The following is a 144,179-nucleotide window of genomic DNA, read 5'->3' as shown; positions in this document are numbered from 1 at the left end:
AATCAGAAAATACAATATTAAGGCTTTTACACCATGCAAAGAGAAATACACCAACACAGGCTTGTAAAGATTCCCAGAATCTTTATTGCAATGCTGTACAGTTTACAAAACAAAGTACACAAATAGCTATTTGGCCGTCAATACATCACAGAGACCACCAGAGGGTTCAATGTGAGCAGTGCACAGGAATTGCTAGCTGGACATCAGCGTATTTATACAGTTTCTTCATAACGATGTCCAGCCTCCTACAAGTTAATCATGTACTGGGCTAGGGTTTGCGCCAGGTTTGTTCCTAATTTACATATCTCGTGCATGCGGTTTACTTCTTAATACATTTACTGACAAACACTATTATACTCTGGGTTTAACTTTACACTCTTTACACATTTGTTTTAATACAGGTCAAACAGATGTTTTACATATCATGTTTAAATAGCGTTATTGTTCTTGTATACTTGTAAGTTAACATCGCCGATTCAAGTAATCCCCTGATCCCGAGGTCAACAAAGGACAAGGTCTACATGACCCTAACATGTATTCTGCAGGCAGGTTGGACATTAACTCTCCTACAGAGATTGAAGAGGTTAAAGTAAGAACAAGAGAACACAGGTCGGCCATTTTAGGCCACAGGGTGACTTTGCACGATAAACTAAAATGGCGGCTTTAACCTAAAATGGAGGCTTGATTCACTTAAGGTCACGACCTTGCAATACGGATTTCCTCGCAAAGCGACTGGGCATAGGCCAACATATACAATGAGGACGAAATAATATTATATCAGTTTTAACAGGTCTAATAATTGATTCAATATTACCTTTTCAACGTTTCTGAGTCTTTGGTGTTGAACACACAGGACTTTTATGTGGTGGGAAATCAATATTATGGCCAATATAATTCTTTGAATAATTGCACTGCACCTAGAGCAGCTCTTGATACTGCATAGGTGTTCACCAAGTGTTCCTCAACCTCATCTGAAAAGGCTAGCATAATGACATATTCCCCCCTAGCACTTTCCTTAAAATAAAGTCAGGACCAGTCTTTTTCTGCTAAAAGACCATCTTGAGTTTTGTGCGACTCAGACCAAAATAGTGCCTCTATTTCTTTTGGATGCTCCCCCTCAAGCTGTGTTATAATGAAGTACACTTTATTATCCTTAACCACTTCCCCAATGCGAGTAGCAACTTCTACTTTCTGATTTGTGGGAATGTGATTTACATGTCCCTTGTGTCTTTCTCTGAAGAAATATCTTCTGAGTATTGTGTAGTGCCTTTGCCATTGTACATCTTTAAAGCTGTAGTTTGCTCCCTTTCTCTTTTCTTCTCCTCCCTCCTCACAGGCTTCTGCTCTCCCTTGGATGCTGAGCCCTGTTTAGTCTCTTTTTGCGAAGGAGAAGAAAGCTAGTCTTCATCACTGTGCCTGTTTGGTTGCCTAAGCTGTGCCCTATCCATGAGGTGATAGGTACGTCTCACCCAACCCTCCCCTTATAGGATCCTCTACCCCAACCATCCTGTTGCCTGGGGCTGGTAATATCCATCTCTAGAGAAACTACTCTGCCATGAAAGTGTTCATGCTTTTCCTTTCGCTATGTATGACAGGCTAAAAGCGCGCAACCTTCGCTTTCTAACTCTAGCTCAGAAGGTATTTGTGCCTAGTTTACCTGGACCAAACCTACCAGTAGGTGGTGCCATTCCAGTCTGCTTACCCTTACTTGCCTTCTTCTTTCCCCCCTCCCTGGGGCATTTACCTAGGTGATCTTTACCTAGGGACCTATAGGTAGTTGTCACAATATGACTGTATTTAATTGTCTTTTCTTGTTCACTGAGCAACATGGCAAGGCATCAGAAGACATCTATGCTTGCTGATTTGCCTTTAATAAGTGGCATCATTACCCTTTCAAGTATGGCTAATCCAAAACGCATCACTGCTTCTGATCCCTATGTGGTCAATACCTCTCCCAGTATGGAAGCTAATACTCTAATTGTGTGAGTCCCTTTCAGATGAAGGTATAGCCAACTATACACTGAAACCCAGGTGTCACATTGTTCTATGGGTGGATGACAACCTGCTGGCCCTCTGCCTCTGCTGAGGAGATAGTTGCTTGTGAAGCTCTAAGCGCTTTTAACTCTGCAACCTGAGCACGAACAGCATCAGAGTGTCTTCTCAGAATGTCATAGTGTTCCCCTATTTGGGTGATGCCTGTGAATGTTTTCTACGGTTAACCTCCAAAATCAATGTGACAATGCCTTGCCCTGGTAGTGGGATATGTCAAACCCCTGCAAAACCAATTGTGGTGGTCTACCAGTTCCAGAGCTAATCAGGATACTTATATGGTGCATATTGTATTTGGTCTAGGTCCCACCTAAAGTGTACGATGTTGAACCTGTCCCCAGGCTTTGCACCAGGGTCTTCATGTATGGATTAGGGTCTCCCTGACAATGCTCCAGCCAAAGCCACAGTGAAATTAGTGTTAGCATCTCTACCACCTCTTTCTAACACCTCTTTCTTGTAACCATCTAGTTACTGAATGGCAGCAATTTACAAGCATAGGAACATCAACATGTGGGTTAGCCATTTTAGTAATTCTTAGCTAGACTGCTCAAGATTGTTTGATTAATAAAGATACCCTGCTCTTCACTAGAGTATGTTTTAAAGACTTAAATAAATCTTTGTATCACCCGGCCTGTAGCAACCCTCTTGGCCCCTCTTCAGTAACTAAGTAGGGAGAATGAACTAGAGTGTCGAGTTCAGTGGATGTAGTCCAGCAGCAGTCCCCAAATTACTTAATCTTTATCACCTCTACAACCACATTATTTCCTCCACCCCAAAGAGAGTGTGTAGACCCCCTAATTGGGGTTGTGTTAGGAATAGAGCTACAGAAAAGCAAATAAATGTCACTGTGCATGAAAGAAAGAGTAGACAACACACCCATGCAGTGGACTAGAGAACCTCACTCATCCAAATAGGACTAACTTACTAATGTAATTTAATTTATACAGAGACTACTGTTAAACCTCCTACCATCCAATTCCTTATTGAAACATGCATAATATAATGTAAGACAATATACTGCAATATATATAGATGCCCAATGCGTAATCCAAACACATGCACAAGTTAATTAAATGATTCTCAGTAAAGAACACTCAATGAATGCTCTTACACTCTCCTGCATGTTCATTTATTTTTTATCAAGAGAAGTAATGGAAAAGCATTGTAACTATCATCGTGACTACACATAACACACTAATTATAAGAAAGAGTATTAATAAAAACTCTTCAATCATTGTTAGCCTATATACGTACTTCAAATGAATCAATAAGATTAGAAAAAAATGTTTCTTAAAAGCAATTTAAATCTAACACTCAGACCAAGTGCTTGGTAAGTGTTGTGCAGTTTGTAGGAGCTTGCTGTTCATTTTTGAATAACGCTACGTGCTTCATTGAAACTCCAGTGCCTACTCTTGACCCCTGCCCCCTGGAGCGAGTGACTATTTAAACAACACCTACACGCTTAGGCACACATACTCAGACCAAGTGCTTGGCAAGTGCTGTGCGGTTTGACAGTTTGGTGGTTTGGCGGTTCGGTGTGGTGGTGTAAGGAGTGAGGCACCTATCCTGGATGTACAATTCAGTGTTTCCTTTTAATTTGCACAACTTTGTTTGGAGCATAATCGAGTAAGCAACACTGAAAATGCACAATCCAGCGCTTTGATTTGTTTTTTGGGACTTGCTGGTGTACTGATCAGGCACTATGGCCAATAAACAGAGGGGGAAAAAGTCTGTGTACAATCTCTGTAACACGTAACAATGACAAAAGAATGACATGCAACATGACACACGTAACAATCTTCTCTATCCCTCACCGAGCCACGAGGACGTAACTCCCTGCATACCTGCAACTACAGACCTTGAGGGTGCTCCTTGCCTCCCTTGTCGCTGTATCCCTCCTTCCTTCACCACCTGCATCTGAGGTAGGACCACCAGGAAAAAAAAGATTGTGACTTTAAAAAAGAAAAGAGCAAAAGATTGACAAAGCGGCTTTTTTTCCTTAATGCGCACGTTTGACTGCGCATTCCTTCTCATTACCACATGGCTGCCCATCTTCCACCCTGGGGCGGCATGCAGTTGGACAAAGGGAGCATGTATTCTTTTGGGCCATTTGCCATGTGGTCCTCGTGGGTATTCAAACATGGCTGACATTTGTCCTGCAATGCAGAAGAACCTCTGAGTTCTCCACTCCCACCGGCCTGCAGCCGATTAGTTTGGGAGTCTAGCAAATTGGCATATAGGGGACCGGCAGGCTTTTGCCAGCCCCCTTTCCAAAGGCCCACTTCCTGGGCCCATCTGTTTTTGCAGCATTCTTCTCTATCCCTCACTGAGCCACGAGGATGTGACTCCCTGCATCCCTGCAACTACAGACCCTGAGGGAGCTCCTTGCTTCCCTTGTCGCCACCTCCCTCCTTCCTTCACCACCTGCATCTGAGGTAGGACCGCCAGGAAAGAAAAGATTTCCACTTTAAAAAAGAAAAAAGAAAAAGATTGAAAAAGCGGCTTTTATTTCCTTAATGCACCCGTTTGACTGCACGTTCCTTCTCATTACCACACGTTTGCCCATCTTCCACCCTGGGGCGGCCTGCACTTGGGTAAATGGAGTGTGTATTCTTTTGGACCATTTGCTGTGTGGTCCTTGTGGGCATTCAAACACTGCAGACATTTGCCCTGCAATGCAGAAGGACCTCTGGGTCCTCCACTCTCACCAGCCTGCAGCCGATTTGTTTGAGAGTCTAGCAAATTGGCATATCGGAGACCGGCAGGCGTTAGTTGGCCCCCTTTCCAAAGGCCCACTTCCGAAAGGCCATGCCGGCTCCCCAATCCTCTGCCTGGCCACGTCTGGGGGTCCCCTGCACCCCACTGGAACGCTTTGTGGTTGACATTCATGCATTCTTCAAGCAATTAGAACTATCATGACTCTTCACTCCACTATGGGTTAGTTTCCTTTATTTAATAATCGCCTCCTACCCCTGACTGTCACTTCCTCACTCCTCTTGCCTGGACTCCCACTCACATTGCCTCTAGCTTTGCGCTATTGGCTTCATTGTGTTCATTCTGCTTGCTAAATCTCAAATTTAGCCATGCCCTTTTGGTTGCACTATGTTGCACACTTTGTGCTAATCTCAAACTTAGCTGTGCCCTTTTGGCAGCACTTTGTTTATTGTATTCTGCTAATTCTGAACTTAGCTGTGCCCTACTGACCGCATTGTGTTTCATTCTGTTGTGCTAAACTCAAACTTAGCTGTTCCCACTTCCTGCATTGTGCTACCCTGTTCTGGCTTGTTCGTCTCTTCTGCTTGTACCCCCATCCGTTTTTCTCCCATTCACCACCCACCCATCCCCTCTCTTTCCTCTTCCCCCTCCTCCACATCTCCTATGGTGCTCTCTGTTTCTCCTATCTTCTCCAATTGTTTCGCCATCGACTATCCTACCCTTCTCACTAAGTCTGGCAGGAAGATGTTTAAAAAGGATATCCTGGTCTCCAACCCTGGCCTCCCTATCACTGACACCTACACCAGCGCTTGCTCCAGCAGACCCTTAGCAACATCTTCTTTGTTGTTCCTTCGCCTGGCCTATGGACTCTTCATATGGTCTCTGTGTTCTCTCCTTTCTCTTCCTCTCAGATTAATGGTGGCACTCGTTGGGAGGCCCTCCTGGCTTCCTTCCACTCCTCTATTGTCATCATTAAAATGTACCTTAATGGTACCATCCTGGTCCAAGGCCCTCAGGACAACCTTCTCCTCTTCAACATACGCTTCCCATGACGTATCAATTTCCTTTCCTCTCCTGCTGTTGCTTCTCTCATTTCTTCGGCTTCCTTACCTCCATTCTCTGCCACCCTCCTCCTCAGCTACCTTGCCCTCTCCTCCTACCTCTTCCACCCTCGCTCTGGCTCCTTCTACACTTCCACTGGGAGTACCTCTGTCCTCGACCCCTCCCCAGAAGTCTTTCAAGGATGGCAACCTTCTCCACCTCGCCACTCTTAATAATTGCTCTGCTGTCAATACACTCATCTGACATCTGCCGTTTCTTGTAAGAAATTGACCTTGATGTCCTCAGTCTAACCAAGACTTGGTTCACACGTAGCTCTGTCATGAGCTTTGACACTCTCCTCCCTGATGGCTACAGATCCTCTCCACGCCGAGATCCAAGCACACTGGTGGGGGTGTAGCCTAGGTCTTTTCCAGAGTGGATCCCTGCCTCTACCATTCCTACGCAGGTGTACTCCTCCTTTGAATGCGTGGTCTGTTGGCTTTCTCTCTCACCTCTACCTCTCAACTACTCCTCCTTGGATACTTTAACATCCATCTGGATGCTTTCTGTCCCATCACGGGACTCTTTCCAATCTCTGCGACTCTCTCTCCCTCTCTATACTTCTCTCTGGATTGACTCACTCTGCAGGGCACACTCTTGATGCTCTGATCTCCTGAGACCTCCCCCTCACTAACCCTCTCACCACTCCTCTCTCCTGGAGTGACCACTCTCTCCTCTCCTCTCATCTCTCTTTCAAAGCCCCGAGGCCAATCCTGCCGCCAAGCTGCCACCCACCTTCTCAGTCATTCGACCCATGAGGCTTGTGTCAGTTTAGGCTTTTGCAGCATCTTTCTCTGCCCCTCCTGCACCTCTGGCTGACTCCCACCCTGACACAGCCCTCTCCATGCTCCACTCAGCTATCTCTGATACTCTTGATGTTTTTGCACCTGTCCTGAGGATCCGCATGAAGCCTAAAATTAAGTACAACTCCTGGTACGACCCTGACCTCGTCACCCTTAAACGCAAGTGCAGGGTGGCTTAAAGGAAATGGGTGGCATCTTGTACATCCTCTGAAAAACTGTCCTGCCGCCTGCTCCAAAGGCAATACCGACTCTCTGTCCTCACTAAGAAGAGAGCTCACATCCAATTCCACATCTCTGCGGCAAACTCTTTAAAATCTGAAAAGAACTGACCAATCCTGCCGCAGTCTCTACTTCCCCTGTGCCTTCACATGCCCTCTGCACAGCACTGGTTTCTCAATTCATCTCAAAATCCCAGGACATCCTGTCCACCCTTTCGGCATCTCTGGCCTCTCCCTCTACCCTCTCCTCTTCCTTTTGCCCTGCTGCGGCCACTCCCCCTCCCTCCTATGCCTTACCTTTCTTCTCCCCAGACAAGGTTTCTAGACAAGTCTGATCTATGAAAACCTCATCTAAGCAGGTCCTTCCCTGCTCTTCCAAAACCTTCAAGTCCACATTGACACCCTCGCTCCAGCCTTGGCTGACATCTGCAACCACACTTTTGCCTCTGGAACCTTCCCCTCCTCCCTGAAGCACTCTCTTGTGCACCCTCTTCTAAAAAAAAACACAGCTGACCGCTCCTTTCTGGCTAATTATTGCCTGATCTCTATCACTCCTTTCCTGGGAAAACTCCTGGAAAAGCTGGCCACCTCCCAGCTATATTTTCACACTGAATCTGTTGGTTGTCTCCATGACCACCCGTCTTGCTTCAGAGCAGCCAGAAGCATGGAAACTGCTCTCCTGAACATCCGTGGAGAAGTGCACTGTAACCTTGATTCTAATCTCCCCGACCCTCTGACCGACCCTCCCAGATCCAACTTGGGTCCTTCCTCTCCTCCAGCTCTCTCTCCACCTGTGGTGTTCGCCAGGGGTCTAACCTTTGTCCTTGGTTGTTCAACCAATACCTGGCTCCTCTTGCCCACAGCATTGCTGCTCTTTGCTCCAACTTCCAGTGCTATGAGGATGACACCCAGCTCACCTTCAGGCTCCCCACTGCCGCCTTTTCTCCTTCTCTCATCACAGACTGTCTATCTGCAATCCGAGAGTGGTGCGCCACCAAAGATCTTTGCCTTTATCCCAGTAAGACAGAGATCCTCCCCATCAACACACCTGCAACCCTGTTTTCTGCCACTCTTTGGCCTGCCTCCCTGGTCTTCTCCCTGCTCCCACCTGTGAAGCTAAGAACCTTGGGGTTATCTTCGACTCCAAAATCTCTTTCTCTCCTCACATCTACGATGTCTCTAAGAAGTCAAACTACCAACTGCACCTCCTCAGAGGTATTCTTCCTTTCCTCTCCTTCTCCCAGAAGCACACTGTTTCCAGGGTTCTGTGTCTCTCCATGCTTGACTACTGTAACAGCCTCTTTTTAAATCTACCATCCTCTACTCTCAGGCCTCTGCAACTCATCCAGAGTAGGACTGCGAGACTTGTCCTTGGCCTCAAGCACAGGATCATATCTCTCCAGCACTGAAACTCTCCATTGGCTGGCAGTGGCTACAAGGATCAAATTCAAGACCCTCTGCATTATCCATAGGGCCTTCTGGGGCCTGGGACCAAAATATCTCAAGCTTTCTCTTCATAAATATCTTCCTTCTCAAGCTCTTCGCTCCTCCTCCTCCAACTCCCTTAGGTTCAGTCGCTTTTCTAAGCAACGAGTTGGTGGCAGATCTCTCTCTTCGCCCGGTGACTCCCTCTGGAACAGCATCCCTGTCTCTCTAAAACTTGAGCAGAACCATCTCTGGTTCTGGAAGCAGCTCAAGACTTTCCTCTTTGCTTCTGCCTTCTATCATGCACTTCCCTGCTGTTCTCCTGTCTGATACCGCACTGGTTAACTGGCCAACCCAGAAGTTGCGCACCTATACTACCTCTGGCAACCCTGCACTTGGGACTGTATCTGCAACCCTAGAGCCCCCCACCACAGCTTCCCCTACTTGCACTTATCAAACACCTGCTGCCTGCACTAACCACTGCAATGTCACCTGCTGGCCATACTTCTTTTTCTTTGTCTTGATCCTATGTCTCCCATTTCTCCTCCTCCCCTTCCCTCTCCCCTGCACTTGTGCATTCTCAATGTCACTTGGCCTAGTAAGATTGCTGTCTTGTCCCCCTTTGTTTCCCCTCCCTTGCCTCGTTGTGCCTTGAAACACTTGTGTATAGACAAGCTATAAATAACATATCAATATCAATATCAAACAGTGTTAATAAGGTTGCTCATTGTAAGGAAAATGGCGGGACTTCTACTGAGGGTACAGAAGTCATTGGGCCTCATTAGGAGTTTGCTGGTCTGGAAACAAGGGTGCCGGAAACTCACCTCCACCCTTGTTTCTGGACCGGCAAACTCTGAGTTTGCCTGCCGGAGCTGCTGCGCCTGACAGGTCTGACCCTGCCGGGCGCAGTGGTCACAGTAGGCAGACTGGTGGCGGAAGCATGGCACTGTTAGCAACCTTGCTGGTGCTTACATGTCCCCACTCCCATAGAGTCCCATAGGAGACTCTTGGAATGGGGACTCACTGGGCGCCGGACTCGTAATGAGCCGGTGGCACTGGGAAGTCAGGCACCCAGTAAATTATTATGGGTCTGGTGGCAACCTGCCAGTAGCACCGGCAGTGTCACCGCCAGATCAGTAATGAGGCCCATTGTATGGACGATGAAGTCAATTAAATTGGCTTCAGTAACAGGCAAGGTAACTTCAAACTTTCAGGCTGGAGATAAGGCAAATACATTGCACAAGAGGGATGCAGTGGGGGAGAGTAATGGCCAAGAGGTGACCCGTTTTACTGAAATTAACAATAATTCCCTCCTTAACTTTTGCTACTCCTTGCAAACAAATATAGCAGCACAAGTTATTCCACCATTGCATCTTGATCTGATTGCCCCCATGCCGATTGAGCTGTCTAGGTAGCACAGCCGCCGACCGCCTCTGGCATGCCTGGGACCAGGCTGATGCAACCCCTCAACTAAATGGGGATTCATCAGGAGTGGAGGAATCAATTAATAGTGGCAAATCATCATTGGATTTAATGACGGCAATCTCCACTATGCAATTTGCACTTAAAATACTTTTAAAACTAAGTGGGAGATTTAACGAAGAAATTGGCCAGCAGATCGTCTCCCTCCAGATGATTGAGTGATACAAGAGCAAATTGGGAAACCACTGAATACGGAGGAAAAAGCGTGAGATCCTACAGATGTACCTAAAGTAAATTCTACTTACGCACTTAGCAAAAATGCAGAGAAAAAGGTTAGTCATAAGAGGAGGCGTGAGGATAAACATGATGGTACAATAAACAGTTGGTTGTTGAAATAGCACCGGGACAGTAATCAGGTGGAAAAGGAATCGGTATACGAACTTGAGGTATCAGTTTCGGAACTAGAGACTAGTACGGAGATGGTACTGGAAAGATGCTCTACTCCTGAACACAACATAAAGGTGGCGAGAGGCGGTATTATGATCACCAAACAGAATCCTCTAATGATTACAGCTACAGACAAGGCAGAGATATTATTATTATTATTATGGTATTAATTGAGTGCAGCAATGTTGTGCTTAACAGTGGTACACATCAATAACAATGCATAACATAGCGCTTTACTTAGGTATTCAACAGTACACGTGCATAATGGAGCACTTTTCAGAGGTAAGAAAACAGATATACAGTGGGGGTGGGATACAGAGGGGCAGATAGGACGGGTACAGCTGTACCGGGTTGTGGGGAGGAGAGAGGCAGGTGGACTTCTAGTGAGTCAGGTGGCATGAGGGGGGATGTGATGGCCTTGGTGTTGAGGCAGAGAGATTCCTTGAAGAGGTGGGTCTTGAGTGCTTTTCCTGAATTTTCGGAGTGTGGGGTCCAGTCGGTTGCTGATGGGGAGGAGGTTCCATCGTCTTGGGGTGTAGGCAGAGAAGGCTTTTTTTCTGGCCCTTTACATTTTGCAGCAGCGGCTTTCAAGTCTGCTCGTGTCCTGGCTACTTGTGGTGTACAGCCCGCCAGAGATGCTGAGTTTCTCCGCAAGGTAGCTAGGTGAGTTGAGGGAGACTGCCTTGTATATGATGCAGCAATACTTGAATGTGATTTGTGTGTTTGCAGTTGGAGTCAGTGAATATCGATGAGGGCTGGGGGGATGTTGTTGTATCTGGGTAGACCCTTGATGGGGGATGCGGCTGCATGTAGGACACTTCTCGGAGTGCTTGAGTGGTTGATCAAAAGCTGTCCGCACGGAAGAAGGGCTTGACTTTTCAAAAGAGGGACAGCTGATACAAGCTGTCTGCGTTTTCTTAACTATGTGTGTCTTGAAGGAGAGGTGATTGTCGATGTGCAACCTGAGGGTGCAGGAGGTGTGCTTAGGTCTGAATCCCTCAGAGTTCTTGGTTGATAGCCAGGTCTGTACGCCTGAGTGTTCGGTGTTGTTGGTGAGGAGTAGGAATCAGGTCTTGGAGGGGTTGAGCTTAAGTATGCACTGGACATCAAGACTGGATCAGCATACAGAGGTACAGATCAATCCAAAAATACTAGTTATCGCTAGCATCTACTCAAACAAAAATGATCATTTATTTAATCGGTCATTGTTCCTCAGGCTTGTCCAGCAGACTCCTTCTTCCAAAGTCCTTTGTACTAATAACTTTGACTTCATAGAAATATTGGAATCTGTGGGCATGATCTCAGCTCGGGTGCATAGTATTTCTGGGGTAGTTGCTGATACAATAATGATTTACTCCGCAGAATTCTTCAAATTGGGTTTTAGACTTGACAATGATTTTGTGATACCAGTTAATCTCAATCAAGGAAGAAAAGAGGCAGATATTAAAAGACCAGCAAAGAATAATCCCGCAAAAATAGAGATTGCTGGCAAATCAATTGACGATGAACAAGGATGAAACTGGCTGGCCACATTTCTGCCTCAAAACCAAAGGCATCAGGCTTGAACCACACTTCTGACATGGAACACACATATATTATGTCATTTATTAGATCATTTTGGCACTCTGGAATTGTTGAGATCACACAGTATATTTTGTGTTACAGGAGTGTTGGATGATATCTGATCTGATTGTTGAAGGTATTGCTATCTATCAAAATATGGCACAGCATGGCCCTTGTGGGTGGCCTTTCGGTGGTCTAGTAATTGGGGTAAAACAGGCCATTGCAGCAAATACAATAAAAATTATGAAAAATGAGGAAAGGGTGCTCACGGTCGAATTGTGTTTTGACAGCATGGTCAGTAAAATAGACTACTCCTGCTAAATATGTATGATCCACGGGGGGGGAAGGGGTAATTCGACGGAAGGAATCTTCACCTGTTTTATGGAAGTGATACTGTCATTGTATGTGTCTGAGTTTGAATGTATTGTACTGGGTGGCGATCTAAATGCCTACTGCAGAGACCGAGTGATACTGACCTGAAAAATTGCGACAAACTAAGTTTAATAAGGCTGAGCAGAGTTGGTCTGGCTTTTTAAGGGATTGTGACATGGTGATGCTGAATGGGCACATGAAGGGGGATGTTACTAGTGGCTTTACGCAATGAAGTGGGGCCAAGCAAGCTACTATTAATTATTTCTTTTGCTCCAGTGATTTAATCCCTTATGTTAGGAATCTTCGTATACTTCCTACTGACAATATTTACAGTTAGTCTTACAGCTTTCTATGACTATACCTGGCAGCAAGGCAGAATTTATAGCTGGCTGAATGGTTAATATTAGAGGTAACAGGATAAGTATGGAGTGAGCGTTATTTAGAAAGAATGGCCAGTTATATGGCAAATAGAGTAGCAGAAAATCTAGCTGATATCCACAATAAGATGGCAGATAGTATTGAAGGAAGGGATTACTCAGATGACAGGTACTTTTGCCAAGGCCACCTATCCATTAGCGTTCCATGCTGGTACCTCTGAGTCACGTAAAAGTTATGCTAAAGCCATTGCACACGCTAGGCGTGCATCAAGACTGAACATCAGGAATATAAGGAGGGATATGGTTGATTTTAGGATGTGCTATTCGTTAGTTCCATCAGCCAAAAATAAGTACACCAAATGGCTTAGAAGACACAAATTCTCACAAAATAACAGACAGTGGCAATACATGTTGAAAATCCTTGTGGGGGGAAAACAAAATTGATTTGGGAAACATTGAGTGTTTATAGAGGTAGTCAGCAAAAACATACGACTGCCTCAGTATCTCCCTCAGCCTGATAACCCACATGACATTAAGAAAGTTTTCTGTGTGGAGCAAGCCTTGTTGAAGGATGTACCAAAAAGTACTCATATTTCCTTTGAGTTTGGCTTTGATGAAATGGACATAGAAATCCTAATTCCAAGGTTAAAGCGTGCTAATTTGCCTGGCCCCAACAGTTTAGCCAACAGTGTTTTGAAACAAAATCCTACAATATATGCAAGGATGCTGACGGTGATGTTCAGAAAGGTGTGTTGCGAAGGTCACATTTCCTGCTCTTGGAGGCGATCAATTATAATGCCGGTTTTTAAAAAGGGGAGTAGGAGTTTACCATCTAACTATCGCCTACTGTCCGTGCTGGGCTTTACCGGTGAGCTATTTGCCAAGTTATTGCTTAGCGCCCTACATTATTGGATTGAATGTAGTAAATTCTTAGGAATGTTCCAAACAGGACTTAGAAATCACTCTTCTATGACCCATAATTTGTTTCATTTAGATTTGGTGGTTGGAAACACCCTGGTTGATGGCTCTCCTCCTCTCTATGAGCTAAATTTTGACCTGAGGATGGCTTTTGACATTGTTAGCCATGAAAAGCTGTGGTGTAAACTTGTTGGTTTTGGTATTCCTGCATGTCTGTTAGAGGCGATCAGGCAACTGCATGAACTTACCAATGTTTGTGTGCAGTTGGGCGGTGGAGTGGTCAGCACCGACCCTGTCACCAATATTTGTGGGGTTAAGTAGGGCTGTGTGCTGGCTCCTTGACTCTTCTACTTGTACATATCTGACTTGTATGATTGCCTCAGGAGAGTGAACTGTTATCCACCCAAGATAGATGGAGAACATGTTTGCTGGCTGTCCTACGCAGATGATATTGTTCTGTTGGAGCACACATATGTGGGTTTGCATAGGATAGTCAGTGAATTGTGCAGATATACTGGAGAGCTCAATTTAGTATTTCATGTGTTATGAGAGGGGCTGTAGGAAAACGGCTATATTACTTGAGGATGGTATGATTAACATAGTTCCACAATATAAGTATTTGGGTTTGGAGTTTGTCAATGGAAAGTATGCAGAATTGAGGGCAGAGCGGTGACATAAGGTAGCCCTTTAGATGGTACTTATGAACCAATGTTTGCACACAACAGCGGGATATATCTATGCAGGTATTGTCCTGCTATTAAAACAACATTTCTGTCCGGCTATAGTATATGGTCTGGAATCTCTATGTATGACAGATTTCAGTTGGTTAAAATTAAATGAGGGCACATTTTGGAGAACATTATTGAATCTTCCATAATCAGTGCCAGTGGAGCTGGTACGCCTGGAGTTTTGGATGTTATTACTCTCCTTTGTTATCCTTAGAAGAAGGGGTATTCTGCTACTTAAAGCAGGGAAGGACCCTAAATGGCCATTTTTGAGGCAACTGAATCAGGCTATGCAGAAGAAAACCAAGGCTAACAGATTGTATTCTTGGGCAAAGCTAATGTTGGACCTGTTTGAATTATTGAATTGGACTCCTGGCTCGACGCTTGCTTTTTACCACTTGAAAGATTATCCTATGGGTGCAATAAATGCATGGGATTGGGTTTAAAATTACACCCAAATTGAAGCACTAAAAGGGTATCCTACTCACCATCTTTTGTCTTATAAATATTTGTGTCTGCAGTAGTATCTGCAGACATGTTCTTCCTGTCTGGTTTGCATATTTTATCTGCTACGCAGATTGGACCATATTCCAGCTTTGTCTACATTGGGTCTGAGATGTTTGATTCCCAGGAATGAACGTATTTGTCGCCTATGTTTGAGGCCTGATGTGATTGAAAAGCCACAGCATATATTAACTTATTGTGTGACACTAAAGCATGTCTATTTAAAATTGCTCAATGAGTTTGTACATAATCGAAGGGAGCATTTTGGAGAAACTCTGGTATCTCGGGTAATGTGTCACTAGTGATAGCATTATATCATTTATGGAAAGTGGCGGGCTTGCATTTGGGTGAAATAGAAAAATGAAATAATGAAATAGTGGAGGAACTAAAAACTTTACAAAGCAAAATAATCAAATGATGTAGACTGAATCAATGAGTTAATATAACAATGTAATAAGGTGTGGTAACAAAACGTATTGGTGCAAGCTGGAAGAGGATTTTCATTATTTTATATTGAATGTTTATTTTAGGAATGGAGTATGCAACATGAATTGTATTTGATACATTTTGTGTTATGTAAAATAGTGTGTAAGAACCACATTAGTTTAAATAACAATATAATGCTAATTGGTTCATACTAAGATTCCTCATGAATTGAACAGTCTTCCCATTTCTCAATGTGATATTAAAACAGGTAAAACAATCTCTCATACTCATACCAATCACCTGTAATAGTAGAGAGATGAACACTAACAGCCCCTGAAGCTGGAGGAAGGCTTGTGTTGTAAAATCAAATCATTCATGAAAACATTCTCAAAATATCAAACCCAATGGATAAAAACACCTAAAACACCATCATGGTCTCTAGTGGCTATAACAAAGCCTTAAAAGAGAGTTAGTGTCAATTGGAATTACTCTGATGTAAACATAATCTAAATCTAAAAAAGATAGTTCAAAGGGTTTTGGGCTGCTGTAGTTAGGTTCCTGGTGCTTTGCTATACAGCTCAATAAAAAAGGGACAGTTCTCTCAAAAAGCAAAAGAAGAAGCTTTAGGAACCTCTACCATCAAACATCCAAGGTAGTGCTTCAAAAATTATAAATCAGAAAAAGGATCAACTAGCCCCTCCTTGCACCATAAACCAGAGAAGGTTACCCATCTTGCATGGGTCCTCAGCTCAGCTCTGCTTCATTCCAACAGCATCCCAAGATGATTTCGAACAGCACTCACTCACCTTGATCAGAATCTCTCTTTGTATAGCCTCCATATTGTTTATTCATATTCCCCAAGAATATTTATCAACACGCTCTCTGCGATGATCAAAACAAATTCTGCAAGATTCATGGCTTGAGGCCAAAGGAATATCTGACCTTGCTCAGACGCCACCGGATGCCACGTCAAGTTACATCTGGTGGCTTGGAGTTCATCAAAGCATTGTTTGTCATTTATGGGAACATCTGGGATTATTTACATAAACAAAACCACCACTGGATCCCAGCCCAGAATCTATGCCTACAGGGTTCACTCGTGTACCAAAACAATTGGTAAACTGGCCCGAACCCCAGACTGCTTGCAAGACTGTAAAGGATTGCGCAATTATTCACTTGTAAAATATAATTTAAAAGCAAAACTGCCTCATTCTACTAAATGCTTTCTGCATTACATATATTCCAAATGATTTAAGTCTGACTTAACTATATAACAGGACTCCACGGTTTGTGAATAATACTCATATTTGATATATCTCATGTATTTTCTTCCAGCTCAGTTAGAATACATGACTACTGAATATGTCAGGAATGGTCAAGAGAGGAAATTAGAAAACGTCCAAACAGAGAATTAATGAAGAGATGTATTAAAATGAGTCAAGAAAACAAGAATTACAAAGATGATTGAACAGAGAGACAATTTATCCCATCTGACTAAACTTGAGAAGCAGGGATTTCAAACCAGAAGGAACATTCTTAAAACCCAACCCACACCAGGGACCATAAGGAAATCCCAGAACCCTTAGGTATGTGGGGAAACACTGATTCTGATTTAAAATGAGAAGAATTACCAAATTACTAGCTCATCAGAAAAGATTTGAGGCCCATAACCCAGAACACCAATGGACACAAGAGGAAAGAGAGGACCCCATGTTTTGTGCTCATATGAAACCTTCCTACAGCTATTATGACAGGGAAAGTAAATATGTAAGCATGAAGTGGGTTAAAGTAGTGGCTCTGACTCTAATGAGGGAAGTTGGACACAAGTACGGTGACATAGAAAAAGAAAATCACAATCACATTTGGTGTAAAACCCAATTAATCAGGTTACAGCCATAAAAAGCTTTGTGGCCCCACATAATGAAATTGGAACATCTAGAATTGTATGAACAGATGAAGGCTTCATTTGGATTGAGAAATGACCAAAACAACATCAAATACATAAAATTGTCTTTTTCTCCGGTGGTATACGGTATTTAGGAGGCCAACATCTTTATTAATTATGATGTTTCAAGATGTCCATTTTATACTATTTTTCAACCCATATAAACCCCCAAGAAGCCTGCAAGACAGACTAAATATAATGTGGGCTGAGGATCAATATCCTAAGGCATTAGCTCAAGAAATAAAGTGCTCATTTGCCCACATTTCTTAAAATGTCCTTACCAATATTCAGGAAATTAAAACTACTTTCGTCCAAGCCCTTCTATAATATATAGTGACTCATTGCATGATTTTGATGAGTCGAAGTCACTTGAATGGTTTGTCACCCAAGTTACAAAGATTTATGACGTACAGATCCAACAAAACCAGAGAGTTACATTAGTCTTCATTACTTATCTTCACTTACGTTCCTCCACCAGAGAGAAATAATCATAACCTAGGATCAGGTTCAAGACCATTTCTCAAGAGAAATCAAGAGAAATATCCTCCTTATCCCATGGTCCAGGATACTAGATTCCAATAACAGGGTGAGAGGAGACCGAATAAAAACAGTTATCAAAATTGCCAGTTTTATTCTCCTAAAAGAGATAATTACCTTCCAAGGGAGAAAAAGTGATATGGCCAAAGGCCAACCTGCATTAAAGAAGGCCGAGAAATGATTCCACACTGGAGGAACAGGTAAAACAGTTGACTGAGAAACTCGGTCAAATGGTCCGATAGCAGGGAAATCCTGATTCTAATGTTCACAGAAACATTGTCCAAAGAGAATAAACAGATCAAAACTGACAAGAGGAACGTGTTCAAATGAAAAAGAAAAGGAGAAGAGGAAAGTTGGTATGTGATAAGAAAGATATGCCGAGCCTTAGCGGAAGCTTCTATTATTTCTTGTGACAATAGTGCTGAGTTTTCTGAACATTTTGAAAAGTGCAATAGCAACCTATATTCATTCCATGAGATACAAATAAGAAAATGAGGTTTAGTCAAGAGAAAAATGTGACAATCACATTTTAGAAAGAAAAGAATTTGGCACAGATGGAGATAAAAGCAAGTGTTTTCTCTTTAATAAGATGCATTAGCACCTTCCAAAGAACAATGCATGAGAATTAGTAGAGTGCAACAAATAGTTTAAAAGGAATAAAACTATTAGCCTGAATCCCCTAGAGAGAGGAACCCTAAAGAAGAAAAAAAAATAGTCCTGATAAAGAATCCAAAACAAGAAGGTTTTCCTTCATCTCCGGAACTTCCTAGGGATTGCATTCCAAGCAGAGGCAGTGACCTGGATCTTAATAAGTAGTCCAGCTACTATGCAAAGAAAAAGAGAGCTCATATTAATACCTGTCTAAGTTAATGGAGGGAAGGATCCAGTTCCCTCATAAATTTGCTTATGTCAAGAAAGAAACTTCATCATTGAGAAACTGCTAAGAAATTACAAAAAGATGAGCTGATTCCTAAATGTTATCTAAGAGATAAATGGGTCTTGCTTCACTGGATTGAAAACACCTGATTACTAGTCAGTGAATATTAAAATTGGAACACAATCAATAAATCATGATTGCTGGGTTGTAAAAGTAGTGTTTTTCTGATTTTCATATCGGTAATGACATACTGCAAGATTAGCAATTAATCTGGATTTTATTATCAAATAAGTATGGTCCAAAATGCAGGGAACCTGTTAGATTTCAATTACCTTGAGTAGGTTTTTAAGTCAGCTACATTGCTACCATATGCTGCTGGAGTTCTATCAAAGAAGAATCATTATTCCTGGAAATAAACAACAATATACCTTGCCAATATAGACCGGAAAAGGACAAACCATGGACTTTTGGAGTAAGAACTTTTATAAATATTAATCATTAATTAAAATAATAGTCTACAGCAATGGCTTTACCAATATAAACTTGCTTTTAGATGGGGCAGCAGTATACACGGACCTGTGTACTCTTTGGATGCATTGACAGTGGGAATTAATTGAACATTGTCCTACATAAAGCCATGATTTACCTTGTAGAACGAGGAAACTTGACCTATGAAGTTAACCTGTTAATAAAGAAAAGTACAACTGTGGAAGAACACTTGGTGGTGAAACTATTTTTAAGAACGCACAGTGGTTCAGAACTAAAGTTATCTTTATAGGCCATGGCATCACATCGGAGGGCCTTAAACCTCAGAAAAAGAAGGTTGAGGCTTTACTGAAATTGACGAATGCCACACATCTGTGAGTTATGATAGTCTCTTAGGATTGACCAACAACAGTCATACATTCATAGAAAATTACACAGAGATCATTCAGCCCTTGGCCCATCTATGGAAGGCAGGGGTGAAGTGGGAGTGAGGGGAACTCTCAGAGGCCGCTAAACAACTGAACAGTCTTTCCTAAGATCCATGCTTGGCTTGTCCAATTAAAAATAAAGAGTTTATTCCTGGAAGCTGGATTTTCAGACAGCTGATTTACTGGGTCTTGTACTACAAGCATGACCAGGTTAATAAGGTCATTTTAGACACAATTGTGTTAAGAGTGTTAATGAAAGAGTAATATCTTGGGTCTTGCATGGGGCCCCAGCGTTTACACAGCACCACAATCCGCCTGGAGACCCACCACCCTTTAGCAATATATCACTCTAATATTGTCATTTTTCTAAAAGTTATGAAACATCCCTGACTAAAACGAAACACCATAAAATTCGGTGCCATACTAATCTAAAGGTTAGTGCCCAGAGCTGATTTGACCTAGAATCACAAATTGAAATTCACGAACGCCAATTAGCATAATATTGAAAGAAATAGTTTTTTTATTATAGATTGGTAGAGAAGCATCTGAAGTCTTGATATCTAAACCTGAAGAAGGGTGATTCTATGTACAAAACGTGTAGTTGAATGATAGGAGAAAAAACTCAGAGGACATTGCTGAGTGTTATCTAGCAAAGACACCTATCAAGATATCTGGATACATCCAAATTGCTGAAATAGTTTTTTGTAAAAATGGACTGTCACTACTGTACAGATATGATGCAAGATCATTGTGAAAATTATGAGAGTTATGTGAATTACATTGCATGTTACTAATTGAAGATACATGTTATAAATCATGTTTTTCCATTATTATCTATTTTTTGAAAAAATAAAGTTACAGATGTAACTATACTTGAACATTAGGTGAATGATTTGAATTATTGTACTGGTTAAACATTGAATAATTGCAGGTATTTTGCATGTAAGAGTGCCCCTATTTGTCCTCCGTCAAATGACTCAGGACCACATTTGTTCAACTCTTTTCAAGTGCTGGTAGCACAGCACTAATAGGGAGCACCTAGAAGTGAGTTATTACCATTTAATTAATCAAGTCTTAAGTAGATCAATTTAAAGTGAGAGCACCTCCACCATTTCCGATCATCAGAGGTCATAGCTGCCCATTTGACAGCTGCAGTGGCAGCCAGGTCTCTGCAGCACAGGGCACTGTATTCAGGATATAAATCCCTCTACCAAAACTATGATGATCATAAATAGCACATGATGGTGGTGGGGTAAACCCTAAGAACCAAGCAATGCCTGGCTTAAGGCATGGTACATCGGATTACTTATGATCATTACAGGAACATCCAATCTGATCTCACACCTGTCTGCTCCTGTGAGTCCAGACGTCGAAGGAAAAGTGTATTTGTTCCAGACAAGGCTCTCCACGCCCACCGGCAGGACTGAAGTCTTCAGGGATTGCCTCTCTTTGTTCCTTTGAAAGGGCATGTAAATTAATCCTGCCTGCCATGCACAAATGGCAGGTGACAATTACATTCTTTGCATCGCAAAAGTTATGTTTTTACAACTTTGGTTCGCGCTTCATAGTACAAATGATTAAAATTGCACGGCGGGGAGCCTTTTGCACATACATGCAAAAGTAACGGTTTCCCTCCATGCAATGTACACATATATTTAAAATGAGCTCCTTCCTGTATGTTTTAACAGCCCCACCATAGCCCACTAGACATGTTTTTCATCAGTATGTAGTTCAGGCATGTTGTTTGCTACCACAGTGATTATGTTAATTGCACGTAAGATATCGACCTCAGATTGATGAAAAGCCGGATCTGCTGCAGAAGAGTTTTGACTTTTGAAATGGCTGCAGGAAGCACACACATGTCAGAAGCGAGAGCTTAACTCACTAGCTCTCTTACCATGACACATGTTATATCGCATGACAGAAGAAAACATGGGAGATTCACAGGCCGATTCATGGAATAATTAGCACGGCGCAAGTGGGCAAAAACGTGCGAATCGCAGTGGAATAGCGAAAATCGCAGTGCAATTGCGAAAATCGCACGAAAAGCAGCGCACGTCGATTCATGGAAGGCCGTGCGCGAGAAAACCAGCGGATGTGCGATAAAAAAGTGCGCGGCGCACGTTGGCGCACAGGCCATCTAACAGCGTGCGCCAGGTCACAGCGAAAATCGCACAGGCCACAGCGAAATTCGCACATAGCGCGGCACACGCAACAAAAGTAGGCGGAACACGGGCGTAACACTCGGAATGGGGAACAACTTGCCAAAACGTGGGCGTCACGGGGGAAGTACAGGGCACAAGTGCGCGGAACGCCCACACGCTCGCCTAAAACACGTATTCATGGAATAGAATAGGGCAAAAAAGCGCACGCTCAAACCAGCGCACAGGCACAAACACGACCGCCACAAGAAAGCAGGCGGTAGCGTCTCTGCGGCTGTAAGAAATGTGCGCCAAAAGGTGCGCCAACAAATAGCACCTATATACTGCCATGATGAATGTCCCATACTGTGGCCCTCCAGGAAAAATGACGTGCAAAGGGGTACCCACAAACACGGACACCCGCTGACAAAAAATACGTGTGCGTGTATACCGGGGTGCGCGGGAAGTCTAACACGCGATTTCAGCAGGGTACGTGCATCACAGGGGTTCGCGTGAAGTTCCTCACGCGATCGGGCCTGGGGGAGCGGGCTACGTGTATTACAGGGGTTCGCGTGAAGTTCCTCACGCGATCGGGCCTGGGGTAGCGGGCTACGTGTATTACAGGGGTTCGCGTGAAGTTCCTCACGCGATCGGGCCTGGGGGAGCGGGCTACGTGTATTTCAGGGGTTCGCGTGAAGTTTCACACGCGGTCGGGCCTGGGGGAGCGGGCTACGTGTATTACAGGGGTTCGCGTGAAGTTCCTCACGCGATCGGGCCTGGGGTAGTGGGCTACGTGTATTACAGGGGTTCGCGTGAAGTTCCTCACGCGATCGGGCCTGGGGGAGCGGGCTACGTGTATTCCAGGGGTGCGCGTGAAGTTCCTCACGCGAATAGCCTGGGCGCGTGTATTTCAGGGGTGCGCGGGAAGTTCCACACGCGAATAGCCTGGGGGCGCGTGTATTCCAGGGGTGCGCGGGAAGTTCCACACGCGAATAGCCTGGGCGCGTGTATTTCAGGGGTGCGCGGGAAGTTCCACACGCGAATAGCCTGGGCGCGTGTATTTCAGGGGTGCGCGGGAAGTTCCACACGCGAATAGCCTGGGCGCGTGTATTTCAGGGGTGCGCGGGAAGTTCCACACGCGAATAGCCGGGGCGCGTGTATTTCAGGGGTGCGCGGGAAGTTCCACACGTGAATAGCCTGGGCGCGTGTATTTCAGGGGTGCGCGGGAAGTTCCACACGCGAATAGCCTGGGCGCGTGTTTTTCAGGGGTGCGCGGGAAGTTCCACACGCGAATAGCCTGGGCACGTGTATTTCAGGGGTGCGCGGGAAGTTCCACATGTGATTTGACAGTGTGGGTCCTCCCAGGTGTACCCTGTACACCCTCCACGGCCCCTGCAGGCAGCCCACACCACAGGGGACTACCCTGCATCCCTGGTCATGTCCCGCAGGCAGCCCACCCACCATGGGCATGCCCCCCAGCAAAGGCACATGTCTCCTTGAACTAATGAACACCAACTCATGTCCCCTTGCACCCCCACCCCCCAGCACTGTGGGGCACCTGCCAGCAGGCCCCCACCCATGTCCAACTCATGTCCCCCACCACCCCCACCCCCCAGCACTGTGGGGCACCTGCCAGCAGGCCCCCACCCATGTCCGACTCATGTCCCCCACCACCCCCACCCCCCAGCCACCAGGGTCACCCTCCACCAGGCCCCCACTCATGTCACCCACCACCCCCACCCCCCAGCAGTGCAGGGGCAGCCTCCACCAGGCCCCCACTCATGTCTCCCACCACCCCCACACCCCAGCAGTGCAGGGTCACCCTCCACCAGGCCCCCACTCATGTCACCCACCACCCCCACCCCCCAGCAGTGCAGGGGCAGCCTCCACCAGGCCCCCACTCATGTCTCCCACCACCCCCACACCCCAGCAGTGCAGGGGCAGCCTCCACCAGGCCCCCACTCATGTCTCCCACCACCCCCAAACCCCAGCAGTGCAGGGTCACCCTCCACCAGGCCCCCACTCATGTCTCCCACCACCCCCACCCCCCAGCCACCAGGGGCACCCTCCACCAGGCCCCCACTCATGTCTCCCACCACCCCCAAACCCCAGCAGTGCAGGGTCACCCTCCACCAGGCCCCCACTCATGTCACCCACCACCCCCACACCCCAGCAGTGCAGGGGCAGCCTCCACCAGGCCCCCACTCATGTCACCCACCACCCCCACACCACAGCAGTGCAGGGTCACCCTCCACCAGGCCCCCACTCATGTCTCCCACCACCCCCACCCCCGAGCCACCAGGGGCACCCTCCACCAGGCCCCCACTCATGTCTCCCACCACCCCCAAACCCCAGCAGTGCAGGGTCACCCTCCACCAGGCCCCCACTCATGTCTCCCACCACCCCCACCCCCCAGCCACCAGGGGCACCCTCCACCAGGCCCCCACTCATGTCTCCCACCACCCCCACCCCCCAGCCACCAGGGTCACCCTCCACCAGGCCCCCACTCATGTCTCCCACCACCCCCAAACCCCAGCAGTGCAGGGTCACCCTCCGCCAGGCCCCCACTCATGTCTCCCACCACCCCCACCCCTCAGCCACCAGGGGCACCCTCCACCAGGCCCTCACTCATGTCTCCCACCACCCCCACCCCCCAGCCACCAGGGTCACCCTCCACCAGGCCCCCACTCATGTCTCCCACCACCCCCAAACCCCAGCAGTGCAGGGTCACCCTCCACCAGGCCCCCACTCATGTCTCCCACCACCCCCACCCCCCAGCCACCAGGGGCACCCTCCACCAGGCCCCCACTCATGTCTCCCACCACCCCCACCCCCCAGCCACCAGGGTCACCCTCCACCAGGCCCCCACTCATGTCTCCCACCACCCCCAAACCCCAGCAGTGCAGGGTCACCCTCCACCAGGCCCCCACTCATGTCTCCCACCACCCCCACCCCCCAGCCACCAGGGGCACCCTCCACCAGGCCCCCACTCATGTCTCCCACCACCCCCACACCCCAGCAGTGCAGGGTCACCCTCCACCAGGCCCCCACTCATGTCTCCCAGCACCCCCACCCCCCCAGTCACCAGGGGCAGCCTCCACCAGGCCCCCACCCATGTCTCCCACCACCCCCACCCCCCAGCACTGTGGGGCACCTGCCAGCAGGCCCCCACCCATGTCCAACTCATGTCTCCCACCACCCCCACCCCCCAGCCACCAGGGGCACCCTCCACCAGGCCCCCACTCATGTCTCCCACCACCCCCACCCCCCAGCACTGTGGGGCACCTGCCAGCAGGCCCCCACCCATGTCCAATCCATGCCCCCCTGCACCTGGGTCCCAACATTCCCCAATCATGTCCGTAATGCCCATCATCCCCTGCCAAAAGGCCCAACCAACTATCACACCCACCCACATATCAAAGGCAATTACATGTTACACCCCCAATTTAAATAATGCAATTGAACACATGTCTGTCACACACAATGGCTGCAAGTGAATGACAAAACACCCAACATGACATGCCTGAAAGCAATGAGATGATACGACACATTGAAGAATAAAAAAAATAATGTATTGAACAGCAAGTAGAATGGAAATGAAATAAGAAAAAACACAAAGCAAATCAAACAAAACAAGATGAATGTCCAAGAAAATAATCTGAAAAATAAAAATAAGCCAACGAAGAACCATGAAGAAGATCATCCTGGGTCCATGAGCCCAACCAAATTAAACCTAACTATGACTACTAACTAAAAACTGAACTATATACAAAAAAGTGGTGCATTGTCCAATCGCTACCAAAAAAAATCAAAAAAACAAAGGAAACCTAACCCTAACTATACAACTATATACAAAGGCAGCGGGCTATTCGGACGGCTCACTGGTTGTTGTCATGGGCCAGGGCATCATCGAACTCCTGGTCAATGGCTTGGAGGCGGGCATGTTCCCTGGCCCCGAGGTCCCGCAGGGTTAACGCAGTGTCAAGCTCAAACTCCCTGCGAAGACCCTCGAGGCACTCAGCCCGCCTCAGCGCCCTCCGCATGGAGTCCTCCGCCCTGACCATCGTGAGCCGTTCCTCCTCTGCCCGCTGCTGCTCCGCACCTATCCGCTGGCACAACCGCTCCCACACGGAAGCCACTCCCATTCCAGGGTTCTCCTGCCCTCCGGCCGATGCCTGCACCCCTGATGTTGATGGCCCCGAGCCATGATGCCTCCCACGTTGAGCCTGCTGCTGCCTCCGACGCAACTGCCTGTGCCAGCACGACGGCATCCAGGCTGATGGAAACCACCGACGCCGTCGTGCACGTGCCCTGCCCGATGATGCCGTCACATCCTCCATCTGCTGGGGTCCAGTTGCTCTGGTGTCCACCCCTGCTGGATCACTGACTCCCGACTGTGGCAGGGATGGGATCCCCACCGAGCTGGCTGCATTGGTCGGGGCAGGTCCACAGGGGGCCCTGGTGGCATCTGGGCTGGAAGACGGCAAGGAGAACGACTGGTGGATAGCCTGCACAGAGGAGGAGAGGGCCGCCACATTGGCCAACACATGCAGGAAACCCCCGAACATGGCCGATCCCAATTGGGCCACGTCGGCACGGTGCACTTCGTGATGCCGTGCGTGCTCCTCCCGGGAAGCACGCACGGCATCACGAATCACAGCCGTGCGCATCGCGACCCCAATCAGGACCTTCTCCGCACGGCCAGGGGTTCCCACGTCCGCAGGTGGAGGGGAGTCAGGTGACATGGACATCCCCTCTACCTGCGGACAGGCCTGGGACGGGGCATCCCTGCTGGTGCATGGTGGTGCACTCACAGGGTCAGGGACAGCGACATGCACAGGCCCCTCCACGGTGACCTGTGCTGCCTCCTGCCCCTGGCCCTGGACTGCACCACTTGCACCAGCAGGGATGCCCCCACCAGGCCCCATGTGTGCCCCAGTGGCGGCCTCCTCCTCCTCTGTGCAAACCACCAACCTGGATGGCTCCTCACCGTCTCCCACCATAGCAGGCCCCTGTGGGGGCTCACCCACCCCTTCCGCTGCAGCCGTGGGGGCATCCCCGCCGCCTTGCTCCACAGCGCCGTCTCCGCCCTCCTCTTCACTAGCTGCTGCGTAGAGGGAGACAAAGAACACAAGCATCAGGGCACTGTACAATGGTCCCCTAGACAGGAAGCAATAGCAGATGAGCACCACTGTCAAAGTACACTTCCATCATGTCCCTCCACAACACATGGGTCAGTCCAGGCAAAACACACACAGTAACAGGCATGGTGCATGCCATGGACATTTCCATGCATGTCCAATGGACTCTTGGAACATTCAATGATATGTAACTCACATGCATCATGGCTCATGCCTATCACATGCACACACTTCACCTCAGTCACATCCATCTGGCCCCAAACACACCAAACACAGCGGATACAAGGGTAATTTGGCTGCTTTACTGAATCTCTGCATTGTCACACACATGTGTCATGCATCCATGGCATGCACAAGTCACAGACACGCAGGTCAGGCACACAGACATGGCTACCATATATGTACCTGGCATCAGCACCCATCCCTCACCCCCACCCATGTCCAGGTACAGAGACTGGCATGCTCTCATGTTCAAAATCTGCATAGGGCTCCCCATGCGGCATTTGAACACATGCAACAACCATGTGGGTCACACATCACTGGTCGCACATGCATTACCATGATGTCCCTGCACACATACATGCATACATGGCCTATGGCACACATACAGGCAAGTATCATAGAACCAGCACACCGCAACATGCCCTGTCTCACACAGTAATGCATGGACACTGTCAGGATTCCAACTGTACCTAATGCAGGTTTGGGGCATTTGGTACACACCACGCACCAAGAGCAACACCCTGGGCTAGGGAAGAACAGGCAGTGGTCCAAGCATCTGTATTTTAGGACTTTATTGTGCCCTATTTGTAGAGTGCAGGCCTGGAGACAGCAGAATGCATCATTCGGCATCAAGACCAAGAAAGACTTCAATACCCAGCATGCTCGCGCCTTCGCGAGCAAAAGAACTACTTTGGGACAATGCCCGAGGACCAGCGCATGCGCGCGACGCGCGCAAGGATCCCTGCTTGTGCTAAAGGAGTCTGACCGGAGAAGACGTGCAGATCGAGGGCTCCTGCAGGCAGCGACCCGCGGGGCCAAACCCCGCCTGTGAATACTGCAGGCCCCGCGCACCATGACAGATAAGTGCATTCCTTCTTGGGCTAGACTAATGTGAACAAGCGACCGCTAACGGAACGCTTACAAAGAATAACAGATATTTCCAGCGTGTGTTTGGAACACGCTGGTTGCTATTCAGTGTTGTGTGCATACGTCGGGAGTGGGGTGAAGCCTAACACTGGAAGGGATTCCAAAGTCCGTCTTGGCGGAACATTCGCCCGGTGCCAATTAGTTTGTGTGAAGTAACACGGCCTGACAATACTCGGAACGAATGAATGTGTGATTGTGCCGTGTGAGGAAACACGGTTGTTGACATTATACTCACACCTGTTTTTGATTCTCTTGTAGCGGCGCTCCGCTGTAGTGTACAGCAAGAACTTGTATCGCGCCGTAGTGTTACGGCAAGAACTGGGGCAAGCCGCATACTTCTCAGCTGCATCACACGAAGCTAAGTGTCTCTCGAGTTATTCTATTACAGTGTATAGTGATACTTGTTCCAGGGGTGTTATGTGGCCAGCTCAAGAAGCGTGATAGGAACGCTTCTATCAGAGTAACGTACTATGTGCATGTGAGACCAAACAGGTCCCTGGGTTCTTGCTGAGTGTAAGAGTGAGTGTAAGGGCGGAGTACCATCGATCTCAGGAACCCCACAAGGGAACAGCAAGACGGACCTTTCCTAATAACCCCCTTACCTACCATTCCCCTACCCCTTCTTTCCGGTTACCCTAACTCCCCCTACCTATCCAATCCAGCGGACCCTAACCCTCTTTCCCCGGCGGGTTACGGAAGCCTGAGTTTTCTTACCAAGCCAGGCACCAAGACCCAACGGGGAGGCAGGTGTACGTGCTACCTCCGCGCAAGGTTGAGTGTCTGACAGTAGCACAAGCCCAAGTATTTTTAAGCGCCTGGGTAGCACGACACCATGGAGGAGGTTTTGGCAGTATTACGGGAATTGAAAGACGAATTGCAGGCCACCCGTCAAGATTATGTAAACTTAGCTGGTCAAGTGCATACCCTTACTGTGCAGAGTAATGCCCAAGCTACCCCCTTGTCCAGGGATCAGGTTCCACCCACCCCAGTTCAGGTGCATGTATCTACCGAACCGCCCTTGCCCTTGTCAGCCCCGGAAAGGTATCATGGTGATCCACAGCGTTACAATCAGTTCATCATGCAATGTCAGCTGCATTTTATCACCAAGCCTACCATATTTCGCAGCGCTCAGTCCCGTACAGCATTTGTAATCTCTTACCTGGGTGGGGATGCAGCATCATGGGCTACGCCCCTGGTATCAAAGGATGACGCTATCCTGTATCATTGGGATACTTTTCTAGAGGAGTTCGGTAAGATCTTTAACCGTAAGGCAGCAACTCTAATGAAAGACAGAGAATTACTTACCCTGTGTCAAGGAGGTAAAGACTTGGTTACTTATGTAACCACTTTTAATCGCTTAGCGGTGGAAACTGATTGGCCAGAGGAGAAGCGCCTGGCTTTGTTTTACGTCGGGCTAAGGGATGAGATGAAGGACCTCATAGCGCAAGTAGACCCGCAGCCCGAAAACTGTTCCTCCATGATAGACCTTGCATTGCGTCTGGATCAAAGACAAAGCGAGAGAAGGCAAGATAGAAGGAAATGGGATTTGAGACCACTAGCCAGATTAGATCACCAACCTAAACCTAGTAAGAGTGAGAAGCCAGGGGACGAACCCATGCAGATAGGAACGGTGCGTGGACCGTTAACCAAAGAAGAGAAAGACAAAAGACGTAGGGAAAAGCTTTGTTTGTATTGCGGTAAAGGCGGACATTTTGTAAGAGAATGCCCTGCTAAACCCAAGGGGGAGCTGCCGGGAAACGAGAAAGCTCGCCAGTAAGGGTGGTCCGGGCGAGCCGATTAGAAAACACCCCGAAGCACTTGGCTAATACTCATCACGTACAGGTGGTTCATGTGACAGTCTTAGGTCAAATTAGTTGGGCGGACAAGCGGGTTCCAGTATCATTGATGATAGACTCAGGAGCCACGGGCAATTTCATCGACCAGGACCTAGCATGTAAATTGGGAATACCTCTACACCACAAGGAATGTAAGGAAGAAGTGCAGTCAGTGGATGGGTCACCACTCACTTCTGGCCTCATAACTAAGCAGACTAGGCGGGTACATTTGGAATGTAATTCCCAGCATCATGAAGACATTAGGTTTGATGTAATTGCAGCACCCCAGTTCGGAATGATCCTCGGGTTGCCTTGGCTGGGAAACCACAATCCGGAAGTGGACTGGACTCGGGGTACCTTACTTTTTTCGTCTTACCACTGTTTGGAACATTGTCTCAGCAACCCCGCCAAAGTTCCGGAAAACCCTAAATTCCAGGGTGCGCCTATGCAAGGGCACGTGATTGGGAGTACAGAGACCCTACCAGCAGTCTACCAAGCCTATAGGGATGTTTTCAGCAAAGCCGCAGCAGAAACCCTACCACCACATCGTACATTTGATTGCCGAATAGATTTAGAACCAGGTGCAGCACTTCCGTGTAGTCGAATCTACGCATTGACCGAATCAGAAAACAAACACCTGCGAGAATACATAGACACGAATTTGGCTAATGGATTTATACGTCACTCCATGTCACCGGTGTCGTCACCCTTGTTCTTCGTCCCTAAAAAGACCGGAGACCTGAGAACTTGTATTGATTATAGGGCAATCAACCGAATAACCGTAAAGAATCGATACCCGCTTCCATTGATACCCACCTTATTAGATCAGGTGCGAAATGCTAAAATCTACACCAAACTAGACCTACGAGGGGCTTACCATCTTGTGCGGGTGCGTGAGGGGGACGAGTGGAAGACTGCTTTTAGGACCAAGTATGGGCTCTATGAGTATCAAGTCATGCCGTTCGGCCTCTGCAATGCACCCGCCACCTTTCAACATTTCCTAGACGAAGTTTTACGGGGTTATTTGGATCTTTTGCCATCGTTTACATAGATGACATACTTATCTATTCCCAGGATCTAGACAAGCACCAAGAACATGTTAAGGCTGTCTTGCAGCGATTAAGAGAACACCAATTATATGCTAAATTAGAAAAATGTGTATTCCACCAAACCACGGTAGAATTCTTTGGATTTGTTCTCTCGCCAGAAGGAGTCACCATGGACCAAGGCAAGGTGAGAACTATAGTAGAATGGCCTTCTCCCACGTCTGTAAAGGATGTGCAGACTGTCCTAGGTTTCGCCAATTTTTACCGACGGTTTATTGACGGGTTTGCCCAAAAGGTACAGCCGATTACCCGTTTATTGAAAAAAGGGGTAGTGTTTCACTGGGATGAGGCAGCGGAGGCAAGTTTTCAGACTTTAAAGAAGGCATTCACAACTGCCCCAATTTTGTTACATGCAGATCCCACTCGTCCCTACGTCATAGAAACGGATGCTTCGAGTTACGCTCTCGGTGCTATTCTATCCCAGCGAGATGGCACTGGTCAACTACACCCAGTAGCGTATTTCTCTCGCACCTTGTTACCTGCAGAACGTAACTACGTGATAGCGGATAGGGAATTACTGGCTATCAAAGCGGCGTTTAGTGAGTGGCGTCATTATCTAATGGGAGCCCAACATACAATAACAATATTGACCGACCATAGGAATCTGCAATTCCTGAAGTCAGCCAAGGCTCTAAGTCCCCGTCAGCTGCGATGGGCCATGTATTTCGCTGACTTTGATTTTGTGGTCACATACCGTCCAGGCATAGAAAACAAGAAAGCGGACATCCTGTCCCGGTATCCAGAACCAGAGGTCAAATACAATACGGAAGAGGAACCAAAACCCATTGTGCCACCAGCACGAATCATAGGTAGTGTTGTAGTGGATGATATGTTTACCAACATCAGAAAGGCACTAACAGCACAAGAGCTGGCCCAATGGAGTGATCCTAGCAAGAAAAAGACTGTTAAGGATGGACTCCCCTTTTTGGGAACCAAATTGTACCTGCCCACGACGACTATTCAACAACAAGCAGTCAGGTGGTGCCATGACTCGCCCTTCGTGGGACACCCCGGAATAGCCAAGACATACGAATTACTAACGCGTCATTTCTGGTGGCCCAGAATGAAACATGATGTTCAACAAATTCTACGGACATGTGAATGCTGCTTACGGAACAAGGCAGGTCATCAAAGACCCGCTGGGCTGTTACGCCCTTTACCCACACCACCAGTACCGTGGCATACTATTTCATTAGACTTTATCGTGGACCTACCAATGAGTCATGGTTTCACCACTGTGTTAGTGGTTGTAGACTCCTTGACTAAGCTAGCACACTTCATCCCTTGTAAAGGGGTTCCCACGGCCAAAGCTTTAGTTGATCTTTTTCTCCAGAACATAGTGCGCCTTCACGGTATCCCCCTTCATGTTGTATCCGATCGAGGGGCGCAATTTACGTCACGCTTTTGGCAAGCCTTTTGCGCCAACGTGGGTATGCAGTTAAAGTTGTCCACTAGTTATCATCCAGAAACGGATGGGCAGACTGAGAGGGTGAACCAAACCCTGGAGCAGTACATTCGTTGTATGACATATGATAACGAATCCTCTTGGGCAGATGTCATCTGGCTGGCAGAGTTAGCATACAACAACTCGATGCATGCATCCACCAAAGCAACTCCTTTTTATGGCACTTACGGCTTTCATCCACGTTTTCAACCGGTGCCTCAAGTGAGCTTTACTGAAGTTCCGGCTGTTACCCAGCATAAAAAACACCTTGAAGGCGTGTGGCGCAATATCATCACTAATCTAAACACTGCCAAATCAAACTACAAGAGATATGCTGATGCTAACAGGGGACAAGCTCCAGCATACAAGGTCGGGGATATGGTGTGGCTGAACACGCAGAATCTTCACTTGCTAGGCCCACGTAAGTTTCAGCCCAGGTTTGTGGGCCCATTCCCTGTGGAAAAGGTTTTAAATCCTGTAGCAGTTCGCCTCACTTTACCAACACAAATGAAAATTCACCCTGTGTTCCATGTTGCATTGTTAAAGCCCGCCCCAGCGTCCATTTGCCCTAAGAAACCTCCACCTGTCACTGTTAACGGGGTTCCTGAGTTCGAAGTAAAAGCGATTCTGGATTCACGTTTTCGTTTGGGGGAATTGTATTACCTAATAGATTGGCTGGGCTACGGGCCCGATGAGCGCTCTTGGGAGCCAGCATCGAATGTTCATGCACCCCGGCTGATACGTGTTTTTCATAAGAACAACCCCTCTAAAGCGGGCCCTGTTGGGAGGGGGAGTACTGTCAGGATTCCAACTGTACCTAATGCAGGTTTGGGGCATTTGGTACACACCACGCACCAAGAGCAACACCCTGGGCTAGGGAAGAACAGGCAGTGGTCCAAGCATCTGTATTTTAGGACTTTATTGTGCCCTATTTGTAGAGTGCAGGCCTGGAGACAGCAGAATGCATCATTCGGCATCAAGACCAAGAAAGACTTCAATACCCAGCATGCTCCCGCCTTCGCGAGCAAAAGAACTACTTTGGGACAACGCCCGAGGACCAGCGCATGCGCGCGACGCGCGCAAGGATCCCTGCTTGTGCTAAAGGAGTCTGACCGGAGAAGACGTGCAGATCGAGGGCTCCTGCAGGCAGCGACCCGCGGGGCCAAACCCCGCCTGTGAATACTGCAGGCCCCGCGCACCATGACAGATAAGTGCATTCCTTCTTGGGCTAGACTAATGTGAACAAGCGACCGCTAACGGAACGCTTACAAAGAATAACAGATATTTCCAGCGTGTGTTTGGAACACGCTGGTTGCTATTCAGTGTTGTGTGCATACGTCGGGAGTGGGGTGAAGCCTAACACTGGAAGGGATTCCAAAGTCCGTCTTGGCGGAACATTCGCCCGGTGCCAGTTAGTTTGTGTGAAGTAACACGGCCTGACAATACTCGGAACGAATGAATGTGTGATTGTGCCGTGTGAGGAAACACGGTTGTTGACATTATACTCACACCTGTTTTTGATTCTCTTGTAGCGGCGCTCCGCTGTAGTGTACAGCAAGAACTTGTATCGCGCCGTAGTGTTACGGCAAGAACTGGGGCAAGCCGCATACTTCTCAGCTGCATCACACGAAGCTAAGTGTCTCTCGAGTTATTCTATTACAGTGTATAGTGATACTTGTTCCAGGGGTGTTATGTGGCCAGCTCAAGAAGCGTGATAGGAACGCTTCTATCAGAGTAACGTACTATGTGCATGTGAGACCAAACAGGTCCCTGGGTTCTTGCTGAGTGTAAGAGTGAGTGTAAGGGCGGAGTACCATCGATCTCAGGAACCCCACAAGGGAACAGCAAGACGGACCTTTCCTAATAACCCCCTTACCTACCATTCCCCTACCCCTTCTTTCCGGTTACCCTAACTCCCCCTACCTATCCAATCCAGCGGACCCTAACCCTCTTTCCCCGGCGGGTTACGGAAGCCTGAGTTTTCTTACCAAGCCAGGCACCAAGACCCAACGGGGAGGCAGGTGTACGTGCTACCTCCGCGCAAGGTTGAGTGTCTGACAGACACTTACCGCTCAACTCCAGACGGGCCTCCCTCTCAAGGATCTGGGCGTGGAGCGCTGGGCGTACGCGTTCCAGGACCCTCATCTGGATGGAACTCATGCGGCCCCGGCCCCCCTCCACGAGGCGCCGGGCCTTCACAAGGGTCCTGGACCTCAAGTTCTCCCAGCGCTTCTTGATCTTCAGGACGTCGCGGGTTGCCACCCCCTCCGCGTTGATGGCAACCACACAGTCGGCCCAGATCCTCTGCCGTCCTTCCTTGCTGGCGCGGGACGATCCAAAGAGGGCATCATACTGCCCCAGGACATGCTCCACCAGGACACCAACTTCGGTGACAGTGAAGCTGGTGCCCCTCTGCCCCTCTGGCCTGGGGTTGCCACTGGTGCCAGATGTGGAAGTGCCCGACATGGCAACCCCAGAGGCAGGTGTGGGTGGGCAACTGGGTCCTGGGGCTGGGCTGTGGAGCGATGTAATCCCAGTCGGGAGTCTTCAGTTCCAGCAGGGGTGGACACAGCAACTGGACCCCTGCAGATGGCTGATGTGCAGGCACCAAATGGCAGGGCACGGTGGCAGCAGGCAGGCAGGCAGGCAGGCAGGCAGCAGCAGATGGCACGTGGGAGGCTGCTCGGGGCACGGGGGGCAGTAACTCGGCCTTCTGGGCAGGAGCGTGGTCTTTCCGTGTGTTTTCGCGTGGCCAGCTTGATACTGAGTGATTTGGCACATGAAAATCCTGCACGTCAGCGTGAAATCCGAGGAAAGGCCCTTAGCGCGTAAGCGCGTCAGCACGCATACGCGATTCTATTGGACCAGAGTCCCTCAGCGCGTAAGCGCGTCTGTGACGTGACCCGCACGGGTGTTCCCCACTCAGCACGTGATGACGGGGCACACGTGGAGATACTGCACGTCAGAGTGTCATCGCGTGTAATTGGACAAAAGTGCGCGTACACACGATTGGCCTATGTACGTGTATTTAATGGGTGCGCGGGCACTTACACACGCAAGTACGTCAGCGAACCTGTATCCCGTGGTGCGTGTGAATTTCCACACGCTATTGGACTGGGAACTGGATTCCAGGGGTGCGCGGGTCACACGCTGTATCCCGTGGTGCGTGTGAATTTCCACACGCTATTGGACTGGGAACTGGATTCCAGGGGTGCGCGGGTCACACGCTGTATCCCGTGGTGCGTGTGAATTTCCACACGCTATTGGACTGGGAACTGGATTCCAGGGGTGCGCGGGTCACACGCTGTATCCCGTGGTGCGTGTGAATTTCCACACGCTATTGGACTGGGAACTGGATTTCAGGGGTGCGCGGGTCACACGCTGTATCCCGTGGTGCGTGTGAATTTCCACACGCTATTGGACTGGGAACTGGATTCCAGGGGTGCGCGGGTCACACGCTGTATCCCGTGGTGCGTGTGAATTTCCACACGCTATTGGACTGGGAACTGGATTCCAGGGGTGCGCGGGTCACACGCTCGCCTAGAACACGCGCAAAGCATAAATTTGCGCACTTTAACAATAACAAGCTCAGACGCCAGGATGAACATACCGTTCCTAGCAGCAGTGGCAGTGGGCTACCAAAGGAGGAGGAGGAGAATAGTCAGGGCCAGAATATTCACACCCAGAACCAGCCTTTTCGGGATGCCTGATGACCAGGTGTATGGGAGGTACAGGTTTCCACCACACATTATACTGGACCTGGTGAGTGAGTGGGAGGATGACCTCACATCACCCACCCTGTGCTCCCAAGCACTCAGCCCCCTGGAGAAGGTCCTCAATGTACTGCACTTCTTAGCCACTGGATCATTTCAGCGGACAAGTGCCATAGTGGGTGGGGTGTCACAGGCCACCCAGTCACGCTGCCTACACCAGGTCTTGAACATCATCACTGCACGCCCATCAGTCCGCAGGCACATATACCTGCCCAGAACACCTGCAGAAAGGCATGCTGCCGCCCTGGATTTTTACGCTGTGGCACGATTCCCCAAAGTGCTAGGTGCCATCGACTGCACCCATGTGGCTCTACGTCCCCCCAGGGCATCTGAGCACATCTATAGGAACCGCAAGCACTGGCATTCCATCAACGTGCAGGTAGCATGTAATGCCAAGGGAATCATCACCTCAGTATATGCCAACTATCCCGGCTCCACCCACGACAGCTTCATTTACCGAATGTCCACCCTAAGCCGGGACCTAGAAGCTGGGCGGCATGGCGATACATGGCTGCTTGGTGAGTATGTATGCCACTGCACATGCATGCATGTTGGATACTGAGCAAGGTCACAACCCCACCAATGATACCAATCACCACCTCCACAGGGGACAGTGCCTACCCTCTCAGCCCCCACATGATGACGCCAATTCGGAACCCCACCACGCCACCCCAGGTAAGATATAACACAGCCCACATTACAACCAGGGGCATAGTGGAGCGCACATTCGGAGTGCTAAAGTCACGCTTTCGCTCCCTTGACCGTTCTGGCGGGCAGCTGTTATACGCTCCCCCAGTAGTGTGCAGGATCATAGTGGCAGCATGTGTCCTGCACAACGTTGCAACACGCCGGGGCCTGGCCGTGGACATGGTGGTGGCCCCACATCCCCAACCACATGCACAGCCGCTGCGCATGGGAGGGGAAAGGGCACGGGGGGAGGCAGCCCGTACACAGCTAGTGGCTAATTACTTCACATAGAAATCACACCCCTGTGGAGTGCACACTGCCCTGGCACATTCCATCTGACAATCAATGATGACTCAACCTGACACTGATCCTGAATGTCTGGAGAATGAACCGTCAAAACCATATCAGCCTGAGATTGTTCACCTGGAAGTGTCACAATGTGTGCATCCCTACCCACACAGACACCACCAATGCAGTTTTGTGAAGTTACACATTGAAGCAGCTAAAATGAATAGCCACTTGCAAAATGCAACAAGAGGACAGTGCCATGTCAGCCAACCCAACCCCAGCACCGCCACACGACACACCGTGCCATGTCATGCTAATTGCAGGTAAACAAAGTAATCCCCACAACATGACATCAGTCTCACTATGTACAGTGGCACTATTAGAAACCTGCAACACCTGAAATGCTCACAGCAATGCCGGACCAACAACATACTTGAGCACGTAGTACCATTAACATGACATCACAAATGTTACATATTAGTAGTCTCACCACCTGGAAATGCCTGCACTCCCACCACTACCAACTGTGCAGTGTTGTCGCCATGTAGAGTTGTAGGTGCACTGCTGCCAACATGGACCCCATCTCCAGACTAGAGGTCCTTGTGTGGACATGAGGAAGGGACCTGCAAATTGGGAGGTAGACACAGAAGAAGAGTTACACATCAATGCAACATGCAGTGTACAACACAACAGCAATATGCACTAGGAATGTATACACAATATTGACTACAGACTGCCCACACAGCTCATGGGAGTCCAACGTCACTGTGTAATTCACTGTCACTTGGGCACACCCTTTACAAGCCCATGGAAACGGGAAGCAGGAGGGGTGTGTGTGACTCAAACCCAAGCATCTGAACCAAATACATTACAAGCCTGCATGTGCCCAGCCACAATGCAGCGTATGCCCACAGGAACCACGGAAGCCAACAGATCGTCCCAAAAAAATTGGGAATAAAAGAAATAAAAATAAAAATAAAAATAAGAAACAATCAAAAATGGCCATTGATGGGCCCGGGGGGGTTGGGGAGGCCACCCAGGAGGTCCGAGGACAGGATGCACACCAGAACCCACCTGCGTGGATCCTGGGAAGATAAAACACCTCCATGGGCTCATGGCCCACACGGCTACCCTATTGTGGGAGTATCACTGCTGTCGCTATTATCACCCTGTGCAGCTGCATCCGGAGGTGGTTGCACTATGGGAGGCAGCCCACGCAAGGCCCTAGTCTGCTCCTCCATGGCTGCAAGCATGCGGGTGTGGTAGGTCTGGTTCTGGAGGATGAGTGTGCGGAGGTCCCCATGCAACAATTCACGGGATGCCCGGACCTCCGCCCTCGTTGCCTGCATCTCAGCTGAGAGCGTACGGGTGAGACGCTCCAGCTGCTGTTCTGTCCTTTGGTGTGTTGAAGCCTCAAGCTCAACAAGAGTCGTCCTGAGGTGAAGGAGCTCCTGCCTCAGGGCTTCCCTGTGGCCCTGGGACTCAATGGAGATGGCCTCCTGCAGAGTCGCCAGTGCCGCCCGCCTGTCCCTGTTGGACCCCAACATGTCCTCCCTGTGTGACTGGCAGATGGAGTCGGTTTCCTGCTCTAGTCGCTCCATCAGCCTTTCTGGGGGGACAATGGAAGTGGCCACCCTATCCATGGCCTGAGCCATCATCTCGGATGATGCAGCCTGTTGGGTTGCCATACCGTAAATGGATTGCTCCCATGCGGTATTGCCGGGTGGCGTACGGCCACCACGTCGGCGGGCACCACACCTGTCTGGGGCAAGGCGAACTGCGCCTTGCTGTGCCGGCACTGCCTGAGGCTGCAGGACTGCATTCCCCCTCTGATCTGCTGGCCCAGGAACAGGATCAGATGTCGCGGAGTGTGACCCTGCATCCGTAACCACCGAAGGCGTAGCTGCCAACACTGACATCCCCATGGAGGGTTCTGACCCTGGTGCAGGTGGGTGAGACAGAACAGAATCCCTCCCTGGAACACTCACCTGCGACGGCACGTAGGTCTCATCCGAATCAACACCTGAGTACAGCTCGGGGGAGGTGCAGCCAGAGACACCCCTTGAGAGCACGACCTGCAGCACTTGTGGGTTCTCCCCCACCACCACACCACGTCCCTCACTGGTGGTTGGTCGGCCCTCGGACCCCTCCTGGGTCTGCACCATCTCCACAACCCCAGCAGTATCAGGTGCGTCTTCCCCTGCAAAGACATTAAAACAAAGAAATGGAAACAGGCATTAGCACCATGGCACACCTTGAGGGCTGAGAAGCAAGAGAACCAGTACTTGATTGACACATGTCCCACATGACTAAAACCCTCCCATGCATGCACCCTCACTGCGTATGAAGTCCAGGCAAATGGCACACACTGATGACACCAAGATGGAAGATGAACACATTTTCTGCATGCTGCCTGGCAGTGGCATCACACATTGGCCTGTGATTGGCAGGTGAAACACACATGCCATCACACAGATGGCATGTACCATTGCTATTGAGTGAAGATGGAGAGGAGGGCAGCACCTATTCATTCAGTCCAGTTCCCGCATGTAATAGCTTTTCTAATTCTAACAGGCCAGATTTTTCACCTGGAGCTGCCAGTCTGAAATGGTCCAATTGCACAGGGACATGTGTGTACAAATGATATCCAGGTAACAAAGTCACTCCACTTTACCATACCCATGTCAGACATGTGACTAGTGGACAGCGACATGCCTAGTGAAAGTGGTGGAATGCAAACAAACTGACTGAATGAACAGTGAAAAAGAAGCAAATATGTTGTGGCAAGGTGACACTTCAAGGGCAACTGGCGTGCAGTTGGGCTAGATGTCTACTGTTGGCAGAAGGGATACTGCTATGGCCAAATGCAGCTGCGCAGGAAGGATTGCAGCTGCGCAGGAAGGATTGCATGAAGCACATGGCTGACCCATACGACTCAGGCGCACACACTCTCACCTGGCACCCGAACAGAAGCCCTCACACACACACCATGCACATGGATGACACACACATGCATGTGCACTCACCGGACAATGCCTCGTAATCAGCCAGATCTCCCACGCCTTGGATCTGTTCCTCCGTGACGTAGGTCCCAGCGACTGACTCATGTGGAGTGAGTTCCATGTCTACTACTGGAGACCCACCTCCAGTCACTAGAGTTGCGGCATGACTTGAGGCCAGCTTACTCTTTGCCCTGCGCTTTAGGTCATTCCAGCGCTTATAGCAATCATTGGCTGTGCGCCTCACAATTCCAAGGGCACTTACGATGTCCGCAACGGTCTGCCAGTGTGCCTGGCGTTGTGCAGGTGTGGTCTTGGATCCTGCAACAATGACCATCTCGTTGTCATGTCCGGACACATACTCGACAAGTGCATTCAGTTCGTCATCCGTGAAGCTGGGCTTCCTGGACGGGCCGGACTGTGTAGCCGTGTCTGGGGCATCAGCCTGTGCCGGACGAGCACTCTTCCTCTTCCGCTTGGAAGGTGGTGGTGATCCTGAGTGTCCTGCGCCGCTCTGGACACTAGGGGCAGGAGCCCTGGTGGACTCTGTATCAGGAGTGTGGGATTGCACACTCAGCATGGGAGTTGGTGCAGGCATTAGCTCTAGTGTGATGGTGTCAGGGGGAATGTCAGCAGCATGGACTAGGACCGACACTGTCCTGGATGGGTGTGTGGGGGCTGGGGTGGATGGAGCCGCAGCTGCCCCTGCAGCCTCTCCGCCCTGCCTACTTGGTGCAGCAGATGACCTTGCTGCCCCAGATCCACGTGGCATGATGGCATCAACGTGCACCAGCGCACGTGTCGTAGCCCTGCTGACCTGGAAGTCAGCCATGGAGTCAGCCAGGTCTGGTGCCACAATGGGCTGGTCCAACAAGGGCTGAGCATGGATGGTGTCAGCCACATCAGCCTCAATGGGAGGGGGGGTGGGGATTATGGGTGCCCGTGACTGGTCCTCCACACATGGGGGGACAGGCTCACCCTGCAAGTTACGACCACGTCCACTACCGGATCCACCACGGCCACCACTTGTGGCTCTTCCACCTTTGCCACCCTTACGGAATCCTCGCCTCCCAGCCATGGCACTGATGTTAATGTGCGTATGGGAGTGGATGTAGACTATTGTCCTGGGCAATTGGGGGTCAAAGGGGTTGGGTACCAGATGGTAATTGTACCCTAGTGCTCTAGCAAGGCTGAATGTAACCCCTGGGGAAAGATGACGGGTCACGCAACGCACAGGAGGCCCAAAAAAGGGAGATGACGTGCACGCAACCCCTCCTAGACCACGTGTGCAGAAAGAAAAACCTGCACTACGCTGTGGCACCCAGAAACACAAGAATGAACGTATGCGTGTCACACGCAGCCTAGAATGACCTCTGAAGGGGTAGGCTACACACGGGGCTAGCACAGATGTTAGATACGTGCGTGACTCACCGTCTGCCAGGTAAACGAGCGTGTAAAAGGAGCACGTTTGGTTGGCAACACCCCCGCCAAAAGAAGATTTGTCCGCTGTCTGAGGAGACAGGACAACAGTAGAAGGGAACACTGTTTGAGGGAACAGGCCCAGGTAAACCAGTAAAGGAGAAAAAAGAGAAAAAGCTGTCAGAGGTAACAGGGAATACGAACTAGAAACGCCGTGAAGTAAATCGCGTGTGAAACGACAAGAAGTACAGAATTCACCCACTCGCTCTCCACGAAAAGCACGTACAAGGAAAACGTGTTCTACACGTACCTTTTATACAGGCCCACACGTCCAGCGTCACTTACGCGGCGTGTACGCGCTAGGGCCATTTCCACCTATTACATGCTTTGTCACTTCTGCGTGTAGGGCCATTTCCACCAATTACACGCTTTGTCACTTCTGCGTGTAGGGCCATTTCCACCAATCACACGCTTTGTCACTTCTGCGTGTAGGCCCATTTCCACCAATCACACGCGATTACACTCTGACGTGCAGTCTTTCCACGTGTGCTCTGTCATCACGTGTTGTGTGGGAAACACCTGTGCGGGTCACGTCACAGACGCGCTTACGCGCTGAGGGCCTTTCCTCAGTTTTCACGCTGACGTGCAGGATTTTCACGTGCAAAATCACTCCGTACCAAGCTGGCCACGCGTACGCACACGGAATACCACGCTCCTGCCCGGAAGGCCGAACTACTGCCCCCCAGAGCCCGAGCACGCTCCCACCTGCTGCTGCCCGACTGCCTGCTGCCCCTGCACTGCTGGGGGGTGGGGGTGGTGGGAGACATGAGTGGGGGCCTGGTGGAGGGTGCCCCTGGTGGCTGGGGTGTGGGGGTGGTGGGAGACATGAGTGGGGGCCTGGTGGAGGCTGCCCCTGGTGGCTGGGGGGTGGGGGTGATAGGGGACATGAGTGGGGGCCTGGTGGAGGCTGCCCCTGGTGGCTGGGGGGCGGGGGTGGTGGTAGACATGGGTGGGGGCCTGGTGGAGGCTGCCCCTGGTGGCTGGGGGGTGGGGGTGCAGGGGGACATGAGCAGGTGTGCAGGGTAGTCCCCTGTTTTGTGGGCTGCCTGCAGGGGCCGTGGAGGGTGTACAGGGAACACCTGTGAGGACCCACCCAGCCTAATCGCGTGTGTAACTTCCCACGCACCCCTGTAATACACGTACCAAGCCAAATCGCGTGTGAGAATTCCCGCGCATACCTGAAATACACGTACCCTGCTGAAGTCGCGTGTAAAACTTCCCGCGCACCCCTGAAATGCATGCGACCAGGCTATTCGCGTGTGGAACTTCCCGCGCACCCCTGAAATACACGCGCCCAGGCTATTCGCGAGTGGGACTTCCCGCGCACCTCTGAAATACACGTAGCACGCTGGGAGACATGAGTGGGGGCCTGGTGGAGGGTGCCCCTGCACTGCTGGGGGGTGGGGGTGCTGGGAGACATGAGTGGGGGCCTGGTGGAGGGTGCCCCTGGTGGCTGGGGTGTGGGGGTGGTGGGAGACATGAGTGGGGGCCTGGTGGAGGCTGCCCCTGGTGGCTGGGGGGCGGGGGTGGTGGTAGACATGGGTGGGGGCCTGGTGGAGGCTGCCCCTGGTGGCTGGGGGGTGGGGGTGCAGGGGGACATGAGCAGGTGTGCAGGGTAGTCCCTTGTTTTGTGGGCTGCCTGCAGGGGCCGTGGAGGGTGTACAGGGAACACCTGTGAGGACCCACCCAGCCTAATCGCGTGTGTAACTTCCCACGCACCCCTGTAATACACGTACCAAGCCAAATCGCGTGTGAGAATTCCCGCGCATACCTGAAATACACGTACCCTGCTGAAGTCGCGTGTAAAACTTCCCGCGCACCCCTGAAATGCATGCGACCAGGCTATTCGCGTGTGGAACTTCCCGCGCACCCCTGAAATACACGCGCCCAGGCTATTCGCGAGTGGGACTTCCCGCGCACCCCTGAAATACACGTAGCACGCTGGGAGACATGAGTGGGGGCCTGGTGGAGGGTGCCCCTGCACTGCTGGGGGGTGGGGGTGGTGGGAGACATGGATGGGGGCCTGGTGGAGGGTGCCCCTGGTGGCAGGGGGGTGGGGGTGATAGGGGACATGAGTGGGGGCCTGGTGGAGGGTGCCCCTGCACTGCTGGGGGGTGGGGGTGGTGGGAGACATGGATGGGGGCCTGGTGGAGGGTGCCCCTGGTGGCAGGGGGGTGGGGGTGATAGGGGACATGAGTGGGGGCCTGGTGGAGGCTGCCCCTGCACTGCTGGGGGGTGGGGGTGGTGGGAGACATGGATGGGGGCCTGGTGGAGGGTGCCCCTGGTGGCAGGGGGGTGGGGGTGATAGGGGACATGGGTGGGGGCCTGATGGAGGGTGCCCCTGCACTGCTGGGGGGTGGGGGTGATAGGGGACATGGGTGGGGGCCTGGTGGAGGGTGCCCCTGCACTGCTGAGGGGTGGGGGTGGTGGGAGACATGGGTGGGAGCCTGGTGGAGGGTGCCCCTGGATGCTGGGGGGTGGGGGTGGTGGGAGACATGGGTGGCGGCCTGGTGGAGGGTGCCCCTGGATGCTGGGGTGTGGGGGTGGTGGGAGACATGAGTGGGGGCCTGGTGGAGGGTGCCCCTGGTGGCTGGGGGGTGGGGGTGGTGGGAGACATGGGTGGGGGCCTGGTGGAGGGTGCCCCTGGTGGCTGGGGGGCGGGGGTGGTGGTAGACATGGGTGGGGGCCTGGTGGAGGCTGCCCCTGGTGGCTGGGGGGTGGGGGTGCAGGGGGACATGAGCAGGTGTGCAGGGTAGTCCCCTGTTTTGTGGGCTGCCTGCAGGGGCCGTGGAGGGTGTACAGGGAACACCTGTGGGGACCCACCCAGCCTAATCGCGTGTGTAACTTCCCACGCACCCCTGTAATACACGTACCAAGCCAAATCGCGTGTGAGAATTCCCGCGCATACCTGAAATACACGTACCCTGCTGAAGTCGCGTGTAAAACTTCCCGCGCACCCCTGAAATGCATGCGACCAGGCTATTCGCGTGTGGAACTTCCCGCGCACCCCTGAAATACACGCGCCCAGGCTATTCGCGAGTGGGACTTCCCGCGCACCTCTGAAATACACGTAGCACGCTGGGAGACATGAGTGGGGGCCTGGTGGAGGGTGCCCCTGCACTGCTGGGGGGTGGGGGTGCTGGGAGACATGAGTGGGGGCCTGGTGGAGGGTGCCCCTGGTGGCTGGGGTGTGGGGGTGGTGGGAGACATGAGTGGGGGCCTGGTGGAGGCTGCCCCTGGTGGCTGGGGGGCGGGGGTGGTGGTAGACATGGGTGGGGGCCTGGTGGAGGCTGCCCCTGGTGGCTGGGGGGTGGGGGTGCAGGGGGACATGAGCAGGTGTGCAGGGTAGTCCCTTGTTTTGTGGGCTGCCTGCAGGGGCCGTGGAGGGTGTACAGGGAACACCTGTGAGGACCCACCCAGCCTAATCGCGTGTGTAACTTCCCACGCACCCCTGTAATACACGTACCAAGCCAAATCGCGTGTGAGAATTCCCGCGCATACCTGAAATACACGTACCCTGCTGAAGTCGCGTGTAAAACTTCCCGCGCACCCCTGAAATGCATGCGACCAGGCTATTCGCGTGTGGAACTTCCCGCGCACCCCTGAAATACACGCGCCCAGGCTATTCGCGAGTGGGACTTCCCGCGCACCCCTGAAATACACGTAGCACGCTGGGAGACATGAGTGGGGGCCTGGTGGAGGGTGCCCCTGCACTGCTGGGGGGTGGGGGTGGTGGGAGACATGGATGGGGGCCTGGTGGAGGGTGCCCCTGGTGGCAGGGGGGTGGGGGTGATAGGGGACATGAGTGGGGGCCTGGTGGAGGGTGCCCCTGCACTGCTGGGGGGTGGGGGTGGTGGGAGACATGGATGGGGGCCTGGTGGAGGGTGCCCCTGGTGGCAGGGGGGTGGGGGTGATAGGGGACATGAGTGGGGGCCTGGTGGAGGCTGCCCCTGCACTGCTGGGGGGTGGGGGTGGTGGGAGACATGGATGGGGGCCTGGTGGAGGGTGCCCCTGGTGGCAGGGGGGTGGGGGTGATAGGGGACATGGGTGGGGGCCTGATGGAGGGTGCCCCTGCACTGCTGGGGGGTGGGGGTGATAGGGGACATGGGTGGGGGCCTGGTGGAGGGTGCCCCTGCACTGCTGGGGGGTGGGGGTGGTGGGAGACATGGGTGGGAGCCTGGTGGAGGGTGCCCCTGGATGCTGGGGGGTGGGGGTGGTGGGAGACATGGGTGGCGGCCTGGTGGAGGGTGCCCCTGGATGCTGGGGTGTGGGGGTGGTGGGAGACATGAGTGGGGGCCTGGTGGAGGGTGCCCCTGGTGGCTGGGGGTTGGGGGTGGTGGGAGACATGGGTGGGGGCCTGGTGGAGGGTGCCCCTGGATGCTGGGGGGTGGGGGTGGTTGGAGACATGAGTGGGGGCCTGGTGGAGGCTGCCCCTGCACTGCTGGGGGGTGGGGGTGTTGGGAGACATGGGTGGGGGCCTGGTGGAGGCTGCCCCTGCACTGCTGGGGGGTGGGGGTGCAGGGGGACATGAGCAGGTGTGCAGGGTAGTCCCCTGTTTTGTGGGCTGCCTGCAGGGGCCGTGGAGGGTGTACAGGGAACACCTGTGAGGACCCACCCAGCCTAATCGCGTGTGATAATTCCCGCACACCCCTGTAATACACGTACCTGGCCAAATCGCATGTGAGAATTCCCGCGCACCCCTGTAATACACGTACCCAGCCGAATCGCGTGTAGAACTTCCCGTGTACCCCTGTAATACACGTACCCAGCCAAATCGCATGTGATAATTCCCACGTACCCCTGTAATACACGTACCCAGCCAAATCGCGTGTGATAATTCCTGCGTACCCCTGTGATACACGTGCCCTGGCTAATCGCGTGTAAAACTTCATGCGTACCCCTGTAATACACGTACCCTGGCCAATCGCGTGTAGAACTTCCCGTACCCCTGTAATACACGTACCCTGGCTAATCGCGTGTAGAACTTCACGCGTACCCCTGATATGCACGTTACCCGCTTTGCGTTCCTTGTTTGGCAGCCCTGTAGACTGGTCCAGGGTTAGCGCAGCCCTTTGCGATGATTTAGCGATTTTGATGGCTTTTCCTTGCGCGAGGGCGTTCTTGGGGGCGTTACTGGCGCTGCTGCAGGGTCGCTGCGATACTCTGCGCCACGGCTGGTTTGGGAGCCTGAAATCCATGAATACGCTGTGCGCGGAAATCGGTTTTAGCGCACGTGCCTGGCGCAGACAATCGCACGCGGACACTCTGCGCCAGCCGCTTGCGACACTTTTCTGCGAAATTCTATGAATTACCCTGTCAATCTATTGCGGCCGATTGTAAAGTCCATTTTGGCAGGCCTACCCACATGTGTATGTGTATTCAGAAAACGGCACTTTCAGTGCCGTGATCTGCCTCTATGTTAACAGCTATTCTTTATAATCACCAATCCCCATCTCTGAGAGGAACCCTCATTAAAATGCAAAGTTCAGATTCGCCTGCAATGTGGGTGCATCGAATCATTCTTGCTTCGTTGCGACTCCCTGCGCGAGCCCCATCTCTAGACCTCCTTTTGTGTGCAGTGGTGAGACAATGTGGAGAGAGACTAGCAAGCAATTGTTTGAGTGCATTAGTCTCTGGGAGGTCCACGTTTTCTTTGGGAACTCTCGCGTGTCTGCATTACAGTATTCAATAGACTGCCTTGTTTATTGTCACGGCGATCTCCGTGATTGCCCGCCGTCTGCCAACACAACAGTTGAGACAGGAAACATTGTTTACCATGAGCCGCTTTGACAGAACGCCACCCGATCCAGAAATCTACAGGATTGATATTTTTAAAGAGCGCGGCTCAGCGGCTTTATACCTGCCAAGATGTCTCACCTTTTCCTGTAAAGTGCCACTGACAGATGAGAGGATTTCATGAGCGCAATTTCCTCATTTTTGGATGCATTATTTTGGAGGTTCTGCCTTGGCACTGTATCATCCTCCTGCCGCGAATTATCAATTAGACCGGGTTAATTTAGGCCAACCTTATTTCCTATGCGCGGGAGAAAAAAAGGCATTTTGTCTCCAAGAGAGTCACCTTCATGTCTGATTTTATTGTTTATGATGTCAGGCTTCCGTTCTTTATGGTTGCCAGCGCCTTTTTATTCGGGTTGTCTTCGGCTTCCAAGTGCGGCATTGGGTTGCCCGGCCTATTATATCACATTCACTTTTACACGCTCTAATTTGCAATAGGTGCAGTCAGTAGGATGTTGTCTGTCTCTCAAAAGAAAGCCATTTGGTCAGATTATAGAAAGGGGCAGGAAATGACACTGGCAATTGCATTTATACATTAAAAGGAAAGCGAGTGGCATGCATTTTTCCAGTCCCCATTATAATTGTTGAATGGTGCATAGAGGCTTGAGGCATGCTATAAAATGGGATCGTGTTGAATCAGGACATCCTGTACGTGTCCTAGGATGTCACGAATCAGTGGCTGACATTGATCTTGACAATTAATATTAAAATAACAGACCACTGCTCTTCTGTTTAGCAAAATCTTAGATTTCAGAGAGCTACTTTTCTTTCCCCAAATTCAGCACTCTGCATTCAAGTTCCTACTTAAATCCCTGAATTTATGGCCGGTTAAAGCGAGGAATATTGCACATTTATTTATATTTTATGAAAGCTAATTATGCCTCTTAGGCACATGAGGAAGTGTGCACGGTCAACAATTAAATCCAGTCACGCGGCAATGCGCAGGCGAGTGGTAAGCGTGATCAGTGGACAATATGATTACAAATGCCATCCAGAAAATCTCCCTCACTGTGATAAACCACCGCCAAAAAACAGTCACCAAGGAGCGAGCGTACCTTGTGAAGGGAAGCATTGGGTGATGTGTCTTTGCCAGACAATCACTTTAGCCATTAATGCTACAAGGACTTTCATCACGCCGGAAAAAGTCAGTTGTTAGAAACCGCTGCATCCATCCATGGGCCTCGTACCCTGCTTCGTCCTCTTTTTGACGCCTTATTAGGTTTTGTGACTGAGCGCACACACCTGGCCCACCGAGTACATTGTGACTTCACCAGTCTCTCCACCTAGATACATTATATCAGCTCACTCACCAAATGCATCAATGGATCTGCGGCCAGCTTCCTTTGGATCACGCTTTGCTCCACAAGATAGAATCCGAGTGAGGGAATCGTCAATCAACCAGCTCTTCCACATATTGTCTGGTTAGTATCCGGGTGAACTTGTGTACACCCTTATTCTGACACCCTAAATCTCTTTAGAGCAGTTAACTCCATTTGTGTATAGTTTGCTTTTCTGACACTTAATAGATAACAATTCATACATTGTTATTTTTTTCAGACTTTGCCTTGGTTATTACAGTTACAATCACATGGTTACATGGCAGCCTGATCTTGATCTGATTCATGGGGACTCATCAATTCTCAGAGACTTTGTTTCAAGGTGAATGCTTTTATTGAATCTATAGTAAATCTTCCTAACACTGCACCAGTGGTTATTCTACAGGTGGTGGGCGGCCAAAGTTGGATCTCCAATGAAGATATTCTATGGCCACTCCAGCTGTGGGTCAGAATCTAGTCTGGTGACCAAACAGAGGTGCCCATGGAAGCCCTAAAAGAAATGTGAAAGAAGAAACCGAGAGCCTGTGGTGAGTGGAACATATGAAAGAGCTCCTCATTGCCTTTCTTTACCTGAAGCGGCAACAGAGGAACTTGCAAGCTGGTGGGGCATAAATATCTAGCCCTTTTCTTTACTGAGGGAGGACTTTGAATCAAAGAAATGAGTCTGACCACTCCCCGGAGATGGTTTGGCGGAGTATCCACCATGAACATTTTCGAAACAAATGCTGGCCAACCGTGCATTTTACATGACACATTTCAGAAGAAATTTCAGAAAGAGGCATGTTATTTATAGTGAATGCATGAACGTCTGGTGAACGTGAGGTGTATTTTCGTTAGAGGTCTAAGTTAAGGCCTCATTGTATGTTCTAACACTTCTTTGGGGAGTATGATTCTGGAGTATGACAGCCACAGAGTAGCTGCTAGAACAAAATGATTTCCGTGGCCATTCAGTAGGGGGAAGCAAACATGATGTCACTTCTGCTACTGCATCATTACTAAAGGGCCTATTAATATCATTATTAATATTTGTTGTGTTTTAGTTTAATATGAACTTTTCAAAAATGTCATAAACAATACATATGCATCCAGGTTGCCAGTTGTTGGACAAATTGGGCGAGACCAAGGGGTCGATTCATGGAACAAACATGCGCCGAAAGTCTTTGCGCAAGCAGGCGCAAGCAGGCGCAAGCGCAAAAAAACAGGCGCACGCGCACGCGTGCGATTCATGGAAGTCCCTGCGCGTGTTCACCTCGGGATGTGCGCCAAACCCGTGCATGGCGCACAAGTCACTGCAACATCCCGAAAGGCGTACGCGACGCGCACAGTGAAAGCGCACAACCTCGGCGCATACACCAGAAAGTGGGCGGGACATGGGGCGTAACGCGCGGAATGGGGAAAAACGCGTGAAAATAAGGGCGTAACTGGGGATGTACTGCAGAGAAGCAGACAGAACGCCCACACGCACTGGAACCACACGTATTCATGGAATCGAATAGGGCAAAGCCACGCACAGCCAAAGACACGCACAAGCTGAAACACGTCCACCACACGAAGGCAGGCGGTAGAGTCCCAGCGCATCACAAAAGTGGCAACATACAGCAATTGGGCCTGTGCGAGCGGGGCACGTGTATTGCGGGGGTGCGCGGGAAGCAACACACGCAATCGAGCGGGGTACGTGTATTTCGGGGGTGCGCGGGAAGTCACACACGCGATTGAGCGGGGTACGTGTACATCGGGGGTGCGTGGGAAGTTACACACGCGATTGAGCGGGGTACATGTATTTCGGGGGTGCGCGGGAAGTTACACACGCGATTGAGCGGGGTACGTGTATTTCAGGGGTGCGCGGGAAGTTACACACGCGATCACATCAGGGTACGTGTATTTCGGGGGTGCGCGGGTAGTTACACACGCAATCTCATCAGGGTACGTGTATTTCGGGGGTTTGCGGGAAGTTACACACGCGATCTCATCAGGGTACGTGTATTTCAGGGTGCGGGGGAAGTATCACACGCAACATCAGCAGGGTACGTGTATTCCAGGGGTGCGCGGGAAGTTCCACACGCAATTCCATCAGGGTACGTGTATTACAGGGGTGCGCGGGAAGTTCCACACGCGATCTCATCAGGGTACATGTATTACAGGGGTGCGCGGGGAGCAGCACACGTGAATTGCACGTGTGGGTCCTCCCAGGTGTTCCCTCTACACCCTCCACGGGCCCTGCAGGTGGCTCACACCACAGGGGCCTACCCTGCACATGTCCTGCAGGCACCCCATCCACCATGGCCATGCCCCCCAGCCAACCCACATGTCAACTTGCACTACTGCCCACCAACGAATGTCCCCCTGCAACCCCAGCCACCAGGGTCACCCTCCACCAGGCCCCCACCCATGTCTCCCACCACCCCCAGCAGTGCAGGGGCACCCTCCACCAGGCCCCCACCCATGTCTCCCACCACCCCCACCCCCCAGTCACCAGGGGCAGCCTCCAACAGGCACCCACCCATGTCTCCCACCACCCCCACCACCCCAGCACTGTGGGGCACCCACCATCAGGCCCCCACCCATGTCTCCCAGCACCCCCACCCCCCAGCAGTGCAGGGGCAGCCTCCACCAGGCCCCCACCCATGTCTCCCACCACCCCCACCCCCCAGTCACCAGGGGCAGCCTCCACCAGGCACCCACCCATGTCTCCCACCACCCCCACCCCCCCAGCACTGTGGGGCACCCACCACCAGGCCCCCACCCATGTCTCCCAGCACCCCCACCCCCCAGCAGTGCAGGGGCAGCCTCCACCAGGCCCCCACCCATGTCTCCCAGCACCCCCACCCCACAGCCACCAGGGGCAGCCTCCACCAGGCCCCCACCCATGTCTCCCACCACCCCCACCCCCCAGCAGTGCAGGGGCAGCCTCCACCAGGCCCCCACCCATGTCTCCCACCACCCCCACCCCCCAGCAGTGCAGGGGAAGCCTCCACCAGGCCCCCACCCATGTCTCCCACCACCCCCACCCCCCAGCCACCAGGGGCAGCCTCCACCAGGCCCCCACCCATGTCTCCCAGCACCCCCACCCCACAGCCACCAGGGGCAGCCTCCACCAGGCCCCCACCCATGTCTCCCACCGCCCCCACCCCCCAGCAGTGCAGGGGCAGCCTCCACCAGGCCCCCACCCATGTCTCCCACCACCCCCACCCCCCAGCCACCAGGGGCAGCCTCCACCAGGCCCCCACCCATGTCTCCCACCACCCCCACCCCCCAGCCACCAGGGGCACCCACCACCAGGCCCCCACCCATGTCTCCCAGAACCCCCACCCCCCAGCCACCAGGGGCAGCCTCCACCAGGCCACCACCCATGTCTCCCAGCACCCCCACCCCCCAGCAGTGCAGGGGCACCCACCACCAGGCCCCACCCATGTCTCCCAGCACCCCCACCCCCAGCCACCAGGGGCAGCCTCCACCAGGCCCCCACCCATGTCTCCCACCACCCCCACCCCCCAGCCAACAGGGGCACCCACCACCAGGCCCCCACCCATGTCTCCCAGCACCCCACCCCCCAGCCACCAGGGGCAGCCTCCACCAGGCCCCCACCCATGTCTCCCACCACCCCCACCCCCCAGCCACCAGGGGCACCCACCACCAGGCCCCCACCCATGTCTCCCAGCACCCCCACCCCCCAGCCACCAGGGGCAGCCTCCACCAGGCCCCCACCCATGTCTCCCAGCACCCCCACCCCCCAGAAGTGCAGGGGCAGCCTCCACCAGGCCCCCACCCATGTCTCCCACCACCCCCACCCCCCAGCAGTGCAGGGGCAGCCTCCACCAGGCCCCCACCCATGTCTCCCACCACCCCCACCCCCCAGTCACCAGGGGCAGCCTCCACCAGGCGCCCACCCATGTCTCCCACCACCCCCACCCCCCCCGCACTGTGGGGAACCCACCACCAGGCCCCCATCCATGTCTCCCAGCACCCCCACCCCCCAGCAGTGCAGGGGCAGCCTCCACCAGGCCCCCACCCATGTCTCCCAGCACCCCCACCCCCCAGCCACCAGGGGCAGCCTCCACCAGGCCCCCACCCATGTCTCCCACCACCCCCACCCCCCAGCAGTGCAGTGGCAGCCTCCACCAGGCCCCCACCCATGTCTCCCACCACCCCCACCCCCCAGCCACCAGGGGCAGCCTCCACCAGGCCCCCACCCATGTCTCCCACCACCCCCACCCGCCAGCCACCAGGGGCACCCACCACCAGGCCCCCACCCATGTCTCCCAGAACCCCCACCCCCAGCCACCAGGGGCAGCCTCCACCAGGCCACCACCCATGTCTCCCAGCACCTCCACCCCCCAGCAGTCCTGGGGCACCCACCACCAGGCCCCCACCCATGTCTCCCAGCACCCCCACCCCCCAGCCACCAGGGGCAGCCTCCACCAGGCCCCCAACCATGTCTCCCACCACCCCCACCCCCCAGCCACCAGGGGCACCCACCACCAGGCCCCCACCCATGTCTACCAGCACCCCCACCCCCCAGCCACCAGGGGCAGCCTCCACCAGGCCCCCACACATGTCTCCCACCACCCCCACACCCCAGCAGTGCAGGGGCAGCCTCCACCAGGCCCCCACCCATGTCTCCCAGCACCCCCACCCCCCAGCCACCAGGGGCAGCCTCCACCAGGCCCCCACCCATGTCTCCCACCACCCCCACCCCCCAGCACTGTGGGGCACCTGCCAGCAGGCCCCCACCCATGTCCAACTCATGTTCCCCACCACCCCCACCCCCCAGCCACCAGGGGCAGCCTCCACCAGGCCCCCACCCATGTCTCCCACCCCCCACCCCCCATCAGTGCAGGGGCAGCCTCCACCAGGCCCCCACCCATGTCTCCCAGCACCCCCAACCCCCAGTCACCAGGGGCAGCCTCCACCAGGCCCCCACCCATGTCTCCCACCACCCCCACCCCCCAGCACTGTGGGGCACCTGCCAGCAGGCCCCCACCCATGTCCAACTCATGTTCCCCACCACCCCCACCCCCCAGCCACCAGGGGCAGCCTCCACCAGGCCACCACCCATGTCTCCCACCCACCCACCCCCCCAGCAGTGCAGGGGCACCCACCACCAGGCCCCCACCCATGTCTCCCAGCACCCCCACCCCCCAGCCACCAGGGGCAGTCTCCACCAGGCCCCCACCCATGTCTCCCAGCACCCCCACCCCCCAGCAGTGCAGGGGCACCCACCACCAGGCCCCCACCCATGTCTCCCAGCACCCCCACCCCCCAGCCACCAGGGGCAGCCTCCACCAGGCCCCCACCCATGTCTCCCACCACCCCCACCCCCCAGCCACCAGGGGCAGCCTCCACCAGGCCCCCACCCATGTCTCCCACCACCCCCACCCCCCCAGCACTGTGGGGCACCCACCACCAGGTCCCCACCCATGTCTCCCAGCACCCCCACCCCCCAGTCACCAGGGGCAGCCTCCACCAGGCACCCACCCATGTCTCCCATCACCCCACCCCCCCAGCACTGTGGGGCACCCACCACCAGGCCCCCACCCATGTCTCCCAGCACCCCCACCCCCCAGCAGTGCAGGGGCAGCCTCCACCAGGCCCCCACCCATGTCTCCCACCACCCCCACCCCCCAGCCACCAGGGGCAGCCTCCACCAGGCCCCCACCCATGTCTCCCACCACCCCCACCCCCCAGCCACCAGGGGCACCCACCACCAGGCCCCCACCCATGTCTCCCAGCACCCCCACCCCCAGCCACCAGGGGCAGCCTCCACCAGGCCCCCACCCATGTCTCCCAGCACCCCCACCCCCCCAGCAGTGCAGGGGCAGCCTCCACCAGGCCCCCACCCATGTTTCCCAGCACCCCCACCCCCCAGCCACCAGGGGCAGCCTCCACCAGGCCCCCAACCATGTCTCCCACCACCCCCACCCCCCAGCCACCAGGGGCAGTCTCCACCAGGCCCCCACCCATGTCTCCCAGCACCCCCACCCCCCAGCAGTGCAGGGGCACCCACCACCAGGCCCCCACCCATGTCTCCCAGCACCCCCACCCCCCAGCCACAAGGGGCAGCCTCCACCAGGCCCCCACCCATGTCTCCCACCACCCCCACCCCCCAGTCACCAGGGGCAGCCTCCACCAGGCCCCCACCCATGTCTCCCACCACCCCCACCCCGCCAGCACTGTGGGGCACCCACCACCAGGTCCCCACCCATGTCTCCCAGCATCCCCACCCCCCAGTCACCAGGGGCAGCCTCCACCAGGCACCCACCCATGTCTCCCACCACCCCACCCCCCCCCAGCACTGTGGGGCACCCACCACCAGGCCCCCACCCATGTCTCCCAGCACCCCCACCCCGCAGCAGTGCAGGGGCAGCCTCCACCAGGCCCCCACCCATGTCTCCCACCACCCCCACCCCCCAGCCACCAGGGGCAGCCTCCACCAGGCCCCCACCCATGTCTCCCACCACCCCCACCCCCAGCCACCAGGGGCACCCACCACCAGGCCCCCACCCATGTCTCCCAGCACCCCCACCCCCCAGCCAACAGGGGCAGCCTCCACCAGGCCCCTACCCATGTCTCCCAGCACCCCCACCCCCCCAGAAGTGCAGGGGCAGCCTCCACCAGGCCCCCACCCATGTTTCCCAGCACCCCCACCCCCCAGCCACCAGGGGCAGCCTCCACCAGGCCCCCACCCATGTCTCCCACCACCCCCCACCCCCCAGCACTGTGGGGCACCTGCCAGCAGGCCCCCACCCATGTCCAACTCATGTTCCCCACCACCCCCACCCCCCAACCACCAGGGGCAGCCTCCACCAGGCCCCCACCCATGTCTCCCAGCACCCCCACCCCCCAGCAGTGCAGGGGCAGCCTCCACCAGGCCCCCACCCATGTCTCCCACCACCCCCACCCCCCAGCCACCAGGGGCAGCCTCCACCAGGCCCCCACCCATGTCTCCCACCACCCCCACCCCCAGCCACCAGGGGCACCCACCACCAGGCCCCCACCCATGTCTCCCAGCACCCCCACCCCCCAGCCAACAGGGGCAGCCTCCACCAGGCCCCCACCCATGTCTCCCAGCACCCCCACCCCCCCAGAAGTGCAGGGGCAGCCTCCACCAGGCCCCCACCCATGTTTCCCAGCACCCCCACCCCCCAGCCACCAGGGGCAGCCTCCACCAGGCCCCCACCCATGTCTCCCACCACCCCCCACCCCCCAGCACTGTGGGGCACCTGCCAGCAGGCCCCCACCCATGTCCAACTCATGTTCCCCACCACCCCCACCCCCCAACCACCAGGGGCAGCCTCCACCAGGCCCCCACCCATGTCTCCCACCCCCCCCACCCCCCAGCAGTTCAGGGGCACCCACCACCAGGCCCCCACCCATGTCTCCCAGCACCCCCACCCCCCAGCCACCAGGGGCAGCCTCCACCAGGCCCCCACCCATGTCTCCCAGCACCCCCACCCCCCAGCCACCAGGGGCAGCCTCCACCAGGCCCCCACCCATATCTCCCACCACCCCCACCCCCCAGCACTGTGGGGCACCTGCCAGCAGGCCCCCACCTATGTCCAACTCATGTTCCCCACCACCCCCACCCCCCAGCACTGTGGGGCACCTGCCAGCAGGCCCCCACCCATGTCCAACTCATGTTCCCCACCACCCCCACCCCCCAGCACTGTGGGGCACCTGCCAGCAGGCCCCCACCCATGTGCAACTCATGTTCCCCAGCCAACATGTCATCACAATCTAGATCCCTGGTCCCTATGGTCAGCCTCCAAATGCAAAACACCCACCCGAGTATTGCATCCACCCACTCATAATTTGCAATTACATCACAGAACACCAATTGCAAGTTCCGAAACAAACACATTTCCCTCACATACACCCAATGGGTGTCAGTGAATCTCAAAACCCATATCATGAAATGCATGAAACCAATGAGATACCACACATTGAAGTTCACCAAAAAAAATATGTATTAAAGGAAACATAAATAGAATCAAAAATGAAGAAACAGAAATGTGAATGTACAAAAATTAAAAGAAGCATGTCCGTGAAAAAAAGCAAAACCAAAAATAAAATTCCAAAGTAATGTTGTCCAAAGTCAATGTCCACAAAACAAAATCCAATGGGAAATAAAAAAGAAAGCCATTGCTCCATGGTTAAAATGTGAAAAAAAAATACAATCCAACAGTGAACTATGTACATGGGAACAAGCCAGGGTTCATTATCCCAACAAAAGAAAGGAAACCTATCTAACTACACTAACTAATAAAATAAACTATATACAAAAATGTGGCCAATGTCCGAAAGGTCCAAATAAAATCAAAACAAAAATGAAACCTCACACTACCTACATAACTATGCACAAGGGCAGCGGGCTAGTTTCACGGCTCACTTGTGGATGTCCCGGGCTAGGGCATCATCAAACTCCTCCTCAATGTCCCAGAGGCGGTCCTCCTCCATGGCCCCGAGGGTCCGCAGGGCCGTCGACGTGTCCACCTCCAAACCCCTGCAGATTGCCTCGAGGCACTCGGCCCGCCTCAGGGCCCTCCGCATGGAGTTCTCCGCCCTGACCATTGTGAGCCGTGCCTCTTCCGCCCGCTGCCGCTCCGCATCTATGGCGTGGCCCAACCGCTGCCACACGGAAGACACTCTCTGTCCTGGGTCCTCCTGCCCTCCGGCCGATGCCTGCCCCTCCGATGTTGAAGGCCCCGAGCCTTCATGGCTCCCACCACGTTGCTGCTGCTGCTGTGCCTCTGCCCGTGCACTGCCTCCTGCTGCCTGCACATCCTCCGCCGGCTGGGGTGCAGTCGTAGATGTGGCCACCCCTGCTGGACGTCCGACTCCCGACTGTGGCAGGGATGCCTCCTCCACCAGCCTGGCCGCACCGTCACAGGCAGCTCCACAGGGCACCCAGGTGACTGATGGGTGGGAAGATGGCACGCAGGACGACTGGCGCGTAGGGGGTCCAGTTGAGGAGGGGGTCGTAGCAAGCCCCATCAGACGGAGGAATCCGGCCTGAGTGACCTGTCCCAGCAGGCTGACGTGGTCAACGAGCCATTCGAGATGACGTGCAGTCTCCTCATGAAAAGACTGCAGGTCACCTCGCATGGCCCGTTGACACAACGCCACACCAGCCAGGACAGGCTCAACCCGGACCCGGATAGCCACGTCCGCAGGCAGAGGAAGGCCAGTTGACGTGAGCTCATCCCCTGCCTGAAAACGGGTCTGGACGTAGGCATCCCTGCTGGTGCAAGATGATGCAGGGACAGGATCAGGGACAGGATTGCACACAGGCACCTCCGCGGCGGCCTGTGCTGCCTCCTGTCCCTGGTCCTGCACTGCACCACTAGCACCAGTGGGCTCCCCACCTCCAGACCCCGTCTCTGGTGCTTGCACGGCCTCCTCCTCCACCAAACCCCCCACCAACCTGGATGACTCCGTGCCATCTTCCCCTGTTGGGCCCTGTGGGGTCCCAGCTGCCCCTTGTGCTGCCGAGGAGTCCAACTCCAACCTCCGCCTCTTGGACCTCCCCCCGGCAGCTGCGGCCTGGGACGCGGCACCGGACTCCTCACTCCCCGACGAGATCACAACATGGGAGGGGAGCCGGGCCTTGTGTCTCCGGCTGGCGGTGGGATCCCCGCCGCTGTGCTCCACAGCACCTTCTCCGCCCTCTTCATCAGTTGACGCTGCAGACAGCGAGAAACAAAACACAGGCATCAGGGCACTGTACAATGGACACATACACACATGACAGTTGTACATGAGTGGCATTCGCAAACCTCAGACATGTCATCACAATCCCCAACACACATGTCATTTCATCTCGCACACATGAGCCATACCACAGCCATATCGCAACTGCCAGCACCATCCATACACATACAACAGCATGAGCAGCCAAAGGTGAGCCAGACATCACATGCAACACAGGAAGTGCACCACACATGTACACACACCACCACACTTGCATGCATGTGTACACCTCTGCCAAGTGTCGCAGTGTTCAGACGGGCATCCATGTCACATCTGCCAATCAGGCTTCCACATACCGCTGTCACATGCATCCATGTTGCATCACTGTTGCACCCTTGTCAAATACACACACATGCACATGTACACAGTGCTGATACATGCAGCCGAAAACAACATACATGCGTGACATCACGGACATGTCTACTTACATACACATTCATCCAAACATGTGTGCCCACACAACTGCATTTGGCATGCAAGCCTACACACACAAGCACCATCCATGTCTCACACATTCCAGCCCTCGCATGTGTTAGCCCCACGGCCCTGTACACCCCCACCCATACTCGACCCCATACAAACAGATGTGCAACCTGCACACTACTGAATAATCACCACACGCACTGCTCACAATCAGGATGCATGTGCACTTACCGCTCGACTCCAGACGGGTCTGCCTCTCAAGGACCTGGACGTGGAGCGCTGGGGATATGCATTCCAGGACCCTCATCTGTTCTTCCGACAAGTGGCCCCGGCGCCCCTTGGCATCCGCTGCCTTCAAGAGGCGCCGGGCCTTGTTCAGGGTCCTGGACCTGAAGTCCTCCCAGCGCTTCGTGACATGTTGCCTTACGCGTGGCCAGCTTGATACGGAGTGATTTGGCACGTGAAAAATCTGCACGTCAGCGTCAGCGTGTAATTCGAGGAAAGGCCCTTAGCGCGTAAGCGCGTCTGCACGCATACGCATTTTCATTGGACAGAAGGCCCCTCAAGCGCAAGCGCCCCTGTGACGTGACGCGTTCAGACGTGCATGGGCATTTCAGCGCGCGTGAAAAACTGCACGTCCGCGTGTAATACGAGGAAAGGGCCCATGCGCGTAAGCGCGCTTGAAAAACTGCACGTCCGCGTGCAATAAGAGGAAAGGGCCCATGCGCGTAAGCGCGCGTGGAAAACTGCACGTCCACGTGTAATACGAGGAAAGGCCCTTAGCGCGTATGCACGGCAGCACGCATATGCGATTTCATTGGACCAAAGGCCCTTAGCGCGCGAGCGCGTCTGTGACGTGACACGCGCTGGTGTTTCCCGCATTGCACATGATGACAGAACACACGTGGATTTCCACCAATCGCGTGTGAAAGTTCCCAGCACCCCGGAACACACGTACCCAGGAAAATCGCGTGTGGAACTTCCCGCGCACCACGATCACACGCGATGACACTCGGACGTACAGTCTTACCACGTATCCGAATACGGGAAACCCGCGCACGGCAAAAGACGTGCACAGGCGTCAACGCGTCTGCCCACACGAAGGCAGGCGGAGGCGTCCCCGCGCACAGCATAAAAGTGCGCGCAAACAACAAACGTGGATATACAGCTACGATGAATGCCCCATTTGTCGCTGCACTGATCGTGGGACACCGCAGGAGGAGGAGAATAGCCAGGGCACGCATTTTTGCACCACGGACAAGCCTTTTTGGGATGCCTGACGACCAGGTCTACGGTAGGTATAGGTTTCCACCCCATATCATCCTAGACCTGGTCAGGGAGTGGGAAGATGACCTCACATCCCCCACCCTTTGCTCCCAAGCATTGAGCCCCTTGGAGAAGCTGCTCAATGTCCTGCATTTTTTGGCCACTGGGTCATTTCAGCGGACCACTGCCATAGTGGGGGGTGTCTCACAGGCCACGCAGTCACGCTGCCTACACTAGGTACTGGCAATCATGACAGTGCGCCCCTCAGTCCGCAGGCACATATACATGCCCAGAACACCCGCAGAAAGGCAGGCCATTGTCCTGGATTTTTTCAGGGTGGCACACTTCCCCAAAGTGCTCGGTGCCATAGATTGCACCCATGTGGCCCTACGTCCACCTAGGGCCATTGAGCACATCTACCGAAACCGCAAGCACTGGCATTCCATCAATGTACAGGTGGTATGTGATGCAAAGGGAATCATCACCTCTGTCTATGCAAACTACCCTGGCTCCACCCATGACAGTTTCATATACAGAATGTCCGCCCTGAGCCAGGCCCTGGAAGCTGGGCAGCATGGCGACACATGGCTCCTAGGTCAGTACAAATGCCCTTGCACATGCATGCAAGTCACACACAGACAAATATCCAAACCCTAATAACCTCAACTATTATCACCTCCCCAGGGGACAGTGCCTACCCTCTGAGCAACCACATGATGACGCCAATCCGGAATTCCACCACACCATCCCAGGTAAGATACAATGCCGCCCATATTGCAACCAGGGGCGTAGTGGAGCGCACATTCGGAGTGCTCAAGTCACGTTTCCGCTCCCTTGACCGCTCTGGTTGGCAACTACTCTATGCACCACCAGTAGTGTGCAGGATCATTGTGGCAGCATGTGTCCTGCACAATGTTGCAACACGGCAGGGCGTCCCGGTGGACATGGTGGTGCCCCCACATCCCCAACCACAGGCACAGGCGCTGCCCATGGGAGTGGACAGGGCACGTGGTGAGGAAGCCTGGACCCAGCTTGTGGCCACATTTTTCACCTAAACTCCCACCCCTGCGGAGTGCACACAGGCCTGGCACATACCAGGTGACAATCGATGATGACAAAGAGACAGTCAACTGTCACAACCCTACCACCCTGATATAGTTGCCATGGAAGTGCCACATCGTCTGCATCCCTAGCTACTTAAACACAAGATATCCTGTGTGACCAAAAGGCACACATATGACATATGACATGATATGGGCCATACACAAGTATTTCAAGGCGCAATGAGGCAGGGAGGGGGGAACAAGGGAAGACAGACAACGGTACTACTAGGCCAGGTGTCATTGAGATCGTGCATGTGCAGGGGTAGGGGGAAGGGAAAAGTGCAAGGGGAAGGGTGGGGGGGAGTCCAGTACAGGGGAAGTAGCCCAAAAAAATAATACATAGGTCGGCTGGTGGCAACTGCAAAGGTAAGTGCAGACAAGTGCTGGGAAGGGAGGGCTGTAGGGATAGAGAGACAGTACTGCAGTGCAGGGGTTGCCAGGGAGGCAGTGCAAGTGGAGAGTGGCTGGGCTAGGGACCGAGGTCGGTGAGAGTGGCCCAGTTGCAACTCTTGTGCAGTTCCAGTGAAGAATTCTGCAAGGGAGAGGCAGAGAGTAAGCAGAAGCAAAGAGGAAGGTCTTGAGGTGCTTCCAGAACTGGAGATGGTTCCCCTCAAGTTCAAGTCAGGCAGGAAGTCTGTTGCAGGGGGAGGGCCCTGCTGCGGAGAGAAATCTACCCCCAGCTAGTTGCTCTGAGAAGCGGATGACCCGGGCATGCAAGGTGTGCATCACACACACCTGCAAAACAGGCCATGGCCATCACTATCATGTCACTCAAACCCTCCCAAACATCAACATGTCATGGCAAGCTATACCCATACACCAACACAGTAACGATAAGGTACACATTGCCATGTCCTAAATGTACAGTGGCATCGGACAATGATGCCTGACCCGGAATCAGATGAAATGACAGACCAACAAAATCTCCCACCCAAAATAAGTCATTTCCAAATGCATTACAACAGTCGTAGACGTAACATAACAATAAATGCCTGTCTACATGCACATTATGCATTGCAAATTCAACACTGCAGCTCATGTGTGCAGTGTCCTACTCCTGCATCACACTGCTCAGCGCACAGCACAGTGAACAGCCATTGTGTGTGATGCACACCCTGAGCATCACATCTAAGTAACAGACCACATCAAACATCAAATTAGGCATGTACTGGATCCATAATCGGTCACAGAACATGTGCTGCAGGGACACAGTGGGCACCAGAAGGCAAACAGGAGTACATGTAGTGCATCAGAGTGCAAGTGTGTGGTTCTGCAAGGACATGCACTCCACATATGCATGTGCACTCAAGTGACCATCAGTGTTCCCTACACATCACATGTGAACATCCACCATGTGTACACCCCAGCATGTCAAACCACAACTATCCCCTCGCACCTGAAAGGAAAACACAACACATGAACAGGCATTGATCAGCAGAACACAACATGTACATAGGATGCCACCATTACTATGTCAGAGTTCCCATCACACTGCAGGGCAAGGCAACTATCAACAACAACCCCCCCCCTCACAAATGACCATGACCCACTGAACAACTGCACCTGGGTCATGGAGCCTCCAACCCTCAATTCCACCTGGCCACAGGATCACCTTTACCCTTCGTCACCATCTCCCACCTTGTGTGTAAAAAGATGCCTGAACCCTCAGAATCCACACTCATTTCCAAAATCACAAAATCCAAGGCATAAAAACGAACCCGAACACCCTCCAGTAGATGACTTGACGTAGCAGTACCTCACAAAGGCCAAGTACTACCACAATGATGCAACAACCAAGGTAGCACAGCAAAACAATGTCACGACAGGATGTGAGACATGTGTGGTACATGACATAGGATGATGCACCATGAATGGATGTGTACTGTCACAGGTCCCCTGCACAGGCGCGGGAGTGTCACGAAACAACCACCCCCACCATGTCCCGGGTGCCTGCAAGGTCAAACTCACACAGGCCCCTGAGACCCTGCTGGGGAAGGAGGTTCAGGGCTATGCAGTCGGGACAGGTGTTGACACACTGGATGACTGGAATGAGTGGCAGGAGAGGGGAGGAGGAATGACACATGAAACTAGGGAATGCACGAAAATGTACAACCTGCATGAACACATACACAATCCAAACCAACTTGGACATCATTGTCATGGCCTTCTGTAGTCCAGGCTCAGGAGTGGTACAAACCAACCACCCCCTCTAGGGTATTGGCGCCTGCAAGTTCGGGGCTTACACAGGCATCCGCAACCCCAGTGGGGAAAGAGGGTCAGGGAACGTTGCTTGGATAGGTACGGGAAGCAGAAACACCGGGTAGAAGGTGCAGGTTTCAAAATTGCATAGGATCACGGGTGATTAGGGAGAAAAAACATACCAAATTGAACCACACATGCATCCATGCATCAGTACACTCCCCAGCAAGCCTATGCAGAGCAGTTTGAAAGAAAAACAACAAGACACTTAGCTCTGGTTTGAGTGCTGGCCTCCTGCCTGCGCACTCTCAGGTCCGGTTACAGGAGCACTGCAGTGCTGCAAAGAGAGCCACAGTCAACAACCTGTACGTGCCAATTACACAAAAACACAACACCAAACATGCCCCATAGCAACAAACTACTCTACAAACAGACAATCTGTGGTCGATGCTTCGTACCCATATATAACATCACCCCTGTGACGGGTCATACACAGTCAATGCAGTAAGTCAGCCGCTGGTGGGTGCGTGGCAAATGGAACACCAATGTGTCACAATTCACACAACATGCAATGTTCCCTGGGTAAGCAGACAGACCCATATAGCAAGCCATGACTACAGAGCAAGTTGCGTACCACCATGACCGAAACAAAGTTGGCAGTGCATTTATCATAAAGTACGTGGAAAAGACATGCACTGCACCCGAATATGTCCCTTGCTGTATGTCCCTGTGAGCTGCCCCTTTCCATGTCTCGGAAGGCTACATGGTTGATACAAGTGCCTCAATGGACCTTGGTGTACCGGAGGGTATGTGCCACTGCCCCTGCATGTGTCCCAGACAACCCTACTATCAACAGCCATCAGTCCACAAACACATCTGAGCTGCATTGTGTGCTTCAACACCAATATTCGTCTAAGCTCACCCTCAGTGCTGTGACTAAGCCTGCATGTGCAACTCGTCTGGTGCAAGCTTTGCTGTGTCGTGGCCCCCCTGTGATGCTCACCTTGCCTGGAGTTCCTTGGAACATGTCAGCAGTTCTAGGATGTGGGTCTGCAATCACTGTGCCTCTGCTTGTGCACACATGTGCATGTGGGCACCAACAAACGGGTCCAGAATTCCGTCGTCCAATGGGCCATGTCTGCTGGCAAAGGTGCTCTGGAGGCTCATTCCCCTGCAGAACGGGCATGAAACACATGAGTAATGCTTCAAAGTCATCTGTGTGTGTCTCATCAGGCATCTCATTACTTGACCATGTCAGAGAGTCACATCACAAATCACACCATCAGTCCGTCTTTCACATCCAAAGTGTGGAACACTATCTACAGCATGAATTGCAACAAGCACGTGTACAGGAAAGATATGAAACATACTACACAATGCATAGCAATCAATGTACACATTAATCATGACATACCCCATCTAGCAAAAGCTGAACAGTGGACAATGACACCTAAATCATCCCCACTAGGGGTGTCAACACAAGTCACACAGCACCAGACATGCCACAGATATGACAGTCCAAAGCCCTTGTGTAATATTCTGTAACACCGAACCATCCTTGCGAGCCCATGGATAAGGGAGGCAGGAGTGGCATATGTGAGTCAAGGACCCCAAGCAGCAAACACATACACAAGACAACCATGAAGGGCCCAGCTGGAACAGACAGTAGATGCCCTCAAAAGCCACAAAGCACTGCACCGTCACATGAAAGCACAATAGACCAGCAATTTTAAACTAACTCAACTATTAACTAATTACACTAACAATGGAAAACCTACATTACCTATTTAAACTAACTATCAAACAGAAACTTAACTAACTAAACTAAAAGACAAATCATATCAAAAATGGCCACATACGACCCGGGGGGGAGGGGAGGCACCCAGGAGGGGGGAGGTACAGGGTGCTGCTCAACATCCACATGCGATGATGCTGAGCCAAAAAAAAAATCCTCCATGGGCTCAACGCCTGCACAGCCCGACCTATGTGGGAGATAGATGGTCATCCGAGTCTGGCTCATCCTGTAAAGGAGGACATGGCACAGTAGCCTGGCCACGCCTAGCCACAGCTTGCCCCTCGTCGGCAGCAAGTCTGCCGGACGGGTGAGCCTGGTTCTGTGTGGCGATGTGACATAGGTCTGCATGCAGAACCTCACGTGATACACGTGCTTCCGCTTGCAAGGTAGGATGTGTAACACGGAGTTCCTCCTGCAAGGCCTGGCTGGACAACCGCTGCACCTCCCGGCAAGCCTGTAGCTCAGCCGAGATGGTACGCTCAAGCTGTGCAAACCTCCCCTCTGCCTGCTGCCTTTGGGACATCATAAGGACACCCAGAGTGGATCTGAGGGAAGCATACTCCTCCCTCAGGGCATCCATGTGCGCCTCTGCGTGAGCAGCAATTGCTTGACGCAGAGACGACATTTCAGCCTGGCGTGCCCTGTCTGAGGCCGCCATGCCCAGCCTGAGCGAGCGGGCCGTGGACCGTGCCGCCTGCTGCTGGAGAAGCACCTGCCTAGCAGGGGGGAGCACAGATCGGGCCACACGCTCCATGCTCTCAGCGATGTTCTCCATTGCTGCCCCCTGCCGTTCGGAATTGGCAGTCATGTCTTGCTCCCACTCAGTATACAGCGGTTGCGCGCGGCGACCGCGTTGCCGGGCTTGACCCCTGCGGGACCCAAGGACCGGGGGTCCTCGCTGTGTTGGCACCGCCTGCGGCTGCACGACTACATGCCCCCGTCGACGTGATGTCCCAGGCACATCAGTGACTGGTGTGGAGGGTGACCCTGCATCCCGATCCACCACGGGCAGAGGAACCAAGACTGTCTGATCCCTCAGTGCAGGTGTCGCAGACAGAGGAGTGTCCACATCAGAATCACTCACCCCTGACACATGGACTTGATGCTCATCCAACTCAACATGGACGTCAGAGTCGTCATCAAGGCTGGACTCATAGGCAGCCAGAGACAAGATGGACTGCAGCACTTGGGGGTTTTCGTGGCCTACCACCCCACGACCCCCACTAGTGCTGGGTTGATGTGGTGTTACCAACCCTGTGTCTGGCATGGCAACACCATCCTCCGCCTCCATTGCGTCATCACCTAAAAAATAGAGAGAAAAAGGTCACTACACATGTCAGAAGCACACGACACACACACACACCGACAGCAAAGGCATCCGGCAGACATGTGACACACAACATATGACCTGGCATGCATGCTGTGTCTACTTTGAATAGCTTCTGTGATCAGACCTGTTGAAAGGTGGCAGTTTCCATGGACGTGGGTCTATGCAGTGCAGACAATGTGTACGCCACTCACTACCTACATGTACAAGCACTCCATGGTGTGTGCCAGGAAATGTGAAGGCAGTGCAATGTCAAATTCAGACATCACGTGCATTGTGCATTCAATGTGTACCATGTCTAGAAGCCAAGCACCCCTCCACCCCAGTACCAAAGCAGGGATGCCTAGCATGGTATCAAAAGGCTGACCATACACCTGTGTATTGACAGGCAGTGTTGACTGGAATCATCAGCTTAATGTGATTCAAATTACAACACTGAAAATGATGCTGGGACAGTGGGCAGGACACATGATGAAAACTCAGGAGGCCGCCCACGTGTGAAGAAGACACAACAAGAGTTGGACAGAGTCATTGGCCATTGAACAGGCTGAGGCCTGTGAGCCACACAGATTGTCAGAGCCGAAACATGTGTGCAACGCAGGACTGAGCCACAGTTGACATGGGGAGGCCGATGAGATGGCAGGCAATGTATGTAACCAAGGACTCATATTACAGTGATCATCCAGTCAAGGACACATAGGGGCATGCGTGCAATGCACATGAAGCATGAATGGGCACTCATGTCCCTGCGGGACATCTGACCCATGCACAGTACAAGTGAGATACCCTGCATCGAGTACTAAGGGTGTACCACACGGCATATGTCTGGCAGTTTCTACGCTGGAAGTTAGCATCTACACAGGACACATGAACAAAAAACTACACATTGGCAAGATTGAAGCAGACCAGTGCAAAGGTGGAACTGGGGTGCAGAGTGGCAGAGGAGGGGCAAGGGAGCATGCCCACATGGAGTCCCGCATGCAGGCAGAGGAGACATGCATGACGGAAGCATTGCATTACTTACACATCAGAACCATGTACACGTCACATGTAGCAGCAATCATGCACAACACATCCCACAAGTGAAACACACACGTCCTCAACAAACACGCATCAACACTCACTGGACTGGGCATCAAAGTCCAGCATCTCTCCCACTCCTTCGACCAATTCAGGTGGTATGAACTCCGCAACGAGAGCCTCATGCGGAGTGAGTTCTTCCTCCTCTGGTGCAGGCCCACCGCCAGTCACCAGAGTCAAGTTGTAATTTGAGGCACGCTTAGCCTTAGTGCTGCGCTTGATGTCATTCCAACGCTTTTTGCACTCCTGCGCCGTGCGCACCTCATGGCCGAATGAACTGACATGTTCCGCAACATGCTTCCAGTGGGTGTCACGTTGGGCAGCCGTAGTCTGACTATTGGCACCCACTAGCATGTCACGGCTGTGGCCCCGCACGTAGTCCACGAGGAAGTCCAGTTCCTGCTTACAGAAAGGCTTCTTCCTCGACGTGCAGGAGGTCGTGGCTGTGTGTGGGGTCCCAGCCTGTGCTGCAGGTGCAACCTTCCTCCTCTTGGACTGTGGCGCAGACCCTGGCTGGCTAATGCCGCCCTGACCAGTATGGCCAGTGGGTTCGGTGGATTGAGCCAAGGGAGTGGCAGGTGGAGGGATGACCAAAGGCCTGACTTGTGTCAGTGGCAGCTGGGTGCCCACTAATGGACCCTGCGCAGCAACATCAGCTGTGGGAGGGTCATTGACTGCAACGGTCCTGGTTGGCAGACTCACAACCGGGGTGCTGTTGGGTGCATCTGCCCCTGCACTTGCCAACACCCGGCTGTTCGGGGCAGCAGATGACATGACTGCCCCAGGGACACGTGTCTTGGTCTGAGCAGCCAGGCGTGCCCCTATGGTTTCCCCCCTGGCCTGTTGGAGATCTACCAAGGGCTCTTCAAGTGCCAACGCAGCCTGCGCTGGCAGACCCTGAGCCTGGGTGGCGGTGTCCACAGCTGCACCTGCAGCTACCACTACCCTTGGGCCCGTGGCAGTCGATGGAACGGACTGCCGGGTCATACGGGTGCCAGTGCCAGATGCAGGAGCTGCATCCCCCGGAACCACAGGGGGTGGTGGCATGGCTGCACCAACACATGGCACAACATTGTGCTCAAGTGGCGCACCCCTGTCTCTTCCCCCTCTGTGGCCGCCCTGGACACCCTGGAGTCCCCCTACTCCCTGGTCACCACGGCCACGTCCCCGACCACGCCCGCCACGAGGAGGACGCCCAGCTGAGGCACCCCTCACCTTTGGTGGCCTCCCAACCATGGCACAGATGTAGTAGTGCTGGCACAGATGGAGTGGTGCCAATGGGAGGTGTACACCACAATTGACCTGGGCAATTGGGGTGAAGGGGGTGGGAAGCAAGATGTTAACAGCCCCCCTGCACCTGCAAGGCTGTATGTGACCCCGGAGATGCGGTGACGGGTCACGCAACGCTCAGGCACCCCAAAACTGCAGTAAAACCGTGCACGCAACCCTGCAGCCTATGTGCGTGGATTCAACCTCCCGCAGTACGCGGTGGCACCCAGTAACACGAATAACGCGTACGCGTGGGTCACGCAGGCTACTATGACATCAAAAATGGGTGCGATACACAGGGGCACCCGCAGTGGGAAAAAGAGTGTGTGCGACTCACCGTCTGACTAGCGCGATGCAGAAAAACACGCATAGCCAATACCCCCGCCAAAAGAAGAGATACGTCCTTGATAGCTGTGAAGTTGTGATGGCGCGCGAAACAACAGGAAGCAGCAACACACGTCGGTCTCCACGAAAGGCACGTACAGCGAACTGCTGGGCCCGCTCACCTTTAACGCGTGCTGAGGGAAACGCACGCGCACGTCACGTCACTTACGCGCATGGGCCCTTTCCTCGTATTACACGCGGACGTGCAGTTTTCCACGCGCGCTTACGCGCATGGGCCCTTTCCTCGTATTGCACGCGGACGTGCAGATTTTTGGGGGTGGGGGTGGTGGGAGACATGGGTGGGGGCCTGGTGGAGGCTGCCCCTTGTGGCTGGGGGTGCTGGGAGACATGGGTGGGGGCCTGGTGGAGGCTGCCCCTGCACTGCTGGGGGGTGGGGGTGGTGGGAGACATGGGTGGGGGCCTAGTGGAGGCTGCCCCTGGTGGCTGGGGGGTGGGGTGGTGGGAGACATGGGTGGGGGCCTGGTGGAGGCTGCCCCTGGTGGCTGGGGGGTGGGGGTGCTGGGAGACATGGGTGGGGGCCTGGTGGAGGCTGCCCCTGCACTGCTGGGGGGGTGGGGGTGGTGGGAGACATGGGTGGGGGCCTGGTGGAGGCTGCCCCTGGTGGCTGGGGGGTGTGGGTGCTGGGAGACATGGGTGGGGGCCTGGTGGAGGGTGCCCCTGGTGGCTGGGGGTGCAGGGGGACATGCGTTGGTGGGCAGTAGTGCAAGTTGACATGTGGCTTGGCTGGGGGTCATGGCCATGGTTGATGGTGTGCCTGCAGGACATGTGCAGGGTAGGCCCCTGTGGTGTGAGCCACCTGCAGGGGCCGTGGAGGGTGTAGAGGGAACACCTGGGAGGACCCACACGTGCAATTCACGTGTGGTGTTCCCCGCGCACCCCTGTAATACACGTACCCTGATGGAATCGCGTGTGGAACTTCCCGCGCACCCCTGAAATGCGTGTACCCTGCTCGCATGGGCCCAATCGCGTGTGGAACTTCCCACGCACCCCTGGAATACACGTACCCTGATGGAATCGCGTGTGGAACTTCCCGCGCACCCCTGGAATACACGTACCCTGCTGATGTCGCTTGTGAAACTTCCCCCGCACCACGAAATACACGTACCCTGATGAGATCGCGTGTGGAACTTCCCGCGCACCCCTGAAATACACGTGCCCTGTTGATGTCGCGTGTGAAACTTCCCCCGCACCCCAAAATACACGTACCATGATGAAATCGCGTGTGGAAATTCCCACGCACCCCTGAAATACACGTACCCTGCTGCAATCGCGTGTGGCACTTCCCGCGCACCCCTGAGATACGCGTACCGTGCTCGCACGGGCCCAATCGCGTGTGGAATTTCCCGCGCACCCCTGAAATACACGTACCCTGCTGAAATCGCGTGTGGCACTTCCCGCGAACCCCTGAGATATGCGTACCCTGCTTGCACGGGCCAAATCGCGTGTGGAATTTCCCGCGCACCCCTGAAATACACGTACCCTGCTGAAATCGCGTGTGGAAATTCCCGCGCACCCCTGAAATACACGTACCCTGCTGAGATCGCGTGTGAAACTTGCCCCGCACCCCGAACTACACGTACCCAGCTGAAATCGCGTGTGGAAATTCCCGCGCACCCCTGAAATACACGTACCCTGCTGCAATCGCGTGTGGCACTTCCCGCGCACCCCTGAGATACGCGTACCGTGCTCGCACGGGCCCAATCGCGTGTGGAACTTCCCGTGCACCCCTGAATTACGTGTACCCTGCTCGCACGGGGCCAATCGCGTGAGGTACTTCCCGCGCACCCCAGTGATACATGTAGCCCGCTTGCCGTGCTGGTACAGGGTTAGCGCAGTCCTTTGCGCTGGATTGGGTATATTGAGGGCTTTTCCCTGCGCGAGAGGCGTTCTTGGGGGCGTAACTGGCGCTGCGGCAGGGTCGCTGCGCCACTGTGCGCCACGGCTTGTTTTGGTGGCTGGAATCCATGAATACGCTGTGCGTGGAAATGGATTTTAGCGCACGCGGCTGGCACAGGGATTCGCACGCGCACACTGTGCGCCAGCCGCGTGCGCCACTTGTGCGCTGAATTCTATGAATTACCCCCCAAATGTTTTCGTAGAAGAAACACCTTCACGGTTTTGTACATCCAACTGTACAAAACTATTGGTTGGACTCATGATCTAGGCCTGAAAGGGTGTTACATTGCTACCAAATTGGTTTTCGACAAGAAACTTTAAAATTTGGATTGGGACAATAATTATGTTCATCTATCAGGTCTTAAATCATATGCGGCAGTAACATTTGTGACACACGAAATAAAGAAGGCTCAACCTTACCTACGTTATGTCCCGACCCGTTAGTTAGGCGATTGGTGTTACTGCTATGAAAGAATCACCTTTGCTGGCTGTCAGATGTGCTCAACTCAAACTGGCACCAGATGAACGATTTTGTTGTATATGCAGACTGAGGCAGGGCCCGGAGACTGCGAAACATGTTTTTACAGAGTGTGTGTAGCTTGGCTCAGTTTACATGAGCACCTGGTGCATAGCTGTGAGGCAATTAGATTGGCTGACTTTTGGCACTACTGCCTAACTTCTAGACACATTTCTGTACATATGACCCTATACCGTCTATGGTGTATATTAGAGAAGAGGCTAACTCTAATTGGGGACATGATTTAGGTATTGATTTCACATAGTAGGCTGCTGGCAGTTTAAACTTGAACTGTTAAGTGAAACCTTATATTCTGTGATGAAATGGTTTGCAAGTGTTCTAGTATAATAGTATATTTATATGTATATGTATGATATTTTATTCATTTTTATGATTGTATTTGTATTTGTTTTTAATATTCGTAATATATATGTATTATTTATGAAATTTGTGAAACGTTGACATTGAACTAAAACACAATAAAGAATAATAATAATAATAATAATAATCATAATAATAATAATAATAAGCCTATGCGGGGGACATTTTCTCAAAATAAATTGGTAAATTTTTATGCTAGTTTAAATGACACTGGCTTTGTATATTGTGTCATGATATGCAATAAGTCAAACTTAAAATACGGTGTCATGAGATTAAATGAATATTTGCCTGTACTAAATAGTAGATCAGAAACAGGATTGTTTTTAAAATCCAGGGTGCACCCACTACATGCAATACTTTCCAAAGTGTATCTGAGTGCTGCTCAAGCCACCCAGGATACTGTCAATTATTTGAGGGTGCTGCTAAAACATTCTGCAGTGGTGTGACTTATGTAAGGCCCAATATGCCAACCTTCCAATGTTTCTGATGAAATATGCTGCAATGCTTTCAAATATGTCAGTGGTCGGCTACATGTGCTACCATGACAATTTCTAAAATGTCTAAATTGTCATTAAAATTGTCACAATCGCATTGTAATTTCACATTGCCCGAGTTAAGCACTCTGTCATGGCAGATGCTATATATATTGCCCAGAAAAATCAACCATCCCTTTTTTCAGTTTGATTGTCTTTATTCTGATTATAAAGAGGGTTATGACAGCATACTGAAAATCATACATATAACCACATAGCCAGAGAATGTTCAAAGATAATATAAACAACAATTGGGCAAAACGGTCGAAAATAATGCTGGAAAAAAACTAGCAGGCAGATTAATGTTTTCACAGTGTCAAGTACCAGCCATAAGCAACATACTATGTATCTGAAATGCAAAAGAATAAATAATAAACAAACAGGGGAGCAGACAAGGGAACTAACACATGAACAAGAGGAACAAAGGGAAAGAAAGGAGCATAAAACATTAAAACATTCTAAACTATGGAGTTAACTTAAGGCAAATGTCAATAATAGCAAACGTGCAATTCAGTTTGAGGAAGAAAGGATGGTGCAGCAACATCTAAGTGTGCATCAAAGGACAACTTAAGAGCTGCGGAAGGTCAAGCTGAAGTGATCTAAAAAGAGAATGAAAAAAGCCAATTTTGCATTATATTTGGGTTTGGCATTAAGGTAAGTGGCCATACATTGTTCCATTCTCTGCACATGACAAATGGTGTTCCACCATCCCTTAGTGGAGATATTTAGCAAGTGTTTCCAATTAGCAGGGATAAGCTTAAGGGCAAGAGCAATAAAGAGGTCATAGAGCAAGTGTTATCATATAAGGTAGTGCCAAAGTCCAATTCCCATTTAGCCTGTACAGGCCATTTAGTGACAAAATGATCCGTATTACATAACACTTTATAACGTTTTGCAGCAGGGTCATCAGAAGCCATGGTTAAAAGCACAAGTCTAGAGGCATCAGGTAAGAGAATACAATTCAGAGAATGCAGCTGAGGCTCCAGACACCCGTTGACCAAACTATTGTAAAAGTTGAAATCAGAGGTGGGGATGGGGAACAGATATTTTAGCTGTTGGAATGAGATAGGAGAGCCATTATAACTAATCTGATGAAAAAATCTGATGCCTTTGTTTAACCAGGTCTTGCGGCAGAGTGCCCTACATTGATAGTGATGGCTTTATTGTGCCATAAAAATTGAGAGAGATTCTGGGCAGGGGATCTGCAGTGAGGGAAGAGAAACAGTCTTAAGGCCAAGGTGGAAGCCTTTATGGTGTCTGAGAATGTAGAAGAGATATGACTGAAGATATAAATTAGATCAGTGATGTCATACAGGAGTATCAGGGATTTTTCCAGCAAGAAGCAGTGTGAGACGGAGCAGAGGTGGTTAACCAGCAACAGGTCTGTTTGAGTAGGAAGGCAGAGTGATATAGTTTAAAATCTGGGAATCTGACACCTCCACACCCATCTGAGGCTCTTAACTTGTGAACAGCAATTAGTTTACATTTCCCTGACCAACAAAGGAAACTGAGAAGAATAGAGTTGATGGACTTGAAAAATGAGGAAGGTTATGGGATAGGGAGTGGCTGCAGAAAGTACAGGAAAATGGGGGACAACATCATTTTAATGGTATCAATTCGACCCCACCAGGATAGATAAAGGGGTGACCAACTCAATGTGGGTTATTTGAGTCTATTGATTAGTTATTTGGCATTCATTTTAACAGTATTGGCTACAGTAGAAGCAAATCATAGACCGAAATATTTAATTGAGTCCTGTCACCATTTAAAACCAAACATGTTTAAATCATGCTTACCGCAAAAGGAATTGAGAGGCAGAACGTCAGACTTACCTCTATAAGCTTATAGCCAGAGACCAAAGAAAACTGACGCAGATAATCTAGCAAAAAAGGAAGATGGAGTTTGGAGTTTTTAATAAGAATCAAGATGTCATCAGCATACGCTGCAATTTATGTACTGGATGTTCCATATGGAATTCCAGGGATGTTTCCATCAGCCCTAATGAGTTCTAACAAATATTCTAGAAATAGGATCTAGAGAATAGTGGAGAGAGTGCAGCCCTTTCTAGTGCCGCTTAGTAAAGGGAAGAACGGTGAGGATAAGCCATTAATACAGACTGAAGATTTAGGCAGGAATAAAGAAGTTTAACAAGCGATATGAAGCTTTCGCCACACCCATGCCACTGCAGGGTTTGAAACATAAAATCCCAGTTGACGCGATCGAATGCTTTTTCAGCATCAAGTGCTATAGCGGCATACCCTATATTGTCCATTTTGTCCTTCCACACCATGTTTAGAGTATTCAGTAAAAGCCTGGCATCCGCAGAAATGTTCCTGCCCTTGACATAGCCAACTTGATCAGATTTGATCAGACTTGATCAAGGCGGCAAGAGAAGATTCAATTCTATTGGCCAGAATTTTGGCAAAAATCTTGGTCTCTACATTAATGAGGGAGATTTGTCTACAATTTTTAGGATGGTCGGGGTCTTTGTCGGCTTTGGGAAAAATAATAAGATGTGTGTAACGCTCACCTGATTCTCGCAGAGGCGCCGGTCTTGACTGGGCGACTACCGTATCTTCAAAAGTGATGTGTAGCACCCGGTTGGCTCTTTGGGCTGGACCTCTGTGCACTGTATGCCTGACTCGAAGAGTAAGATGTCTGCAGATAGAAAATATGGGATTAATGAACTGGGGTTATTGGGGTGTCCCTATCTCTTTCCTTTTCTCCTCTCCTGTAGAACCCCAAAGGTTAACGCTCTCACCTTAGGTAAGTGAACGCCGAGCTCTCCATCTGCCTCGGGGCAGGGTGCTGTAACCAGTTTCTTCACTGGATAGGTAGCGCAGGCCTCTTGACTTCAGAGGACTGCTGTCCGTCGTTTACTTCACGAACGGTGAGTTCCGAGTATTTCAAATGTCTTTAAAAGTCTTTTGTAATGCTGTCTCTTATTTTGCAGGGTTCCGGCGAGGGCGGTTGACTGGCTGAAGTGAGTTGAGGATGGATCCGTATGCGGAATAGAAGCGCCTGGAAGCGCGTAAGTAAGCGCTTGTTGCTTGCTTCACAATGCGCACTAACTGTCCTTTTATTTTGCAGGTACCAGTTCGGAGCTGCTGAAGGATGCCGGAATGCCCACTGAGTTCGGCGTGGATGGAGTAATGGCACGTGAGTATTTAACGTTACCCAATGTCTTTAAACGCACCTTCTTTTGTCTTACAGATGCGGGATGCAGCGCCGACGGCCTCCGGAGCGTGCGAAGAGTTGGTAAGCTTTTGTCTTTCAGATGCCGGAATGCAGTGCGATGACCTCCGGAGCGCGTGAAGAGTAGGTAAGCCTTTGTCTTTCAGATGCAGGAATGCTGCGCGAGGCGTTGATGACAGCCGATGGACCAGGTAAGAGATGCGCTGTCACTGAAGACCGTAATGCTAACCTGTTCTTTCTTGTCTTTATAGATGTTGCTGAAGACTGGATTCAGGATGGTAAGCCTTTTTCCTTTAGGCCCAGGATCAGATGCAGAAGACACGATGAGCGTTCTGCTGCAGAGGATGCAGAATAATGAAAGCAAGATTCATCCATCGGGTGTGGTTTAAATAGCCTCCTGTAGTGCTTAGGTGTCTTCTTCCACAGCCTCGCCTAGGTAAGAAAAGAGTTCCTGCCTTCCAGAAGAGTTCCAGTGTTCTGAGCCTAGGGAGTGGCTCCTGCCCCACCCAACAGGAAAAGTAGTCCCAAACAGAGGAGGATCAGAGGCTCATACTGGCAGGTCAGTAAGAAGCATGGTCTGCTGCAGGTAAGTCCACCCAAGCGTTATGAGCCCGGCGCTTGCAGCGCTGGGACTGGGCATATTTATGAGCCTGGCGCCACTGGCACCTGGACAGGGTCCAAAAGGTCCCAATTGGGACTGATTGGCACTCGGAACCTGGGTTATGGGTCTGCTTCCAAGGGAGTTGGGTAAGTCCTGGCCTTTTGGAAGCAGAGATCATGACAGTACCCCCCCTCAAGGCCCCTCCCAAACCGGGCTTCCCCGGGGGTTTTGGCTTGTCAGGAAATGTTTGATGAAATCTTTTGATTAGACGAGGAGCATGGACATATTCTGCAGGTTCCCAGGATCTTTCTTGAGGGCCGTAGCCTTTCCAGTCAATTAGGTAAAATAGCTTAGATTTGGAGATCTTGGAGTCCAGGATGCTTTTGACTTCAAACTCGAGTTCTCCATCAACTAGGATAGGTTTTGGGGATTTAGTTAGTCGGGTTTGAGGTTGCACGGGTTTTAAAAGAGAGACGTGGAAGACCGGATGTATCTTCATGTGAGGGGGCAAGTCCAACTTGACCGCTACTGGGTTTACTATGGTAGTGATGGAATAGGGACCAAGGTATCTTGGGTTGAATGTGCGTGGTCCTTTTAGAGGTAGATATTTGGTGGATAACCAGACTTGATCTCCTACTTGATATTGGGGGGCTTCCTTCCGATGTTGATCTGCTCCTTTCTTGTATTGTTCCTTAGCCCTTTGAAGGTGAGAAACGGCTTCCTTAAAAGCTTGGGTGATTGTAGAGTGCAGGTAGTCTACTGCTGGTGTTCCCAGATCTTGGGGTGGATCCAACTCTGAGGTTCGAGGGTGACAGCCGTATAAAAGAAAAAACAGGGTTTTCCCAGTTCCTGAGTGGACAGAGTTGTTGTAGGCATATTCGGCTATCCAAAGGATATCTTTCCAAGTTTTTTCAGTTTGTTGCAGCATGCAGCGTAAATACTGTTCCAGAGTTTGATTGGTCCTCTCGGTTTGTCCGTCGGTTTGAGGGTGGTGACTGGTCGATAATCTCACATCAATTTGAGCCGACCGACAACAACTTCGCCAAAAATGAGAAATAAATTGACTACCTCGATCCGAAATTAGCACTGAAGGAAAACCGTGCAGTCGGACGATGTTTTCGAGAAATTCTCGGGCCAGAGTTGTTGCTGTTGGCAAGCCTTTGAGTGTAATGAAATGCGCCATCTTGGAGAATAAGTCCACGATTACCAGGATCGTATTGTATCCGGAGCATGGAGGTAGGTCGGTGATGAAGTCCATAGATAGCGTATGCCAAGGGCGAGGTGGGATGTCAATAGGGTGTAAGAGGCCGGCTGGTCTTTCCTTTTGACTCTTGTTTTGAGCGCATACTCCACAGGACATTATAAAGTCTCTGATATCTTTTTTCCAAGACGGCCACCAGAAGTAGCGCTTGATCTTTTCTGAGGTTTTGGCCATACCGGGATGTCCTTCCATTAGAGACTCGTGATAACAAGAGATCACCTTTTTCTGTAAATCTGTGCTGGGCAGGTATAATCGTTCTTGGAAATACAATAAGTTGTCCTTTACTGCAAAGTCCTTTCCCTGCAGATGCCTATTCTGTATTTCTGCTGGAGTTATGAGTTGCCTGGTTTTATCCTTAATTTCCTCCATGGATTGTGTGGTTATTACACCCAGAATTCTTTGTTCGGGAATGATAGGTACAGGTTTAGGGTTGGTCAAGTGTTCCTCCACTCCCATCCGAGAAAGGGCATCAGCTTTACCGTTTTTTGTACCAGGTCGATAGGTAATTATGAAGTCAAACTCGGCAAAGAATAGTGCCCAACGGAGTTGTCTAGAGGATTGGGCTTTTGCGGTTTTCAAATATTGCAGGTTTCGGTGATCCGTAATCACAGTAACGGTGTGTCAGGCCCCCAGAAGATAATGCCGCCAAGCCTTAAAGGCAGACTTGATAGCCAAAAGTTCCTTATCAGTAATAGTGTAATTGATCTCAGGAGGCGAGAATTTGCGAGACCAGAATGCCACGGGATGTAACTGATTGGTTACTGGGTCCTTCTGTGATAGAACTGCCCCCATGGCAAGGCTCGAAGCATCAGTTTCAACGATGTAGGGGAGTTCGGGGCGAGGATGTTTTAGAATTGGTGCAGAGATGAATTTTGTCTTCAAATTCTGGAAAGCTTGTTCCGCCTCGGTAGACCATTCAAAACGTTTGTTTTTCTTTAACAAGGCGGTGATGGGCTGGACTATTCGAGAGAATTCGGGGATAAACCTGCGGTAAAAGTTGGCGAAGCCTAACATGCTTTGAACCCCTTTTACGGAGGATGGTGATGGCCATTTGAGAATTGCATCGACCTTCCTTGAATCCATACGCACTCCGCTAGGTGATAATATGAAACCCAAGAATTCAACTTCAGTCACGTTGAAAACACATTTTTCCAACTTAGCGAAAAGTCTGTGTTGACGCAACCTCTCGAGGACCATTTTCACGTGTTTACGATGTTCAGATTCCGATGAAGAATAAACGAGGATGTCGTCAATGTAAACGACAACACATACATCTATGAGTTCTCTGAGGACATCGTTCATAAAATATTGAAAGGCGGCCGGGGCATTGCAAAGTCCGAAGGGCATGACCTGATATTCAAATAGCCCATACTTGGTGCGGAAGGCCGTCTTCCATTCATCGCCCTCTTTTACTCGTACCAAGTGGTAGGCTCCTCTAAGATCCAGCTTTGTATATATGCATGCTCTTCTGACTTGGTCCAGGAGTTCAGGGATTAAAGGTAACGGATATCTATTCTTAACGGTGATCTGGTTCAGGGCGCGGTAATCTATACAAGTTCTAAGGTCCCCTTCTTTTTTTGGAACGAAGAACAAAGCTGAAGAAGCAGGGGACTTAGAAGGACGAATAAACCCATTCGCTAGGTATTGATCCAGGTATTGTCGGAGGTGAAGGTTCTCAGGCTCGGTGAGGGCATAAATTCTGCTACACGGAGGAGTAGATCGAGGTATCAGGTCTATCTGGCAGTCATAGGACCTATGAGGAGGTAGAGAGTTAGCCTGATCCTTCCGGAAAACATCTTGGAATTCTAGGTATTCGGGAGGTAACTGGGGAGTCTCCGAAGAAATTGCTGCTAGAGCAACACCAGGTAGAGGGTGACAAATAGAGACACATTCTGGGAACTGAACCGTTCTTGCTCGCCAATCGATCCGAGGATTGTGTTTCTCTAACCAAGGTATCCCTAGAATAATCTGGAACTGAGGGGCCTTGATCACATCGAACACGATCTTCTCATGGTGTCCATCTTGACTTACAAGCGTCACTTCTTGAGTGGTATGCGTTACTGGTCCGGAGGCTATCTCCGTACCATCCACCGTAGTAATGACGTCCTTTACAGCCTTGGGACAAAGAGTTAGATTCATCCTCAAAACCATTTCATGATCCACATAATTGCCGATGGCACCGCTGTCGACGTAAGCTTCAATCGCATGTAATCGATCCGGATGATCAGGGCTAATGAGGACCATAGGTATCACGAAATGCGAGGTCACGGAACTGGTTTTAACGCTCGGCAAGAGGACCTCTATTCTTGTCGGGCGAGGTTGTTTCCCTGCTCAGAGTTTGTGACCTTGGTAACTGCAGCTCCTACCGCCTTCTTGGCTGGTTTCACCGGACAGTCTCGAAGAAAGTGCCCTGAGTTTCCGCAATAGAGGCATAATTGCAACTGTTTTCTCCTTTCCCGCTCCTTTTGTGTTAGTGGTCCTTTCAGGCCCCCTATTTGCATGGGTTCCCCGGAGTCTACTCCTTTGGAAGGAGTTGGTGGTTTGGAAAATACTCGAGCATCAAACTTGGAACGATCGGCCTTCCTGTTCTGCAGTCTGTGATCTATTTGAACGACTAAGTCTATATAGTCCGAACAGTCTTGTGGGGGATTCACTACTTGGGCTAAAACGTCTTTGAGCTCTCCACGTAGACCTCTATAAAACAGCGTAATCCTTTTGTCCTCAGGCCATTGAGTTTCCACTATTAGTCTGTTGAAAGATGCAATATAAGCCAAAAGGTCTTGATTACCCTGTCGCAACGAAAGAAGCTCATTGTCCAAGGCCTGCCCCTGTGAATGTCTTGCGAACAGTTTTTCCATACTAAGCTGAAAGGCTTGAAAATCATGGAGAACCGGATCATCTTGATTAACTAGAGGGATCGACCAGTCTGCCGCATTGCCACTAAGGTACCAAAGCACAAAAGCTACTTTAGCTTGATCAGTTGGAAAGGCTGCTGGCCGGCATAAAAAATGCAACCGGCACTGATTGATAAATACTGCAAACCTCTTTGGGTCACCAGAAAATCGTTCGGGCGGAGCCAGAGGTACCTTCCCAGGTAGGTTGATCTGCACTGGATTCATAGGGGATGTTGAAGGAAGATTTGCCCCTGATGCGGGTAACGGGGTCTGTCCGGCTTGTGACTGTAGCAATTGTCTAGCAAGATCGTCTGTTCGCTCCTTGGAAATAATTAGTTCCCTTCTTAGAGCATTAGTTTCCTGACAAGCTGCATGCACTTCTGCCCTTAGTTCCCCAAGTAACCGGGCTAGGTGGTCGGTATCCGAGGTTTCCATAGCGCCTGGGCGAGAGTTTTGCGGTAGGCTTTGCGTTCTGTAACGCTCACCTGATTCTCGCAGAGGCGCCGGTCTTGACTGGGCGACTACCGTATCTTCAAAAGTGATGTGTAGCACCCGGTTGGCTCTTTGGGCTGGACCTCTGTGCACTGTATGCCTGACTCGAAGAGTAAGTTGTCTGCAGATAGAAAATATGGGATTAATGAACTGGGGTTATTGAGGTGTCCCTATCTCTTTCCTTTTCTCCTCTCCTGTAGAACCCCAAAGGTTAACGCTCTCACCTTAGGTAAGTGAACGCCGAGCTCTCCATCTGCCTCGGGGCAGGGTGCTGTAACCAGTTTCTTCACTGGATAGGTAGCGCAGGCCTCTTGACTTCAGAGGACTGCTGTCCGTCGTTTACTTCACGAACGGTGAGTTCCGAGTATTTCAAATGTCTTTAAAAGTCTTTTGTAATGCTGTCTCTTATTTTGCAGGGTTCCGGCGATGGCAGTTGACTGGCTGAAGTGAGTTGAGGATGGATCCGTATGCGGAATAGAAGCGCCTGGAAGCGCGTAAGTAAGCGCTTGTTGCTTGCTTCACGATGCGCACTAACTGTCCTTTTATTTTGCAGGTACCAGTTCGGAGCTGCTGAAGGATGCCGGAATGCCCACTGAGTTCGGCGTGGATGGAGTAATGGCACGTGAGTATTTAACGTTACCCAATGTCTTTAAACGCACCTTCTTTTGTCTTACAGATGCGGGATGCAGCGCCGACGGCCTCCGGAGCGTGCGAAGAGTTGGTAAGATTTTGTCTTTCAGATGCCGGAATGCAGTGCGATGACCTCCGGAGCGCGTGAAGAGTAGGTAAGCCTTTGTCTTTCAGATGCAGGAATGCTGCGCGAGGCGTTGATGACAGCCGATGGACCAGGTAAGAGATGCGCTGTCACTGAAGACCGTAGTGCTAACCTATTCTTTCTTGTCTTTATAGATGTTGCTGAAGACTGGATTCAGGATGGTAAGCCTTTTTCCTTTAGGCCCAGGATCAGATGCAGAAGACACGATGAGCGTTCTGCTGCAGAGGATGCAGAATAACGCAAAGCAAGATTCATCCATCGGGTGTGGTTTAAATAGCCTCCTGTAGTGCTTAGGTGTCTTCTTCCACAGCCTCGCCTAGGTAAGAAAAGAGTTCCTGCCTTCCAGAAGAGTTCCAGTGTTCTGAGCCTAAGGAGTGGCTCCTGCCCCACCCAACAGGAAAAGTAGTCCCAAACAGAAGAGGATCAGAGGCTCATACTGGCAGGTCAGTAAGCAGCATGGTCTGCTGCAGGTAAGTCCACCCAAGCATTATGAGCCCGGCGCTTGCAGCGCTGGGACTGGGCATATTTATGAGCCTGGCGCCACTGGCGCCAGGACAGGGTCCAAAAGGTCCCAATTGGGACTGATTGGCACTCGGAACCTGGGTTATGGGTCTGCTTCCAAGGGAGTTGGGTAAGTCCTGGCCTTTTGGAAGCAGAGATCATGACAATGTGTGTCAGAGAAGGAACCAGATGAACATTGCTGGGATGCAAAATAAGAGTATAGCGTCTTTAATCTGGGATATAAGGAGCTAGCAAAGTGATTACAAAATTCAATAAAGAGCCCATCGGGGCCAGGGGCTTTCCCTCTGCCCAATCCTTTAATGGTGTGATTAATCTCAGGAAGAGTAACCTCTTCCCCCAAACGGGCAAGATTAGTTTGAAAATATGATGTTCTATTGATTTCTTTCCAAAGAAGTGATGATACGAGTAGGAGAAGCAGAAGTCTCAGGGATTATATAACTTAGAGCAAAATTGTTTAAAGAAGTTGAGAATGTCATCCGGTTTAGTCATAAAAGTCTCAGATTTGTCTTTAGTGCATGATATGAACTTTTTTCCTTTTTAGACTTAAGGTATGAGGCAAGGGATTTGCCAACCTTATTGGAAGTCTGATAGATTTTGGTTTTGTATTTCGACAGCGCGCCAGTGGCCAACTCAATGGAAAGCTGGAGGTACAAGTCATCAAGGTGTGCTTTATGTAGTTTCCTTTTCTTACAGGAGTAAGCTATGTTCTGACTGTGTAGCATCGCTTTAAAAGCATCCCAATTGATGACAGCTGAGGTGTCATTGTCCACATTTTGAGCAAAATACTGTTGATGAAAGGAATGAAATAACTGGATAAACTCTTAATCATGTAGTAGACTATTGTTAAATCACCATCTGGAAGGTGGCTTTTTAATATCAGCAAGGTTAAACCTGGTAGAGACCGGGGCATGATCGGAGATAATAGTGTTAGAAATAGAAGAGTCAATGATAGTGCTAGTGAGAGACCTTGATGAACAAATATAATCAAGACATGATAGAGTGTCATGACGGGATGAATAGAAGGTGTAATCTAAGTGAGTATGGTGAGAAAGCCTCCAGGTGTCAACAAGGCCAGTCTCAACTAGTCAACGCATGAAGGCTTTATGGGAGTTGGAGCTTTTGAAGATACACCTGGATTTTCTGTCTAAGAAGGGATCCATTACCTGATTAACATTGCAACACAATATGAGGTTATTTAGGATACAACTAAGAATAATTAGTTTAATAGAATCCCAAAAACCAGGGAGAGTGGGACCACACACATTCATAATAGATAGCGAACCAGAGCCAATCTTCAGTTCAACCAAAGCCCATCGCCCATCAGTGTCAGCGTATTGTGCTAATATTTTGCAGGTCAGTTTCTTGCTAATAAGTATAGCAACACCACCATACAATACAAATACAAATACAAATTCTTCTTGCCAACGGCAGGGCTCGCAATAACATCTTTAATCCAAATTGATTTGAACTTGATGGATTCAGGAAGAGACAGATGAGTCTCCTGTATACAAGCTACAGATGGCTTCAGTTTATTCAGGTGGGAGATGATCTTGAGTCTTTTAATAAGGTTGTTGCACCCTTTAATGACCCAAGTTATGCACTTAAAAACCATAGTAGCATATGAATGTGGGGGAAGCGGGCTGCAGCATATGGACCAAAACACAGTATGAAGCAAGAGTAATCACACAGATTCAAAAACAAGCAATAACGAGAAAAACTACTTCAAAATGAAGGCAAGACATGAAAGGAGAGAACATGAGGGTAAAGGCGAAGGAAAGGGAAGCCAGACCATAGTAAAGGGGTTTACACATGGGAAGGGAAAAAAAACACTATTCCAAGAGGTAAAGCACATAAAAAAAATGTATGAGGATGTAGGTTCAGAAAAGAACATTGAGAAAACTGGGAATAAAGTAACAGGAGTGGGTGACACCACTCGGACCGTCAAACGAACACAGATAGGAGATGGGACAGAAAACCACACCTGACTCATCAAAAATACAGAACATGAGATGGTAACAATAATGCAAACAGTGAGTTCAAGGAAACCGCCAATTAATGAAGAGAATCAAGGTCTTGAAGTTGAGGTTGAATCCAAGGAATGCAATGTGTCCATGTCTTCATTTTTATGGAGGGAATAAAAACTTCAAATCGGCAGGTTCATCAAAGTTGGTTGTTCGCCCATCATGAGTAACTTTGAAGGAGCAAGGATGAAAAAGGATGTATCTTATGTTAAGCTGTTTCAGGACTGGGCAAAAAGACAGAAATTCCTTACGACATTGAGCAGTGATCTTTGCCACATCTTGCATGATATCAATTTTGCTACCTTGCCATATCAGGGAATTCCTCTCCTTAACCTTCGAAATTAGGAGTTGGAGTTGAGTAAATTCTATTAGATAGAATATTAGTGTGTAAGGGTTTTGATTAGATGATGAGGAATTTCTGACTGGACTGATGCGATGGGCACACTGGATTTTGAGTGAGGTATTTGGTTGGAGACGAAGCAGGACAGGCAGCATCTTCTGTAGGAATGATATGGGATCAGACCCTTCGCATCCCTCCTGTAGACCAGCAACGTGCAGATTGTTACGCCTGCTTCTGTTCTCCAACTCCTCCGTGTGTCATTGAAGATTCTTAACTGTTTTTTCAAGCATTGCCACTTTTGGGGAAACATCCTCCACATACCCGACTCTTCTATCCATTTCATCCATCTACCTTCAAAATCCTGCCACCTGTCCTCTAGTTGCTGCAGTTTCTAGTTGGTGGTTTCAATGAAGGGTTTTAGTGCTCTGATCTCTTGTATGATAGCTTAAATAGTCAGATTGGCAGGAGAGAGCGGTGGTGGTGAATCCCTTTTAGGTCTTTTGAGATTGGCCAAGGGAGGGATAGAGTCGTTGATAGTGAGCTGTGACTTTTGGGTGCCTTTACCAGAAGCCATGCCAGAGAATAAGGTAGGCGAGAAGGACTGTTGTAGAAGTGGAGTAGAATAAAGGCAGTGAAAAACAACAGCCAAATGCAAAGGTCTGAGCCTTGGAGGCTTTAAAAACACAGACTAGTTGTTGTATTCAACAAAAGGTGTGTGAGCGGCGCTGGTGAGGAATGAAAATGAAATGCTTATGTGAAATATTTCAAGTTACCAAAGAGAAATATTGTAGGAATGTAAAAATAACAACCAAGTGCCCCTGCAACGCAACAGGTAAAGCACCAGATAATAATGGAGTTACAGAGAGGTGGCTTTAAAGCATCAGGTAAGCATTCCTCAGACGATAAATAGAAAACCGGTGTTGAAAAGCCGGCAGTATTCAGCAATGAAAAATTCCTCTCAGAAAAGTCTTCAAAAACTAGGTAGAAAGCAGTTGAAGCACCACGTGCTTATCAATGTACAATAGTCAAATTAAGGCAAGGTAGCAAGTGTAGCAATAAGAATATATAAAAAAGAAAAGAAAATGATGAGGAAACACTTAGCTTGTGAGAAGTAGTTTAGCCAAAATAATATTGTGAGGCAGGTGGTAGTGCTGAGCGTAGGAACAAGCCGACGAGCCGGAAAGGCACGAGCCGGCTCGTTGCATCAGAAAAGACCCCCAATATTTCCTCACAAAGTACAGCAGCCAGCTGAAGCAGAGGGCGCTCGCTACTCCTCGTTGATGGTGACTACTGAGAAGAGACACTGAAGCCGCCGGAGCACAGCAAAGCTTGCAGGCGAGGACTAGGAGAGTGGGCAGCTGAAGAGGACCGAAGGCAAAATGCAGTAATTAAAATATTGTAATTAATTATGTGATGGGCTGGAGCGGTGCATTCATGTGGCCATTTTCCCCGGCGCCAAGCCACACCCCCTGAGCCATCGCTTTTAATGTTGCTTCAGTTAAGTAGTGGTGCCAGTTTCATATAGTTTGCAAAGGTAGCGGGCACCCCTCTCTCGATAGAACAAGGCTTGATAACCTGTTCAGTGGTTATTAACCACTTGAGAGTTCGCAGCCACTGCTTTTTCTCACTGTGCCTTTCACAGATGGGAAATATCCATTTGCATATCAGTCTTTGTCCTGCCCAGGGGCAGTCCAGCACCGAAATGCAATGGCAATTCCAACCTGAACGAGAGTACCACCAGCAACCCCATACACGTGTTTCACCCTTGTTGGGGATCATCAGTGAGGTGAAGCTGATGCCTCTCTAAGCACAGTAAGAGGGAGACCACGTCTGGTTGCCCCCAGGAGACCTAGGGTTACCAATCCCAGGTTCCTTGAAATTTGGTTTGCAAAGGTAGCGGGCGCCCCTCTCTCGATAGAACAAGGCTTGATAACCTGTTCAGTGGTTATTAACCACTTGAGAGTTCGCAGCCACTGCTTTTTCTCACTGTGCCTTTCACAGATGGGAAATATCCATTTGCATATCAGTCTTTGTCCTGCCCAGGGGCAGTCCAGCACCGAAATGCAATGGCAATTCCAACCTGAACGAGAGTACCACCAGCAACCCCATATACGTGTTTCACCCTTGTTGGGGATCATCAGTGAGGTGAAGCTGATGCCTCTCTAAGCACAGTGAGAGGGAGACCACGTCTGGTTGCCCCCAGGAGACCTAGGGTTACCAATCCCAGGTTCCTTGAAATTTGGTTTGCAAAGCTAGCGGGCGCCCCTCTCTCGATAGAACAAGGCTTGATAACCTGTTCAGTGGTTATTAACCACTTGAGAGTTTGCAGCCACTGCTTTTTCTCACTGTGCCTTTCACAGATGGGAAATATCCATTTGCATATCAGTCTTTGTCCTGCCCAGGGGCAGTCCAGCACCGAAATGCAATAGCAATTCCAACCTGAACGAGAGTACCACCAGCAACCCCATACACGTGTTTCACCCTTGTTGGGGATCATCAGTGAGGTGAAGCTGATGCCTCTCTAAGCACAGTGAGAGGGAGACCACGTCTGGTTGCCCCCAGGAGACCTAGGGTTACCAATCCCAGGTTCCTTGAAATTTGGTTTGCAAAGGTAGCGGGCGCCCCTCTCTCGATAGAACAAGGCTTGATAACCTGTTCAGTGGTTATTAACCACTTGAGAGTTCGCAGCCACTGCTTTTTCTCACTGTGCCTTTCACAGATGGGAAATATCCATTTGCATATCAGTCTTTGTCCTGCCCAGGGGCAGTCCAGCACCGAAATGCAATAGCAATTCCAACCTGAACGAGAGTACCACCAGCAACCCCATACACGTGTTTCACCCTTGTTGGGGATCATCAGTGAGGTGAAGCTGATGCCTCTCTAAGCACAGTGAGAGGGAGACCACGTCTGGTTGCCCCCAGGAGACCTAGGGTTACCAATCCCAGGTTCCTTGAAATTTGGTTTGCAAAGGTAGCGGGCGCCCCTCTCTCGATAGAACAAGGCTTGATAACCTGTTCAGTGGTTATTAACCACTTGAGAGTTCGCAGCCACTGCTTTTTCTCACTGTGCCTTTCACAGATGGGAAATATCCATTTGCATATCAGTCTTTGTCCTGCCCAGGGGGTTGCTGGTGGTACTCTCGTTCAGGATGGAATTGCCATTGCATTTCGGTGCTGGACTGCCCCTGGGCAGGACAAAGACTGATATGCAAATGGATATTTCCCATCTGTGAAAGGCACAGTGAGTAAAAGCAGTGGTTGCGAACTCTCAAGTGGTTAATAACCACTGAACAGGTTATCAAGTCTGTTCTTTCGAGAGAGGGGCGCCCGCTACAATTGCAAAACCAGTTTCATATAGAGATACCCGTTTTCCACAGGTAAGAGCATTGTCACGCACCCAACATTACCATGCCAGTTTCAGAATGCACCCATGAGATTACAATGCCATGTTCACATTGCCTCCACAAAACTGCCATGCCATTTCCACAGTGATATGGCATGTTCACATTGCCCATTACATATTGTGAAATCTGTTTCAACAGTGCCATACTAGTTTTGTCCCACATTCATTGCCTCATTACATTGACAAGCAAGTTGCCCAATGACCCTTGAAAAGTAAAATTCCAGTTTTACATCGTTCATAGAAAATGTTCCTGCTCTTTTCACATTGCTCCCCGCATGTTGCCTCATGTCAATTTCACATTTTCCCCAAAAATGTTAAAAGTAGTTTTGTAATGTCTCTAGTTTCAAAGGGCTTAAGCCAGTTCTGCCCTAGTTCTGCACACATTAATGCTATGTTCATCTTACCCCATGTAAACTTTACACTGCTTGCAGAATATTGTGGTGCCATTTTCACATTGCCTCTCACAAATGTCCTTCAACATTCAATTTTCACAGAGGAACTGTCTTGCCAGTTTCACATTACATCCAAATAAATGTTTCTTTTCATTTTAAAATTCACAAAAATTAATTGACTTATCAGTTTCAGAGCACCATATTAGGCTGATGTTTTGATGCAACGCGAAAGCCTCCCCAATCCCATGCAAGCTTCCCTTTATCCAATAAAAATACTCTATTGGTTGCATAGTTACCATAATATTGCCCCATGCTGATTTTCCAATATGCATGGGGAAACTACCATAGAAAAAGCAGAGGGTGAGGGGGATCTTGAGGCACTTGCTCTTTTAGTTGTAACAGTTCAATATGGACAGTGGCCTGTGACAATGACAGTGGAATCATGCAGACAGAAAACCTGTCTACTGGCAAAGTCAGAACAAATGGGAATCTTTGCAACTTCATAGCAGAAACAAGACCTACCACATGCCTACCCGGAGGTAGCAAGCTATTTAATGAGTGTTCCATTAGTGTAGCACTCTGGATTACTTTTGATCTGCTGATTTTTCTCGTATGTCTATGTCGGAATGCTCTGGGATTTCTCTGCTATTTTGCACTTCATATCCTACTGACCTCAGCTGCCTACTCCTGATATGCTCACTGTTTGCTCTCACTCTGTCATGTTGTTTTGTTCCTGGTATTCTGTGTCGTTTGGTAGGGATTCTTAATTACTATAGGGCATTGGCAACTTCTGTTGCTCTTCTATTTGTTGATCACTATAGCTCTCCAGGTTGCTCTGGGTATTCTAAGGAACATGCAGACATTAACCCATCAGATTTTAGGAACTTATTTCCAGAAAGTTACAGGACTATTATCATCCTCATTCCTTGGAGTTCTTCAACTTGGCCAGCCTGTTCTGCACACCTGCTGTCACCTGCCCTGGAAGATATCTAGACCTGTGTAAGGGATGTTTCCTTTCCAATCCTTCCTCCTCTAGGTTTGTTGGCAACTCCCAAATGGACTACAGCTCAGGGTTGGAGATGGACCTTTTGTGTCCTCTCCACCTCCCCACCCCTTCTTCTTTTGGGTAGTCTGAGTTACTAAACCACATTTATGGAAGAGTGTTCTGTGAGCACTATCCTTGCGGACATGCACCCTAGATATCCGTACAGATCGAGGAACTGCCTTGCCACCCAAATACCCCCATGAAGTTCAAAGCTGATTCTGTAGCTGTTTTAGAACAGGCAATTGCTGCATACCTTCTTGGAATAACTATCACCAATCCAGCCATTAATGCGGTTTGGGCCAAATGCAAGCCAATACACACTCATTGCCTGATGAAGTTGATGGATTAGGATTAAACACTCTAGTTCCTTTTTCATCAGTTCAAGTACCACCTCTGGTTCTTGCTCTAGGCACAGGGGACCACTTACACCTTTCCTTCACAGCCCAGTATGGTTTTTGGGTGAGCATAAAAGGTACAGAACATTTAAAAACCAATATAAGTTGCCAATGTTGTGTAGCCAGCAGTTGCCTTCCCATATTCTCCATCTAACACAGAATTGTTGCCATCCTATCTGCTGGGCCATGTCCACTATTGGAAAATTTAGAAACACTTCTTCATGATGTTGACATACTTATAGATGCATTGACCAGGACATTTGACAAGTGATATGAAAGACAGGCCTCTTTAATGGAGTTTCTTGACCTGAAGCATGACTTCCAGGATCGCTTTCAATAACATGGCCTCTTCCACAGGTTTCACTGCTGCTGCTTTATGGCCCAAAGATTTAAAAAAAATAGCACTTTTCTATTGTGGTTTAAAGGATGAGCTGATGGATGTTTTATTTGTGGTTCCAACCCTTCCAACTAAGTACCCTGAGTTATCTGGTCTTGCTTTGCGTGTCAACCAAAAGATAATTAAATATAAGGGAGAGAGGTGATTTTTAGAGAACCAGAGACCTTTTGAGCCTGAGAGGGGAGAATCTGCAAGGTTCGTAAGAAGTCCCGAACCTGATGAATTTTTTGAACCCATGCAGATTAAGGGCACTTGGGCCCATTAACAGCAGAGGGATGAATACAGCGGAGGTCCACCAATCTTTGTTTACATTGAGGGAAATCATGAGATTTTATTAGGGAGTGTTTCCACCAACTTACAAAACCAGTGGAACATACCAACGCCAGAATATAAAAGAAGTTGGTGTGCAAGACATGTTTGATGTACACTCCAAATCACTAGCCAACACTGCAAGCTTATGTTCCCCACATCACGTTGCACATTTTTCTGTAATGGAAGTGTGATTAACCCATTCCCAAGGCTGCAATCCTGGGTTCAGGAACTGCAGGAAATGTCATGGACATCCAGTTGACCAAACAAAGCAGTCACTTAGTTTTAATCTGGTCAAGCCTTGTAGCTGGTAACTTGTAGGGAAATTGGGGAAATAACTCAGTTGGTTATTTGCCAATGGCTTACACATTCTAATAAATGGCTTTAAAGAAATTAAACAAGTTCATTGAATGGGTTAGAGGCATATGGAAAGCAATAAGTTACTCAAGGATTTTTAGTTGGCAAAATAAATATGAAACGTTGTATAGAGGATTTTGGAAAGGAAACTCATGCACAACCTGCAAATTAAATAATGAACACAGAGCTAAAATTACAATAATAGTACTGAGGTTAAAACAAGCATTGTGTAACAATGATTTTTAATTGGTGATGAAGGACAGCTGACACGTGTTTCGACCATCTGGTCGTTGTCAAGGCAAAGAGATCAAACAGCATATATTCTGCTCTGTTGCCAAAATGGTAATGAGCATATCAAAAAGAATTCAAGTGGTGCAAAGAGATTTGAGCTAAACGTGGTGTTAGCCATAAAGATCCGAAATAATTCAGGCTAAAAGTGGTAGTAGCCACAAGAAACAAATTTGTCACTGCTGAGTAGCATACATCATCACACATCACTGCTCTTTTATGTGCTCGAAAAATATAAGTGGTCACTAGCGCACTGTAGTGTGTTAAAACCCACACAATTATTAGTTTAAATATGAAAAGCCACTGCAAAAATACAAATATTTTCAAAATGGAAGAATTGATATATGACGTAAGAAAATCCCTCACAGCATGAGAAACGAAGACAGCCTACAATATTGAATTACCTGCACATCGATATAATTACACAAATAATGCATCTTTTGGCCATTCAGAAGACTACAAATATATGTGACAGCTCATTCTATAGAAAATACGACATACAGTTGATTCAAATGTAACTATACTTGTCCTTCCTTTTCTTCCCTTCAATGGTAATGGTCAATGCGGCAGTAGAGTATTTTACAAAAAAGGTTATCCACTTTGTAATATTGACATAGTTACAATTTTGTAGATTTGGAGGGAAACATATTGACCATGTTATAAGACCACCAAGGCCCTATTATAAATTCAATCTTTTATTAGGAGAGAAAGGGCACCTGGATGCAACCTAGGATCCAAGAACTTCAGAAAACCTAATGGTGAGAAAGTGGGTAGAGACAGAGTTCCTTCCATGCTGATACCACTATTGTCTAATGGTTTTGCTTTCAGAAGTTACTGAAGTAATGTTCACTTTTCCTAAAGCTTTGGGATGTTAGGAGATGAATATGAACACATTAATCACCAAACTAATCTTCGCCCTATTAAAATCCTATCCGACCAAATAACAAACTGCTGGAGAAAGTGTTGCCTGTACATTTACAGGAATTTTCTGAGTTGTGCTATCTTTTACCTACTCTTAAAGGATTTAGATTTGAAAATGTTATTCGGACACTGCATCCATTAACAAAGTTAAAATCACAACAATACATAAATACCATCAGAACAATGCATAAACATCATCACTCGAATTTAGCATTAGGAACATCAAATAAACTAGATTCTATTTCACCATAAGACATGAGTCACTTTAGAAGCTTCCTTAATGAAATTAGCTACATCATGTACAAAAATGTCATCATTATTAGTCGTTAAAAAAACGTTTTCAGCGCGTTTTTAGATGGACACCCCGAACAACCTTGGCTGTCAGTCCCCAACGGCACATTAGTTTAATCCCACTAGTGAACCAGCTTTCACTGTCTTTAATAGATTGTAAACGAAGCTCTCTTATGGCCGCCTGAAAAGTGGTGTTTGTCAGAGGAGCAAATAAACACTTAAAACAGAAATCTAAACACCAATGCTCAGCCAGAAAATATATATTCACTAATCCTAATTCACAACACAAAGCATCAGCTGGAGTACTTGCAGGCGGGCCCACTAACCCACGCAGGCCATTGCTTTGCAGATTTACTAGACACATGCAGGGGGTAGAGCCCCACACTTCGTCGCTGTAGAGGATCACCGTATTGATCTTAGACTGCCTTACCTGCAGACGTTTGTCCAATAGTTCGGCACCAAATTGATAATAAAAAAGCATTACTTCACCAAAAGCCACCACAGCCCGCTAAGCTATTATATAACATTTCCAGGACCCGTTGTTGGCAAAGGGTAAAGCCAGATATCTATATTCACTCACTTCACCAAGTTAAAGAGTGTTTGGCCAGAGAGGTGGCCTGAAAACCACTCTTCTTGAATTGTCAGTCGGCTGATTGTATTTGATCTGTCAGTTGAACTGGACACTGTCAAACAGGCCTTCCTTCTCAAACACCTACCCCGTCTCAGGCCGAGGGGTGCTGCTTTCAATGGATGACTTTCTTTCTCTCTAGCCACATGAAATCCATTCTGCCACACGTATTTGTAGCTTTACCCTCTATGATAGCAGTGGCCCATTCCTTTGTGCTGGATTTGTTGATACACTTAGGGCCTGATTCATGGAATACTTAACACACTGCACAAATGGCTTTGCACTGATGCAAAGTAACTTGAAACTGCAAGCGAACACCCTGATTCACAGAGCGGTGCAAAGAGTATGTTTGCAGTGCAAAGTGACTTTTCACTGCAAAAGTACTCAGTGCACTGCGCTAAATGGGCCTAATTCACTGTGAAAAGTTGGGTGGTTATCCACAGCATATATCATGAATGTAGGGTCTGCAAGGCGACGGGACATGTTTGTAGAGATTCATTGTTTTTCTCAAACCCAAGCTTTTGTCCGGTCATCCACAGGTCAGTGATGAACTGCGGAAGGTGAAAGATACAGTGTTTGTCTTGTAGCTTGTTCACACCTAGTCTCTCATGAGAACAGGCCCGTTGCAGGGACACAGTGGGATGGAGGGTGAGGGAAGTAACTGGCCCACTGTGCGTGATCTTGAGGGGGAGCTGCTGCCCTGCAGGTGGCTTTTGCTCATGAGGCCTGGTTTACCATGTACAAAATGGAGTCGGAGTGTGGTACAAAATGGAGTCTGGGATCAGCCTGCTGGCTGAGTTTTGCATCCATATGAGTCATCCCGTGGCCATCCCGCATCCCTGTCACAGGCGCAAGGGTGGCCGTTGGATGAACATACTCTGCACGTGGGATAGAATGGAGGAGAGGCATAGACATTTCCTCCCACACACTTTTTAAAGTGAATTAGGTTTTAGGGCAATTAATGGAGATTTAATGAGCAAGCGTGGAATACCACATTTTCGACTGTGTCCCTTCAATGGCATAGTAAGGAGGACATATATTTAAAGACAATTCCTATATAAGCATGACACGATAGACCAAGGAACATGGCGGAGGTGGCAACTCTAAGAAAGACATATAAAATGGAATAATCTCAGTCAAAGAGTTTCTGGAGACAATGAAAATTGATCAAATTGGAACAGGTAGCACGTAGTAAGAGTAGGGCCAAATTCGGGAAAATTGTATAAAGCAATTTAAGGATAGCCCATGTAGCAAATAACCCTTTGGATATGCCTTTTCTGTCTGATTAGGAAAGAAATGATAGAGAATGATATCATTTGAAATCGTCTCAAAAAAATGTTTTCACCCGATAAGTCTCCTATAGTATATGACCTGAGGCACTAGATTGGGAATCTTGTTTCTATGCTAGTCAGCTTTATTTTCTACGGCTAGATATGATGTCGATAGAGGTCTTCTAACATAATCCTGCTCTATGGTTCCCGTTTTTTACCAATATTTTCACTGCAATTCTGCAAATTGGTCTAATCTCTGCAAGCTGGAGTGAGGCAATGATTTTGCCATTTTTAAAGAAAGGTGATTGATCAGATCCCAGTTGCTATCTCCCTATATGTTTTATTTACTCCACTGCAAAATTGTTTGGTAGAATAATCTATTATAAACAACTTGACTGGGATAAATCGAACAACATCTTTTGTGACGATCAATATGGATTTCGGGATGAATGGGGGAACACAGAGCAGATATTAAATGTCAGGATCATACTTTATAAATATACAAATGGATATAAGAGTCACATTTTTCTAGGTTTCAAGGATTTGATTTCAGCATTTGATCATGGAAGTCTGCAAAACTATGAATACAGCTGAATAAATTAGGAATGCCAGGCTCTTTACTATCGTGTTAGTCACACTTCACAAGGACAACACAGGGAAGCATGGCCGTGGTCAAGCACATTTTCTGACGAATTAATGTTCATCAACATGTGGGGTCAGACAAGGGAGCATTCTGGCCCGATTATTTTTTGTATCTTTATGTTAATTCCCTTCCCAGTGAGCTAAATGAAGTAACCACTGATATGCCTTGAATTGCAATGAAAAGCCTCAGTTGACCAGCTTACACACATGACGTGGTCCTGATTGCACACCTAGAACTCTATAGGTTCTAGTGAATGGGAATGCAGCCATGTATGGCTGAACCGGATCTATAGCTGAACCCAGCGAAATCAAGTTGCATGTATATTGGTCAGTGTAGAAAATAAGCCTGCTTCTATCTCCGATATAGGCAGTCAATTAACCTGTGTTAAGCAGTTCTCATGCATGAAATCACATCGCTGATAAATTAGATGAAAGAGCCCAAACAAAGGCTGCAGCAGTTAAAATGGCATAGGTCAATGGCGCTACAGAAAACTTTGGAAATTAATTATGCGGCTTCCCTCCGAATCCTATCTTGTCCATCTATCATGCATAGAATACATGGTGCAGAGCTGCGGGGGCATGCAAATGCATCATTTCTGATGAATTAATCGTACAGCTATGCTACTATGCATGGGGCTTTGGAAGAAAAGTACATTGCATTTAACCCACAGGATTATACATGATTTAGTAGCATCGGACGTGGGTTTTAGTAGCTCATTGCTGCAAATCATCAAAAAGAACTAACATCTCTGACCTGCCTATAGACATTCAATGACACGTTTGTAGCAAAGACAACAAATTTAAAGGCACTGCCTCACTCCTATTTAGCGTGGCAAACATTTTAAAGACTGCGCCACTGTGACCTACCATTTAGTGTGAAGGTAAGTATGCAGAAATAAGCATAACACCATATAACATGTTTATTGTATAACAAGATCACCACTTCATTTACATCTTTGCAGCATCAAGCAAAACATACATTGAGGCAATGATACAAGAAGGAAATCAGGAAAATTCATAGCAGACAAATGAATAAGGAATAACCAGCAGCAGCATGGGTGGGCATTCTGCCGACACACATAGCCTGACACCTGACGTCACATTTAAGGTGCAGTCTCTTTGAATTAGAAACAGAAATAACGGAAAATAAGTCAATGAAAACATTGCAAATATTGTGTTCCATTCTTTCTTAGATTTGTAATATCGGACGTCGGCCAACAGTACTTTGGATTAAGCATCGTGATAAAACCCAAATCCATGGCAAAAGCATAGGGTTTATATATCAAATAATAGAGTAACAATCTTTGGTGCACTGGACAACAGCAGAGACGTAGGGCCTCATTACAAGTCAGCCGGTCCGGAAATAAAGGTGCTGGTAACAACGTTATCGGCACCCTTTCTGGATAGGCTTACTTTGTGTCTGCCAATAGGGGCTGTGAACAACCGGCAGCCCTGACCGTTGCTGATAGTGCTGTTGCTTCAGGGGTCCCACGGGAATGGGATCTTACCGTTCCGCTGCCGCCTGTGATATCTGGTAGCAAGGGATGTCAGGCGGCACTAATGGTAAGGCGAGGTTGCCGGTATGCCATCGGTACTACCGGCGTCCTACAGGCAACCTCATAATGAGGCCCATTGACTTCCATTTCTCTGTGGCAGTCATTGAATATGGATATCTTCAAAAAGGAAATACAGGGAAATGACTGTAAGCATTCCCAAGGTTATCCATGTAAAATCTACTTAGTCTTAATGGTCCTGAGGAATTCAGTAATTCATTTACATACAGAAACCAGTCGACATGTTCTTGATGAGTATCGAATAGCAATATAGACTCCAACCTCATCTAGAATCACTCTTTTAAATTCATTCTTTTAATCATCATCATGAAACTTTGAACTGCATTTCTTTGTATGAATACAGGGCTTGCGATTTTTGGAAATTAATTTGCACTAGTTTAGGCCTCCTTTCTTCATGATCATGTATGATAGTTAACAGCATCAATATTAGTCAAATGCTAAGGTTTCCTCGAGAGAACTTACCTGTGGTCCCTACAGGGGTCTTTTAGACCTTCTTTTATATAGGCGTAATACCAGCAAATACTAGTTGAAGACACAGCCACACCAGAGGGAAAGTTGTTTCTGCTTCCCTGTAAAACTAAGAATAGTTTTTATGCGTCTCTGTAATACTTACAATACTAGTAAAGTCCTTTATTTATTGTGCTCATATTATCATAGAGACCCTGCACACCCATCATAACGTGTCACTCAGATGGAAAATATGTTGCCCAATCAATTAGACTTACTACCATTTCTTTATTACTAATGAAGACTGCTCACACACATTTCCTCATTCTTCTTGGAACCCAAACAAATGTCAGCAGCGAGCTGGGCCACATGGCTGCGCAATTTTAGTAAAACATCATAGATGCTGATATGCTGCATATCATTAGTTTTACGATCCTCCATTGCTGACTTTTTAGTGTAAAGTCCTTTGGATGCTTGTACTTTTAGGCTCACACTTGCAATAAAAAAGGGGACTGATTGAAAAACAGAAGCTACCGTAAAAAACGAATAAGCCATCCCAAGAAAAGAGCAAGATTTACCCAGAGAGATCCTTTTATAAAATAGGCACAAGAACACTGACAAACAGAACCCTATAACATGTGTGTCTACATTCTGTCCGAACCCTTCTGATGCCAAACGAATTGCGAAAATAATGTGGCCACTGGTCCACCTAACACCACCAGAAGAGTCAATTCCACTATTCTCTTTGAAAAGGTCTAAGAATCTCAGGAATCACTTGGTTCATTGGGGACCTACAAGAACTAAAAAAGCTCAGAATATTTGGATCGTAGGACAACTGTGCCACCTCCCATGTGGAAGCAGCTCGGTATGCAAGTTCATGAAAAAGATTGCCACTTTAAAGGTGGGCAGCAAAGACTGAAATATCCATGCAATGACCAATTGCAAAACCACAAAAGGAGTCTATTACATCAAATGCCCTTGTGGCCTTTGCAACATTGGTCAGAAAACTAGGGCAACACATGTCCGAATAGCAGAGCACCACTCCAGAATTAGATGCAAAAGTATCTCTGCACCTATGGTCTAACATTACATTGAACAAAACCATTCTGCTAATGATCTGTTTTGGTGGATCATGGATATGGTGATGTTTCTGAAAATGAGGAGTATAACTTACTTCTGAAAAAGGTTCATTAGATCTTCAGAATTAGAATCAATAGAGTTGGGATAAATGACCAATTTATAATGTCATCTGTATAATCCAGACATTGTTTCTACTATGTCCTATTTCATTACTAGTCTGTTGCACCTTTAGTCACCTGCACAGGTGTACTATATTGATATACAGTTATTTATTTATTTATTTATTTATTTATTTATTTATTTATTTATTTATTTGCATTTGGAAGGCACTTATACAACAAGTAAATTGTGTCTCAAAGCTCCCACAGCTCAACAGGAAGGGAACATGGGAGTGAAAATCAATTAAAACAATGGAGGAATGAGGCAAACCTACTACACTCTGTGAGCATTCAGAATGTGCAAGTGCAGAGAGAAGAGAAAGGTAGGGGGAGAAGGGGAAAGTGCTACGTGTGCCAGGTGGAAAGTGCTAGGGAGTGAGCAGCTGTAAGTGCTAAGTGGAGAAGTGCTATGGAGTGGTCAGCTGCCAATAAATAGGCCTGCGGTGTCATAGCGGCATAGGCCAATGGTGCCGAGGTAAGTGCTGGGAGAAGGCAGAGGCTGAAGGCAAATGGGTGTGGGGGGCCAGGGCCCAGAAGGACACAGAAGGCCCCTGGTCACCAATCTCAGTCACAATAGAATTAGCAGAAGGGGAGGAAGAGAAGGAAGAGGTGAAAAGGAAAGTCTTAAGGAGCTTCTGGAATTTAAGGAGATCCGGCTCAAGACAAAGAGGAAGGGTGAGGTTGTTCCAAAGGAGAGAGTCTGCTCACGAAAGAGATCGCCCACCAGCTCTCTGTTTAGCTAAGCGCTTGACACACAGATAGTTGGTGCCACAAGAGCATAAAAGTTCTGGAGGGAGAGTATTTAGTGAGAGCAAGTTTTAGATAGCGTGGCCCCAGGTCCCACAGAGCCTTATGGATGATGCAGAGGGATTTGAATTTGATCCTTGCAGCAACCAGGGCCCATAAGGACACAGAAGGCCCCTGGTCACCAATCTCAGCCACTGTAGAATTAGCAGAGGGGGAGGAAGAGAAGAGAGAGTTGAAAAGGAAAGTCTTAAGGAGCTTCTGGAATTTAAGGAGATCTGGCTCAAGACAAAGAGGAAGGGGGAGGCTGTTACAAAGGAGGGAGCCTGCTGAGGAAAGAGATTGGCCACTAGCTCTCTGTTTAGCTAAGCGCTTGACACACAGATAGTTGGTGCCACAGGAGCTTAAAAGTTCTGGAGGGAGAGTATTTTGTGAGAGAAAGGTGTAGATAGCGTGGCCCCAGGCCCCAGAGAGCCTTATGGATGATGCAGAGGGATTTGAATTTGATCCTTGCAGCAACCGGGACCCAGTGGGGAGCTTTTAGGGCTGGAGAGATACGGTCCCTTGGCTTGAGGCCAAGGATAAGTCTTGCTGCCCTATTCTGGATTAGCTGCAGGGGTTGTAGAGAAGAGGAAGGTAGTTTAAGGAAACGGCTATTGCCGTAGTGCAACCTAGAGAGATCCAGAGCTCTAGAGACATTGAGCTTTTGGGGGAAAGAGAGGAAAGGGAGAATTCCTTTGAGGAGGTAGAGGTGAAAGTGGAACTTCATGGCAATGTGCTGAATGTGAGGGAGGAAGGAAATAGAGGAGTCAAAGATGACTCCAAGGTTTCTGGCTTCAGGTGAAGGAGAACAGGGAGAGCCCATAAAGGATATCAGGAGTGATTGGAAGAAAGGGGGAGCAGGAGTCCCGATAGGAAGAATCTCAGTCTTGCTGGCACTGAGGCACAGATCATTGGATGTGCTACAGGACTCGATTGCAGACAGGCAGTCAGGGACGATGGAAGGTGTAAGGAGAGGGTCAGAGGTAAGTTTGAAGAAGAGTTGTGTGTCATCTGCCTAACACTGGAAGTTAAGGGAGAAGGTTGAAATGAGGTGTGCCAGTGGAGCAAGATGAGTGTTAAAGAGCCAGGAGAGAGGTTGGAGACCTTCTACCCATTTGCTCACCTTGTCCATGGTTCTGTTTCAGTACCCTGCCCTGGACAATACAGCGTACACCTTTACTTGTGTTCTAAATATATCTCCATATATTTCCATGGATTTTAGCATCCAGATTTCTTTGCAAAACGAGTACATTTCTTGATGATTATGATTCCACATGGACACTTAACTGTACATTGTACAGCGGAGGTTTCTCAAGTTATTGCTGTGTGTATATACGTTCCTCACAACAAACGCAGCGATGTTAAGATGCCGCTTTTTAAAATTTGTGGGCAAACAAGACAGCACCTCCATGCGCCTCACTGAGCATACCGCGCATCTCCCCTAATGCTGAGCCACACGCTTTGGTAAGATCTGACCATTCATTTCATTTTCTCTTTTTACTAACTTTGAAACAGATTTTTGTGCTCTCCTTTAGGAGTTAACTTATTAACTACTCTCCTTATCCTTGCAGCAAAATATTTGCATCCGTCCTTTACTCCTAATAACAAGCCACACTACAGAAGGTAATTGGCTTTTAACTATAATCTGTACACAGTAGTTCTCTGATCTTTTTGAAAAAATTCTTGGTTTTATTGCACTTCACTTGTTCTTATATGCCTGGAGAAAGTTCTAACTGGCATGCTCCTTCTTTACAGGAGAGTATATGCACATGCATATTGTCACTAACGCCAATGGACATTTTTACTGATCTCCCAAATGGGGTTAAAATCCCCCCACAGACCAAAGGGCTAGCAAACCTTTTTCATTTTGAGCACTAAATAACATGAGACTCAATTATTTTTACTGAAAGTTACTCTTGTCACCTAGTGATTATAATTTTCGCTTGATGCCCACTTTAATTAAGCTTTTGGTCCTGAGGAAGGTGAAGTAATGATACATCGCTGAATCCTCTCCAGACGTTGTCCTGACTGTCACATTGACCTGACCTGCAAAATTAAGGATTTATATCCATTGAATATTGGTTAACTTGGGTTGGTCTTGGACCTTACCTCCACAATCCTGGGATTCTTGGTAAATTTCCTAAAGGAATATCGTAAGGGTAATGTAATCCCAACCGGACTTGTGTTGTGTGATGAACCCTCTTTTTTGAGATAATCAGGAGTATAAAACCAACTTTCACTAGCGAAGATGATAATTACCTAAGACTTTACCTGAGCAATTTGTACATGCACTTGCTTTCGCCTTTTATATATATATTATGTATATATCTTTTTATTACATGCACAATTTATATTCATTTCAGTTTCTGTACAATTTGTTTTGGTCCATTCTCTAAATCATATTTTGCTCAATGTTTTTGTTTTTGTGCATTAAATATTTGTCATAAATTCTATATACCACAGAATGTATTGCCCTCCAACCGGCAGGGAAACTATTGTTTATGATGAAAAAGGGCTGTGACTTACGTTACTAGGAGTTTGAAATAAAGAAATTGTTAGTCTTTTTTAATTTGTATTAATAGGAATGAGGCCATACTTCATAACCTCTTATATTTAGATCATGGGAACCAGATGTCAATGCTTCTTTTCGTTTCTAACTGTATTACTTTCATGCTCTTGGGAGAATTTAATCATTTACTAGTCAATTTGCCCCACTTAGGCAGGTATCAACCATATGCAAATCATGGCAGCGGCACAAGGAGTAGTCAAACTTTAACCGCTGGGCCCTGTCACTGTTGTCATTATTAGTATACCGCAGAGAAAGTGTTATATGATATGCTATAAACATGCTTTAATGCAAGATATATTATAACTAATTAGATACTGGTCCCTATCGCAGGGCACAAATCAACACATTCATTATTACATGTTTAGAATGATTTAAAAACTTTGTAAAAAGATACAATAGAATAGAATTAAATGCCACAATTTGGTTTATTGTCAGGCCAATCAATTATCAGTGAATACATGATCTTCCAGTGACCTCTATGTTGCTCCCCTTTGAAAATGTACGTTTCATAGCTGGTATTTAAACAGCAGAGCACTGGAATGAAACGAGCTGATGAATATCGTGTACCCACTATATTTCTGAGACAGTGGCATCTCTAGAAATCAGAATTGGGGGGTATTCGGGATCATGAGGGGTCACAAATAGAACTTGGAGGGAACAAACAAATAAGTGCCAACTTGATTTCAGTATGCATATATTTTACCAAGCTACTTGCATTTCTTAAAAAAGGTGTGATTATGAAAGTTCACAATAGTTTTAGGAAAATAGAAGGTCTGCATCTAATTAATATAAACCATAAAAGGAGCTTATGTTCTAAAGTACCCACTCAGATCTTTCAAGTAGAGTTTGGGTATACAAATAACCCATATCAATGTTACATCAAACACTTCTCAATGAATACAAGTCTAGCAATAACATCACATTGTTCAATAGTGTTTATGGTGCATACCTCTCTGTTCCAAGTGGAAATGTATTGTAAAGTGGTCTTGAATAATCCATCTCTGCCATTTCTTGTGGATTTATGACTGACATGTACATTTGCCAAAAAAGAGTGGGTGGTTAGTGGAGTAGAGGGAGGTGTAAAACCTGTGGTGAAGAGAAGTGCATATCGGAAATACCAGATCCCTGTGTTCTGCTTTGGCACAATGTGGTTTGTGGCATTGCCATTTAGGTTTAGGTTTCATCCGGAAAGGAAAACCCAAGATCTGTTAGATGACAGTGCTGGGACACTAGGGGAATCACTGATGGGGACAGTGGGTTGGGAGTGTATGTGATACAGCTGAAGCCGTGGCGGGGCATTCAAAGAGCTCTGCAAGGTTCCTCTTGTTGGGGTGGTACTAGCAGACTTAAGGTTGCCATGAGTGTGCTGTGGCCTGTCTATGTAGTGTAAGAATGCCAATAGATTGAAAGGTGTGTACATTAGTTGTGGAAGTGGAAGGCCATTTGGGGACTTTTAAGAGTCCCGTTAGTGGAATTTAGGACTAGACTGAAGCAGTGGAGTCCAAGTAATGTTATCTATCGATATGAGGTGTCTTTACAATAGGGTGGGTGAATTATTATTGAAGTGACTAGGTGGGATGGTGAAGTGGTGAAGTGGGAGAAATATCGGGACGAAGCATGAACTGTCGTGAATACAGTATACAATAAGGCTGAGAGCTTGAGCATGTAGTTGTGTCCATACTTACAGTGGTGATAGGGGACTGTGGTATAGTCAGAAATGGGCACAGGTTAGTTAGTGCTCTGTGCAGGGGGCAGAGAGTGCTCCTTCACTGACCAAGAGGTGCAGTTTTATTCTGGACTTCAATACTTCCTCCATTGGGCTACTTTTGACGTCAGTTGGGGGAACTCCATTGTAGAGGAGCTATGAGTGACAATGAGTGGAAGTGCGTGGGGGAAGGTGATCACGGGGCAGAGCGATTTAGAAGAGATGATGATTATAGAGTGCAAGGTAGTAAAGGTGATATGCAGTTAGAAGGATAGTAGAGCAAGACTGTGGATAGATAAGTAGATGAAGAGGAGGCATTTGTATGGACAGCGATTTTGCATGGATAACCATCCTTCACAGTAGTGATGTGGTGATGTCGGGGAGGATCTCGGCTGAAGAGGGAGTGTGTGACACAATGAATAACTTTGTTTTAAGGAGAGTAGGAGTAGAGGGGCGGACCAAGCAGAAGGCCTCACCAGTAGTTTAACTTTCTGATGATGAGAGGAGTGATGAGTGTTTTGTTTCTAAAGTGGGTGCGGGGGTGGCAGATTTCCCTTATGTTGAGTATGTTTATCCATGGGGGACACCAACAGTAGCCAATTTGAATTGTTCAAGTCATAGTTCACTGTCAAAGAGCACCCTGAGGGTGCTTGGGTGATGGAGTATGGCAGAGTAAAGCATTAGGCAGTGCAGGGACATATATTGGCAGATGGCTTTAAGGCAGATGGTGATGCAATCCAAAATAACAGTGGTGAAGGTTGGGAAGAAAAATAAACATCAGGCATCATCTACAAAGACGTGGCAGTGAAAAGGCAATGGATGGGTTAAGTTTGTCTACAGATCAGGTTTATAAACTCAAACCATGATGGACTGAGTTCTGAGCCTTGTGGGGCTCCCACTGGGGAGATGTGGGGTGTGAGATGCCAGAGTTCCAGCACATGGAGAATAAGTGATTAGAGAGATGGAAGGTCATGCAGTTAAATACAAGGGATTAATGGGTTCCAGGAGGGACAGTTAGTCCAAAGTATGACAATCTAAAACAAGGTCAATAAGTAAGAGGATAGAAGAGAGGAGAGAGTGGTGAGCAGTAGTTAGAGAGTTGCATACATGGGTCAAAGTAGAGTCAGTACAGTGTTTGCTCTGGAAGGTTTATTTGAGGTGTCAGTGGCCTACCCTGAATGAGTCACATTTCTATTGTCTCATCGCTTGCAGGACTTTGGGTCTGGGTTCATGATGGTGGTTATGCTGTTGGCGTACGGGTACAGCAAATTGGTTCTGGTGTATCTTGGTGTCCTAGATCTGAAGTTTAAGATTTCACATGGTCCTTCAGGGGGTGCCTAACTAGTTTGTATCTTGTGGTCTAGTAAACAGACAGATTTGTATAGACTTTCTGAGTAAACAGAAATCTTCCTCCATGAAGGACAATTTTCATTGTGCTCAGTTCATCAATCTCTGAGGGACAACGTGCTAATTCGATTCTGCCACAATGTAGGTGTGTGACTGAAGGTTGCATCCCGATGTAAGGCCCTTCATTAGTCCAAAATCGTGCAGCAACACATGTCCTTAGTTTAAATAGATCTGACAGCACTACTCCTATTCTGTAATTCTTATACTGGCTGTGATAAGCAAAGGATCATCTTGACTAACTCACAGGCAATACTGGGCTCAAAGCCCAAAATACCTATGGAAACAACAACTTGGCTCAGAATCTGGAAATCTTCAGAGGAAGGAAAAATTACTCCAACAATGCTCACGCATGCGCACTTGGGAGGCAAAGCCTTGGCTATAGTTAGTATAGCGCCACGGTAAAAACATTAAAATTACAACAGAAAAGAGTAAGGTCAATGAGGTACATAGGGAGAGGGGATGATGGTGACAGAGAAAGAGAGAGGCAAGGTGTAAGTATACCCAATAGCCTCTCTAGAAATTGAATTTAGAAGTGTGCCCAGTAGACGCTCTGTGAAAATTTGCATTTAGTAGTGTACCCAACAGCCCTCTGCCCAATAGCCTCTCTGGTAAATTGAATTTAGAAGTGTGCCCAGTAACCTCTCTGGAAAATTGTATTTAGAAGTTCGCCGAGTACCCTCTCTGGGAAAGTTGCATTTAGAAGTGTGCTCATTGAAAGAGCATATAACCCATCATATCACACCACCACGCTTACTCTCTACTTTACATCACCACTCAACTAGAACACAGAGATACTATGACACCATTCGGTATAACTGTTCTCATACCAACATCCTCCGCTTACTCCACATCATTCTATGTAAACACTGCTGGTTTCACACCCCCAGCCAGGCGTTTTCCTCAGGCCTAACGCAGCCACATCCGTTCCGGATAAATCCTGCCAGAACGAACACATTCTCCTGATCTCTCAACCACCACACCTACCGCTAAGAAGCAGCTATTACATGAGTACCGCACGAGCTGCACACATACCCGGTGCTCACACTCACCTTTTGACTCTCCCTACTCTCTCTACTGATCTGAACTTCGGTTCCCAAGGGCGTTCAACCTACCAGCGCCTTCAGACCATACCAATGGTATATAAGGCGCTATATAAGTGCAAAATAACAATAACAATAACAATAGGTGTAGTTTACACATTATTTCCCTATTCCATCTGATTGAAAGATGCACTTCAGCTGCCCATGCATGCAAGCTGTCTGTGCTGCACTAACCTAATTGTTTTGTCAGGAGGTGTGGAATGCTTCAAATAATCCTGCAGCACTGCACCTAGTGTAATTATTTGTTGGCCGTGCCTTCCCAGCCCAAGACACTCCTTGAAAGGATTTAGTCTGTCTTTTATGTACCCTCGTAATATTGCACATTGATTATGATAATTTATTTGGAGTTTTGGGTAAGTGGGGGGGAGTTGTCTTTAGTCAACAGCTAACCAACCATATGACACAAGAGCCATATTTTGCTGTACACCTTTCATCCTTTAAATTTCCCAAAGGACTGATGGAATGTGCAAGGAGACAAAGGGCAAACTCTCTGATGCCTACTTCACTGTTTACATAATTTATGTATGTATGTATTTATTGTTTATTGTATTATTGTGGTATGGTTACATTAAGAAACCTTACACAAAAATCAATCACATTTTAAAATCTATATAGAATAATACAATTGATTATTAAATACATGTTAAAATATTCATTTCATGACAATAAATATAGTTACACTCTACAGTCTCACGTCATCCCTCGCTTAGACAAAAAAGATAATTAACTCATAATGCTAATTCCCCTAAACGTTCTAAAATCTCCTTCATAAATGCTAAAAGGGTCAGAGAATAAGAGATCAAGGAGGTATTCATAAGTCTTCACCATCCTTTTTTCACAAATATAGCACCCTGAGAAAACACAAATTGAACAAAATTAAACATCCTCGTAGACATTAAAGGTTCACATTCTAGCAGAAAGTGGAACAGGGATTCTTTTTCCATTTTGCAAATCCTAAAAGAATAATCCACCAATCACAGGCAAGGACCAAGAACCTCTAGGGTAAAATAGCAATTCAATCTGAATTTAAGAAGATTGTTCCTAAATGACCAGAGTGGCGCTTTCAATATGAATGGTTGAGGAGAGAGGACGGGACATTGTTCCAACCACTCAGCTTAATAAGTAAATAGCTAAAGCTATTTTAGGTGTTGCAATGACTACTTTCTATCCAGTGTATGCAATCTTTGTTTAATAAAAGTAAGACTCAACCCAGCTGTCCACTCAATTTCTCACAAGTGAGTTCTTACATTCCAATAAAGACACAGACAGATCCGAAATAGGCCTTATATCTTCAAACTCTCTCAATTTAGTAAAAACCCTAAGTTGAGAACCCTTGTAAAACTTGTGATATAAACATATTTTATTGCTATTTGGAGGTACGCCACCAGGATGGGAGGCCCAACTAGTGTCTAATAGCCTCTAATGGGATATGAGAGGGAGATTTAAATCTTTCCACCATATTTTCACCTCACTTACACACAGCCATATTTTTCTAGAAGGGAGTAGGAGTTCCTATCCAAACAGAGTAGTCTTTTGCTTTAAAAAATGGTAGCAACGGCAGTAATTAGTAAAAAATCATCTTTCATTGAATATCCATCAACTGTGGAATATACGCCTCAACTTTGATATCAAGCCTACATTTTACATGTTCCAAATGGTTGTAATGGGCGAACATATAAGTCAAACATATGATAGAGGGAAACTGGAAGTACCTTCTCCTACAATCGACCAACTGAAGATCTTATATTTTTTCAGAGAATTAAAACAACGAATGCTTGATGTATTTTAGTTTATTATCAACCCATCCTCAGTTAAAAATGATTCTGTTAGCTCAAGTGTTCTCTGCAGCCCAATTGGGGTAGGATCTATCAATATGATTTTGTCTGCATAGGTGAGCCAACCCAAATGTACACTCCCCAGTCTAGGGGGAAACAAAGCGGACAGCTTAAACGCCAAAGGAAAATCTAAGAAGTATAAATTAAATTAAATGGGCATGAGACGGCACCCCTGGCTTAATCCAATATTGGCAGTAACCCCGAGAAAAAGACATTCCAAGTTGAGTCGTACTTTTAGCATATTCATTGAGTGGAATAAAATCAACATGGTCAGCAAGCCTTTTGGAATCCCCAACCATACAGTGTTTTCATAGCCAGCATCTATTCACCTTATCAAAGGCTGAAGAGAGGTCGAGATGAACTGTGTAACAGGGAAATTGCTTGTTAAAAAGCCATTGCCCTTGCAAAATCCATTTTCAAATATGCTTAATGTCTGCTTTTGTTCCGCCCACAAAATCAGGTCTTTTAGGACAAAACTAGCTAGTACCTTTGAAACCAAGTCTACCAAGGAAATTGGGTGATAATTGGCCCTGAAAGCCCGATCTCCCTTTTTGTATAGTGGAACAATTAGAGCAAAAGAACAGGATGGGGGCAATTCCATTTGCTTCACCACTTGACTAAACAAAAACAATTAAATCTCTGACCAAAGCTCAGAATCATCCTTTACGATGAAATTTGATAAACCATCAGGGCCAAATGCCTTAGATGATTTCAACTTCCTGAGAGCCGCCTCTAGATCCTCTATATCATCAGCACCATCATTAAAATGCTTCATTTCCGATCCTTTATATCATCATCATCATCAAAATACTTTATTTCGGCTTTTGCCATAAATGTGCATACTAAAAACTATCATAAAAAAACAAAATTCAACTTCTAAAAAGATGAAAAACCAAAGAAATGGTGGCGTTAAATAATATCAGTTCATTGAAATGATAGGCTACAAACCTGAGACACAAACCTACATTAGTCTATGTAGAACAACAAAACTGCAAAGAGTAGGCTCAAACAGTTAGTGGTAAACAGCCTTCCTGTGCAAGGGCTAACAAATGATGAGAAACTAAAAATGCTTAGCACCATTTGGCAAAGTTACACGATGGGACGAAGAGCTGCTGGGTTAAAAATCAGTGTACACACATATATAAAGTATTTACATAATAACATTTGGCCCCTATCCAATTGGTTAAAAGAATCTATTTCTGACTAACTGGGCCTAAAAAGCAGAGTGATTAAAAGTGCAATTTGCAGTCCTGTATGGAGTAATATTACATACAGTCCTCTTACGGTTGGTTAAGGAATGTATTCCTAAGTAACCAGGCTTGGTGGATATAATGATAAAATGCAAAGACCACCAGATCATCGGCCGTACTTTTAGACAATGGTAGTGCCTCGTGTACGTGCCTAATGTTATATGTCAGCAAAACCAGCGTAAGATACCTTTTCCTAAGTGCCATATAATAAGGGCAAATAAACAAGAAATGCACAATGTTGTCCCTATCGGACATATTGTGTGCAATAAGATGCCACTTAAATAACAATGACTTAAGGGTCAGCATGCCCAGCTGCTGTTTCATATACAGCATTCACATCAATGGTATGTTTCTGTTGTCCAAGTGATCTTTCTTCCCTGGGGCTAATTTGCAGCTTTGATATTCCCATGCTTGGGCCATTGACGAGAAATAACTGAAGATGGCTTACTGTGATGTTGCTAAATATTTTTGCTGAATCCAGATTTATGGTGTCAGGGTTCATCCAGACATGTTTCAAGTTCAAAGTGCTCAGTTCATCCCTAACATTGAAGCACCACTAGATATTTCTCCAGCTGGCTTGCGATATAACATCAGCCAGGTCTGCTCTATATTTTGATAACTCCGGCATAGACCAGAGTCGTGTCCAGTATAGTATGGATCTGCTGGCCAGTGTGTCAGCTATGTCTGTTTGCACTAATTTGGATATGCAGGGCCATGTTGGATGTACTCTTCGACAACCATAATGATTTCTTCAAAAAAGTATTCTCAGTTATTTGTATCCTATCACAATTAGTACAACCCCAGATTTATGCCCCATAGATCATTGCAGCTTAGCTTGCATGTTGTGTAGTTCAGACATGGGAGATATAGCACCACCACCAAAAGAGCGAGACGATTTAAATACAGCATTGCTACATCTTTCCAATGTTGTTGTTGCCTTCTCTATCTGGGAAGACCAGGTAACTTTCGCTGAAAATCTGATCCCAAGATAGTCGAAGGTCTCCAACTGCTCGATTACATGCCACCTATCTTTATGTTCAGCCCTGGCTTCTTTTTACTATTTCGGGGACACAATACCATGCCTTTGGTCTTCTTATTATGAATTGTGAGGCTGCTGTCCTTGCAACCCCTATTGAACATGTCTATTTCCTTAATCCAGCTGGATCTTTGGAAATCAGGATAGCATCATCAGCGAAGAGCAAGAGGGGGTAGAGTCACAACCCATCTTGGATGCGTCAGTCTCATCTTGTTCCAGTCCGATGATCAATGTATTAATGTAAATCGAAAATAGGGTGGGAGCAAAGACACAGCCTTTGCAGATGTAAAGGTTAATGTCCATGGAGGTGGTAGTTTCTCCTGCCATATTCTATCTGAGTTTCCCTGTATTATTCTTTTATAGGCTCATAATGGCAGGGGAACCTATCCCCCAAGCATACCATTTAGAGATACCTAGTTCAGCAAGATGCATCCAAGGTTTTTTTAAGCGGGATGCCATCAAATGCACCCTTGAGATCAATGAAGATGGCATGGACATTCATGTTCCTCAAGGCTACATACTTTTGATGGATTAGAAAAAGCCTGAATGATTGCTGATGGCTGATGATTCGTTGGCCCATGTGGCCAAATGGGTTCGAGCAAAGAATTTTCCAGTCATATTGAGCAATGAAAGGGGTCTGTAGTTAGCAGGATTGTCCTTCCTCCGCTTCGTATAGATCGGGACTATTATGGCTTCAGTCCATGAGCTGGGTGTTCTTACCAGTTCTATCAAGCCTTGAAAATGACATAAAGTTTAGGCTGCCATATGTCAGTATCATTCTTGCAGAGGTCTACCAGGACCAAATCGGGACCCGGTGCATTCCCTGCCATCTGGGTTAATATTGCATCTCTAATCTCATTAATAGTGATGTGTAAATCAGGGGCAGAAGAAGGACACACATCGAAGATAGTGGATGGTGTAATACCTGGAAGTTCTGTATTAGATGCATGAAGATGGGTAAAGTGGGTTACCCAGATGTCTTCTTGTATACACATATACATAGTGTCAGATTTTGCAGATGAAACTCCCGCCATCTTTTGCCAAAAGACAAAGCTATTGTTACTTCGAACAGCAGCCAGTAGTTCCAGACATTCTTTCGCCCTAAATGCCACCTTCTTATTGACCACCAACATCTTTTGTAAAAGTCACAGAGGTTTTAAGTTTCATTTACAATGTCTGATTTTGCCTGACGACAGTCTCTATCATACCACTTAACTTGTTTTAAAGGTCTTTGCTTCGACCACCTTCCTAGGTTTCGTAACAAATGGTGCAATTTATTTTTTTAATGTTTTGTAAACGTTAATTGACTCATCGTTACTTAGGTTGTTATTGAGTACCACTTAGAGCTAAGGGAGCACTAAGTGACAGATCTGGGCTTTAATCCAAGAGGTCATTATGTCATCCCATTTGACTAATGTTCTAGCATTGCCATCATGCCTAAAAGGCTAGTATGTTGCTCTATATTACTGTTTAGGGTAACCTTCATTCAGGCTATCAAAGGCTGGTGGTCACTATCTGTTCAGTTTTCCAGAATCATATCATCCAATAGGCTACATTCTTCGGCAGTAATAAGGATATAATCAATATGGGACTACCTCATATCAGCTACATATGTTGGCCTAGCTGGTTGGTCCTCCGGTGTCCTGCCATTGGCAACGCTGAGCTCAAGGTTCGCAAGAGTTCACACTGTCTGTACTGCAGATCTATGAGCAGTTGCTGGGTGGATAGCCATTAAATCCAGAATGTCCTAGGCAAGTCCTCCTCATCAACTATCCCTTTTGTGTCAGCCAGGGGTTTGAACTGGTCATTTATGTCACCTACCAGCAGGACCACTGAGTCATTATGCAGGCTCTCTAATAGGGAGTTCAATCTATCCAGTACTAAGTGTAGAGCATTATCTACGCTAGAAGCGTTCAGTCTGTTGTAGATATTCAAGAGTATTAAATAGATAGAATTCTTGGACATCTGCGGTATTGATAACAGCTGAGATTACCTCGTTATACAAACGTGAGTCAATCCAGGTCACCAAGCCACACTAAGGCCGACCTTGTAGGTGTCATGGCCTATATTCCCAGGTTTCTTGGAGACAGAGGACCTGGTGAGTATTCCCAAATTCACGCCAATCATTACTCTGTAAGCTCTTCTCCGGTCCTGTGATATTCCATGAGAGTAAGCTAACAAAATCCACATGCTGACCAGATTGGGACTCAGACACACAATCAAAGGGTAGTCAATCATTACCATCCAGGCTATTGCCCGATACTGGTATTGATACAGCAATGGGCACTGGCACAGTTGGAAGACTGATAGGCTGCAAGGGTAACTCGATCACTTAAGGCTTTAGCCTTGTGCTGAGTAATCACACCGAGTCGAGTTTGTATGTATGATTTTTTACATTCACTGCAGCCTCTGATTGAACCAGACTGTGGTGGCTGTGCCCTTAATTCATTAATAACATTAATTGGTGTCAGAGATCTAAACTCCAGCGATATCTTCTATCACTGGGCTAATTGGGTGTCTGATAGAATCTGTGCCTGTAGCAGTTCCAGCTGTTGGCCTGGTACAAGATAGCAGGTCATCCCTAATTACTAATTTGCAATTTCTCACATGGCGAATCCAGTGAATGCATCTGTTTGTGTGTACCTCAGGAGTTTCAAACTGACCATGGATTAACTTGGGGACATTATGTTGGTTTATTGTGCTATCCAGCTTCGAGAGTGTGCTAAGCTGTTCTCACATGGTCCATTGACCTCTAGCTAGATTACAGCTAGGGTGCCAATTAGGTCTGATTTTCAATTATCCCTCCTAGTTTGTAAGGGCCAGACATGAGGTGCAGGCCCAAACGGGAATAGTTATCTATATTATGTATGTTAATCGGATTGATTTCAATCAACTTGGGAGGGTATTTACAGATGGAACTGTTATGTATATTGAGCCACTTTTGTTATTTTGGTTTAATTTAAAGAAAAGAATTCATATGTTTGCCCTTTGTGATAACACGTGTTTCGGCTCTAGCCACCTTTTTCAAATCAGGGCTCGTGCTATAATGTACGTAAAGTGCAAATTTCACCATTCAATTGCATCCAGAACATTAACTATATTCCAACATCACATAAAATCATGAATACATTAATAAAAACGAAAAAATGAAAATAATAATAATGTTTCATCACAGATTGTTATAATAAAAGTCACAGAGAGTTAGGGGGGTATAAGGGAGGATTGTTAGGATGTTGGAGAAAAGAGATGGGAAAAGAGAGCAAAACGTTAAAAATACAACAATGTTTTTCTTGATTGTCCTTATCTGATACAAACTGTTTATATGTCTCTATAGCTAAATAGCTAATGGTACCATGAGTTAGTAATTTTCTATTGTAATCACACACTGATTGCACATTATTGCTGTTTGTTTATTATGAGTGCTCAATCAAGTTAAGTTATATGCCTTAGTGGCGAAGCTTGGTTGCTTGTTTTCCTTTAGTGCACCCTCCTAGTACGTGTCTAATCATATTAGACCATATAAAGCTGTCTTGCTTTATTCGAGTTCATGCGAATGCCTATAAGGTTGGAATGTGTTGGTCTTACCCTTAATTTCTTGTATTTATCCGTCTCTTCATTGGGTTAGATCCCTGCAAGTAAGTGGCAAATGGACATAAGTTTGTGGATTCTATAAGATTTATCATTTCAGTCTAATAACATGTAATCTAAGTGCACCAATATTCGCTCCTGTTACAAAAGCGTGTTGTTTTCATTGGTTTACCTAATCCCCATGCTTGACAGATTGTATGCTTGTTACTTGTTCCATTTTGCTTTAATATTCCGTGCGCGATCACGTGTTGGATCTGTGCCGCTTCCGTCCGGTAAAAACTTGTAATAATACAGCGTGTCCCCATAAGTAACGGGTCATACGCGCACTGCTGTTGAACAGTTTTCATTAGAGTGTGCGCGCGCTCGCATTATCATTCCCGATTGATTTTGATACTAATGTGTTTTCGAGTGTTGCCTTGGCAACATTATGGTCCGTGTCCTTCTTTGATTTCCCTAGTATTAGTGTGTGCTGTGTTGCCTGCAATTGTCGGCGCCATCTTTTGATTCCAATGGGGAATTTTCGGCGCAATTAGTGTGTGCTATAAGCACGCCACTAATTGCACCAGAAAATGGGAATTTTTCTGGCGTATTTACCTCCAGCTTGGAGCTGGTGCTAAATGCTGCCAGACTCGTGATTGTGCGGACACTTAAATGCGGCGGTAATAGCGTTACCTCCGCATTTAAGGGTTACCGCCCAACTCGTGATGAGGCTGTTTGGCTAGCAGAAGTTGTTTCTATCTTGATTGTGAGGGGGGTTGAGAGGACTTCATAGGGACTACTATCTAAGTATTAACATCTTCAGAAATTGATTCTAAGGTGACAAAACCGTTATAAATCGGTACATTATACACTGGAGGGCAGTCAGCTCAATGATATCATTCACTATGTCCCCTGAGGCACAGGGGGAAATACTCAATTCACCCACTACTAGATCATTACTAACTGAAACGGGTGCATGAATGACTTCCACAGGAATGGTATAGTTCTTACCCCCAGTTTGGTTCTTATATCTGGAGGTCTCAAATTTGACGAGAGTGTCTTCCTTCTGAAATTTTCCTTTAAGCTGGGAATTCTTATCTTGAAAGATGGGGTAGGGACAAAGTGAGTGGAAGATTTTGGATGTACAGCCAACTACACCCCAGGTTCGGTTGGTGTATCCACACAATTCCCGTCTGCGTTGGAGCTAATACAGCTGTTTTTTAACATGGGCCTACAGATATTCTTAGTTCTAGGGAGAGAATGAACTGGTAACGGGTGTTCCTCTAGCTCAACCAATAAGTCCTTTATCTCTCCAAATTGCTTATATGTTTCCCTTACTGGCCTTAACATGTCCGAGGATCTCCTCTTTGCCATTCCATGTGGCGCGAAACCTGACATTGCTTTGCTTTGTGCTTGACCAGATTAAAAAATGTTATAACTAATTGAAGGAGCCATCATTAACAGTTGTTAAATATATATATTTTTAAAAGAAAACATAAGTATCTCTGTCTGTACGTGTAGAGCATGTAAGAGCCCTGCTAAACGTTTCAAATAAACAAATAACCAAGAGCAATGCCTACCAAAAAGAAGGCAGAACACAAAAGACTAGTTACGGGGTACAGGCTGGTTGAGTGCCGGTCGGCGGTGAGGGAACGCCACGACAGCTCAGAGGGCTGCCATAGCTAATCCGTGCCTTCATTAGCACATTCCCAATAGACAGAGAAAGCGACCTAGATAGGTTGAGCTGGAATACCCTTCAAATTTTAAACCACATTACTGCCACTTGAGGCATGGGCGAAATAAAAAACTCAAGCAGTCCCAACACGTAATACTAGAAGACATATATGCCTCTCTTGCTCACACAACCACTGCCAAAGCATCTCAAGTCAGAGGTGTTGTGTCAGTGGTAGACACCATAGGCTGGAGTTCCGGGATCAGGAAGTGTGCTCTTACTGCAGTATTTATCGTCCCAGCATGTCATGAAAAATAGCCCTTTGGCCCTAAAAGACTTGACAGCGTCGCCCTTTGTGGCATTGGGGTTCGCCCCGTTCAGGTGCAATGGCGAATATTAATGTTAGCGCTCCTGCACTGTTTCTGAAGGGGCGAAGCAGAGCTCGGGCTGTGGTGGCAATGGGATGCATACAGTGGCCCGTAGAGCCCAATAAACTGGCTTTGCTTTTGCCACTTTGGGTGCCCCAGGTGAATCTTAATGTTAGAACTTCTGCACTGCTTCTGCAGGGCGTAGCAGAGCTTTGTCTTTGGCGGTGATGGGAAGCATACAGTGGCCCGGGGAGCCCAAGCAACATGCTTTGCTTTTGCCACTTTGGGTGCCTCTGGCGAACTTTAATGTTAGCGCTGCTGCGTTGCTTCTGAGGGGCGGAAGAGAACTAGGGCAACATGCTTTTCCTATATATCAAAATTCACTATCCACGAAGTTTTTGGATGGAGTGAGAAGCAGGCCATAGAGAGAATAACATTAATCTGTGAATAATCTATTCCACTCTGATTCTAGGATACTATTCATTTGAGCAATTCTTTGATGACTGTCCATTATTCAAGACCCACCAATGCCCCTCGAATCCCTATATATCAATTTCTGCATTATTTCTTGATTATGGGCGTACTACTATTGAATTTTGTAATCCTTTATCCAATTCTTAAAATGTTGCCTATCCTTTTAACAAGCCCTCGATACCCCTTCTGAATCATCATTTGATTGGGCCCTTAATGCACGCAGTGCGATTCCTGATGATCAAAGTGCACCTCACGCTACACCACAAATGGTCTTTGGTGCCTATGCGCACCAGAGTTTGGCTCTTTTTTCCATCCTTGGAGCATATTTGCAATGTTCTCTGGTGCACAATCAGATAAACGATCTCTTTGAGACCAGGTATTCCAGTCCTTGGAAACATTAGCTAAACAATGCATTAATGGTTTACCACGGAGACTTAGGTAATTTCCAGTCTTAGTAGCATTAATATTCTCAGAGCTGAGGCCCATTTAGGCTAAAGGCAAGATCACTCGGATTATGAATGTCAACATCCAGTGAGAGCACCTTCTCCTTCAAAATGGTAGTGACAAAAATGAAATCCATGGTCGGCGAGGAGAACAGATCCAGCCACGTATGTTGGATGGGAATATCCCCTTTGGCATTACCGTTTACTCCACACATTCCTCACCTATGCATGAATAAAGACCATCTGACGGCTCTAGAGATCTTCTCTTTACCCTTAATATCCTGAGTGGATTGAATACTAGTTGTCAAGACCAAGACTTCCAACTCCTCCTGAGCCTCATCTGTCACAAAACAGTTAAAATCTCCTGCACAAAGGACTTTTGCAGCTGACTCCTGAGAGGACCACATTAATAAAATGCTATCAAGCTCTGCCCAGATGTATGTATACTCCAGAGCCAGGGGATTACAATATAAATTCAGCAGACGAAGGTGACGCAAATCAATACCAACTCTAAAATTCACCTTCAATGATAGAATGGCCTCACAATTGGTGCTCACTTTCTCACTAGATAAACAAAAATCATTTTTCAGAGCTATAAGAAGACCTGTGATAGGTCTACTCCTTGTGCCCTTCTTTGTTTTCCTAGTAAAAACAATAGACCAATCCATGCTAGGGGGATCCAGTAACCATGTTTCCTGAAAGAATAAAAGATCATTATTTATATTATTAGAGAACATAGCAGTAGTCATAAAAATCTTAAAACCACGAGTATTCCTATTAAAAAGAGAGGCTAGTCTGGGTTTAGAAACTTGATCTGTGTACAGACAGGTCCGCGGGCGACCAGACCCAGTTCCCTTTTAATTCTGAATCATCCTTCTCATGAAGGAACTGATTGTGCTCGGCAAACCTTGACATGCTAGTGAAGTTCGAAATAGTGTTGTCAAACCTTAACAGGCATAGTACCACACATCCCTATAGATGGCAAGCTCTTAGGCAATGAGAGGTCCTTAATCACAATATCGTAACCCCTTATGATTAAAGCCTCTTGAACCTTCAAAAAAAGATTTCTAACTAAAATAGAATAAACGTGAACATTACATACATTCAAATAATCGTCTTCATATAGCTCCATCCATCTTAAATCTAACGAGGTTATCATAGCCAGCAAGGGTATCCCATTAAACAAAGCTAAAATTCGGGCTCTGTTCAAAGGGACTTCCTCAACTGTCAAAGAAGAACCATCACCCAACTCCCCAAAGCCCGACATGAACACTGGATGGAGAAAGTAGAACCTTATCACTTGATAGCTTTGAGCCCCGAATGCGAGATTCATTTATAGTCGGAACCAACTCTCCACACACCCTCAGACGTAGATTCAGACGAACCCTCTGGCTCTGGTACGGATTGCAAGGAATCACAGAGGGCAACTACATATTCCTGAATATTTACATCAATACAGGTCAAGAAATAACTTTGAATATCCTTAATTTTTTTCGTAATTTTTTTTTCTGCGAACCTCGAGCCATTCATTTGACTTTAGACATAATAGAGTCCTATGAGCTCATACCTCCACATCCTCTGCTGTAATTACTTCCGGTATCAGAATGTCAGGGACCACACAGTGCTCGGCAGAGGAGTCACTCATAGAAGGTAGCAGGGTCTCTTTTGACTGAGAGTCCTCGATTAAGTTGGAGACACCACACATACCTCACAAGAATCTGAAGCAGAAGGTTTGGAATTATTAGTACAGTGGGTATTTTTTAAAACTGTCTCTGCTCTCTTTAATGCCGGACAATTTTTAATATTCTTAGTTTTATTCGGGGAGGTGAAACCACACACTACTGTTTGGGAAAAGAAACAGCCAAACCTTCATTAGTAGTGTCATCCTGGTGAATCACCTTATTCACCGCTTTCAAACAGTCACTACGAGTATTCATGTGACCTATGGAACTGCTTGGACGAACGACCAGATCAAGTTCACTTTCTTTTTGTTGTATAGAAATAAGTAGATCCTTAATATCCAGCAGAGTCAAAATGAGATGTTACTTCATAACTAATATTGTCATACATCCGAAGAAGGCCCTGCAAAACCAAGTTCAGCGCTGGCGGGGAATGGGCTCCTATCGTTGAAGAGTCAGGGAGGGAAGATTCCCATCCTCTATTCTGAAAGGAATGCTGCCTACTATCACCTAGAGTAGCAGAATACGCTATCTGCGAAGGTGAAGGTGAAATCCCAAATAAACAGGGTGAGGCACTCAAATCACAGCCTGGAACATGCCTGCCTCCAATTTCCTCATCGAAGCTATTGCAGACACCCAACAGTGAACGATTGATGTTGTTATTATTGATAGCTCCTCATTAAGTGATCTATTCGCTAGTTGTGAAACACTCAGGGATATCATATGACTCATCATAACATTCAGAATCGTAAGTGTAGATGTAGACAGCAAGGGCACCTATGCAATGCCTCCTGTGGTGCAATAGCGTCTGAGTGAATCTGTGCCACTTGGCTGTAGACCCTGAACGTTGCCACCAGGAAAAAGGCCGTAATTGAGGATCGTGCTTTAGCTGCACCAGAGCCTGAATCAGAGGCTTCCTCCAATGTTTTGGGGAGCTGTTTGCCGAATGGTGTCGGCTTGTGAATCCACAAATGATATAATTTGTCTTTACTAGGCATTTTGGGACAGAGCAGAAGCGAATACCAGGCCAGACACAGGATATGCAGAAACAATAATACTATGGTCAGTACGATAAACAACTTCCCTAATTTAATGCCAATAATACCGGCAGCGGAGATAAGGCAGCAAACAACGTCTGAACAGCAGTACACTGTACCTTCCTGAGTAAACAGTAAGGGAAGGCAAGGATGAATCCAAGACAAGCACCCCTAAAAACAGTCCATCAATTCCACAGTCAAACTGTGGTCCACCTGCTTGCCAGACACAGACTGTGAAATGTCTCACTTCCTGTTACACTACCACAGATATTTTCGACACACTTCAGAATTGCAGGAGGTTCCACTTTATAAACAATCCTCAGCCCTCATGCCTACAGGCTACACGACTGCCAGACTGCAGTTTCCAGACACTTCAGCAGCACTTCCGCAGTGCGCAGTTGAAATAATGTGCAGAAGCAAAGGTGATGAGTCGTCCCTTGCAATGGGAGAAGGCAACTTTTAACATTAGATGGCCTCACCACAATGACATGATATGATATCATGAGGGCTGAGGATAAAAGTTGCCTTCCCACATTGTAAGGGCGACTCGACAGCTTTGCTTCTGCACAATATTTCAACTGCGCACTGCAGAAGTGCTGCTGAATTGTTTGGAAACTGCAGTCACTTTGCTTTAATGGCCCATCTATCCACATGGTGTCTCCGTCAGGTCACAAAAAAGGACAGGCTAAGCAAATAGAATATCTGAAAACATGTGGCATGTATGTGGAGCAGCAGTTTTGAATGCTGCAAAGTGTGATTTTGAGAGGCCGCAGAGCACAAATCAGCTCTGGAAAAGCACCAATTACAGACGGTAATTGCCCGCCCATTCCCTCTTTGCCCTTCCCCAGAGACACCTATGGTCCCAGCCTAGGTCCTTCACACAGTGCATCCTGCAGATCACAGCTAGGACTAAAAAAAATGTATGGAGACTGGGGAAAGTTGGTTACAGGCATCATTGCCGAGCTTTCAACATCTGTAACATCTCTGCTATGATATTAGTCTACTGTAAGTCTATTGACGGACACATAACAGCAAATGTTTAAAAAAATCAAATCGTAAATTGTTCTTTGGGGCAATGGGGAATTGTCCTAATTCTTGCAGTGCATAGCATAATCCTAACACTGATACATGTGCGCCGACATGCTCCATTTTAGTTGAGAGATGCCTGTCTAGTCCATTTTCTTTTATTTTTTATTTCGGACCTTGTAATCCTAGATCACTAATCTAAAATCCAGCTTTAAAAATCCCAAAGTGCAGAGACAAATCTGTAACTAAACCAACTAATCAGCCCACTCGGATGAAGGTATCTGTAGCTGATGTAATGGGGCCCTCACACTGCTGTGCATCTCTGCTTGCTGAAGCGGCAGGTTGCATTTTGCACAGACAATTTATGCCTTTCATTTGGTTTCGATAAACGTCTGTAAACGTTCGTGTCCAACTTCATGGAATAGGTGCGAAATTGAGCAATGAGTCCCCGCCCAAACTTTGGTTCACAAAACACATCTGGGCAGGCTCTGCTGTTCCAAATTCAACAAGGAAAGCTAATCCTCGTTCCAAATGGTCTCCATGTCAGAGAGGGCTCACATTCCATTTTTCCCGCCACAGGAAACTTCAGGAAAAGAAATGCATTCCTATACTTAGCCCGCTTATTTTAATAGGCTGAACATATCCAGAAAGCAAATAATTTCTTTGGTAAATGGCTTAGCTTCCATAAATCAGAAACATCATCCACCTCACTGCACCTCTTTTCAGAAATTGGATAACGGGGAGCATATGTTCTATTCAGAAGTGGGCTGCTAACTTTCCTATCTGGATTATGTCAATATACGGAACAGTGAAGCCTGGGCTTGTTGCAGATGCCTCACAAGGAGATACAAATTATAGCGTTTTGATTCCTCGTTCTTGAAACCATCACCCAACCCAACATTAACACCTCTCTTCTTATTTTATTTATTTTTTATTTTGGATTTATTTCCACGCACAAAGCCCTGAGGCATCTAGGCGCTAGTTAGGGAAAGTGCATAGCACAGTTCATAAGGTACAAGAAATCATTTGGGTTACAGTATAATGGGAGGTGGCAGAAGCACACTTTGTCAAGGCCCACCTCATGGTGAGGGCGGCTAGTTCAGGAGTGCAAACAGGCATGTGAGTCAAAATAGGTGTGAGAACAGAACACAGACTGGCATGTCACACCTCATGGTGCGGGGGGGGGCGCTAAAGTAGTGCAAATAGGCATATTAGTCAAAATCGGTGTGAACGCAGAGCCTGGAGAAACCTCACCTCATGGTATGGGGGGGCCACCAGAGGAGTGCAAAAATACATACGAGTCAAAATCGGGGTCTATACACGATCTGAGCTGGCCTCCCCATGGGCTGAAGGATGTGGAGTAGATTTATGTAGATGCAAGTTAACAAGTTGCATAGGCTAAAAGAACGGTACCAGGGTGCTAAACAGACTGTAGAATAATAAAAGTGCTTGGATGTGTAGTAGAGATAGCAAGCTCCGCTAGCTAGGTCCAGGTTGATCCAGCCAGGAGGGCGACGGCGGGTCAGTGGATCGCCCCACGCAGCTGGGAAATCTTTGCCTTGAGAGGCAGGGGCTACATTGGTTGCAGCGGATGTGAGCAGTAACATACAGAGAAGTAACGTCATCTGATAAGAGCAGGATCGTGAGACATAGGGTGGACAGTGTGTCTATTGTGCGGAGGAACACAGCAGTAAGCTGCTTACCCTGTTCAGGGTTTCAAAGAACACCAGCGTTTCTAACAAGACAGAGCATCCAACAGGCACGCTGTGTATGAAATGGGGGATATTAGCGTTGAAGGCGGTTAGCAGTGCAGCAAGATAGACCATGTAAGTGTGCAGAGTCCGGGTGCCGGACAAGCCCGGCCTGCCGTCTTCTGGGCAAGGTAGGGGTTTGGCGCAACGCAAACCAATTGGTACTGGGAGGTGGGGCAGCTACAAGAGCCACAGGGCAATGCTACTTGAGAGGCAAGGATGTGGCAGACATGTTTGCACAGGGCTCCAGCTCCACAGTAAGCATGGCGGTCGTGTCCTTGTTGCTGATGGTAGTGTCCACAGTCATCTGGGTGGTATGCAGGTCTGACACAGTAGATAGGCCTTGCATGATGAGATGAGCCTAGACAAGCTGCAGCCATTTCTGTGGGCCTTATCGGCTGGACCGTGCCAGCATGGCCCGAGACGACCAAAGACACTATACGGAGACCAACTATGCCACTCGCACACAGCAATTTAAAATCGCTCCCTACAGCCATCCAAGAAAAGAATTCTACACAAATGCAACCAACATACATGCCACCGCCCCAGTCAGTGCACACTAGTTCCATGGGCACATGAGCTTCTCACATGGACACAAATGCCTGTGTGCTGGTGATGGGCGACCAGCTGCACTCCAGATGTTTTAGCCTGCAGCTCTTGTGAGCACCAACCGCCATAGTCAATTGTGAGGGATCATAGGGTTTTGGGCCACAGCATCTTTGGGGCCGCAGCTTGCCCTTCATTTCTCTATATTCCTTCAACTCAAACCAATCAGAAACGGGCTTGCACACAGTACCCGTGTATTTCCAAACTTCACACAGCAGCAAAGCTATGCTGCATTTTCCCTCTCTGATTGCAAATCTTGGCTATGATCTATTCTTTGCCTAACTTTTTAAATAAAGTTAATTATCGTCTCACTATGCCCTCACATAACTGAGTTTGCAACATTTGTACTGCAAGCACTTAAACCCCCTGGGAGGCATCAAGTACCTGCACATCACAGCACCTCACTAATCCCGTGCTCTTCTGCGCTCGCAAATCCTACCTGATCTGCACAAAGAGATCCAAAATGAGGTGGCACAGGGGAACGATACCCCATGCGTGGGCCCCAGTCTATAAAACAATTACAATTACTACTGAGTCCCCAAGAGAAGTGCCAATGCTTCCTAATCTGACTGAGAATGTGCAGAAACAAGAAACATAGGTAAAGGGAACTCAGTATGTTCGGCTGCACACTACAGACCATCATGGACTTCTCCCTGCACAGACAAAAGAAAAATATCCGGAACAATCAGTTGATCACTCACTCAACCAATCAATCATTTTATGAACCAATTAAATAATAAATCAGTGACTCAAACAATCAATCTTTTAATTGGTCAATAAATCTTCAAGAAAGCCCTTAAAACTTGGCTATTTGATTAACGTGCTTTAAGCCTAAAGGTTGATATTGGTGTACCTGACGCAACTTGATATTATTTGCAATGCAACTACATTGTGTATCATTATGTTTGGCACCCTGCCTTCAGGCTAAATGTAACTGGTTCTCTCCAGCGCCCTGATGACTCAGGGTTTGTGTGTGCAATACAAATGAAAAAATAAATACATTAGTATGAGAAGCTCATGGGCATCTTGGATTTGCTCCAGTCCAAATCTTTGTGAATCAGAGCTCTTGTTCCTTTATCACTTAGCTGTAAGATATCTTCCAGGGGTGTACAAATATAATAATGGATGGCAGAGAATTGGCTCTGCCTGAACAGTGAGAAAACGGAACTACTTCTCATCGGGTCACCCTTCACACTGGGCAACCTCGGAGATCAGTACGCCTCCTTCACCATCGACAACATTCCCATCAAGGTCTCCAACCACGTTAAGACACTCAGAGTCTACCTGGACTCTGGTTTGTCCATGGACAGACAGGTCAATGCCATCGCCGCACCCTCAGCCTACTACTCCAAAGTCCTTAATGCTGCCAGGCCCTTCCTGTGCCACCTTAACTGCCTCACCATTGCTAGGGCAATTATCGGGTCAAGGCTAGACTACTGCAATGCCCTTCTCGTTGGGACCTCCAACAAAAACATTGCTAAATTGCAGCTGGTCCAAAACAACGCACTGAGGGCAGCCACAGGTACCGCAAGAAGAGACCATATCTCCGAAATCAGAAGACAGGCACACTAGCTCCCTGTCAAAGAGAGAATTGTCTTCAAAACTCTCGCCCTCACCCACAAATGCCTTCACAAACTTTCCCCTCCATACCTGACACACAGAATCACCAAGCACACTGCCACAAGACACTTAAGAGCGCGCTAAGCCAATATGATTGTCATGCCCACGACGCGTAAGGTGCGTGCTGGTGGCTCCCGCTTCCCCACCCAGGCAGCCATGCACTGGAATGCGCTCCCACCCCATTTAAGATTGATCGAGTCACACTAAGCTTTTCGCAAAGCCATCAAAACCAGGCTCTTTGTTTAAATTGCCTCTCGCTCCACTATCACTATGCAAATGTCAGTTCCTGCATCTATGCGTGTTCCTGTGCAACTATGAGACCTTCGGTCACCTGTCTGTAAATCATAAGTCCTTCGTTTTCTGTAACAGCGCCTCGATGACTTATGGACTGCAAGCGCGCTTTACAAATGGAAATAAATAAATAAATAAGTGTATAACCTGTATAGTTTGAAAAATAAATATGAGACTGGTTATTTTTGTACAACAAATATTTTAAGCAGTTTACTATGATAAACGACTTTAAAAACAGCTTTGTAGTTCAAAGTGCTAACGCATAGCTAGCAATTCCAGCTCCCTTGGTCTAAACTCCAGCACATAGGCGTGTCCAGGGAGTGGCCTGGGGTGGCACATGCTACCCCTGGAATCTGATTGGCCACCCCAGATGACACACCATTATCTTAAACTATGGGGGCTGGGTGTGTGTGTGTGTACTCGTACTTCATGCCACCCCTGCATAAGTCAGTGGCCCACTTGGGCCTCCCCAGTCAAAAATAGTCTGGTACACCACTGCTCTAGCAATGCACTAAATACACATACTATCATGCATTTCCCCTTAGAAACTAAAAAACGAATGTGTAACTGACAATTGAATTTTGAGAGAATATAGTTTTGAAGAAAGGAAACTGAAAAGGCTAGCCATTGATTTCATTATGGGCCTCATTACGACCCAGGCGGTAAGGGATTTACGCCAGCGTAAACATCGCCGACCCTTACCGCCTGAGTACGAGATCCCTTAGCGCCATGGCGGATTTAACACCTGCTTTTAGCAGGTGTTAAAATCCATGGCGCTAAGGGACCTTGATGTTAATTACGCCACCGTAATTTACGGTGGCGTAATTAACGCCTTCCCCACTCCCATTATGCCCTATGGGGCAAAAATGGGAATGGGGAAGGGTAAATGGGGATTGGGGACTTACCGCCCCGCCAAGGTTGGAATGGGGCGGTAAGTCCGCCAACCACCATGGCGGAGTTGGCAACTTAGCGCCATGGTCCATGGTGCCAATAGCGCCATGGACCTCCGCCAAGGTCGTAATGAGGCCCTATGTGTTTTAGTGGCAGCTGGAATTCTGCCTAGAGAGCATCCTCATTAAGAAGGGTGTGTAAAATCATACAGCTTGGGGAACCCCATCACGCACGTTTTGAAGGCATGTGGTCCATTTTATACATGCATCAGAATCCTTCAGAGAATACCAATATGCAGATTGTCCATACGCAAAGTCCAATCGTTAGTTGGAAAAATCACATAAACTATCAATGTGCAAAATGTGACTGCATGACAAATCCACTGGTCAGAATTCATCACCAGCTAATCCACATGTTTCCTTCCGGACATTTGCAGAAATCATCAAAATGACTGAACAGTCCACCTGTAATTAGCACTACTTCTAACCAGGCACATATGAGGGGTGGGGGGCGTGAGAGCAGTCATGAAAAAATGCTTGATAAAATTAACACCATGTAAAATCAGCAACAAATCAAGGGGGGGGAGCAGCACGAAAGCTGCTCTACAGTAACTTTTTACAGAGAGCATGAAGCCTAGCCAAATGATGCAAGGCTAGTACATAGGTGTTTATGCGTAACATGTATCATACATTCACAGAGAAGGTTACAGAGCATGGAGAGAAGTAGCATACAACATTGGAAAAGCAGCGAGACCAGTCGAGCCCAGTTTATACAAATTACAGAGTTTTGATAGCTTATCGGAAGGCTATGTGCGAGTCAATGCTTCTAAGGTGCGGTGGTAGGGAGTTCCAGTGCGTCGCGGACAATGACCGGGAAGCTAGATCCTCCTGTGCGAGTCCTCAGGGTCTTGGAAATGGTGATATGGTTGGTGTAGGCGGTTCTGGTGGGTCTGTCTGTGGTAGGTTTGGAAATTCTCTATGATAGGTACAGGGGTGCAGTGTTACGGATACATTTGTGTGTAAGGGCGAGACTTTTGAAAATTATGCGTTCCTTGATGTGGTGCCAGTGGACTAGTTTCGTGGTTGCTAAGATGTGGTCTCTTTTAGATATGCCGGGGGCAAACCTGAGGGCATTTTTTTGGATAGTCAGGAGTTTTCTGATGTTTTTAGTGACAGTGCCTGCTAGGAGAGCATTGCAGTAATCAAGCCGAGACCCGATTATTGCTCTTGCTATGGTGATGAAGTTCTGCTCTGACAGAAAAGGTCTAGCTGCATTGAGCACTTTAGAGTGATAGGCAGCAGCAGACGCTATGGCGTTGACCTGTCTGACCATTGAGAGGTTGGAGTCTAGGTAAGCCACCAGGGTCTCGACAGCCTGGGAGACAGGGATTTCAATGTTGTTGATTGTGAAAGAGCTTAACTGTACGTCAAGTTTCTTTAAGGTTGAGGGTGATCTAATAAGTAGTAGCTCTGTTTTTTCTCCGTTAAGGCACAACCAGTTTTCTGCGATCCAGATTTGAATCATGGAGTAAATGGAGTTTAGGGTTTCCATGTCGGACTGATAGTCACTGGTGAGGGGGATGAGGACCTGCATGTTATCAGCATAGTTCGTACAAGTAATGCCTAGCGCATCCAGGAAGTTGAATAGTGGCCTCATGAACATGTTGTAAAGGGTGGATAAGATGCAAGAGCCCTGTGGCACTCCACATTTGATAAGATTAGGGCGGGTGCAGGCTTTGTCAGAGAAAACTTTCATGAGCGTTATGCGGCAAATTGGCAGAGGAGGACAGCTGGTGGCAGAGAGTGTTGTGGGCTATTATCAGAAGTCACAGTTAATGCACATTAAATAGAAACTGTTTCATAATACAACATAAATCATTTATTCAAAAAATATTCATTGTTTAAAAGCGAAAAATATCAAAGAATATATGTTATTGCGCAAAGTATTAAATGCTAAAACATTGTCAAAGAGACAGACAATTAAATTGTGACATAAATACCTAAATATGGTAAGATGTTATATGTACTAGAGACATTAATTACTGTTTTGCTATTACAGAGGCAATTTCCATCTTCAAATAGTCTATGCCCTTTTAGTGAGCTATGTATTTCACCCTGGTTATTTCAAGGTAACCGCGGAAACAGATCTAGGAAAGTTTTACACCAAGGCCCCAACCGGTGCAATTGGAACAGCGATCAGCGATTGATACGGAGCAGCAATCGCTCCTAGTGAATTCATCAAAGCATAAACTCAGCAAAACAGAAGAACAAGTCCTAAATAAAGGTTTGGGCTTTGTAATTTCAAAAAAACATGATCCATTTTTGTTCTGTAACGACTTTCACAAACTGATGCGAAAGATCCATTTAAAAGAGTTTTTTGCAGACACAGTCAATGAGAGCGAGACACCAGTGAATTCAAACTGTACAGGTTTAAAAAATCCCTCTGAGTTCTGTCCTCCTAGCTATGCTTACTCTCCTGAATTAGCCATTTTTAAAAATCGTGTTTTGGCAGAGATAGAAAAACTCGAAAAGAAAAATAATTCATTTTCTCATAATCTTAGCCATGTAGAAGTTGAAGCATTGAATACCCTCTCTAAAAATGAGGAAATCATCATAAAAAGGGCCTACAAAGGAGGAGGGATAGTCATACTAGATAAAACCAACTATATCAAAGAGTGTCTTAGCCAGTTAAACAATTATACATATTATAAAAAACTGGCAGAAAATCTATCCAAAGAACTGGAACAGATGATCGAATCAAAAGTAAAAAAGCAAAAGAGAGAAGATGGATTAGTAGACAAGAAAGTGAATTTCTTATTAAAAAAGGCCCAAGCATTATTACATTCCATTGTCTACCCAAGATCAATAAGACCTTAGTTAACCCCCCCGGGTAGAACTATTGTGGCTGGGAGTAATTCCATCCTGTAGCCACTTTCAAAATTTGACGACCATTATTTGAAGAACTATGTAGTCCAGATGAAATTGTATTTGAAAGACACGAAAGACGTGATTAAACATTATGAATATCTGCCATATAATGCGAACACCCATTTACTTATAACTCTAGAGATCGTGTCCCTCTACACGAATATACCTCAACAAGAAACAATTGAAACTATCGAAGAAATCCTCCTAACACGCAGGTATCAAGACCCAGTACCTACATCTTTTATTCTGTGATGTATAGAGGTATCTCTAACCAGGAATTTTTTTGAATTCCAAGGTAATTATTACCAACAAATAGAGGGTATGGCAATGGGGGCCACTATGGCCCCTAGTGTAGTTACTTATATGTAGAATTCTTCAAAAAAAAGTTTATTTATACCACCCACCCTTTCAAATCTAATTTGTTATCCTGGGCTAGATATATTGATGATATCATTGTGATATGGCAGGGTACACAAAGTTAAGCTACACATTTTCTTACATGGCTCACTCAATGCAACCGACACTTAAAATTCACGATGACTATCAAAAAAGAAGAGATTAACTTCCTAGACCTCACTATTTTTCATCATGAAGGACTCTTGTTAGTAAAACCTCATCATAAGAATACCGATAAAAACTCCCTCCTTCATTACAAAAGCCACCATGTGAAACACTTGAAAGATAAACTGCCTTACGGACAATTTTTATGCCTAAAAAGAAATAGCAGTCAAAAAGAGGCCTATGAAGAAGAAGCAAGGGCTTTATCTAAAAAACTGAAAGAGATTACCCAAAACAACTGTTAGAAAAGGCAGCAAAACGAGCCTTTAATAATAATCGAGAGTCTCTACTAGAAGAAAAAGTAAAAAAAAACTTGAATATTGAATAGTGAGTGTGAATACATTCACCAATTTAAGCCTCACTATTACAAATATTGTCTGAAAACATTGGAAGATCTTTGATACATCAGATGCTAAATTACAATGCCCACTATTTGCATATAGAAAATCCACTACTATTGGGAACCAAGGGAGTGGCAGTAAACTTAGAGAGCGACAACCTCAAATAGAAACTTTGACAAAAACCTGGGGAATTTATGGGTCACTACCTATGCGGACATTGTTCCGTGTGTAAGCTCACTTCTGAATCGAAAGAAATCAATATCAGTCTAGATACACCATGGCAACAAGCTTGTTTTTGTAATTGCAATTCAGATTTTGTATTATATATGATTACATGCCCCTGTCAACTAAAATACATACGTAAAACCATTCGGAAAGTAAAAACAAGAATCATCGAGCATAGAAGCTGCATAAAAAACAAAACAGCGATGGCTCATATGGTTAAACATTTTGTCGAACTGTATCACACAAGTGAAGATTTCACTTGGACAGTTCTTCTGGCCCTAAAAGGGAGTGATACGACTCATTTTTTTAACTAAAAGTGATAAAACAGGGCTAAATGAAGCCATCGAGTGGTAGAAAATTTAAGATCATATTTGCCCAAATTATAGTAGATTTATAATCTCGCTATGTAAACATGGAACACTGTACCAAAGGTTCTTACCAATACTAGATAAGAAGACTTAATGACGATGAGCGAGCCCTCCTTTGTTTACATCTTAAATAATTTGCTATGTGCTAATACTATGAATACATGTATAGTATTATTTAAGCTATATCTGCATACTGAGTATCACTTAACATATAACCAGAGGATTAAATATCCTAATAGGCTAACAGAGGTGAAGACGTTCTGTAGGTACTATTAATTAAAGCATTGCGTACAATCTTTATATCCGAATGGGTTCCCAGAAGTGAATACGTTCTCGGGGTAACACCAATCAACATAGAAAAGGGACTTTGTTTTTTAGAAGACCCTCATCTAAGATGGCGGCCATTTATAAACAGATTTCCAGGCGGCGCAAACACGAAAAAATGGAGAATGCTGTGGTCCCTAGAGATAGAGAAACTACTCGCTTAAGCCTAAGAAGCCTTAAATCAAGGTAAGCATTCACTATGTTAGCTCTCCTCTAAGTCATGCCACCCCGCTAATTAATATAAACAACGTCGGTATTTCTTACACCAACACTTTAATAATATCCCTATTATAACCATGGGCATACAATCACTTTTGCCGTATATAATGGCAGACATACACTCTAGCAGATCTTTTTGAGTTAAGCCATCATAGAGACACCATCAGATAAAAACGGTGGAACATCTTGCCTGGTGATGTTTAAATAAGTACGCTGGGTAGTTATTACAGAGACTGTTTTTCTCTTGCCTTCTAGAACAGGTAAGATAGGCAAGCACAACAAAAACCTTTCAGAGATAATTTCTCCAAGTATGCAATCCATCTAGAGGAAGAAGATATACAATCTATAGAGATCAATTAAGGTGAGAATTTCGTCCTAAAAATTCAGTCCTTTGTAGAGACAATTAAATGCAAGCTACTAAGCCATCTAGAGTATGCACAAGAGTGACCGATTAGTATTTTTTGTGCTTTTTCTCTCTCTATTTGCAGTTCCAGCCCATGGCAAATAGTGACTTCCCTAACAATTTAAATTTACCCAAACTATTGAATCAAGTACGGGGAAGATACTAAGATACTTTTTTCGGTACTCTAAGAAGCATCCCGAGATAGGTATGTTTTACCTTCACATTTTTTATATTTGCCTTTCAATGTTAGTAAAGATCACTATGTGTTCACAGGTCAGCAGGGATCAAACATCAATGTAAATTTAAATTACAGGTCAAGCTAGATTGAACTACGATCAGCTACTGACCAAGAGGACAATTCCTGCTTAACTCCTAGATTTGCTCCATCGATTGGACCAGGTAATAAATATTCCAGGCCCAGTACATTATAAATGTATATTATATGAAGTAAACAAGCAATTATAGCTTACCCTTCCTTTTCTGTGTTTTATCAACAGACACAGCTATACATGCAGCTAGATTTTTTTTATTGTCAACAAGAGTTTAAACGGTCATCAATTGAAGCTACTGCAATAGTTCTTGTTTTTATTGTAATACACAGTGACATATGTCCTGAAGAAAGTTCCAATAACTCATATTGGAACTGGATGGCAGCCATCATGACGCAGACAGTGAAGTAATAGCCAGGGTCTATAAGATAATTAATGCTTGGATGCAGACAAATTGGATGTGTCTGAACGACTCCAAAACTGAGCTTATGCTGTTTGGATCTAGTCATCAGCTTGCCAACTTGGGGGCAGAGTATAGGTCATTTAAAATCAAGAACGCCACTATCCAGGTAGTCCAGAAAGTGAAGACCCTGGGAATGATGGTTAACGCAGTGGTAGACTCTCATGCTCAGACTAGCTATCTACAAAAAAACACGGCATATTACTTAAGGCTCATGAAAGCCATTAAGCCTTACCTTAATGAGGGCAACATGGCTACCATAGCCAGAGCCATTATATTATCAAGACTTGACTATGGTAATGCCCTGATGCTAGGGGCTTCCTCTAGGGATGCCTCTACTTGTCAGGTGATTCAGAATAACACGGTTAGGCTGGTCAAAAATTTGAGGAAAAGAGACCATGTCACTAAAGATAGAATGGCGTTACACTGGCTAAGAGTAGAGGATCGTATAAAATTTAAAGTCTCTGCCTGGTTCATAAATGCCTTTATGGCTCTGCTCCAGAGTATTTAAAAAAGAGGTTAGTGCTTCACACCCCCAGTAGAAGTCTTCGCTCCAGGGGTAAATGCCTGTTGATCGTTCCCAAGTTCAAGCTGAAATCGGGGTTGGGCAGCTCCTTTTTGGTTCAGGCGCCCAGCTTGTGGAATAGTGTTCCGGAAACACTCAGGTCTGAAACAAACCTGCTTGCTTTCAGGAAGGGTTTGAAAACATATCTCTTCAGATGATGAACCGGGATAAGTTTGATCAGGGACATCTTCAGGGTTCAGCTTTGGACTGGCCTCTTTCTGTGTTCTATGTGTGTCTCTGTTCGTTTAAAGCGCCCTGATGCCCTTGGGCTACCGGCGCTATATAAAAATGAAATGAAATGAAAATGAAATGAAATGAAATAACTATTTCTGAGAACTGAAACATGTCAAGTCCTTCTACCCTGGCAAGAAATAACCAGGGTGAAATACATAGCTCACTAAAAGGGCCTAGACTATTTGAAGATGGCAATTGCCTCTGTAATAGCAAAATAGTCATTAATGTCTCTAGTACATATAACATCCTACTATATTTAGGTATTTATGTCATGATTTAATTGTCTGTCTCTTAGACAATGTTTTTGGCATTGAATACTTTGCGCGATAACAGATAATCTTTGATGTTTTTCGCTTTTAAACAATGAATATTTTTTGAATAAATGATTTATATTGTATTATTAAACAGTTTCTATTTAATGTGTATTAACTGTGACTGCTGATAATAGCTAACTGCCTTTTGTGTATTTGAGTAATACTCCCCAATATAAGGTAGAGCTACCACTGTAGTGGTCTTGTTGGGTGTCCCTCCTTAAAGTCTAGAGAGTACTGTGGTCCACCAAGTCAAATGCTGCAGATAGGTTGACGAGCAGCAGGAGCGCAAGTTTTTCTGGATCTCGGAAATCATCAATTTGGTTTTTGAGGTCTAATAGTGCGGTGTTGGTTCCATGGCCAGGACGAAAGCCTGACTGACGGAGACCAAGAAGGTTATTACCCTCGAGGAATTTTCGGACTTGCAGGTAAGCTGCTTTATCAAGGATTTTAAAGAGAAACGGGACTGTGGTAATGGGTCTGTAGTTCCCTAGAATGGTTGAGTCGAACGCAGGTTTCTTCAGAAGCGGGCAAACCCAAGCATCTTTGAGGCAGGCTGGGACATGGCCTGACGTGAAGGAGGCATTGATAAAGGCTATAAGGAACGGGGCGAGGGTGGAGGCACATTCTTTGATAAGTTGAGCGGAAAAAGTATCCCCTTTACAATTTAAGGGTTTGATTGATTTAAGGAGGGTGATGACTTCTTGTTTGTTCATTTCCTTGAAGACAAAGGGGGGGGTCAACAGGAGGGGCTACTGTGGAGGTTAGATATTTGTTGGATATGGGCCTGTTGGTGGTTGATAATTTCGTTGTGCAGGATATTGAGATTGTCAAGCAAGGCAGCCTGAATGCTGTTACATCAGTCTTTGTCTTTGGTGAGAGTTGGCGGGTTGGAAGCGGGTGTTTCCAGCTCCCTGAAAATGGCAAAGATCTCTTTGGAGTCTGATTTTGTGTTTGCTATCCTTGTGTTGAACGAGGTAGCTTTGGCTTTAATTATGACCTTTTTTTATTCACTGGAGATGGTCCTAAATGCTATTTTAGAGGGGTCACTAGGCTTGACTAACCAGCTGGAGTGTGCTGCTCTTTTCCTAGTGCACAGCTCAAGAAGCTCAGAGGAGAACCAAGCATTTGTGTGTTTAGTGCGCTTAGCTTTCCTAAGTGTGAGTGGGACAATGGCGTCAACCGCTTGGGTGATGATGGTGTTGCAGGTGGATGCAAGAGTATCCCTGGAGAAAGGGGTTTTGAAGGCAGGAACCAGTAGGTAGGGTAAAAGTCTATCCTTGGTGAGCTGACAGGAGCTTCTAGTAGAGCAGGGGGGAGTGGCTAGGTTGAGATCGAAAGGAATGGAGTGGTGGTCTGATCAGGGGATGGGTGAAATGGCTGTGATCGTGAGAGGGCAGTCGTGGTGGGCAACCCAGTCAAGGGTGCGTCCTTTGATGTGGGTGGGCTCTGTGACAGCTTGTTTCAAGCCTAAGGTGGTTAAGGCTTTATTGAGAGAGGCTGCATGGGAGTCGGAAGGGTCGTTCAGGTCTACGTTGAGGTCTCTAGGAGAATAGCTTTGGTGTTTTTTTTAGATTATCAGAGATGGCATGTATGAGGGCATCTTGGAAGTCTGTGACTGGCCCAGGTGGTCGGTAAACAATGTGGAGGGCAATAGTGCAATTTGGTATTGGGTTGACTTTAAGGAGAAGGTAGTCACTGTTGTGTCCAAGTTCTCCTTCCACAATTCTGATTGGTATGATCTCTTTAGCTATGAGAGCCACCCCTCCACCTTTCTGAAAGTTGCGGTCTTGCCTAAAAATAGTGTAGCCTTGAAGCAGTGCAAGGGCAAGGGCTGGGCCGGATGCTTCAACGAGCCAAGTTTTGCTGATGATAAGGAGATCAAGGTTGTAAATGGTGATGAAATCGTGAATGTCCAAGGCTTGGGCTGGGAGCGATCGGGCACTGATGACGGGGCAGCTGAGAGGGAAGGGGTGGGATTTAAATGGTTTAGGGATGGGTGGGGAGTGAACCAGGGGCGGACAGCTGGTGTTAGCGGCCGCTGGCAGTACCTTTGGGGCAAACAGTGTGGCAGCATCGGCTTTACTCATAATAGGCTCATTGGTGGCAGCAACTGTTATATCTTAGGGGCACACAATGAAGCAGTATCAGCATTCATCATAACAGTCAATGGGCCTCATTACGAGGTAGGAGGTAGCCATGGTGCTATTAGCACCATGGCTACACCCTTACCGCATACTGGGTCCGGGTTCTCAGAATATGTACTTACTGGGTCATTCCAATGTTGGAGGACCCAGTAAGTCCCCATTCTGAGAACCATTCCACATTCCCATTTGAGCCCCCATAGGGCTCAATGGGAATGGGGAAGTAGCTAATAACGGTACTGCAATTTGTGGTACTGTTATTAGCTCTGAAGTCCCTTAGTGGGTCCCGTCCTTAACAGCTGGTCAGACCAGGCATTAAGGAAGGGACCCGCTAAGGGACCTCGGAATATGGAGGTACGGGATTACCGGCACCAGCACCTTTACCGGTGCCGGTAATCCCTTACCTCCTACCTCGCAATGAGGCCCAATGTGGTGGAGGAGACAGGTGCTAACATGGGGGCCTCACGTGTAGCAGTATCAGAATTAGACATTACAGGCACAATGGTGGCAGCAACTGGCGGTAGCATGGGCGCACACACTGTATCTGTTTCAGAATTAGACATTACAGGCAGAGGGTGGCAGCAACTGGTGGTTGCATGGGGGAACAAACTGTAGCAGTTTCAGAATTAGACATTAGAGGCACATGGTGGCAGCAACTGGTGGTAGCATAGGGGCACACACTGTGGCTATATCAGAATTAGAAATTACAGGCACAATGGTGGCAGGTATCAACACAACAAGAGGTAGAGGGAAAAGAAAACCCACAGCTAATTCCAAGACCCAAAGGTAACACTAGGGGCACCAAAGGCTGGATTAAAAAGAACCGCCTCCTATTTCATTAAATTATCAGGCAGTATGAACAAACTTACAAAAAATACAATTTTATACATATACAAATTATACATATGAAATTAAGAAAGATGTAAAAATACACAAATGGTGTAGTCTTGTCAAGCTCATGGTCAAGAACACTATAGATCCAGGACAAAGTGGCTTTGTAACATTGTAACATTGCTCTGTATTGCAGCTTAACCAACAAGCAAAACAATGTAGACCAGACAGCAGTCTAGTGGAGTGTGAGAGGCTCAGGATTGTACCAGCCCTCTCAAGTCTGTGGGGTCTACAGAAAGTGTCTTATGTTGTGCAAATATAGGCAAGGATTTACAAACAAAATTTTACATACAACATATCACTCTCTCACTACAAAACACTACATACACACCCTTCTCAACACAAATCATCCAACATGTTTCTTTGTAACAAACAAAAAAGAAGTGTAAACCAAGTGTAGGGAAATTTGTCAGGGAGCTGTCTGGGGTAGTCAAGTCAACAACAAATTATTAAACACTTTAAGTCAACTACAGCAACTGTTGACATCTGCTTTAGGAAAAGACAAGCCCCTCTATTGGGTGCTTTGAATTTTGTAGTTACAGCTAAACAATACACATGATAGTGCAAACAAGTAGCTAATTACGTGTGCAGTAATAATGCATCAGCGAAGAAACACCTGGTACGTCCACGTGTTACCATCTAATTGATGGTCTTTGGGCATGGACCTTGTGGTCCAGTAGGGACACTTTATGGAGGGATACTTTCACACAGGTCAGGCCTTTCAGGATCCACACTGTAGGGAAAGACTGCATCCAATATAGAATCGTGTATGATTCTCCCTTGGATATTTAGTTAGTCCAGGTCACAATGTCAGCGTCTTTGTGGACATGCTGTGTAGACTCCACTGGAAATGGCAGAGCCACACCTTCTGTTCGGCAGCAGTCTGGCTGATCAGTGAAGAGCGGGTCGGGTTCGCACAGCAGTCGATGTCTGATAAGTCTTCGGTGCTGTCTCGTTCCGCTCTGCGTGCTCCACCGGGGTGGATGTGGGCATGGCACACACTGTAGCTGTATCAGAATTAGAAATTACAGGCACAATACTGTCAGCAACTGGAGGTAGCAAAGGGGGAATAAACTCTGACATCATGGGAGCTGTCGGTCATAGGCGTGGTGATGGTTCCCACAGGCGCTAGTAAAGGGGCAGACAGAGCACTGTACTGCCAAGGGCATTTGTGGGCGAGGACCGAGCCAAGTAATAAACAAATAATGGTGGCAGCAAAGAGAGGGCTACTTGTGTGTGCGATAGTCTTGTAGGGTGGAAGAAAAGTCTTTGGCCCTCATTAGGACCTTGGCGGAGGACCATGGCGCTATTAGCACCATGGTCCATGGCGCTAAGCTGCCAACTCCGCCATGGTGGTTGGCGGACTTACCGCCCCATTCCGACCTTGGCGAGGCGGTAAGTCCCCAATCCCCATTTACCCTTCCCCATTCCCATTTTTGCCCCATAGGGCATAATGGGAGTGGGGAAGGCGTTAATTATGCCACCGTAAATTACGGTGGCGTAATTAACAACAAGGTCCCTTAGCGCCATGGATTTTAATGCCTGCTAAAAGCAGGCGTTAAAATCACCATGGCGCTAAGGGAACTCGTACTCAGGCGGTAAGGGTCGGCAAGGTTTACGCCGGCGTAAACCCCTTACCGCCTGGGTCCTAATGAGGCCCTTTGTAATGATGGTGAAGATGAGAGCAGTAAGCCCTGTGCGGCTTTGATTTCATCAGCACGGATGTCAAAGGCGCTGTTGTCACGTGGGTGACCGCGGGTACTGAGTAACTCAGAAAGCCGTTTTTGCGTGTGATCAGAGTAGACCGCACGTGGTGAGCGGCCGATGGGTAAGTGAACCTCGACCATAGCCGCAAGTTCCTGGTGTGAAGGGGTGGAGAAAGGGTGGCAAGTGGGGTGGTTGAAGTGCACGCCACTAGGCGTGAGGACTTTGCCGCTAACATGGCCGGCATGGGTGTGACTGCCTTGACAATTGCAGCAGAGCATGTGGGGAGGGATACAGTGCTCCTGAAAGCAGCAGACCGCTTACCTTGGTGAGCAGGATTATTGGCCTGGCTGATGGCGTGTGGCATCTCGCAGCAGCCAGGAACCAAGCAACAGAAATCCAAACCCACATACCAACATTTAATTGCCCAGTATCAAACTGAGAGGTGTAGGAGGGGGTAGAAAAAAACAACTTAGTGCCATATAGACACAGAATGCACTTGATGTGAATTCAAAATGGCTACCCAGCATTTTAACGACTTCCTTTCCCCATCTGGAACTACAATGTCTCCTGGTCAATGGGATCACTGTAAAGAAGCACTTGACCATCCCAGCCATTCGGCAGTCGGTATCTGGCCCACGTTTTATAAAAGAGGCTCTGTTTTCACATTCCAGGAAACAGGAGGGAATACAAGTGCAGGAGGAACTGGAGTGGAGGGAGAAAGAAAGAGAGCTGAGCAGAGAGCAGAAAGGCTAGAGGGAGATGAAATGCCAAAGAAAGCTGTGATTTATTACACATTCAAGAGGATACACAGAGCTGAAACATCCTCAATTTTGGGAATAGGCAAGTTATGACACAGCGAAATAGCAATGTATAGGAATTTTCTCTAAAATTGAATGGCACCCCAATACAATAGGCGACCTTGTTGAACAAAGTAATGCATACAATTGTTGTATGTATTACTTTGAAACACTTGTGTATAGGCGCATTACAAATGCCATATCATATCATACCATATCATATCATATCACATCATATCATATCATATTATATCAGAAGGACGCATTACAAATGTTTGGGATGGATTAAGATATTCTTATATATTGAGCCTCAATACGAGTTTGTAGGTGCAATGCCATCATTACCCGCTTGTCTACCTCCAAACTCATGTCGAGGTCCCGAAAAAAGGGAATTACCGGGCCATTCCAACTTTTGCGGGCCCGGTAATTCCCTTTTTCGGGACCCAGACCTGGTACGTCTCCATTCCCATTTGAGCCCCTATAGGGCTCAATCGGAATGGGGAGGATGCTAACAATGTACCTGTTCATAACGGGTCCGTTTTTTGCAGCCTGGTCTGCTCGCGGGTGCCGGTATGCACGTCTGGCCAGACCAGACGTGCATACTGCCACCCGCGAGCAAATTCGTAATGTGGCAGCCCGGTATGAACAGTGCGGGTACCTTACCGGCACCATTCATACCGCGGCCACTGGTGTCGTAATGAGGCCCATTGACTCCCTTTAACATATGGAAATGTATACATACTTTCATAATATTCTATGAACAAAGGGCCTCATTACGACCCTGGCGGTAAGGGGTTAGCGCCATCGTTAGCTGCGCCGACCCCTTACCGCCAATCACGAGTTCCCTCTCCGCCATGGCGGATTTTACACCTGCTTCTAGCGGGTGTAAAAATCCATGGCGGTAAGGGAACTTGGTGTTAATTACGCCACCGTAATTTACGGTGGCGTAATTAACGCCTTCCCCACTCCCATTATGCCCTATGGGGCAAAAATGGGAATGGGGAAGGGTAAATGGGGATTGGGGATTTACCGCCCCGCCAAGGTCGGAATGGGGCGGTAAATCCCCTTACCGCCATGGTGTTAACGTAGTTAGCACCATGGCGGTAAAGTCACGGCCCTGGCGGTAACTTTCCGCCAGGGTCGTAATGAGGCCAAAAGAGTTCACCCACTGCCAAGGTACTGACCTATGTGGAGATCACACAAATCGAACGTATGCTCTACAAGGTAATTATAAATTATTTGTATACAGAACAAAAATAAATGTCTGTCGTGACCAGCTGGAAAAGAACATTACACACAAATCTTGAGACAGAAAACTTGTCTAGAATACCGGTCCTGCGCTTAGAGACTGGTCTCCAGTGTTAATCATGTTATAAAAAATGAATGAATACAGTAATTAATAATACCTTGATTAATTAATAATACACTAAATGAAGACAATTTGACTTTGACGGAGACGATGAAAATATGCATCCATATAAGATAATCTTTCCCTGAGAACAAATAAATAGACACCCTTTGAGCTGCTGCACAATCTTCTTGTTGATGTGTTTGTTAATGGATCATTGACAGTTTAAATATAACATTTATTTTATGGTGGAATATGTCACTATTATTTGCGTTTTTAATATGCGTTAATATTGACCAACATACTAAACTAATACTTTCATTTATTTACTTAGTAAATAATCTGATTCAGTATCAACACCGCCTTTTAGCAAATCATTTTACAGTTGAAAGAATTACCTTTTAGTAAGAATGTATTCCAGGTAAAATAGAAACGTTAACTGGAAGGTGTACCCGTGCTTTGCATGGTAATACCTACTTCAGTTCTAGTTTGATGTTTATTCAATGAACAAATATAGATGATGATGTTGCAGGGTTGTTTGCATTACCCGTATAACAACGCGTGTCGGTGACCACACATTGTTCCTTATGGTGAGTTTGATTGGTCCTGGCAGGCCCTTCTGACTACTACCGTGTTTGAGAATTGTATTGTATGGAGAGTTACTGGGAGTTTCATTTGTACCGGCCGCCCCCCTTTGCCTACTGCCATCTTTGGCATACTATTATCCCTAAGCCAAGGCTTCTTTGTAGACAATATTGCTAGTCTTTCCTCTAGGAGCCAATGTGAAAAAATTGTCTTTGTTTCTAACTCTGGAGCAAGCCACATAAAGCTTACCATGAGAAAATCATGAATCCTGTGAATCGATTCCAGCTACTTTGAGTTGCAGCATTGAGATTGTGCAGCAAGATCATTGGTGTCACAATCTACACACAAGGCAGCAGCGACCTCAACATAAGTGCCGTATGTGTAGGGATGAAGTGTGTAAGCTTGAAGTGCCATACCCATACATGTATGGCTGAAGCATGTAAGCTTTGTACTGTTGAGATGGCATACATTCAACTACATCCATGGGAAATTAAGTTCCTGTAATTATCATGAAGTTTTGCCACAATCTGAGGGACAACATCATTGCGGACAATATTGAAAAGACATGCACCTTTTCCTGTCAACCGCATGACTACAAAAGAACTGTTTTGTGTAACCCGCATGACTTCCAAAGTGAGTGCTGCTAATGTCAGCTAGAATGCTGACAGTGTGGAAGGTTTAGGAACAATTAACCGCTGAAGTTTACGTAGAACTACGTCCGAACTACAGCGCGAAGAGCCATAAGGCAGGGGTAGGCATTCCAGACTGCTTAAAAAACAAAAATCAGGAAAATGTATTTTTATGCTTTTTACATTGACTACACCATGGAACCTATTCACATGCCATATGTAAGGTGTGTAGCATTCTGGGAAGTATGCTGAACATTTTGAACAGACACACATACATATCCAAGCATTGCAGACCGCAACAATTAGCAACATGCATATGCTGTGTTTTTTACATTGTGTACACCATGGAACCTACCCACATGCCAAATTTCAGGTTTGTAGCATGTTGGAAAGTATGCTGAACATTTCAAACACACACATATCCACATATGGCAGGGGTAGGCATTGCAGACCGCTTAAAAACAGGTTTTCTAAAAATGTGTATTTTTTATGTTTTACATTGTCTACACCATGGAACCTGCCCACATGCCACATTTCAGGGTTGTAGCATATAGCACATATGGCAGAGGTCAGCATGGCAGACTGCTTAAAAAGTAGGCAACCACAACTTAAGAGCAATGTAGCTAAGTAATCCAGTGATGAGTTGAACAAGGAACACAAAACAAGAGCAAGGTTTGTAAGTGTTCGTGCATAACTACGGACTAATGACCTGAATGCAGATGTTTTAATACTAACAAAATCAATGTTCAGTGTGGTAGCATCCTCAGGGTTTGTTCGCCTAGTCATTCACAGTCACATGAAGTGTCAGAGTGCACCATCACACTTATTATGGTTCCAGCACTTTAGAGTGGAATGGCACAGTTGGGACTGATGTATGGCCAACTCTGGCTAGGGTACACTGACATACTGGATCCTCCTGGCTTGAAGTAAGGAAAACGTCTATTGTGAAACACCCTTTCCATGCCACAGGCTCGTAGAAATGGGCAGGATGTTTTTCTCCTCTGTCGTAGATTTTCAGACTGATGTCATTATTATCCACCCTGCTCAAGCAGGGGTGATTAGATAGAAGAGGTACCCATTACAATATCAAATGCAGAAATATGGTTTCTGTGCACTCATCATACTCCAGGCTCAGATTTATCCTCCATGCAAGTTTTATTTCTGTGACTCTCTGTCTCTGGCTCAGTCTAAGATGTAGACTAGAAGCAGGCTTTAGTCAAGGTCTATCTCCTGTAGGACCTAAGATAGCCCATCCTTGTTATTCTCTCTTCTCCTCCTATTATCTCTCCTTTCAATTCCCTAGCCTTCACTCAACCTTCTTCTCCTCCTCCTCCCTTTGTTGAGATTGTTTTCCCTTGTGTTCCTCCTTTTGTTTGATGTGTTATGTTTCTGTTTCCCTTTGTATTTCTGTCCCTACTTTTTTCCCTAGCTAATCTTCCTCCCTCTTGTTCCTCCACTCTCTGTCTCTTCTCTTGTCCTCTGGCCTGTCCCTTACTACCTTCTTCACCTTCTCTTTTGCTGGCTACTTCTCTATCTCTCCACACAACTCACCAAAATCGTATGCCATCCAAACTCTCTCTTTGCTCTTTTGCTTCTAACACCTTTTTATGAAGAACCTAATACCACATTTCCCTACAGCAATGGTAATTGATGTGCTTGCTTCTTGGTTAATTCAGAGTTTTGTGATTGTCCTGCTCTGTGACCGATTCAACAACGAGCAGAGAGCAGAATACCATCAATCATTCTGGAAATAGTCAGCTTGTCATGGTGGTTGCCTGCACTGCAATTGATCTCCAGTGTTCTTCTCTGTCTGGCCCCATCTCCCAGGTCTATTGCAGTTGGTAAACAGTGGCTCCATTAAGCTAATGAGCTTGTGAGCAATCCCCCGGTTGGGCGTATGGATCTCTTGTGCCTTATCTATACAATCTGTATAGTTGTGCATTTTGCGATCAAAGTTTTCAGACCGCCCTTCTTTCCCCTGCTTATCACATCTTGACTTTTCCTCATATGGTGCCAAGACTATTGAGGTGAATTTTCTAGGAAGGATGGGTAAGGGACAGACACTTTCAGTGGCTCCCATAGTGGTGGCTTTGCCAGGTTCCCATCATCCTGCCTAGCAAACACCCCATTGGCATCTCCACACTTCCAAGGGTCAATCCATAACCAAACGATTCTGCAGAACAGATTTCTACCCTGTCTCACAGAGGGAATACAGCAATGCATGGTATAGGTGCATCACAAAACTTGTATATTAATGCATGGCAATGCAGTATCATGACTATGCATTCAATCCCTTAAAGCATTCCATGTTTCCTTCCTCCTGTTAAGTATTTGCATAGCCAGTTTGAAAGCTTGGTTCTCCTAGGTATATTTGGTTTGTACAACATACAACTGTTTCTTAGCATAAGTTCATTCATGGTTTTCTGGTGGCAACATTTTGAGATTCTAAAAACAATATGCGATCATAGTAAGGCAATTGCTTTTCATCTTATATTTCAGTTGAATATAATACTGTACTACTGCAGGACAATTTATGGCATAACGTTCTGTCAGTGTGGTGAGAGAGAATTATATTTGACATCATCTTTACGATGCACACCACTGTCATTCATAAAGAAAAAAAAACAGGTACCAGTTGGTGTTGAACCTCTTCCAGGCCATTCCCAGCACACTCTTCCCACAATAGTTATTATATTTCTAGTCTTTGCCTTCTCCGTACTTCGAAATTGTGGCGGTTCTCTTGCCAATAGATTCCAATCAATGCCCCTGCTGATCCAAATGTCTGGTGTGAGGAATCTGAAGACGTCCTCACTTCTTTCTCCAATATATCTTCCTCCCAGTTGGCCAGGGAAAGGCTGTCACTATCCGATTCTGGGGGTGGATATGTGAGCGAGGATCACCTGGGTGGAGAAGAATTGGGAGTGGGGATGAGGCACCCTTGGGTGAGACGTGGTATCCTCCATTTCTCTTTTCTAATGAATCCAATATCGCTCAGGCCTTTGTAGGTTATTGCCAACCCTTTCCCTATCTTTACAGAAAATCATCTCCTAGTAAACATCAGTCAGGTACTGGAATGAGAAAGAGACAAACCAGAACCATACATCCACTCTTTATTGACTCTTACACACACCACTCTGGTACCCGGGGTTGAGAAAGAGGGATGCTGAGTACCAAATCATTGTATAATGAATGAACATTGCCTGCACCTGAAGCCAAAAGGGCATTAAAAATGGCCTGCTTAGGTGAGGCCAATTGAATCAACAATGGAACACCTTCTGGAAAAGCTGGCGGTGAAACCAGAGAAACGTGTGGTGAAATGCCTACGAGCTGCAGACTCGTTTCAGGGAAGCTCAGTGTGGTGTGAGCATTCGAGAGGTCTCGGGTAGCAGAGCTGGTCTGCAAACCTCCCGGAGTCAGAGAGATTACCTATCTGTATGGCCAAGGCATCAGAGACCCTAGAGAAGAGGCACGTCAAGCCGGGAGCAGCGAGAGCCACAGTTGGCCTGCCCATACGGAGAAGAGCACCTGGAGACATCGTACCCGGTGAATCAGAGAAGTCTGAGTGACTCGCTGCAGGTCGGGTCGCTCGCAAGTGATTGAGAGACCGTT

The sequence above is a fragment of the Ambystoma mexicanum genome, chromosome 2q (assembly GCF_040938575.1).
Source record: "Ambystoma mexicanum isolate Mex_15411 chromosome 2q, UKY_AmexF1_1, whole genome shotgun sequence".
Lineage (NCBI taxonomy): Eukaryota > Metazoa > Chordata > Amphibia > Caudata > Ambystomatidae > Ambystoma > Ambystoma mexicanum.
Note: the sequence above shows the minus strand (reverse complement) of the source record.